The 142,607-nt window shown below is 32.5% G+C and overlaps 11 protein-coding genes, 1 long non-coding RNA gene and 1 pseudogene across 28 annotated transcripts; 8 read left to right on the top strand and 5 right to left on the bottom strand.

The window, feature by feature from the left end:
* The first annotated feature begins 8,612 nt into the window (after positions 1-8,612).
* LOC108327963 (uncharacterized) lies at positions 8,613-19,622 on the top strand. 3 transcript variants are annotated; one of them, XM_052873964.1, is made up of 13 exons: positions 8,613-8,732; positions 14,233-14,558; positions 15,099-15,227; positions 15,336-15,428; positions 15,576-15,655; positions 16,039-16,152; positions 16,895-16,974; positions 17,377-17,453; positions 17,982-18,065; positions 18,152-18,244; positions 18,348-18,455; positions 18,536-18,607; positions 19,017-19,622. In XM_052873964.1, the coding sequence occupies exons 2-13, from the start codon at positions 14,271-14,273 to the stop codon at positions 19,443-19,445; spliced, it is 1,647 nt and encodes a 548-aa protein (XP_052729924.1). In that variant the 5' UTR covers positions 8,613-8,732; positions 14,233-14,270; the 3' UTR covers positions 19,446-19,622. The 3 variants fall into 3 exon arrangements, with proteins under 3 accessions (XP_052729924.1, XP_052729925.1, XP_052729923.1); XM_052873965.1 differs by lacking the exon at positions 8,613-8,732 and adding an exon at positions 11,676-11,775; XM_052873963.1 differs by lacking the exon at positions 8,613-8,732 and adding an exon at positions 11,685-11,847.
* A 2,312-nt stretch (positions 19,623-21,934) lies between these two features.
* LOC108326996 (uncharacterized) lies at positions 21,935-27,722 on the bottom strand. 2 transcript variants are annotated; one of them, XM_017560641.2, is made up of 7 exons: positions 27,572-27,722; positions 27,309-27,445; positions 27,110-27,195; positions 24,703-24,870; positions 22,928-23,038; positions 22,523-22,589; positions 21,935-22,356 (listed from the first exon to the last, which is right to left on the bottom strand). In XM_017560641.2, the coding sequence occupies exons 2-7, from the start codon at positions 27,436-27,438 to the stop codon at positions 22,076-22,078; spliced, it is 843 nt and encodes a 280-aa protein (XP_017416130.1). In that variant the 5' UTR covers positions 27,439-27,445; positions 27,572-27,722; the 3' UTR covers positions 21,935-22,075. The 2 variants fall into 2 exon arrangements, with proteins under 2 accessions (XP_017416130.1, XP_052729922.1); XM_052873962.1 differs by lacking the exons at positions 27,309-27,445; positions 27,572-27,722 and adding an exon at positions 26,695-26,770.
* A 1,619-nt stretch (positions 27,723-29,341) lies between these two features.
* On the top strand, positions 29,342-34,587 carry LOC108329101 (uncharacterized). The gene is made up of 3 exons (XR_008247434.1): positions 29,342-30,388; positions 30,470-30,520; positions 30,629-34,587. It is a non-coding gene; the product is annotated as an uncharacterized LOC108329101 (long non-coding RNA).
* Positions 34,588-35,664: 1,077 nt separating this feature from the next.
* On the bottom strand, positions 35,665-36,476 carry LOC128195646 (uncharacterized; annotated as a pseudogene).
* Positions 36,477-64,098: 27,622 nt separating this feature from the next.
* Positions 64,099-66,339, top strand: LOC108327828 (RING-H2 finger protein ATL5). Its single transcript, XM_017561545.2, has 3 exons — positions 64,099-64,660; positions 65,495-65,598; positions 65,794-66,339. Exons 1-3 carry the CDS (start codon positions 64,499-64,501, stop codon positions 66,110-66,112), a joined length of 585 nt encoding a protein of 194 aa, XP_017417034.1. The 5' UTR covers positions 64,099-64,498; the 3' UTR covers positions 66,113-66,339.
* Positions 66,340-70,878: 4,539 nt separating this feature from the next.
* On the top strand, positions 70,879-71,669 carry LOC108327108 (uncharacterized). The gene has a single exon (XM_017560834.2). The coding sequence runs from the start codon at positions 71,018-71,020 to the stop codon at positions 71,498-71,500; it is 483 nt and encodes a 160-aa protein (XP_017416323.1). The 5' UTR covers positions 70,879-71,017; the 3' UTR covers positions 71,501-71,669.
* A 222-nt stretch (positions 71,670-71,891) lies between these two features.
* Positions 71,892-78,119, bottom strand: LOC108327107 (ribosomal RNA small subunit methyltransferase, chloroplastic). Of its 2 annotated transcripts, XM_017560833.2 has the most exons (10): positions 77,834-78,119; positions 77,252-77,401; positions 76,962-77,018; positions 76,344-76,433; positions 75,404-75,499; positions 73,358-73,442; positions 72,975-73,027; positions 72,812-72,895; positions 72,517-72,627; positions 71,892-72,389 (listed from the first exon to the last, which is right to left on the bottom strand). In XM_017560833.2, exons 1-10 carry the CDS (start codon positions 78,068-78,070, stop codon positions 72,324-72,326), a joined length of 1,029 nt encoding a protein of 342 aa, XP_017416322.1. In that variant the 5' UTR covers positions 78,071-78,119; the 3' UTR covers positions 71,892-72,323. The 2 variants fall into 2 exon arrangements, with proteins under 2 accessions (XP_017416322.1, XP_052729921.1); XM_052873961.1 differs by lacking the exon at positions 71,892-72,389 and having other exon boundaries at positions 72,549-72,627; positions 72,747-72,895.
* Positions 78,120-79,230: 1,111 nt separating this feature from the next.
* LOC108327032 (flap endonuclease GEN-like 1) lies at positions 79,231-84,363 on the bottom strand. 2 transcript variants are annotated; one of them, XM_017560700.2, is made up of 8 exons: positions 83,691-83,717; positions 83,391-83,564; positions 83,009-83,179; positions 81,791-81,972; positions 80,781-81,021; positions 80,557-80,692; positions 80,012-80,469; positions 79,231-79,761 (listed from the first exon to the last, which is right to left on the bottom strand). In XM_017560700.2, the coding sequence occupies exons 1-8, from the start codon at positions 83,700-83,702 to the stop codon at positions 79,504-79,506; spliced, it is 1,632 nt and encodes a 543-aa protein (XP_017416189.1). In that variant the 5' UTR covers positions 83,703-83,717; the 3' UTR covers positions 79,231-79,503. The 2 variants fall into 2 exon arrangements, with proteins under 2 accessions (XP_017416189.1, XP_017416187.1); XM_017560698.2 differs by lacking the exon at positions 83,691-83,717 and adding an exon at positions 84,063-84,363 and having other exon boundaries at positions 79,232-79,761.
* A 15,511-nt stretch (positions 84,364-99,874) lies between these two features.
* LOC108326817 (UDP-galactose/UDP-glucose transporter 2) lies at positions 99,875-103,367 on the top strand. 2 transcript variants are annotated; one of them, XM_052873959.1, is made up of 8 exons: positions 99,875-100,112; positions 100,317-100,568; positions 100,977-101,005; positions 101,104-101,305; positions 101,566-101,808; positions 102,027-102,128; positions 102,228-102,335; positions 102,937-103,367. In XM_052873959.1, exons 2-8 carry the CDS (start codon positions 100,443-100,445, stop codon positions 103,198-103,200), a joined length of 1,074 nt encoding a protein of 357 aa, XP_052729919.1. In that variant the 5' UTR covers positions 99,875-100,112; positions 100,317-100,442; the 3' UTR covers positions 103,201-103,367. The 2 variants fall into 2 exon arrangements, with proteins under 2 accessions (XP_052729919.1, XP_017415879.1); XM_017560390.2 differs by having other exon boundaries at positions 99,875-100,568.
* A 1,458-nt stretch (positions 103,368-104,825) lies between these two features.
* Positions 104,826-107,234, top strand: LOC108328178 (uncharacterized). Of its 2 annotated transcripts, none has more exons than XM_017561998.2 (3): positions 104,826-105,104; positions 105,984-106,195; positions 106,655-107,234. In XM_017561998.2, exons 1-3 carry the CDS (start codon positions 104,972-104,974, stop codon positions 107,036-107,038), a joined length of 729 nt encoding a protein of 242 aa, XP_017417487.1. In that variant the 5' UTR covers positions 104,826-104,971; the 3' UTR covers positions 107,039-107,234. The 2 variants fall into 2 exon arrangements, with proteins under 2 accessions (XP_017417487.1, XP_017417486.1); XM_017561997.2 differs by having other exon boundaries at positions 104,835-105,185.
* Positions 107,235-108,494: 1,260 nt separating this feature from the next.
* LOC108329567 (ribulose-1,5 bisphosphate carboxylase/oxygenase large subunit N-methyltransferase, chloroplastic) lies at positions 108,495-118,938 on the bottom strand. Of its 3 annotated transcripts, none has more exons than XM_052873957.1 (16): positions 118,823-118,938; positions 118,616-118,706; positions 118,152-118,326; positions 117,964-118,069; positions 117,384-117,472; positions 116,687-116,713; positions 116,495-116,607; positions 116,231-116,350; positions 115,731-115,811; positions 115,526-115,590; positions 113,866-113,922; positions 113,594-113,665; positions 113,260-113,508; positions 109,506-109,621; positions 109,159-109,272; positions 108,495-108,866 (listed from the first exon to the last, which is right to left on the bottom strand). In XM_052873957.1, exons 1-16 carry the CDS (start codon positions 118,871-118,873, stop codon positions 108,704-108,706), a joined length of 1,689 nt encoding a protein of 562 aa, XP_052729917.1. In that variant the 5' UTR covers positions 118,874-118,938; the 3' UTR covers positions 108,495-108,703. The 3 variants fall into 3 exon arrangements, with proteins under 3 accessions (XP_052729917.1, XP_017419315.1, XP_052729918.1); XM_017563826.2 differs by having other exon boundaries at positions 117,390-117,472; XM_052873958.1 differs by lacking the exons at positions 108,495-108,866; positions 109,159-109,272; positions 109,506-109,621 and adding an exon at positions 109,629-111,446.
* Positions 118,939-123,882: 4,944 nt separating this feature from the next.
* Positions 123,883-131,097, top strand: LOC108329538 (uncharacterized). 6 transcript variants are annotated; one of them, XM_052873953.1, is made up of 14 exons: positions 123,883-123,899; positions 124,049-124,197; positions 125,552-125,658; positions 126,337-126,375; positions 126,510-126,602; positions 126,702-126,818; positions 127,572-127,667; positions 127,957-128,070; positions 128,346-128,399; positions 128,587-128,634; positions 129,249-129,399; positions 129,600-129,765; positions 130,136-130,205; positions 130,286-131,097. In XM_052873953.1, the coding sequence occupies exons 3-14, from the start codon at positions 125,593-125,595 to the stop codon at positions 130,538-130,540; spliced, it is 1,269 nt and encodes a 422-aa protein (XP_052729913.1). In that variant the 5' UTR covers positions 123,883-123,899; positions 124,049-124,197; positions 125,552-125,592; the 3' UTR covers positions 130,541-131,097. The 6 variants fall into 6 exon arrangements, with proteins under 6 accessions (XP_052729913.1, XP_052729912.1, XP_052729915.1 ...); XM_052873952.1 differs by lacking the exon at positions 123,883-123,899 and adding an exon at positions 123,929-123,946; XM_017563794.2 differs by lacking the exon at positions 123,883-123,899 and having other exon boundaries at positions 123,967-124,197; positions 130,292-131,097.
* Positions 131,098-132,522: 1,425 nt separating this feature from the next.
* On the top strand, positions 132,523-136,722 carry LOC108327062 (pentatricopeptide repeat-containing protein At3g22470, mitochondrial). Of its 3 annotated transcripts, none has more exons than XM_017560755.2 (5): positions 132,523-134,269; positions 134,841-134,879; positions 135,006-135,098; positions 135,198-135,322; positions 136,549-136,722. In XM_017560755.2, the coding sequence occupies exon 1, from the start codon at positions 132,613-132,615 to the stop codon at positions 134,185-134,187; it is 1,575 nt and encodes a 524-aa protein (XP_017416244.1). In that variant the 5' UTR covers positions 132,523-132,612; the 3' UTR covers positions 134,188-134,269; positions 134,841-134,879; positions 135,006-135,098; positions 135,198-135,322; positions 136,549-136,722. The 3 variants fall into 3 exon arrangements, with proteins under 3 accessions (XP_017416244.1, XP_052729911.1, XP_017416243.1); XM_052873951.1 differs by having other exon boundaries at positions 136,204-136,722; XM_017560754.2 differs by having other exon boundaries at positions 135,198-136,722.
* The last annotated feature ends 5,885 nt before the right edge of the window (positions 136,723-142,607 follow it).

Here is a 142,607-nt window from a genome sequence, read left to right as displayed (position 1 = left end):
TTTCACAAGGGCTGGTGTACACTCTGATGAACCACACAATCACATTCATGAAAATCCAATTGAAGGGAGGGTTAGACGAAATAGAAGAGAACCAGGTTGGATGCTTGATTACGAAAGTGGAGAAGGTTTGTCAGATGAAGATGCTTTGATGATGGTAACCGAAAAAGATCCCTTGTCATTTGAAGAAGCTAAAAAAAAATAAGAAATGGAGGAATGCAATGATGGAAGAGATGAAATCAATAGAGAAAAATAAGACTTGGGAGTTAGTTGATGCCCCAAGTGGAGTGAAGCCCATTGGAGTCAAGTGGATTTTCAAGACTAAGCTCCATGAGAACGGTGAAATAGACAAATTTAAAGCAAGATTAGTGGCAAAAGGATATGCTCAAGAATATGGAGTTGATTACACAGAGGTGTTTGCTCCGGTTGCTCGGCTTGACACTATTCGCATCATACTTGCATTAGCAGCTCATTATAGTTGGACAGTTTTTCAATTAGATGTGAAAAGTGCCTTCCTTCATGGTGAACTCAAGGAAGATATTTATGTGCAACAGCCTACTGGTTTTGTCAAGAAAGGGGAAGAAGACAAAGTTTACAAATTAAGAAAGGCATTGTATGGTCTTAAACAGGCTCCAAGAGCATGGTACAGTAAGATAGAGAATTATTTTTCTCGTAAAGGCTTTGAAAGGTGCTACTGTGAACATACTCTTTTTACAAAATCAAAAGAGGGAGGTACAAAACTGTCAAAGGATGTTGTAGGGACTAAAATTGATCCAACCATGTTTAAGCAAGTAGTTGGCAGTCTAATGTACTTGACTGCAACTCGTCCAGATATTATGTATAGAGTAAGTTTAATTAGCAGATTCATGTCTTGTCCAACTGAATCACATTGGGTAGCAGCAAAACGCATATTAAGGTACTTAAAAGGTACCACTGAACTGGGCATTTTTTACAAGAAGGGTGGCAGCACAAATGTTGTGGCTTATTCTGACAGTGACTTTGCTGGAGACTTGGATGATCGTAAAAGCACATCTGGATCTGTGTTTTTGCTTGGCTTTGGAGCAGTTTCATGGTCCTCTAAAAAACAACCAATAGTAACATTGTCTACTACTGAGGCTGAGTATATAGCAGCTGCCTCTTGTGCTTGTCAATGTGTTTGGATTAAAAGGATATTGGAGAAGCTTGGCCTTAACGAGCAGAACAGTACGTTAATTCTGTGTGATAACAATTCAACCATACAATTATCCAAGAATCCAGTGTTTCATGGGAAAAGCAAACACATTGATATAAGGTTTCATTTTTTGAGAGATTTGGTGAAGGATGGAGTTGTCAGGATGAGCTATTGCAAATCACAGATTCAAATTGCAGACATTATGACCAAGCCTCTGAAACTGGATCAATTCTTAAAGCTTCGTAGTATGCTAGGCATGATTGAAATTTCAAAATTAAACTAGATGTCATAGCATATAGTTTAAGGGAGGGAATGTTGGTTGGTTTAGGAGATATTTATTTTATGTTAGTCTGTTTCCAGTTTGTTAAAATAAGTTGTGCAATCCTATTTTCTAGGATATACAGATTAAATCTAGATCAGTTAACCATTCACGTAATTTTAGGATGAAAATCGTGGGTGGATACAGTCCTCTCAGTCCTTCTTTTTCGGTCAGTTATCTCTGTATTTTGGCTTTATAAGCCAACTTATGTTTTGTTAATAAAGTGATTCTGCAGCACATACCTTAAGTGAGTATATTATTCTCTGTTAACAGATTTCGGAATGTATGGTTCTTTTAGTATCTAATTAATTACACGGAATATGAAAGAAATCATTTTTAGTAACAATTTGATTCGTGAAATTTTTTCCTCCTTTGTGGTAAAATCTCTCTTGCGATTCACGCTCAGTGTTCAATATCAGATCCGACTTTTGTCAAACTCCATCTCCACATAGCAAGTCAACATTCTAATTTTCTAATAATCTTCAAATTGGAAGATGATAGCCACGTCTTTATTCTTTGTTGTGTTTGTTGCCAAACAACCACGACCACGATTTTCACTATGTTATAGAAAGGTTTTTGGGATAGATATCAGGGTCTAAATTATTGCAATAGATTGGTCTGTATGTGGCATTTGACTATAGCTCGGGTTATGTGCCTTCACTTATGATGCATATTTGTCATTTTACTGTATGGAATCTCGTCACAAGAAAAATTGTTTCAAGATTTACCTTTCGAGATATTGAAGAATAAAATTTTTCCTTTGGATTTGGATACGACGACGATAGTAATACATACAACATAGTCATCATAATTTCTTATCTTTGACTCTAAATCTAATAGTATGGTGAAATCCTGCAATGAAGTCAAGATTTACTCCATAGGTAAACTTGAGATTGACACTGTAAAATAAATTTTGAGGGCTTAAAAGATCCTTCTCACTCTCATTATATATATAAGAAAGTTTAATACAAAATAGATGATAAATAGAGCAATTCTAGACACAATATAATCATGATAAATAGAATAACCCTAAACACAATATAATCATGATAAATAGAATAATCCTAAACACAATATAATCATGATAAATAGAATAACCCTAAACACAATATAATCATGATAAATAGAAAAACCCTAAACACAATATAATCATGATAAATAGGATACTTTAGACACAATACAATGATAATAAATATGGTAACATGTAGCAACAATGGTTGGAGAAGCATTGAAAAATTTTCTGATAGTATTTCTGCCACACCTCATTATAGAATATATTTTAACAACAATATTTTTTGGTTAACAACAACAAATAAATTTGATATGTCTCAATATACATTCAATGGTTTTGTCGTGGTTTTCTTTGACATTCAAACTGAAAAATTCACAAAATTTTTGCTGTCTCAATCTTGAAGCTACGAATGCAGATATATGGTTTCCAGAAATTATGATTTTAAATGATCATCTTAGGTTTATAAAGATTTTGTTACAAACACTTTGTAGTATGACAAATGAAAGATTTTGGAAACAAAAATTCTTAAACCTTTCTATTAACATAGATGTTGAAGTTCTTCCGACTTAGACCATGCCTTTTTTGAAACCTTTATGCATACATAGCTTCCTTGTGTTCTATCAACTTAATTTTGTATGATTTGAAAAAGAGAGAAATACCTAGAGGATAACTTCTAGTGGTTGAAGATTACATTCCAAGTTTGCTGAGTCTGGGTAGATGAAGAAGAATGTTGCTGGATGTATTTTATTGTCAATATTTCCAGCATTTATTATTCAACACAATTTATATCATAAATTACAACACAGCTTCTGTATAAGTTGTTTATTATAAATTTGTAACTTTATACGGTATTAAATTGAATTATTTGTTAAAGAATAATACCAAAATATACTGAAAGAATAGTAAGATGAGAATGAAAAATAATACGTTTTATAAAGGTATAAGGAGTTTATCTTTATTTTTTTTTAAACGGTTAAATATATCAAAGGAAAGACTAGGAATGATTTTCCATAGTTATTTTTAACACACACCTTTGTCCTAAACGTTACTTTTTTTCATGATTTAAAACGTGAATAAACTTCATTATTGTCAAGTTGTTAATTTAAAATTAAATAAAAAGATATAGATTACAAAATTAATTATTTTACTTACTCTTTAAATAAATAAATCCCTTCTCTAACTAAAAAATATATACTAACACAAAAGATTTCTAGTTTAGTATATATTTATAAAAATAGCTGTACACTTATTTTAGTGACACATCATATTATAAATCATTCACATTTTTTAACAACATAAATAATTAATAATTTTTGTGTAGTTTTTATTTTTTATGTAACTATTATTTTCTTAAAATATAAAATACAAAGGATCTCTTTTCACTTATTAAAATGATAATTATTTTTATTTTCATCTTTTATTTAATTCGAACAATTTTACATTTTCCTCGCCTCTCTTCTTTATTTTTGTTGTTTTCTATTTCATTTCAGTCTTTGACCATATTCAAATGTTCAAATTTTAAAAGCGTCCCAACAAATTTAAATTGATTTAAATTTTAAATAATTGATTAAAAAATATTTAAGTTATAAAACCACTCTAAATTAATTAATTAATTAATTATATTTATATTTATAAAATCCACTCTACTCGCTTTCTCCGGAATTTCAAATTAGAACGTTTGATTGAACGGTGTAACTTGAGCTTGGAATTGTGTTGTGCAGGTAAGTGAGTAATCGGTGGTTGAGAATGGTGGAGAAGGCGAAGGGAAGGAAGGAGGAAGTGGTTACCAGAGAGTACACCATTAACCTCCACAAGCACCTCAATGGCTGGTAAATAATTCACCTTCTTTATACTGTGTTTTCTCTCCAATTTTTAACATATTGGGTTCCAAAGAAATATTGAATCATTGCTTATTCTTCTTCCAAACCTCAAATGGCCGCCCCCAGCACAAAGGAAGTCGTTTGCTTGATTGGCAACGTCACACACTCACTAATGGAAAACGATGTCGAAAACGAGTTTAATAATCACACAGAACAACAACATCAACAAGATGAAATTGAAGACCAAGAAGATGAAGAAGTTTCCACTTCTTTGGATTCTGAAATTGGTGATGTGTTTGACTCGTTGGATTTGAAGGATGAGGATGTAGGCTATTCCTTTTCTCCAATTCGTAGCGCACCAATTCTCACGGTGGCCACCACCATTATTACATAACTTTTGTTGTGAATAAAACTAAACTGTAACGACTTTAACTGGGAGATGACAGTCTGTTCATCCTATTATATGACAGATTGTTCATCCTATTATATGTTGTTTGTTCATCCTATTATATGTTGTACATATATAGGGTGTTGTTAATGAGAAAATAGAACGCTCGTTTTCTCTCTTTCTCTGCATTACACTTTCGGTTGTATTCTCTCTCAAACACCTACCTAGCGCTAACAGTGGTATCAAGAGCGACTTCGAAACTTGGTGAAGTTTTGTGACATTCAAAAAGACAGTTCAAGAAGAAAGGAGTGTGGAAGTGATGACCGGAATAATTCACAGTAACCTACCGGTATTTGACGGCAAGGGTTACGATGATTGGTGCGTGAAAATGGAACTGATTCTTGGGTTTCAAGAAGTGGACGAGATAGTCAAGAAAGGCTTTAAAGAATTGTTGAAGGGAGACTCAGAAGAAGTGAAGAGACAACACAAGAAGAATAAGAGGTTGGACTGCAAGGCTCGAATGTTGATGCATCAGTGTGTGTCGACTGCTATCTTCCAAAAAGTCTCGAAAGCTGTTACGGCAAATGAGGATTGGGATATCCTGCAAGAAGGATATGGTAATTCCGGCAAGGTGAAGAAGGTCCGTTTGCAGTCCCTACAGAGACAATATAAGCTCCTATGCATGGGGGAGCAGGAAACGGTGGTGGAATACATCAGCAAAATTCAAATCGTGGTGAATGCTATGAGAGCATGCGATAAGGTTGTGAAGGACAGAAAGATTGTTGAGAAGATACTTCGAACCTTAACACTACAGTATGATCACATCGTGGTTGCCATAGAGGAATGCAAGGATCTTGAAGCAATGAAAGTGGAAGAACTGCAAATTCTCTGGAGGCGCATGAGCAACGCTTAACTGAAAGAAAGAATGTAGAAAAGGATGCGGTGCAAAGCATGAATCAAGCGCTGAAGACCAGAAACAATCAGAGCTTCAAAGGTTGTGGACCTAGAAGAGGTAGAGGACGGACACACGGTGGCCGAACGATTGGTAGAAGCACGAATCCCTCTGATCAAACCAGTGAAGACAATGGAGGTGAGCATAAGGAAGGAAACAACAGAGGAGGCAGGCAATTCAGAGGCAGACGAAGAAGAGGGCATGACAAAAGAAACGTTTAGTGCTACACTTGTAACAAATACGGGCACTACTCTGCAGAGTGCTGGCACAATGAAGCCTCGAAGAAGACCAAGAATGATGGGCTTCGAATCTTGCTCAGAAGGATTGTGATTTGGAGTCCGAACTTGTTGTGCTGATGAGTACTCTAGAACGAGTAAAAGAGGAGTTGTGCAGAGAGGTACTGCGGGACATGTGTGAATGTGTATCTGAACGTGTGTTGCAGCCGAAAGCAACAAGCCATGCATATGAGTGTCACGGTGGTATAGACCACGTGTTGTACTCGGAGAAGATGAACCATGCAGTGAAGGTTGAGGAAGTTAGGGTGTTACTGTCAAGTGAAGATAGGCATCCTATTAATGAAGAAACTGAACGATCGTTGTCTGAAACTGAACACGATCTTTTGAAACCGAGCGATCGTTTGAAACCGAACGATCGTCGTCTTCAAATATAGCAGAAGAAGAAACCGAACGACTGTCATTTTCAAGTACAGCAGGTGAAGAAACCAAACGATCGTTGTTGTCGTTCAACCAATCGGGAGTTAACCGATAGGGAGTTAATGAAGAAATCGAATGATCGTTGCTGTCGTTCAACCGATAGGGAGTTAATGGAGAAACTGAACGATCATTGGTTGGAGTTAATGAAGAAACTGAACGATCGGTGCTGTTGGAAGAATCGAGCATTGACAAAAATTGAGTGGATGTTGAAGAAGAAATGTTGCCTTCAGACCGAACGAGCATTGACAAAAACCAAGCGGTTGCTGAAGAAGAGATGTTGCCTTTTAACTGAACGGGTGTCGATGAAGACAATTGATTGTCGTCTAAAGACCAAACGGATGAAGACAATGGGATGTTGTCTAAAGACCGAACGAATGTTGATGGAGAAACCGAACAATTGTTTAACCGAACAGTTATTAATAAAGAAATTGGACGAGCGTTGGATATGTGTGGATGAGCGTTGCACAGGTGTGGACAAACGTTACATAGGTGTCAAGAACTGGAACACGTGTTGATGTCTGTAGATGCGAGCCATGCATAAGACGATAACTACTGGTATTTAGATACATGATGCTCCAACCATATGACAGGCAAGAGGGAATGACTGATAGACTTGGATACAAGTGTCAGAAGCAGCGTGAGATTTACCGACAATAGCATGATCATGACTGAAGGGGTTGGAAAAATCCTGATCACACACAAGGATGGTCGATCGGTTTACATGAACAATGTGCTGTATGTTCCAAATATAAAGAGCAATTTACTGAGTCTTGGACAGTTACTTGAGAAAGGCTATACAGTGTCGATGCAGCAAAGACACATAGAAGTGTCTGATGAAAGACAATGTCTAGTGATCAAGGCTCCTCTTGCCAGAAACCGAACGTTCAAGGTGAATCTAAGTGCTGCTAACGTTTGGTGTTTTGCTACTGTTAACACTGAGAATGAAGGATGGTTATGGCACTACAGAGTCAGTGATGATAGGCGGAAGAAGAAAAGGAGATCTAGGAAATAAAAGCATAGGCGTGGTAAAAGAAGAGACAAACGTCAAAAGAAGAGACGAAGGAAACCAGATAAAGAATCAAGTCGAAGTTCAAAAAGTGAATTGATCAGTCATACTGACTCAGACAGTGAAAGTAAGAGTGGCAATAACAATGGTCAATCTCAGAGGTTTACAGAAGATAAAGAGCAATATGGCAATAGTACTAGAGCCAACTATAGTTTGACAGAGTTTAGTTTTAGAGGGATTTGTTGTGAATAAAACTAAACTGTAACGGCTTTAACTGTCAGATGACCGTCTGTTCATCCTATTATCTGTTATACGTTGTACATATATAAGTTGTTGTTAATGAAAAAATAGAACGCTTGTATTCTCTCTAAAACACCTACCTAGGGCTAACACCTTTTTACTTCTTTTCATTCATCTTGAAAATATAAGAATGAATGTAAGTTCCATATTAAGTCTTACATGGAAATGTAAGTTTGAATGTAAATTGCATATTAAGTCCTACATGAGTAAAGATGGGAAAGTTAGACGGAAGAAGAGCCAGTTACGGATAAAGGTGGTGTGAATCCCTTACCAGTTATCAGTGATCCTGATCCATCAATTCATATTTGTTAATAGCTAAATGGGTATCCCTTATTCGCTTTAAACATCAAAAGGGGCACTTTTTTATTTGATGGTTCGTTCAAAAAGTTTGGATTTTTATTTTCTTTATTTTGGTGACTGTTCATAAACCGCAGTATATGTGTGTCATTATGTGGAGTGAGATCACTTGCACATGTAAGACTCATAATAAATAAAATATTATTAATTTTTATTATTTTATTTATTGTGATTTATAATAATAATAATAATAATAATAATAATAATAATAATAATAATAATAATAATAATAATAATAATAATAATACATCATGATTATTTGCTGTGTGTAGGGTGATAAAATTCTGATAATAGGAAATTACTTAAATTTAGTATTATTATTTAATTTTCAAAATTTGTGAAGAAAGCGGTATATAGTAATATTTGTATTATTGTCTCAACAAAGTAAAATGGGCCTAGTGGTAAATGGGAGGGCTGTGTGTTCATAAACTGTGTTTTTTGAGAATGCAGGGGTGTGGGGCCGCGACAGTAAAAGTAAAAATGGAATGATAATGATATTTTCACAATATTTTAGGGTTTTAAAAGAAAGGAAAAAAAAGGTTTTGGAGGTAAAGGGATAAAGGATACACGAGCAAGGGGAAGAGTAGAGAGGCTGCTTAGTTCTATTCTTTTGGGAGGTGAACCGCGAGAGAGAGAGGCAGAGGGAGGACCTTGACCTCGAAGTCTACCGCGAGAGTGAAGATTTAAGAGAGTCCAGGTAAGGGGAGAAAACCATGCCTATAATATTGTTTTGTTTAGAACTGTAAATGTTTACGTCGAGTGGTGGTGATTGTTGGGAAAGTGAGTTCCTTCATATAAATGTGTTTATATTTTCGTGGTGCTACTGGTATTTTTTATTTTTTTTTGTATCTTGGTGGGTTGGATGAGTGTTGGGGCACCACCTTGGGAGAGACTGACACCATTAGCGTCCCTTGGGTATAAGTTGGGTGACGGGAGCGAGGAGTGGGAGAGAAAGATTGTGATGGAGTAAGCTGGAAGGGAGGTTAGGGTGTGTGCTTGAGGAAGTAGAATAAGAGTGAAGCGGGGTTTGAGTTTAGAAGTGATTAGAGGGTATTTATAGAAGAATGAGTGTGGATGTTATACGTGATTGAAGCATAAGGGGAAGCTGTGTTTACGTGAATAGTGAGGTTTTTTCACCAAAGTAGACAAAAATACCATAAATATTACCAAAATAGACAGATTTTGATCTAAAATGAAGTCGTGGAGGGTCAAGACGACTTCAAATAAAGAAGTCGTGCCCCCCAGCACGACTTCACACTGTTCATGTGAATAGTTTGAAGTCGTGCACCCCAAAAACGACTTCTGGGTATGGTAATCGATTACAACACCATACTGTTTTTAATAAAAAAATAAAAAAAAAAATTGAAATCGTAGGAGGGTTCACGACTTCAACAAGAGAAGTATGCACCCCCAACACAACTTTACTTTCTTTTAATTTTTAACTTTTTTTATTAATTAAAATCATTAATAATTTCTAAAAAATATTTTTAAATATATTTAAAATAATTAAACTTATAACTAATTAATACTAAAAAATTTCAATATTATTAAATAAATAAATTTCATACTTTTAATTATTTTTGTAATTAAATTAAATTTTTTATAAAAAAATTTCAATTAAATAATTTATAACTATAATTATTATAATTATCTAATTAAAAATTCAAAAAAAAAATATATTTTACTATAATTTATTGTTTTTAATTTTTATTATTATAATATTTTTTTTTACAAAATTATAATAATTAATAATAATTTTTTTCATTATAAACTATTTAAATTAATAAAATTATTAAATATAAATTAATTAAATTAATAAAAAAGACTAAATAACTAAAATTGTGGAGGGGGTTCACGACTTCTTGTATTGAAGTCGTGCTCCCCCCATACACTTTCACTTTATTATTTTTTTTATTTAAAATGATTTATAATTTTTAAATTATATATTTAAATGTATTTAAAATATTAAAAATTATATATAATTAATATTTAAAGTTTCTAAATATTATTAAATAAATAAACTTATTTTTGTTATTAAATTAATCACATTTTTTAAAATTATTTTAATTAAATAATTTATAACTATTATTATTGTAATTACATAAATTAAAATGCATAAATAATTTATAATGAAAAAAATTATTATTAATTAATTATAATTTGTAAAAAAATATACTATAATAATTAAAATTAAAAAAAATAAATTATAATGAAATATAAATGTTTTTGAATTTTTAATTAGATAATTATAATAATTATAGTTATAAATTATTTAATTAAAATTGTTTTATAAAAAATTTAATTTAATTACAAAAATAATTAAAAGTATAAAATTTATTTATTTAATAATATTGAAAAACTTTAATTATTAATTAAATATAATTTTAATTATTTTAAATACATTTAAAAATATTTTTTAGAAATTATAAATGATTTTAATTAATAAAAGTTAAAAATTAAAATAAAGTAAAGTTGTGTAGGGGGTGCACGACTTCTCTTATTGAAGTCGTGAACCCCCTACGATTTCAATTTTTTTTTTATTTTTTTATTAAAAATGGTATGGTAATCGATTACAACATTGTGGTAATCAATTACCATACCCAGAAGTCGTTTTTGGGGTGCACGACTTCAACACTGTGCATATGAACAGTGTGAAGTCGTGCAGGGGGCACGACTTCTTCAATTGAAGTCGTTTGGACCCCCACGACTTTCCCATTTTGGTAATTTGGTTTGAATTTGCCTAGTTTGGTAATAAGAGAGGCAAATATGTCTAGTTTGGTAAAAAAACAGAATAGTGAGGATAAAGGGTGATAGTGAGAGGGCTGTGGTATTAAGATTTTATGCAGGGAAGTGTGTGAGTGTTACGTAAGAATAAAGAAGTAGAGTGAGAATTGGAAAAGTGAGTGTTAGAGGTGGAGGAAAGGGTTGGTGAATAAATATGTGATTTTAAATGAGAAGAAGTGAGGGCTGTTTTAAAGTGGTTACTGAGAATAAGATAAAGAAGCAAGAGAGTTTCTTTCCTGTAGTAGAGTAGCGACATCTTGGTGGGCCTGGTTGAAGTAATGGTAGGTAAGTTTCAGGGGGCTTCGTTATTTTGAAAATATAAATAGGAAAATGTTGTTTTTAACAACTTCTTTTTAACAACAGCCTCTGTATATATGATTGATTCTCTGTATATATGATTGATTATGAATTTTATTTAGAAAAGAAAAGAGGAGAAAGGGTTATACCGTTGAAATGGAGTTGGCAGGGAAGATACGGTGTGAGTTTGGAGTGTTAAAGTTGGATGAGTCCGGCGACATCGACGAAGAGAGAGAGTAGTGTTTATGTTACGGAAAATGTTTTTTTTAAAATGTTTTTTAACAATTTCTTTTAAAACTTTTTTACAACATTTAGATTGTGATTGAATTATTTTTTAAAATAAAAAATAAGTTCAAACGAATCAATAAACATGACTTAGTGTAAAAAAATTGTTGTAAAAAGTTATTTTTTATTAGTATATTTTAGTAACGTATAGGTAATATATGTAAAAGCTGACGTGGCTCTGATACACTTTATTTAAAAATCTTAAACTATAATTAATCTATTTTTTTTTATTTAAAAAATTTAAACTTTTAGTACAGTTAACTCTGATTTAAATTTCGTGTCAAAGGTTCGTTATTGTTCAAGATTAGCCGCAGTCGAGTCGAAGGCTTTGCCGCACTCTGTCGTAGGCTCTACACAATCGTCAAGGATCCAAAGTACGAATGTTTTTCCTTCCTTTCAAAAGGATAAAGAAAATTGGAGAACGATACACTCGACGGTGTCCCAGGGTAACAGTTAATTTTTGGGAGCTTCGTTTAGGAATGTGATTTTATTTGCTTTTTTTTATAAGGTAGATTCTCTAACCTATATAAAGATAAGTAGGAACATAACTTTGAGAAATTATTGGGTAGAGGAGACAGTCCAAAACTTCGGATGTTGTCAAAACAAAGGCACATAACTTATGAGCACCCGTTAGTTTTTAGTGTTCAGATTTGTTGATTAGCATCATACAGTCTGGGATTAAGAGTAATTTTACCTCTCCTTATATTTATGGTGTTAATACAAATTAATATTGGTAAATATAAGTCACACAAGCCATCCTATATAACTGTTTGCTGTGTTGACAGTCTTGCCAACATTGGGACTGAAAATAGATTAGACTTTACTTGGTTTGATTTTTTACTTTGTATCATTAGTTTAGATTTTTTTTTTGTACCAGATGTCAACTCTCAGACTTTAGATTTCTATAGCTTTTTTCTTTGGGAGGGTTGTTGTTTTCTTTTACATGACTTCAGTTTGGTCTTCCATATTTTTTGTATCTGTTTTTCCTTTCTCTTTTATACATCTTTCCATGTATTGGTCAGCAGTGAAAGTGGTAGTAATGATCCATGACAACACTAAAGTTATAATAAACAAAGGTAACGATAATATGATTTTCCTAAAACTAAACTAAATTTATAAAAAAAAAAATTCTTGATTTTGAAAATGAATGTAAAAGTGTTTTGAAATTGGGTAAAAAAATATTTCAACTGGACTTTTACCGAATGCATTTTGTTTGAAAATCTTGCAACTACTATGGGCAATGGCTAAATTAAATTAACTGGATTTTGATAATCTTGCCATGCACCTCATGTTTTTTAAAGAAGCATACCCTTGTGAGGCAACCAAAAATGAGGTAAGTGATAGAAAGTTCTATGCATGGAAGAGATGGTATAAGGCACTTCGACATTTAAGATTGGAAATGTACAAATTACTAAATAAAAAGTCGTAGGAACAAATTCAGTGAAAACCTCTTTCGGGGAGTTTCACGTGAAAAAAGAATTCTCAGTTTAAATCTTCGACCTTGGGTTTGGGAATTTCATAATTTCTAAGACATTTAAATACATTTGATTTGAATTTATCCCATTTCAAATTGTTTCATTTTTCAAATGTCTTTTCTGGATAAGACAATTCAAATTTACTGAATTTTAATTTTTTCATTTGGAAAAAGTATTTCATTTGCCATCAAATGCAAGGAATTATTTAAACATCAAACAATTGTTAGTATTTCAAAAATATCAATATGAATTATTTCTTTTTAGTTGATCTTGGTTGGGATTATTTTTCAATGAATGTTAATCAAGGTTTTTTAATTGGCATTGACAGCTTTTTTCTCAACTGACGTTGGCCAATATTGTTTACAACTAATATCAACCACAATTCTGTAACTTAATAAAATATAAGTATGCATATGAAAATATGGATTAACTGTGTGTGAATGCTGTTTCTATAAAAAAGGTTAAATGTGTGATTCATAATGAAAATCCTTCAATTGAGCTTTCTGTTTGATGGTATTTGGATGTCGTGATTGTGGAAGAGTCAATGTTAATGTGCTCACGGATGTTTCTGATGAAATTTAAGAATCCTATTGTGTTGCCATTGTGTGTGTTTAATTAACAACTGTCTTGTTAAGTTTTGTTTGATGTATGCATGTTTGATTGCACTAGTACTCTGTATGAATTATACTGATGAGAGGTTAATGGTTACAATGTCTGACTTAGTTGCTGCTTGAAGTTAGTATGTCCCTAAATACCCTGCGTGCCATGCATTGGGGTGTTCTGAGTAGTATGGTTAGGGTTTCGGATGTTTGGAAGACTTGGAATGTGGTGGGATTGAGTTACTGTGAGTTATTGTGTGATGGAGGGTAATTTTTGAGAATATACTGATGGTGGGTTTTCTGAATATATGCTGAACGTGGTCTGTCTAATTGCTGTCTAAATGTATCAAGTTTATAACAAAGAATTCCTGGAAAACGTGGGTTTTCTGGTTATCTGGTTATCTTTGCCATTGTGTTGGTCTGTTATGCATGTAATAATATTAAAACCAGAACTAGAGTAGCAGGGCCAGCTTTCTCGGTGGTTGAAGGTTGGAGTAGGTCTCTTTAATGTAGACAACTGATAGTGTGAAAGTATATGTCTTCTGTGCATCATTATTACTGGGTCTGTGCATGCTTAATGAAGGTTGGAAGGTTCCGTCTGGACAAGTTTGTAATATGATATGTTAGGTAGTTAAACAAATGAGTTAAGCAAAGATTGAACAGGGTGGTATGTTAAAAACTGATACAAGATATGTAAAGTAAAGAGTTGTCAGATTTATTGTGGGCTATATATGATAATTGTTAATGGACCTTGCAGGAAGCCGTTTGCTTGATTAGCAAGTCACACACTCACTAATGGAAAACGACATCGAAAAGAAGATCAATAATCACACAGAACAACAACAATATCAACAAGATGAAATTGAAGGAGGAGATGAAGAGGTTTCGAGTTATTCGGATTCTGAAATCGGTGATGCGTTGGACTTGTTGGATTCGAAGAATGAGGATGTAGGCTACTCATTTTCCCCCAATTCGTGGTGCCCCAATTCTCACGGTGGCCACCACCATTATTCCTCAACTCTTCAACCTCGTACCAATCGCAACCAAAAGTTCTTCCACCGCATTCGAGCCTCACCCTTGGAGGTTTTCTCACATACCTTTTTACTTCTTTTCATTCATGTTGGAAATATAAGAATGAATCTAAGTCCCATATTAAGTCCTGCATGGACATATAAGCGTGAATGTAAGTTGCATACTAAGTCCTACATGAGTACAAATGAGAAAGTTCTAAACATCAAAACGGTCACTTTTTTATTCGTCTGTTCGTTGAAGAAGTTTGGATTTTTTTTTCATTTTTTTTATGATTGTTCATATCATGCGAATTAATTAACCGATGGTTGGGTTCATCAGAAGTTTTTGTGCCTGTTAATGTGTGTCATTCTTGATTATCCACTGGAAACATTAAGGGGGAGATTTTGTTATCTATTAAAGATAATATTTTTTTTTTCAAATTGTGAGCATGGTGCATGATCTTGTCTTTTTACTTCTGTTTTATTGGCTCTTTTGTGTTCCTTTAATATGGACTAGTTTGAGTTTGAAGTTGTGTGGTGAATGGTGTTTTTTGGAATTCTGTGTGGTATGCTTGTTTGGTTGTAGTTTTAAATTAGGTGGTTCGTGGTGCAGGAGTGGGAAGGGAGGATGAATGTTGGCATGTCTAACTCTGTGATCACAGCAATTCGTGGAAGTGTTAGAGAAAGTGCCATTGGGAAGACTAAAACTACAGATAAAGCAGATCGAGCAACTGTTGAACAGGTGAGTAAATGGTGATTTCATGAAATGTGGCACCTAAATTGAGCTTTTGTTCTTTTGTTGATTCCTCTTTTACGATTATTATGCAAGTAACTCTAAAGTTTCCTCCAGGCAATTGATCAAAACACTCGCAAGATTTTATACAAGATGCTTAACAAAGGTGTCTTTGATGCTATCAATGGATGCATTTCAACCGGCAAGGAAGTACGTGATGTTCCTGGAGCTTTTATTTCCCTTTTCTCTCTCTCAATCTTACGATTTAGGTTCTATGATAGTAACATGGTTTGGATAATTGATTATTTGATCTTAAGCCAACATATTTCTGTTTCTTACGATTTTGTTTACTAACAGGCAAATGTTTATCATGCAACCAAATCTCATGGTCAAGAACTTGCAATAAAAATATACAAAACATCCGTTTTGGAATTTAAGTAAGTATAGCATATATTAGCTTGTTTCGGCTTCTTCTGTTACTGTAAATTGTCTTGAAGGCTGAAACGTTAAGAAGGAATTGTATAGGCAATCATACCTTTGTTTTCTCTCTTTTAAAGAGAAAACTAAAATTTATATTCAAGTGTACTTGTATTGTTTTGTCTATTCTCTCTGTTTACCTATATGATATATTGTTGAATTATAGAAAGCTCTGTGCTAGGGATTATTGATACTTTCTGGATGGATGTTTTCTTAATTTATTCATTAGATATGCACAGCAAAAATGCAGCTTGTAATATTTCTTTCTACATTGCCTTGAAACAGTTTCTTGATTCAAAGTTATTTTATTTTATGAACTGTGTTCTGTGATCTTATATATCAGGGATAAAGGTAGATATATGCAAGGAGACTACCGGTATAGTAATGGATGTGGCAAGCATAATCCCAGGGAGATGGCACGAAAATGGGCTGAGAAAGAAATAAGGAATCTTATGAGGTTCACATTTGTTCTTCTTTCTCTTATTCTAAAATTCTTGTAAAAATCAAAGTACTTCCTCCAGCCTCTGAGTATACGCAAATCTCGACTAATTTTACTCTATTTAACGAAACTTTCTCTAAAAGGCTCCTTTATTTAATTGAAATGTTTACTTCCAATGACTCTTTTATTCTTGATATCAAGTTATAAGGAAGGGTAAATTAGGAACAATTGTTATTTTTTAAATAAGTTTAGTATAATTCAAAGCTACTAACATTTTAAATCAGTGTGAATTAGTTTTTTTTGCTTTTGCTTATATCCAAGATCAAAAGGAGTACAATACAATGTAGTAAATTAGACTGTTAAGATAACAAGGGAAGGAGGAATACTTGAAGAGATAATGAATACGTCATTGGGGTTATTGCTACTTAACCCTCTTATTTGTAAGTTATGATTTGAAGTACTATGAACTTTAGATGTATTCTATGATGGCTTGTACTTACAAGGAACATGTGTAGTCATTTATTTAGGTAAAAATTCTTTTTGTGAACTATGTCTATCAGGTTTTAATGTGCACTGAAGAGGCAATGTTTTGTGCATCAATGTTAGCATGCACTACCTTCTCTTTTTCTGTTGAAGTGGCTCCTCTTTGTGTGCTTGTGGGTTTCTTCGGTTGGTTGTTTCCAGCTAAGAGAAACAAAAGTTTGATTACATGCTTACTTGGACTGTTTCTTTCTTTTACTCTTTTTATATTGGATTGTAGGCTTAAGGCAGCAGGAATTAGGTGTCCTACAACATCTTGTAATCTTCGGCGACTACATATTGTGGTTATGGAGTTTATAGGTATTACTTTTGTTCTGAATTTCAAGAATATAATCTGATGTTACTGTGATCAATGTTATTAGTTGTTTATAGGTGATCTGTTGCTCTCAATTGTCTATTATTCTATCATTGAATAGATGGAATATCAGTGTATAATTGTATACTGTTGATAAAAAAATTTAAAAAGGAAGAATGAATGAAAAGTGTGATGAAGAGTTTACTTGGTTCTTTGTACTAGTATTGAAGGTATAACCACTTGTAGTTACCTCAGCACTAAAAAAATTATTGTTATTGATCATAGAAATTTTGATTTCTTGCTACCGCATATATCATCAGATTCTAATGCAGACTACAGTTTAGGTTAGAAAAAATAAATACAAATACAATTTTATTTAAATTCTCTGGTTTTGTTGTTTTTTGAAGGAAAATCTGGTTGGGCTGCCCCTCGTCTTAAAGATGCTGCTTTATCTTCAGACAAGTTGCGGGAAGGCTATGTTGAGGTATGTCCAATCAATGCAGTATTCCTCTGATGCTAGCATGGTTTTTGTACTTAGAACCCTTTAACGAGTGTCTTAAACATTATGATGCTGGGATGCTATAGTATACGGTTTCTAATTTGGTTATTTGTCTAGAAGAGGACACTTTTTAAAACACTCGCATTCTATTTGGGGTTGAGATTAATTACGAATTTGTCTCTTCCATTTATTTAGTGATTATCATTCATGTTTTCCTAGTTTTTATCTAATAAATTTGAACCAATAATATAGTCTGTTAAAAGGACTGTGTTGCTAGCATTGTTGTTGTCTAGTTTGGTTCTTAAAACAGACTGATACGGTTAATTTATTAAAAAAATTTATCGTCTGTGGAGTGGAGTTTCATTTAGAGACTCCCAATAGAAACACTTCTGCCACTCTTCTAGGTCTCCTTTGTAATAGAAACTCTTCTCTTTTAGGTTTCTAGGAGTGTTAGGGTTTATTCCAAAAATCCAACACTTTGAGTTGAAATGATTTGAGTATTTCTTGTTTCAGATTATTATTGCAATGCGGACATTATATCAGAAATGCAAATTGGTGCATGGAGACCTGAGTGAATATAATATACTATATTATGAGGTGAACAATTCCTTTCTCCAGTTTATATTTCATTGATTGAATGTCAATCTGCCAATAGTCAATTCACATGTTCTTTCTTTTGTCAGGGTCACTTGTATATTATTGATGTTTCTCAAGCCGTCGAACATGAACATCCCCATGCCCTAGATTTTCTGCGTGAAGATTGTGTTCATGTATCTGTAAGTATTTCCAATTCTTAGATGTAATTATAGATTTCTTGTCCACTTCCTTAATCAAAGAGGGAATGTGAAGGGTGTGATTGAGTGGCTTTTTGGCCTGCAGGATTTCTTTAAAAAGCATGGTGTTGCGGTCATGACTATAAGAGAACTGTTTGATTTTATTGTTGACGCAACAATAGCTGATGATGCTGTGGATAGTTACTTGGAAGAGGTATTTGGCTTTGTTATATCATGACTTATGATATTGACCAACTTCAAAGAGACCTTAAATGGTTTTTGAAATATTTCTAGATGCAACGAAAAATTTTGGCAAGAGGAGATGTATCTGTAGAGGATGAGATTGCAGACTCCGTATTTGTGCAGGTAACTTGCCTTGTTATGCAACTTTATTTTTTAGTTATTATCCTTATCTGAATGGTTGGCTAAGCTTGGTGAAAAAACTAAGATGCTCGGGTCATGGGTGAAGAGACTAAATATAATTATTGTTGAAGTATATGCTTTTACAGAAATGTCCAAAAATGTCTTGTCACTTTGGGGTCGTGACCCTCTTTCTTATATACCCTTAATCTTGTTTCCAACCCACTAATGTGGGACTTGTGCTCCACTACTTCGTTAGTATATAATGGAAGTACCAATTCATTCTTTATTCTTATTTAACCTTCCATTCCCTTTCTTATTTTCTTTCCAATAAATGTGTGGGCTTGATTTTTACAAACACGTTAATCTTTTCTGTTCTTTCTTACATGTTTAATTTCTTGTACTCTTGTTACAGTCTTTCATTCCAAGGACACTTGATGATGTTGAGAATGCTGAGGAGGATGTACAACAGATAACAAATTTGAAGGATACTAATGATTTATACTACCTGACCATTACTGGGCTTAAACATGCTCTGTCACTAACTCAGTCTACACAGCAAAATACCCAACAGCAGAAATCAAGTGCCACAAAAGATTCACCTATCATTTCTGACGATAAATCTAACAACTTGGAGGATGATGCTAAGGTTCAATCTGACGCGGACCAAGATGGCAAGAGTGAAGCAGTGGATCCTGCTGATAAAAAAGCTGCTAGAAAAGAGGCTAGGAAAGATAATAAGAAGAAGGTGAAAGAGGAGAAAAGAGAAGCACGTAAAACTAAGGTTCCCAAGGCTGTTCAGAAAAGAAAGAAAAAGTTGGCTAAATCACGCAAGACCAGGTAGATTAGATAGTTATTATTTAATGTTTGATTTTATATACAACCTGACACCAGATGTTAAAAGAACGAGTAATTTTGTTCACTCCTATCATTGCATTAACTCCATTTTTCTATCTACACTTTCTATTTGTATTAAGTTGAATGGAAGTGTGTAATGGAAAATCTACACTTCCTTTGCTTAGTTTTATTCGTTTCAAAAATAAATATGTTGCAATTTTGACTAAAGCTGCATGTGATATACAATTGCAAGTGAATTGTCATGAATTGTGTTTTTCATGTCAGAGTAATAAAGACAAAAAACAGAGATTATAGTTGACCAAAATTTAAGACATCTTATTTTTGTACCTCTTTTCTTTCATTATTTTGTCATGTGAAAATCTCAATGATAAGATGTATAACATGCACGAGTTGATTGTTATGGTTATTAAAAATTTTAAGCAATTACAAAACAGAATATTAAAAAATATTGAGGTAAGTCTTACATAAATTATAACACTTACAGCTTAAAATATTGAACAGGGTCCTTAATATTGTTATTGAAAGAGAATATTAAATATTGAAGTCATAATCACCAAAATGTAATACAATCTAATGGAAAATTGCAATCACCTTATGTTAAATGAAATTTACAATTTTCTAATTTTAAATAAAATGACATATATATACACACACAAAATGTAAGACCCACCTCTATTGTTTTATTTAAAAATATCATATAATCTAAAACTAAAACTTAACAAAAACTACAATTAACGTTTTAAAGCATAAAATTAAATATTAATTTATAAACGAAAAGTTGAATGGTTTAACTATTATTTTTTTTAAAATATCATAAAAATGTTCTCATAAAACGTATACTTTTTATACACATTATTTTAATACAAAATAAATAAATAGCTATAAAAGTATATATTAAATTTAGGCTCAAATATATTTTTACTTTCTTTTTTAGTTTACTATAAAAAAATGTTTGCTCCTTGATATATTTTTATTAGTTTATGTCACTTTTGGATCTGATAATTGTTAACATAAAATACGACAATTATGTCAAAAGTCATCAATTATATTTATTTCATGTTATTAGAATTTATTATTTATCACACAAAAATTGTTTTTCTAAGGCATGGAGGTTTGTTGTCTTTGTCCATAAAACAAATTACTTTAGGGTTTTATTTTTATAAAAACATCTCAAAATATTGAAGAAATAATAAATATTTAAATTATTTTTAATTTTGACTCTACCTAAACAATATAGGATTATTGAATATAAGAAAATAAAATCAATTGTAATGTCTTCTTCTAAGCATCCTACTGAACATCCCTAATCTTGTGCATGCCGTTGGTAAGAAGGAAGTCGTTGCATGTATAATTATTGTAAAATTTACAACAGGCGACGAGAAAAAATTAGTAGCATATGGTAAAAATAAGTTTAAATGAATAATTATTGTAATTTTTTTCAGATAATAAAAATGGAAAATGTATAAGTATATTAGTAATTAATTAAGTTAATTATTATGTTTTTTTGTTTATAGTTTAAAAAGTAGGAATTGATTGTTAAAATTAAAAAATTGAACCCACCCATGCCAAATCCATTGAAGTTCAGTGCAATACATTCATTCCATGTTAATAATATTTTTGTTTAAAAAGTTATTTTTGAAATAATAAGAGAATAATATTTTTATTCTCTTATGAGACATTCTATATAATATATTCGCCGTGAGACTTGAATAACTTTTTACTAAAAATACATTTAAATCCAACATAACACATGATTCATTATAAATATTAAAAAAAATCATATTATATCATGGAAAATTTATTTGGTCTAGTTTGGATAATATTAAAATGGTGTATTGTGAAATTTATAGTTGTTTTGTGACATAAATTTTAATGTTCAGTTTGAGATTCAGTATAAAAATTATATGCAATGTCTTAGACAATGAATAACTTCATATTCACATAATCTATAATGGTTTTATCAAAAGTTTTATCATAAGGTATTTAGTTTTACGCTGAAACTATTACAATTATTATTAGTTTTTCATAAATTAATTTGGCTAGAATTCTCATGTTAGTGCAACATGAAACAATGAAGTTTTAAGTGTAGCTCCTACTACTACATACATGCAAAGCCCATCCCATTACTCAACATTTTCCCACTTTCTTTCAGACAAAATCAACACACCATCTCTAGAGAGAAACTCAACATCATTTCTTGGCAGTTTCAAATTACCAATTTTTCGTTTCCCTGACCAAAGATTTGATTACAACTGATACTAAACTCAATTACCGATTGATATATGTTGCTAACAAGTTCAATAAATAATTAAACCACATTTAATAAAATGATGCAAGAATACCCTTATCTTGAAAATCACAGGGTTATACTTCCACTCAAAAAGAGTGGAGATTCTTGCTGGTAATTGAACAGATATCCTTTTTAGTACCTAGCAGGAAGAAAAATAAGCTAGTGAATGAGAATAATACTGAACATGATCCAACACAAACTTCTATGATTTGCGACAAGGGCCAGACAAATTTCTCAATTGTTTCCATATTATGTGATGTCCAAGAAGAATAATCTATTACACAAAAAATGGCATGAAGCATGAAAACTTGGAAACAAAGTAAGGCTCATGCAGGTGCAGCACTCAAGTTTTGACCACTAGATTTGTTTTTGCGGCCCCAAACAGGAGTGGTCTCAATAAGTTGATGAGGCACAAGTCGTCTCTCCCGCTTAGTTAGTTTCTTAAAGTTGTGAACTCTCAACCTAGCAATATCAGCCTCTTCTTTCGGAGTTATCTCTCTCACTACCACTGTTAGCCTGCATTCTGGTCTCATTATGAGCCCTGATTTTCCTTTGGCATGGAAGGCAATTCTCTTTTTGAAATACCCCTTTCCTACAAATGCTTCCGCTGCAAGAAGAAACAAGGAACCGGGATCATCACAGATAGAACAACAATTAAGCCTTTCATCATTAGATGAGATCAGCTACATGGACTTAACAATGTTGCAATGTTCTATTTAAATAATGTAACAAAACAAATTCACTTCTAACAATTTTGAACTTCAAGATATTACCTACGATGAGACGTTCTGGATCTAACCCATGATTGTGAGAGGCATTTGCTCGGGCCGAATGTATAACCTGCAATGTGTAGGATATTAAAACATGGCAATTTTGCTTTACCATATAGAAAGTAATAGAACCTTTCTCTCCACTGAAATTGAACATAACCGGAATTTAAATAGTCACAACTTGTGTTAAACGCAGGCAAAAAGCACTGAAAAGTAAGAATAATTTAGAATTTCGTAATGGTGTTAAAGTGGGAAAATTTAAAATGACAAGGGTACGAGGACAAAATATTGAGAAAAGAAATTATTAAAATTTGATGCAATCAAAGAGGAACTTTGAAACCAATTAAAATTATAGTTTTTGCAATCTTGTCCAATGAGGTGACAATAAAAAACGCCTAGTATTACTACCTGATAAACAGTTTTTGCTGCTCTTTTTATCGTCAATTCCAGCTGCATTAATGCATCTTTAACAAGCATGCCACGAACCAGAGCAGCAACTAGGTTGACCTTCTTCGGACTCTAAAATACCATTGAAGACAAGGTACGAAAAAATCAGCTTCAATCAGATATAAACTAAACAATGAATTACGATAGTTTACACATCAAATCAAGGAAGGTATATTTCAATAGCGTAAAAAATATGTTCTAACATGTCAGAAAAAATTGACATGCTGATTAGAATATCACAGAAGTTTCTTTAAAAAAAGCTATGCAAGGACACCACATAAATGAAATAAAGCATTATAATTTTCTAATATTCCTATTATAGCTATGCTGAATATACTTGTGAAGATACACTGAGATACTTATTCATATTGTCAAATCAATGGTTTTCTTTTAGCCTGCACTAGTTCTTACCAGAAAACCAAACGCACAAATTGGTGGAAACATCGAATGTTAGAAAAGGAGAGATAAAACAATATAGTAGATACAGTTAAAGATAGATTGGTAAGGAGAGCAGGGATGGGGGGACTATGAAACTACAGGGCAGAATGGAATATAATCATTTGAATGCTACATAGAGGCACGTTCAACCTTATTATTGTTATTTATCTAACAGATTAGGATCATATGGACAGTCATGGGGGAAAAGGTCGATAAATTTAGCTCCTCTAAACTGAGAGGAATGCACTTCAGCACTAACAATTGCTGATTAAAATATTGAAAGTAGAGATTGTAATTAACTTCAAAATTTGTTATTGTTGGAATCACCTCCACCTCGCCTTTGGGGATTGCCTAAATTGTAACCTCAAAGCAGATACTTTAGTCCCACATTGACAAGGGATATATCCAACCTATAGTGTATATAAAGTAGAGAACACTCAATTGGTACCTAAACGATGATGTACTTGATTTAGACTTATAAAGACTGAAGTTGAGTAAGACTTATACCCAAAGTTTAAGAGTTAGACATGTACTTGATTTTGTCACGACACTCAACAGTTGATCATTCAATTAAAAGTAATAAGTGCCCTTTATTAGCTTGGTTGTAGAAGTACAAGCATTGTTTAAAAGTATGTCATTTGGATTACATATTCACGTCGTTGTCATCATTATTATGTCATATCTAGCCGTTCTGAAATGATATCAGAGATATAAAGGTGTGCCACTGGTATTTTGTCAATTCTTGCGTTCGGCAGTGGCAGTTAGTTGCACTTGGAAAGATGAAACTAGTCCATTCCAATAGAGTACAACAAATTCTTTTACTTTATTCACTCTCAAAACTGTTTTGAAGGAGAAAAACAGTTTCGATAATAGCATGCTCTTGAATTAGTTAACTTTATAAAAAAAAAGGTTTTTTTTTTCTTTAAATATTTTTTGGCTTGTCAATAGCACCTCATAAAATGGTGCACTTCCAGAACAGCATTGTAGAGCGGCCAGAGAAGGGCACAACTTCTAAATACAATCATCACATGCGTTATACTGAATGAATAAAGTAGAATCTGTTACACTATTTAAGCAATTAAAAGACTATTTTCCTTTGATGTTGCCATGTTGGGTGTATTAAATGTTATAAGTTTTCCTATTGTACTTTTAAACACTTTAGAATCATTTCAAACAAAATTCACTCAACATATACGTTGTTCAGGTCTGCCAAACATGCCCTTAATGAAGGGAAACCAACTGCCAAATATAAGAAAACCAAAAGCAAACAATCATGAACAGTGAGATGGATCTCAAACCTGCTTTATTCCCTTTAATATTGCTTGAACCGTTTCTGGCTTAGTAACAGCTTTCTGCTTCTGGTCTTCACCTTTTGAACCACCCAAAGATGAAACTGGGACTAAAGGTGACAAAACGGGTGCTTCCTCAGATGAATTTGCCAGCAATGGAGCAGTACTTGAAATTCCCTGAAACGGAAATAATCAAGTAATAAAAGAAAAAAGATGAAGGTAAGAAGAGAGTATCCAAGCAACAATAATCCATGCAGAGACATAAAATTATGAAACTTATAACACTAGCTTAGTAAGCCCAGAGGTTTTAGTTTGATGCTTTGGAAAATATTAAATATGAACAAACCTGTTTATTAAAATCTCCAAACATAACTGAGTATGATCACAAAGTCTAAGAAAGTGTTTGCACAATTTAGGGCGCAGCAACAAGAATTGTTTTGAAAGTAATTTTGTTTTCAAATAAAAAACAAATCCATAAAGAAAGAAGTGATATACAAATATAGGAGGATAAGATATCCCTGACAAGACAATTAATTAAAGAAAAGATTATAAAGAACCAACAAAACAGAAGCCAAGAGTAACAGTATAAACATTTATCCAACTAAAATCATATCTAATTCTTAATTATTATAGGTTACTATAGACAAAGATATTAGAATTCAAGAACAGTAAGTGTGGGATAACTTGCTTGGGCTCAGATTGGACAGTCTACCTACTCAGAAATGGTGCGGAATGAGCTCAAAGAAAAGAAAGACGATTAGGTTGTTGGAAACGTGAAATATACATATTTGATAAAAATATACATATATTTGATACACTATAATACAAACTAAAATACTAATTGGCATAAAGGATTATATTGGTGATGCACATTCTTCTTTGGCTTCATTATCTTTTCCAAACTTTATGTTGTCCGTTCAAAATTCCAGAAAAAGTGTTCGAAGAATTTGCAAGCAAATAAACATGGACCAATAAAGGAATAACCATACCTATTAAAGTATTTGTACAATGTCGGCCTTACATGGACGAATAACAAAAAAACATGTTGAAAAAAAAATCATAAAAGGTAATTCTGGGATAGGTAGTGTGAATGGCTAATGTCGCTGAGGTTATCATTTTCAGTACGGCACATACATGAATTTAGGGTCGACCAGGACAAAATCACGAATTTCACTGAAATAATTGAGGACTGGGTAGAGACTCAATACCCTATGATGTCCCTAAACACACTCCAAGGGCTCACATGCTAACACTGCCACAAAATTAATCAAGTAATAAAAAATTATTATGTTCAACCCAGTGGTGTGGGTGCTTTGATTCTTTGTACAAAACAAATGCAAAATACAGAGATAAAGTAATGATTTTTACACATGATAGAGTAGCGGCGAGAGAAAAGTAAAAATGGGGTCAAAGAAAGAGGTAAGAAAGTGAATGTTGATATATAGACTTCATATTTGACAAACTGGGTCACACTGTCCTTTCTCTTGTGCACACTCATGGCATTGCCAATGGTGTCACTTGGTTCTGCCATCTTTCATTCCCTTCCAATCTCACACACATCACATTTTGTTCCCTGCTTTCCATGTCACTGCTCACTCTCTTCCCACCCTTCTTCTTCACATTTCCTTAGGTATGTTCACCAACAACTACTGTCTCATACTCTCATTTCATTTTTTCTGAAAATAATGTTGCCTGTAATTCACTTTCCTACATTATCATTCTGTTATAGTAGTGTTGCAAGCATAAACAACATTTAAAATATTAGGTGAATGTAAAACACAAGTGATGTGAAGTTTCCTTTGCCATTCAATTAACCGTTGTCCATTGACAGATTTTTTTTTCCTTGGTGTTAATAAGTTTACCATGGCAGAGAAAGTCACCAAGCGCCAGGATATGTGTTTCAATTACAGGTTCACACTTTAGCTAATTATTTATATGCTAATAGGACTTCTTTCTTGTAGTTGTGCAGAAAGAAGGTATGGAAATGAATCAGTGGCCAACCTCAAAAACATTATTCTTTCCAAATCCTTCTATTACAACTTCATCCATTATTGCGGCTGCTTTGTGATTCTCTGAACTGTAATAGATGAAAGACTAACATAAGGAGAGATTGTATGTCTAAGGTTTTGCTATGATTAAGATTACCAAAAGTTAAATTCTCTGTTTATATAATCATCCTGAAGAAAATAAAAAAGATAGTGATTCTGTTAAGAGGAAATATTATAGAGGCAAATCCCCTGTTTATATAACCATCACATGTCCCACTTCTCTCTCTCAGGGTATGAACACCGCAACTGATATCCGCAAAACTTCTCCAAAACCATAAATTTTAGTGTCAAAATGATTTAACAAGTCATTCAAAACAAAGCCTTAGTTTTACTATACCAGTGATCATGCCATCAAACCATAATTTTACCTGATGTTGGAAACCCAGAAAAATGGGTCTTGAGAAACAGGGCATAGGTGGCGTCGTTATTGTCCACGCTCTCCTCCCTATCTGACCTACAATACCAAAGCAAGTTTTACCCTAACGAATCCTAAGAAGTCACAAATTTCACAGAACTAAGACCCCAAAAGCGAAAACACAAAAAAGGGCAATAGAGAAAAGTCTTAACCTTGTGAAAGAGAAGAGGCTAAGCGAGAAATGAGAAGGCTTGGAGCTGAAGGATTGGCATGGTGATGATCCACAATTCGCTTGTGAATGTGGCGAAGGAAGGGGAAAATGTGCCTCTGCCACTGCACCATCTTTGGTCTGTGGAATGGTAGTTAGATACTCAATCGAGAAAAATATCCACTGGTTCTCGTGTTTGTGCAGAGATAATAAATGGTGTTGAAAATAGGGGAAAAAGCGAGAAAGATGAACAAAGGTAGGCAATACCTTCGACTGTGTTGTGTTCCTTGTTCATAGCTAGGGCTACCTGACTGTGTTGTTTTCTTCCATCTTCATTTTTTCCTTTCTTTTTTATTTTTTTTTTCTAAAATACAATTTTGGTGCATTATTTTTCTATGTAATATTAGTTCTTTTTAAAAGAAATTTTTTTTACAAGATTAAGTCAAAGAGGAATTTAAAAAATATATTTAATTTAATATGAATGTTAAAATAATCTTAATCATCTTAAAATAAATAACCAATAATAGATTTATTTGGACGTTTTTAGTATTAATATTTGGGTTAAATATGTTTTTAGTCTCTAAATTATTGGCCGTTTCTGGTTTTCGTCCCTCTTTCAAAGTAAGGTACGATTTGGTCCTCAATCTTTAAAAAACGTTCGTTTTTTAGTCCTCAAAACGTTAAAGATTGAGGACCAAATCGTACCTTACTTTGAAAGAGGGACGAAAACCAGAAACGGCCAATAGTTTAGGGACTAAAAACATATTTAACCCTTAATATTTTCAAGGCTTGTTTTTCTTTTTAATTAGTATTTTCTAAATTTATATGATTGATTGAACTAATTTACTGATTTTTCAAAATTAAAAACTATAATTTTTTTTTCATATTTTAATTGACATCACCAAAATTACACATTAAAAAAATGAAATCAGGTTAGTTTTTTTTCGTTAAGATATAATATAAAAAACAAACGTTTTCTTTAGTGTACTTTTTTATTTATTTTCTTCACACATAAGTTTATTATCAAATAACATGTTAGCTTTTAGACTCTACAAAATTGTTGCACATGCCTAACATTTTTGCTGGGTTTATGTTGTTTATTTCATTATTATGGTTTTTATAATTTAAGTCTAACGATACTTTTTAAACACTTTAAAATAGGAAACTTTTGTTATGGGAAATAATTATAATATCTTTCTTGCGAATAATTCTACATAAGAAAATCTACACATATTTCATGCGGATTTTTTTTATCATAAAATCTACAAATATTTTCTGCTAATTATATTTTATATGAAAAGTCAAATGAATTTCTTGCTAAAAAATTTTAAAGATAAATATGCATGTATTTATCTATCCTAAAAAGAAAATTAAAAAAAAATATGTAGGTAATGAATATTTTTCTAGTAGTGTTAGCTTTTTTATATATAAGGTAAATTATTAATTTTCGTTATTGTTTAGGATTTAAGAGTAGTTTGGTCAGGTGAATTTAGTTGCATGCCTAAATAATTCAATTTTTTCCTAGATATATAAGATGCAATTCTGAACTAACATTAATGTTTTACAGTTGATTTATATTTGTAAACAACATATAATAATTCCTAAAAATGTCAATTTCATCAAGAAACAAGAAAAAAAACTAGAAAAAAATTGTGATGGTAAAAAAATGGAAGCTTAATGTGCAGTAAAGCGGGAGAATAAAAATTAAAATTCTAGAGTGAATTTACCCTACTCTTAAACAATTATAATTTTTTGTGAAATAAAAATAATTAAAAAAAGTAATTATAATGAATAATAAGCAAAATGGAATCAAATATTATTAGCATAATATCGGTATGATATAGTCAGTTGGACCGACACATAGGAATTAGTTAGTGAATAAAAATTTAAAAAGGTACTTTGAAAAGAATTTTGATGAAATAATTTAATAAAACAAAAATAAAAAATCTTTTGACCCACATATAAAAATTAATTATTGAATAAAAAATTAAAAAGCCATTAAGAAAGTGGTTAATTTTTGAAAAAAAGGGACCTGACCTATATGCTCTCCCCTCTTCTGCTTTTGTAGTGGTTAATTCTTGTCTCTTCGTTTTTTCTTTAGGTAAGCAGTCTTCCCAAATCCTATTTTACCATTTAATAAATCCTTTGTGATTGAGGTATGGTTTGAGCTGTGGAAGATTTTCGAAATTTGGGTAGAAAGAACGAAGAGTGTTCACGAGTTAAGGGTGTAGCACGCGAAGAAGAAAGTGCCTGGAAGACCATCTTTCAGAGATCAAGTTCCTTGCCGAAACCAATCCAAGGCTCTCTCAACCCAAGACAAAGAGGTAAAGAGGCGGCAAAATCCGCTCACAGACCGACTACCTTAACTCACTCCCTGACAGGGCACACTGAATTGAACTAGAGCTTCTTTTCTTGTCCTTTGAGAAGGGATCTCTCTCTGTAAAGAAAGAAATCCTTGACTCAGAAGCACGAATCTAAAGATTCCCTCTCAAAACAGCTATCTGACATGCATAGAAAGTAGTTGGATGCCTAGCTAAGTTGAGTGCTTTCGCACCTTGCGTGCTCAGACTCGCTGGCAGAAGACAGTCCAACTTCCTGCCGGCTATGCTATCAGTCAAACAGACTCGAAACTGGATCGCTGGTAACCCTATCTTTTATATAATCAAAAAAGATTCGTGCTTTGAAATGGTGTCACTGGCCTGGCTTTTGACAAAGATCTGAACTGATCGATGAATTTACCCTAGCTTCTTGTAAGGGGATGTGAGGGCCCTCCCACTATTTGGATTGGAAAGGGATTGGAAAGAGCTGGGAAGCTCTAGACTATGGGGGAAGGCAAAAGCTACTTACTTTCGCCTTGCAATTCGGCTCTGAGCCCGATGCCTTTAGCAGCTCTTATGTCTTGCCTAGTCCTTCCGAGATCGCAGTGGAGAGCTTCAGGCAGCACCACAGCCCTAGGAGCACTAGAATAGGTAGCACGGGTCACAGCAAGACTTCAATCTCTCGATCCAGCAATGAGGAAAGAAAGGTCTCTGTCCCGAAAGAAAAGAAGTGGCATTTCCCTTCCGCTTACTACCTATCACAGAGGTACCTAACTCTATTTGGTGTTGGGCTTGCTGGTTAGATAGGAATTGGTAACAACATAGCTCTTCTTTCAATGCTCTGTAGATTGGGCACTTTTGCCCTAAAGCAGGGAGAAGGAAAGTAGGTGCGCGAAAGGTAAGTCATCTTTCCAAAACCCTGTGTTAGCTTTGTGTTAGCTTTGATTACTTGGCTCTTAGGTTGAAAATCTTAACTGTTTAAGAGACTCTAAAAATTGCTTTGAAGATCTTCGGTGGTGAAGGGAATGGTTCGTTGAAGAGCTCCATTTTCTCATTTTAGACGTGTGGTGTTGAAGCGCAAGGTTACTTGGTGGAGGAGGTGAAATCCTGTCTCAACACTGTCCAGAGGTTTGTTTTTGTCATTTTTCGCATCTTCTGTATACATTGGAAAAACATTTTTAAAGTTTCATTGAAAGAACATCTTTAAAAATTTAAATGGTTCTTTATTACATTGCATTAAGTTATGGAACATACAAGTTGCTTCACATGGTCATGCCTTTATTGATCTGTGGTTCTAAAACCCAACATCTTAATTTTCTCATCCGTAGCCCCTACTGCAACTGCCACTACCAATATTAAAATATAGTACTCTTTCTAGCTTCTGCCCTTTGAACCTGGCCGATCTCGGACACACTCACCATCTTTGTTTCCTTTGACAAAACTAATGAATTGGTGTTTGGACAGAACAAACCAAGTCACAACACTTTAGTGGTATAGGGGCTTTTTTTTCTTGGTTACTGAAGTGTGTTTGAAGATGTGGGAGGAGTCAGCGTTTTATATGTATGCAAGGGTGGATTGGAAATGGGTAGGTGAGTAGCACGTGCATCACCAATTGCCATGTGAGTTTGGTCACATATTTTAGAAGACCATCTCTACCTCCCTTAACTAATTCATTTATTTTTTGATTGACTATCCAATAATTAGTGATATTTTATCACGTGTGTGGAACTTGGTTGTGGAGTGGAATGTATGAATTATTCTACTGTATTTGACTTTTTTTCTGAAAAGTGATTACTTAACTTTTTTTTCTTAAGCTAAGTATTTGGCTCTCAATGCTTGACTAGTTCAATGTAAATTGCCTTTCATGGAATTTATAAAAAAACTGGTAAAACAAACTGTAGCTTCATCGAATCATCTTAACCTTTACTCTCTTTTCCTCTCATTTTTTGACATTTTCAGTTGTATTGTTTGTTGAACATAGCCTTAGAAATTCATTCAAACAATAGTTGGTTGTTTCTTTATTCTTCTAATCTTGCTCTAGTTTCGTTTAGAATCCATAAATCCCAAATTCCACCTTCTACGAGCTCAAGGAAGTTTTATATCTAGAAACTCCCTTGCTTGTACATGCTTGTTTCCAAACATATTTTGCAATTTCAAACCTATGCTATGCTGTATAGATAAATGAAACCTGTGCATTTTAGGATTATGTGTGATTATACTTCAGATATCATATTTAAAAACTAGATGCATAATTACATTTTAGTATTTTTTTTCTCAGTGGTTCAATATAGGTTGCTTTTAAAAGTTGCATTTTATACCATTGTAATAGAGAATTTAAAAAAACATATTTTGACCTGGGAATTTACACTTCTTTAGGTATCCAACTAATTACATGCAATATGAAAGAAACCACTCTTAGTAATGACTTGATTCATGAAATTCTTTCCTGGCTTCCCATAAAAGGTTTCAGTGTTTGATATCAGATTCGACTTTTGTCAAACTCCATCTCCATAGAGCAAGCCAACACTCCAATTTTCTAATAATCTTCAAAACGGAAAGATGATAGTCGCGTGGTAAGTCCTTGTTCTTTGTTTTGTTTGTTGCAAAACAACCACGACTTTCACGAGGTTCTATAAAGGTTTTTGGATTGATATCAGGGTCTAAATTCTTGTCATGGATTGGTCTATGTGGTGTTTGACTATAGATCGGGTTTTGTGTCTTCACTTAAGCATAGTTGTTGTTTTACTACATGGAACTCTACCACAAGAAAAATATTTCGAGTTTCAAGATTTACCTTTCGAGATATTGAAGAAGATATTTCCTTTGGTTTGGATACAATGACAGTAGTAATAGATATAGTGATCATAATTTCCTATATTGACTCTAAATCTAATAATGTGGTGAAATCTTGCAATGAAGTCAAGATTTACTCCATAGGTAACAATGGTTGGAAAAGCATTGAAAAATTTTCTGCTAATATTCCTTCCCTGCCTGATTATGGAATATATTTTAACACCAATATTATTTGGTTAACAACAACAAATGAATTTGATAGATCTCAATATATATTTGATGTTTTTGTCGTGGTTTTCCTTGACCTCTAAAGTAAAAAATTCTCCAACTTGTTGCTGCCTCAAAATCTTGAAGGTGGGGATGCATATATAAGGTTTCTAGAAATTATGGTTTTAGATGATTATCTTAGTCTATTTATAAAGATTTTGCTACAGACACCTTTGTAGTATGACAAATGAAAGATTTTGGAAACATGGATTCTTGGACCCTCTTGGTGAATATAGATGTTGAAGTTCAAGCCGTGCCTTCTTGGTGAACATAGATATTGAAGTTTAAGTCGTGCCTTCCTTGAAACCTTTATGCATATACGATAGGTTCCTTGTGTTCTATCAACTTACTCTTGATTATCAAATGCATGTAGTTTTGTATGATTTGAGAGGGAGAGAAGTAACACAGAGGATAACTTCTAAAAAAGTAATCTTCAACCCATATAAAAAATACTTCTCTAGAAGTTATCCTCTGTGCTACTTCTCTCCCTTTCAAATCATACAAAATTACATGCATTTGATAATCAAGAGTAAGTTGATAGAATAAGAAACCTACCGTGTATGCATAAAGGTTTCAAAAAAGGCACGCTTGAGTCTGAAGAACTCCAACATCTATGTTTACCAAGAGGATCCAAGAATCCCGGTTTTCAAAATCTTTCATTTGCCATACTACAAAGGTGTCTGTTGCAAAATCTTTATAAACCAGACTAAGATAATAATCTAAAATCATAATTTATGGAAATCTTATATCTGCATCCCTACCTTCAAGATTTCAAGGCAGCAACATGTTGGTGAATTTTTCAATTTGGATGTCGAGGAAATCCACGACAAAAGCATCAAATGTATATTGAGATCCATCAAATTCATTTGTTATTGTTAACCAAATAATATTGCTGTTAAACTATATTTCATAATCAGGCATGGAAGAAATATTAGCAGGAATTTTTTCAATGCTTCTTCAACCATTGTTGCTACCTATGGAGTAAATCTTGACTTCATTGCAAGATTTCACCACATTATCCGATTTAGAGTCAAAATTGGAAATGATGATCACTATTTTGTATGTATTACTATTGTCGTCGTATCCAAACTCAAATAAAAGATCTTCTTAAATATCTCTGGAAGCAAAATCTTAGAATTCGAAATATTTTTCTTGTGGCGGGAAGTGAAACCACAAATATGTTTAAGTGAAGATACAAAACCCCAACTATGGTCAAACGCCACACAAACCAATCCATGGCAAGAATTTAGACTCAGATATCGATTCAAAAACCATTCTAGAAAATTGGAGTGTTGGCTTGCTCTCTGGAGTTTGACAAAACGGAAACCCTTTGCTCATGCAAGTGAATCGCCCGAGAGATTTTACGAGAAGCCAGAAAGAATTTCACAAATCAAGTCGTTACTAAGAGTGGTTTCTTCCATATTGCATGTAATTAGTTGGATACCTAATGCAATGTAATAAAGAACAATTTAAAAATGTTCTTACAATGTATACAGAATATGATAAAGATGGCAAAAACTAACCTCTGGACAGGATTTCACCTCCATTAAGTAACCTTGCGCTTCAACACCACACCATGGAGGTCTTCAACGAACCATTCCCTTCACCACTGAAGACCTTCAACGCACATTACAGGGTCTCTTAAACAGTTAAGATTTTCAACCTATGAGTCAAGTAATCAAAGCTAACACAGGGTTTTGCAAAGATGACTTACCTTGTTCTTCATGTCATACACCCTTAGCTCGCCAACACAGTGTTTGTTCTTTGTCATTTCTAACCAAATTTCGAAGATTATCGACAGCTCAAACCATACCTCAATCACAAAGGATTTATTAAATGGTTCATAGGTTTATAATAGGGCAGAGAAGGAGAAAGGAAAAAAGAGAGAGGAAGGCAAAAGAAAAAGACTGTGATTCATTGATTAATCAAGGATTACAAGAGAGTTTATAAAAGAAAAGAAATGTAACAAAAAAAACAGTTACAGCAGAAAAACTGTTATGAATGGTAAAATAGGATTTGGGAGGACAATGCTTACCTAAAGAAAAACGAAGAGGCAAGATTTGATTGAGGCATATGGAAGAGTTACTCTTCTTCGACACAAGAAAAAACGCAGAAGGGTGGAGGGCATATAGGTCAGCTCCCTATTTTCAAAAATTAACCACTTTCTTAAGGGTTTTTTAATTTTTTATTCAATAATTAATTTTTATATGTGGGTCAAAGGATTTTTTATTTTTGTTTTATTGAATTATATTATCAGAATTCTTTTCTAAGTACCTTTTTTAATTTTTATTCACTAACTAATTCCTATGTGTCGGTCCAAGCTTCACTTGCATACCCTAAGGAATTTAGCCACCGACAGTAAGCATTTTATCTTCTTGTTGCCCTGTCTTGGGTTTTTTGTGTTGTGTGCTTCTTGCTTTTTTTATTTCCCAAATTGTGATCGAGTGGGTGCGTGTGAGTTTTTGTGTGCTTCTTCACACCATCATTTCTCAAAGCAATTAAAGAAAATAAAGAAGAGAGTTTTAGAAGTACAATGAAAGAACCCTTTAAGGAATTTATACATTTGAAATGCCTCAACCACGATTCTGTGAAATTCTAGCATCTGAGGTATTACATTTTTTGCTTTGCTTTTCATGCATATATAATTTTGTCAGTTATATCAATGTATGTTCTTATCAAGTTGTGATTATTCACGTGGATCATTTTGAAAGATGAGTCTATTCTACCAACTTCATAATCATGCGACCTAATATATTGAATCAATATGGTGTCGTACTTGATGATTTTGACTCGAAAGCCATGCTTGACAGAATGATGAGTGATTTCATGCTTGACACACTCCCATTCAACTTTATACAAATAGAAAGTGTAAATATAAAAATGGAGTTAATGCAATGATAGGAGTGAACAAAATTGCTCATTCTTTTAACATCTGGTGTATCAGGTTGTGTATAAAATCAAACATTAAAACAACTATCTAATCTATCTGGTCTTGCGTGCTTTAGCCAACTTTTTCTTTCTTTTCTTAAGAGCCTTAGGAACTTTAGTTTTGCGTGCTTCTCTTTTCTCCTCTTTCACCTTCTCATTATCTTTCCTTTTCCTAGCCTCTTTTCTAGCAGTTTTTTTATCTGCAGGATCCACGTCTTCACTTTCGCTATCTTGGTCCTCGTCAGATTGAACCTCAGCATCATCCTCTGAGTTCTAAGATTTATCTTCAGAAATGAATGGTGAATCTTTTGTGGGACTTGATTTCTGCTGTGAAGACTGAGTTAGTGACAGATCATGTTTAAGCCCAGTAATGGTCAGGTAGTATAAATCTTTAGTGTCCTTCCAACTTGTTATCCGTTGTACATCCTCCTGAGCATTCTCAACATCATCAAGTGTCTTTGGAATGAAAGACTGTAACAAGAGTTTAAGAAATTAAACATGTAAGAACAGAAAAATCCAATGTCCTTGTAAAAATAAGAAAGGAAATTAAGGATAAATAATACGACCCCAAAGTGTCAAGACATAAATTCAAATATGATACTTCAACAACTAAAAAATAAAATTGCATAACAAGGCAAGTTACCTGCACAAATACAGAGTCTGCAATCTCATCCTCTACAGATGCATCTCCTCTTGCCAAGATTTTTCGTTGCATCTAGAGATATTTCAAAAACCATTTAAGGTCTCTTCGAAGTTGGTCAGTAATCATAAGCCATAAAAACTAAGCCAAATACCTCTTCTAAGTAACCTATCCACAGCATCATCAGCTATTGTTGCGTCAACAATAAAATCAAACAATTCTCTTATCGTCATGACCGCAACACCATGCTTTCTAAAGAAATCCTGCAGGCCACAAAGTCACTCAATCACACCCTTCACATTCCCTCGCTGATTAAGGAAGTGGACAAGGAATTTATAACACAGCCTTCCCGCAACTTGTCTAAAGATAAAGCAGCATCTTTAAGACGAGGGGCAGCCCAACCAGATTTTCCTTCAAAAAACAACAAAACCAGAGAATTTAAATTAAATTGTATTTGTATTTATTTTTTCTAACCTAAACTGTAGTCTGCATTAGAATCTGATGATATATGCTGTAGCAAGAAATTGAAATTTCTATGATCCATGACAATAATTTTTTAGTGCTGAGGTAACTACAAGTTGTTATACCTTCAATACTAGTACAAAGAAACAAGTAAACTCTTCATTACACTTTTCATTCATTCTTCCATTTTATATTTTTTTATCAGCAGTATACAATTATACAATGATATTCCATATATTCAATGATAGAGTAATAGAAAATTGAGAGCAACAGATCACATATAAACAACTAATCACATTGATCACAGTAACATCAGACTATATCCTTCAAATTCAGAACAAAAGTAATACCTATAAACTCCATAACCAGAACATGTAGTCGCCGAAGATATGCTCTAGGATACCTAATTCCTGCTGCCTTAAGCTTCCAATATAAACAGGGTAAAAGAAAGAAACAGTCCAAGTAAGCATGTAATCAAACTTTTGTTTCTCTTAATTGGAAAGACACAACTGAACAAACTCACAAGCACCCAAAGAGGAACACTTCAACAGAAAAAGAAAAGGTACTGCATGCTAAGATTGATGCACAAAACATTGCATCTTCAGCACACATTAAAACTTGATAGACAAATACATAGTTCACAAAAAGCATTTTCACCTAAATAAATGACTACACAAGTTCCTTGTAAGTACAAGCCATCATAGAATACATCTAAAGTCCATAGTACTTAAAATCATAACTTACAAATAAGAGGGTTAAGTAACAATAACCCCAATGACGTATTCATTATCTCTTCAAGTATTCCTCCTTCCCTTGTTATCTTAAGGGTCTAGTTTACTACATTGTATTGTACTCGTTTTGATCTTGGATATAAGCAAAATAGAAAACCTAATTCATACTGATTTAAAATGTTAGTAGCTTTGAATTATACTAAACTTATTTAAAAAATAACAATTGTTCCTAATTTACCCTTCCTTAATCATTGGAAGCAAACATTTCAATTAAATAAAGGGCCTTTTAGAGATAGTTTAATTAAATAGAATAAAATTAGTTGAGATTTGCTTATCGGCTGGATGGAGTACTTTGATTCTTACAAGAATTTTAGAAGAAGAGAAAGAAAAACAATTGTGAACCTCATAAGATTCCTCATTTCTTTCTCTGCCCATTTTTGTACCATCTCCCTGGGATTATGCTTGCCTTATCCATTACTAAACCGGATGTCTCCTTGCATATATCTATCTCTATCCCTGATATTATAAGATCACATAAAACAATTCGTAAAATAAAATAACTTCGAAAATGTTTCAAGACAGTGTAGAAGAAATATATTACAAGCTGCATTTTTGCTGTGTGTATGTAATGAATAAATTAAGAAAACATCCATCCAGAAAGTATCAATAATCGCTTGCCCAAAGCTTTCTATAATTAAGAATCCAAAGAACTCGATACTTCTTCGTCTTCAATTTCATCTTGTTGATGTTGTCGTTGTTGTTCTCTGTGAATATTGAGCTCGTTTTCGACATCGTTTTCCATTAGTGAGTGTGTGACGTTGCTAATCAAGCAAACGACTTCCTCTGTGCTGAGGGCGCCCATTTGAGGTTTGGAAGAAGAATAAGCTATGTTACACTCTTTCAATGAGTCAATATTTCTTTTAGGATATTTAATATATTATTGAATATCTCTTTTAGGAATAACTAGTATTTTAGGACCTGGATTATATCTATTTTTATATACTAAACTAATAATACTAGAATTTTTGTTATTTGTTTATAATCGTTTATATTTATATCAAATTCAAAAGAGTTTAATAAGTTAATGTATGTTCTATAATAAAACTGCGTAAAATAATTTACAAGAAAATGTTACCGAACTAATTTTTTTTTATCATAACAGTATTGTTATCTACAAATTTGTAAGAAAATATTCGATAAATCATATTGAACTTTTTAATAATGTTGCTGCAAAATTTGATTCGTAAGGAAAAAATTATACTATACTATACACGTAAGTAAATTGGGAAATAATTATAATATCTTTTTTGCGAATAATTTTACATAAGAAATGGGACGTGGACGACGCATATGAAGTTCTTGTCTCTGTCGAACGTCTGTTACGCTCCTTGCTATGTGTGATCGATCGATGTAGAGGGTGACCTGCAGAATATACTCCAATACTCTGAGGTCTATGATAATTCAATTATGAATCAAAAGTGACGTCTTACCTTGACATTAATCCTCTATTTATGGAGTTTATAAGAATCTAACCAATTAATTTATCTATTATTAATGCAAACCTTAACCACTCATAAGTAGGCATTGTAACATTAATTGCGCTTTAACTTCACTCAACTGTTGTTGGGATCGAGCGATTGTGTGCTATCTTGCACGTCTGTTTGCCACTATATCTGATCGGTCAACTATCAGGCCATAACAACATAGGCCCCCCAAGCCCTAGCAAGATCTTAGATACTGCGTAGGGTTTTCCAAGTCTCACCGATCGGCTTAGGATTCTTTAACCTCTGAGGTTATGTCAGTTCACCAAACATCACGTCCCTTCAGGATCTGCAAAATGGCGGAAAGAACAGAAGTCGAAGAGTCGTGATTGTGAAAAAGGGCGGGAAAAGGTAGAAAATGTAACGTCACGACGTTTCAACCATCAGATCTTTTCCCTTTGGACGTCCCAGACTGGTCTGACGAACCACTTTTACCATTTATAAATAGTGGTAGGGTCATCTTTCATTCACTTCAACTCTTGAGCTCTCTGACTCCCGAACGATTTTCCTGCTCTTTTTCCCTTTCAAAAGCTTTAAACCTTCTGTTTCCAGGTAAATCATGTCTTCTCCAGATGCATCTAAGTCCTCCAGGAGAGAAGGCGAGGGTATGTTGATGATGTTGCTGGTTCTCCTTCTTCAGCTCGCTCCTCCAATTCTGCCAATAAGAGAAATCCTCCTGCCGGCAACCAAGCCGAATTCCCAACCACTGCAAATTCTTCTCGCTTACTTGAAGATAATGACTACGAGGAGGTGGGAATAAACGTGGATTGCACTAGCGAGTGGCATGGGAGGTGTAGAGGCCAGCTCAACGTCGCCGGTTACGATTGGGCTCCTCACGGAGTGAAGCTTTACACTCCTCCTTCGTTACCAGTCACTCGCTAAAGGAGCTAGTCAGTAGTGTTAGCCTTGTGAAGGCGGTCGACAATGTCGATTTCTTTAAGCTGGCACTCTATCAGTTAAACGAACGGGCGTGCCACGATCGGGAAGGGTATGCTTCAGATTTCTTCTATGCATATTCAACCTTGTTCTGCGACCTCAAAGTCCTCCTGTCCTTTTGAAGCTTTCAAATGGGCGTTCTGAGATAACTCAATGTGGCTCCCACCCAAATTCATTCGAACGGTTGGGTTTTATGCAAGCCATCTCAGTCGTCTGTGCCGCTCTTGCTCTTATTCCCACTCTCGCTTCATTTCTTTATTTTTTTTTCGGGTCATGCCGCACCCCAACCAACCTTGGGTTTCCCTCATCTCGATCAAGGAGAGACAACTTTTTACGCTGTTCAACACGTCGTACAAAGATTTCAAGGGAAACTTCCTCAAGGTCGTTCCTTTGAAGGTCGGTTATGTCCATTTCTATTTTCCAGACGGTCAGCCTACGTTTCCCTTCTATTGGATCAACCATCTTAAGAAAGTGATTTCCTAGCTCAAGTCTTCAATGTCATCAGACAAGCTAGAGTTAATCAGACAGCTTAACCAACTACCCTTCAAGTCCTCTTCCCGAAGACTCATAGGCTTCCCGGACTCTAAGGGTCTTCACAATAAAGTGTTCGGTAAGCTACTTTTAATGCCTTATACTGAGCAATCATTTGTAACTTATCTAAATTTCTTTTTGTTCTGCAGATTACTTGACCGTGATGGACCCCGCAAAGAGCAACACCTTCGCCCGAATGCTTGCCCGCCGAGGGGGGGGGGGGGGGGGGGCTTGAAGAAGTCTAGCGAGCGGTGTTCCACCTGAGCTCTCATTACTCCTCCCCTCCCCAAGTTTGCTGCGCAAGCTCAACTGGCTCCACTCAACCGGCACAAGCTCAACCAGCCGCCCCTGAGGTCCAAACCGCAACTTCCACCCGATCAATCGTTGCTGCTAAGAAGGTCGAGGTCATCCGTATTTCTTCTGATCCTACTCAGAAGAAGAAGAGGAAGGCTACTCAGGAGCCTTTAGTGTCCTCCAAGCGTAGCAAAAGAGTACTTCCTAAAGTCCTCTCCTCTCTAGGCCGCTCGACCTAAGCATATGGGTAGCCCGGAGAATTCACTTTGACCTTTTCTCTGAAGAAAAGGGTTTTTTTCAAGGGGATGACTGAAGAACAGGCTTCCAATGTGGCCTTTGAGCTTGTCACTCGGTTGACCATGTGCATGGCTTATGCCGTGAGAAGAAGGCAGCCGCCTCTACCGAACTTCAAGTCCTTCAGGAAAAATTTGATGAGGTTGTTAAGTCCCACAAGGAGCTCACCTTTCTGTTGGCCGAGGTCGAGAAGATGGCTGAGGATGACAAGGCTAAGGCTAAGATTTTGCTTCCCAAGTCCCGTGCCTCCATGCGTCAGCTGCAACGGTATAATGATGACCTGAAGTTGGACCTTCTATGTTTCACCGAGAAGAATAAGGAATTGACCACTAAGAGGGGCATCCTTCTCATCAAGCGGAATTCTTTGCGCGACAAGGTGCAGAAGATGGAAAAGGAAAACAAGTTCTTGGGCGAGGAGGTGATCAATGAGCACGTCCTTGATCGCCTAATGTAACTTACTCTACTAAGTGCCACTTGATGATCCTTGCCTCGACGCCATGAAGGTTGTTGTCTCTGTCGAACGTTTGCTACGCTCATGCTCTGTGTGACCGATTTGTGTACGAGGTGACCTGCAGAATACACTCTGACGCTCAAGTTAGAATCTTTCTCTAAGGTCTATGATAATTCAATTATGAGTCAAAAGTCATGTCTTACCTCGACATTAATTTTCTATTTATAGAGTTTATAAGAATCTGACCAATTAATTTACCTCTTAATGATCATTAATGCAAACCTTAATCACTCATTAGTAGTCGTTGTAACATTAATTGCACTTTAACTTCATTAACTGCTATTGAGACCGAACGACTGTGTGCTATCTTGAACGTCCGTTTATCGCTCGGGTCCTTTTTTCAATTTGACACCGTATCGGACCAGTCAGCTATGAGGCCATCTTAACACATACGAAAATCTACACATATTTCGTGCGAAATTTTTTCTTATCATAAAATCTACAAATATGTCCTGCTAATTATATTTTATATGAAAAGTCAAATGAATTTCTTGCCAATATTTCTTAGTTTTTAGTGGCATGGTTAAAGAAAAGAAAAAATTGAGATTTAACAAAAAGACTGGAAAAGTTAATTATTGAACTTAAGAAACCAACAATATTTAAAATAAGGGTTAAATATGTTTTTGGTCCCTTAACTTTCAGCGAAAATTGGAATTAGTCCCTCTTCAAAACTTTGGCCTAATTTAGTCCCCAAACTTTAAAAATGTGTGAATTTAGTCCTTTTAACTAAATTTTGTTAGGTTTATTTGATGTTTTAAGTGCGTTTCATGATAGCATTTGAGTTGTTTATCGTGTTTGACACATTTTTGCTTCAATGTTTACTGATAAATGCGTTTGAAACATCAAATAAAGTTAACAAAATTTGGTTAAAATGACTAAATTCACACATTTCTAAAGTTTGGGGACTAAATTAGTCCAAAATTTTGAAGAGGGACTAATTTTAATTTTCGCTGAAAGTTAAGGGACCAAAAATATATTTAACCCTTTAAAATAATTTTGAAGACCAAAATGGTAAAATAAGTATATTATGAGCAGTTAAAATATATCTAAATTTACTATTTTTATGTTAGGATTCATCTAAGTATAAAACATCATTATTTCACTAATATTTTACAGATTTTAATAAGTAAACTTATATTACACCACTACGTCTCGCTCGAAATGATGAGTAAATATTTTATTTAAAATAAATAACGTTTATTTGTTATTGAAGAAAAAATAAAGCAAACAAAATTTTATAATACATAGAAAGTTACATCATAAAGAAAAACTGATGGAATAGTATTAGGAGGGACTAAAATAGTACAATGTTAAATTTAAAGAAAAAATATTTAAAAAAAGTTAGGATTATATATTGATTAGGACTTGTAGCATAATTATTTTTTTTTTAAAAAAAATCATATTATGTTCATTGAAAGCTTCTATTCTAACCACATTTTGTTCTTTCCTTTGTTCGTGTCCCATTCCGTTGATATATAATAAAGTATCAAATATCTTTGTGGTTCTTTTCAATCTTATTATTTTATCTATTTGATTATATTTTTTCGTTGGATGTTCTTCAACCTCTCCAGTTCGAACAATAGATTTTTTTACTTTAAAGTTGTAATCTCATCAATAGAATAATATCTAATTATTCATCGAAATAAGAAAATACAAAAATTGCAGTATAAAAATTTTAACAAAGCAATGTTTTTTTTTCTATATGTATCGCCAAGACATGATGAACAGGGACATGATCGTATCCAAAATTCCAAATATGAACATGCAATTCAGTTAAAAATTTAGAGAAATAATTTGTCAGTTATAATAATTCTACAAAATTAGAATAAAATTACGAATCTGTTTAGGTAGATTTTTTTAAACACCTTTACTAGAAAAAAGAAGTAAAAATTGAAATGTTTTTTATTTTAATTTAACTTATAAAAGACTTAGAAAATTATATTCTAAAAAGGTAATAAGATTTTTATTAATTAATTTTAGGTTTAATATTTCGGTAAGTCCCTATTTTAGTTCAGAATCTCAAATAAGTCTCTTTTTTTTTCGGCATATTAATTGAGTCATTTTTTTTTGTAAAATTGTAGTAATTAGAGGTCTGTCGTCAAATTGGACAAACGGTCGTTTAAGTTTGGGTTACATGGTATTAAAAGTGTATTTATTAATCTCACATGGCATTAAAAACGAGTTTTGTTTTAAAGATTTGGATTGCACAAATGTTGAATCAGGTTTAAGGAAGGGTAAAGTGGGACAAATGTAAAAATTTAAGTGCAGCCCCCTGTAATTCAGAAATGCAAATGAGATTTGGGAAAAAAAATTGGGACTCTGTATTATTAGGGTTCGTGTGAGAGAAAAGAAAGCGTTCTTTCTTCGATTCGAAGCTTCGATTCATTGGGTTGGAAGCCATGGATAACAAAATGCAACAAGAATACACTTTGCGGAACCACCAATTCAAGACACGAAACCCAAATTATAACCATCAATATGTAGAGAAAACAGATGAATCAAATCCCTAATTCCAATTTCAAAAAAAAAACCTAATCTGAAACGCAACCAAGAATGCAACCGATTTCGCTACCATCGCATGTTGCTTCGGAGGAGGAAGCCTTCGTGATCCCCACCACCCACGAGAACGACCATTGAGATGCCAAAACGAACCCTCCATGCGAGAATGACCAGCAACCGAGGAAAGGAAAATGAGCCTCCTCTTTTGTGAAACACAACCCAAACCGAAACGGAAGAACAAAACCTCCTCTATTGCCCTGCAAAAATTCGAAACCAAAGCCTGAAATGGGACATATATCAGTGCTTCTCTCCCTTTAAGACGAAGCAGAAAAGGAAAAAAGAAAGGGAGCCTCCCTCCTTGCACCACGAATCGAACCGGCCAACGTCCTCGTTCTGTCGCCGCGACCTCCGCTGCGCTTCCACAAGGTCTCTGCCTCTGCTCGAAAACGCATAATATTCTCGCCCCCAACGTTGAGTTTGTTCGTGTGAAAAGAGAAAGGGAAGAAGCTTCAAGCTTCTGGAGTTTTGTGTTTAACTGGAACAGAGAAGAGATGGGGAAAGAGTTTTCCCTTACGCGACCTCAGGGGGCTGCACTTAAATTTTTACATTTTCCCTACTTTGCCCTTCCCTAAATCTGATTCAACATCTCTGCAATCCAAATTTTTAAAACAAAACTCATTTTTAATGCCACGTGAGATTAATTAATACACATTTAATGCCACGTAACCCAAATTTAAATGACCATTTGTCCAATTTGACGACAGACCTCTAATTGTTTCAATTTTACAAAAAAAAAAAAAAATACTCAATTGAGACGCCGAAAAAAAGAGTGACCTATTTGAGATTCTAGACTAAAATAGGGACCTACCGAGACATTAAACCTTAATTTTAACTCGCTTTATTCTCTAATTTACAAAGTTACCTAAATATATTTAACCTACGATGACAAATTCTTAAGTGCTGTCTAAATTGGTCATTCGGCCCGACCCACCACGGGGTTGGTCATTTAGTGAGTCAATCCAACCCGACTCATTTATTAGTGAGTTAGAAAAATTCGGACCCGACTCGACCCACTACGTGTTGGTGGGTTAATCGGGTTGGCTCACTGACTCACTTAATTACAATTTTTTAAATAAAATAATTACAAACTTTTGGTAATTCAAATCTAAACAAATTTCACTCCCAAAATGATGTTAAACTCAAGACAATTCAAAATAGAAAAAATTACAATATAATTCACGTATAATGAGTGAGATGGTATTTTCTAGGGTTTCATAAGATAATAAATTAATAAAATAAAATTAGGTGGGTTTGTAAGCCAATCCAGCTCATCACGGGTTCAATCCGGATGAGCCGCGTTAAAAATTAATCCACATAAAAAAAAATATTTTTTTTAAAACCAACCCGGTCTGAACCCTTATGAGCCGGGTTAGCCACGGATTGTAATCCATTTTCACATCTATATTCTTAATATATATATATATATATATATATATATATATATATATATATATATATATATATATATATATTAATTAGCGTAAGCACGAACGCCATTGAGCATGTCTTTTATTTTTAAAATGTTTATATTATATTCATTTATTAATGAATGAATTATATTTTATAAATAAATTGAATTAAATTAAATTTGTAATGAATTAAACTATATTAATAATTGTTTAAAAGTTAATTATGTTTTTAGTTTCTAAATTTTTAAACAAAAATAATTTTCATCCCTTTCATAACTTTTATACTAATTTATTTCCACGCTTTATGAATAGATATATAATATCATTGCTTGAAAATTTAGGAAATTAAAAATATAAATAACTATTTTTTTAACTAATACATTATAATCTCAAATAAAGTTTATCCTATTTTATCCACCTTATTAATATATGATGAAAAGTAGGAAGTATTACACAAATATTTTAGGTAGAAATAGAGAAGAGACCATGTACATAGTTTTTCATATTCACTTCAAATGCTTTCAAGTAGGTAAAGGGTCCACTAGTTGTTCTTGTTTATGTATATACATTTTCTCCTTTAGTTTCTTTTCCCAAAAAGTTAGTGAGGGTTGAAAGGAAACATTCAATATTTTATTTTTCTCATGTGTTAATAATAATTACAATATTCACGTCAATTTATTGCTGAAATTGTATGAAATACATAAGGATTAGTTTTCTGTCTTTGTGAACAAAAGGAGAAGTTAGTGGGCACCTCGTTTTCATGGGAATGAATTATCATAATGGATCCATTCAAGTGTGAACCAAATCTCCATTAAATTATTGGTTACACCTTCGTTGGTGTCGCAACCGGAATCGCGACGGGACGACGATCCAATAAAAAGAATAGATATTGAAAAGAGATTTTGGAGTCGCCACCATAGTTTATTCTGGAAAACTACGGAAAAACCATAAAATGATAAGGCAAAGTCAAATTGAACCAGATTCTTGGTTCGGGAGTCGGTTACGTGTAGGGAAGGTATTAGCACCTTACAACGCCTGCCCTAAGGCAGTACCTTTAACTAAATGCGCGAATGTGGATGTGGTTTTCAAAGTGTTTAACTTTCCCTTAAAATAAAACTCGAAAGAAACAAACAATATTTTTTAGCTTTTTGGGCCCGACAAGGATTGACCTTGCTCCTACGTATTCTCATGCAGAATGAGAAATCAGGGTTACGTAGTTCTTTGAAGAAAACTGCTTGAGAAAATTGTGTCTTAAAAATTGCTTGGAAAATTGTTTGGAAAATGATTTGGATTTTTGGGAAAGTGAGCCTGACAAGGACTGACCTTGCTCCTACGTATCTCCACTTTTGATGGAGAATCAAGGATCACGTAGTTCTGCAAGGCAATATTGTTGGTTGTTTGAAATTGTTGATGTTTTTGATTTTGAGGATTTTTATATTTTTTGGTATTTTTGTTGTAATATTTATATTTTTTTGCGTAATGAGTACTAGGCTGATGCGTACGATCGCACGAGCACTCATACGGCTTTCTCTTTTTATTGTTTTGCGTAATGAGTACTAGGCTGATGCGTACGATCGCACGAGCACTCACACGGCTTTCTCTTTTTATTGTTTTGCGTAATGAGTACTAGGCTGATGCGTACGATCGCACGAGCACTCACACGGCTTTTTATTTATTTTATATTTGGGCAATAAGTACTAGGCTGATGCGTACGATCGCACGAGTACTCATACCGATTTATTACACTAAATGTTTTTTTAAAGTTTTATATATTTTTTATTATTTACAATTTTTTTATATATTTTTGTAATTTTTATGTAAAACAAAAACAAGTTTAACAAATATAAACAAAACAAGGGGCGGGTACTGTACAAGGAGTAACAATCGTAAAAAACTAAATAATAAAAATCAAGGAACAAAAACAAGAAAATGAAGGTCAAAGAGCAGCAGGATGTAGGAAAAAGCGGGGTACCGAAGAAAGAACCTTCGTTTTTATTATTTTTAGACATGGATCCGAGCCCAAAAGAAAGGACAGGGGGTGCGCGGGTGAAATATGAGGTATGCAGGTGAAATATGGGGGTGCATGTGAAATTTGGGGGTGCGGCCCGAAGCCTTTATTCCGAATTCAGAAAGAAACGTTAGGGTCCCTCCAAGTTCAACTCATTTGTATCAGCATTCCATTTTATCCTCTGAACGAGAGACTCCTGAGACACCTACCTCGTCCGAAGCTTCGCCGGCGATGTCAAGAGCTACCAGGACCGCTGTCGGCGATGCCGTTCACGCCCGTCGGAGCAGTTCTGGCCGCCGCCTCCTCCAAGCAGACCGCCGCAAGTTGCTTCTGGTTTCTCTCCCTCTCTTCTGTTCTCGCGTGATGGAGGTGTTCGGTGCAAGCTTGAGAGGTACGATGATCCGAGAATGGAGGTGCTCTCATGAGGTGAAGGAAAGCCTGGGATGCGGATGGCGCGGATGGAAGGATTGCATGCGCTTTGGTGGTTGTTCTGGTCGTGGCGGAGACGTTGAAGATAAAAAAGGCTGGTCCGATAGAGGAACCAAACGGAGGTTTTGATAGGGTAAAGAGGACAGCTGGCGCTAGTGAGATTGAGAGAGCAGCAGTGGTGATGGCTGGGAAGTAATAGTTGACGAGTAGATTGGAGTCACGGTAGTTAAGGAGTTTGGTGATAATGATGAATGGGTTTCACGGTGGTAGCGGGGTTGAGAAGGTGATGGCATGCGGAGGGAAGTGAGCTGCGGTGGTGACTGTTACATTGATTGTGGAGGCGCTGTTGCCGCATGGCACAGTGAAGAAAGTGGTTTCGGGGTTTGCTTACGGTGACTGTCACTGTGGTGTAGGGTTAGATGGGAATATGATGAAGATGGGTGAAGATAGGTAGTGGACGTAAGGTGTTTAACAATGGCCGTGGATGTCAAGATGGTTGGATGTAATGATGAAGGTGATAGGCTGTTTGGCCGTGGGATAAGGTGTCAGGATAAAGATGAATGATGATGGTCTATGTGTAAGGATGAAGGTGATGAAGTTGGCTGTGAGGTATTGGATATGAAAATGATGAAGTTGGCTGTGTATGAGGGTTGAATGTTCAGTGTTGGGACGGTATTGGAAACGGAAGTGATGATGTTGGCCGTATGGCAGCGATGAAGATGGACGTTGGCCCTCATAGCTGTGGGTGTAGTAAGAACAGACATATACAAATATTCACAACACTAAGCATCTATTTAACAGCAACATGCAAACTCAGCAACCGAAGAGACATATTCAAAGACAATGTAACAGAGGCATGTTCAAGGTCAATTAACCAAACTCAGAACAATCATGGAGTGGAAGGCATTACTTACCTCTTGAAGCTCCTTTCCGATGGTCTCCTCCTCTCTCTCTGGCTTTCCTCCTCCTTCCTGTGATGTCTCTGGCTTCCCGAAAGTGGACCCTCCCCTCTACTTACTTCCCTTTCTTTAGTAAATGATGTTTCTTCTGCCTCCTCTTCTTTTCGGTTTCCTTTCTCTTTTAATTTTTCTTGGTGAATGAAGATGGTGAACGTTGGCGGCTGTGAGGTTAAGATGCTGGATAAGGTGACGGGCGCAGGCTGTGAAAGCGAAAAGGTAAGGGTGGTAGCCGTGAGTGAGGATATAGTTATGGTGACTGATGCATATAGATGAAGGTGATTTCAGTGAGGGTAGGTGGTGGTTTTTTTTTGTGTTGGTCGAGATGATTATGCTAAGGTGATGAAGCTGGAGCTTGAGTCTGGTCTTTGGTGAGGACGATAGGTGTTGAGAGTGAAAGAAGATCGGTGATGATAGGAAGCGGTATCTATTGAAGATGATTACAGGTATTGGAACTTGTTGAATGCGGAGAGGTTGGTGATGGAGATGAAGGCGGCTTTTGATGGCTGACCCATGAGGAAGACAAACTCCTCAGGAAGAAAAAAAAAAAAATTCAAGTGCTTAACGTGGTATATGGTGAAGATGAAAACAGAAGGGTCCGATGTTGGCCGTGAGGTGTTAGGGATGAATATACAGTAGGTTGAAAATGGGTTCCAGGCAATATGTATTGGTGATTGAAAAACGATGAGAAGGTGAAATCAGTTTCCCCAGGTCCTGGAGATAATTCCCGAGAGGGGTTCAGAGTGTGGGCTGTGTATAAGGTATGGGTGTTCAAGATGGATATGCCAGGTGACCTTGCTGGAGATTCAGTTTTCTTTTCCAATAAGGTAACGATTCTGAAGGTAAGTGGAAGCCCCAGGTGTTGCATGCGTTTCCAAATGCCAGACGAAATCAGTACGGAGGTGCCAGCTGGGCACTCGTGGGAGACCAACTCAGGTGGGAGTGCCCGCAAAATGATTCTCTTCTTCCCTTTTTAATTTGTGAAACCCCTACTGCGAATGGCTTTCACTTTGGCCGCGTGGTGTGCATGTGCTCCCAGCAATTATTGTGATGTGGTTTGCTCCTCTTCCAGCGAGGCTGTGAATATGGAGCTGCCCATGACGCTGCCAGCGTGTTGCTCTTCCCCCTGGTATCCACTATGCATTCATATTTTATTATTGGGGAACCAGGGTGTCAAAGATGAGTGGGAAGCAGAGGTAAGTGGGAGGCAGACTCAGGTGAAGTCCAGCAGCTTGATCCTCTTCTTTCCCCCTTTTTAAATTTCCAGAGACCCATACAGTAAGTGGTTTCAGACGGTCAATGGCGGACAGCGGCAGCTGGAGGTGGGAATCCTCGGTGGAAAGCTCAAACCAACTTCAAAACGCACACCAAACACTTCTGGACGCTCGGTCAATAACGCAAACAAACGACCATTCACAAAATAAACGAACGCTCACAGTCTTTGGACGAACGGCAGAAGAGCAGGACGAGCGGTAGATGAGGAAGTGATCGTCACTGAGAATCGACGAACGGTTCATGCAGGGTAGGAGACGAACGTCAGAGGACAAACGCTTGATCAAAGAGGACGAACGCTCGCAAGCTTGAATACTGGCCGAACGGTTAAGTTGGGGTCGAACGGTTGAAACTGGCATGACCGAACGTCTTTAACACTTGAGGACGAACGTTTCATAGTTGAAGAAACCGAACGCTTTAAAGGCTCACAGCAACAGTCAAAGGACGAAGGGTCACGAAGTCGAACGCTGGTGTGGACGTGCGGAACGATCGTAAACAAAACCTCCGATCGCTGTAAACCGACCGCCGGTCGAGCGATAGATCCTGAGAGCTGGCGAACGTCAATTGGCCGAACGCTCATGGATGACCGAACGGTCATGAACGAACGGTCGAGCGAAAGAGGACGAACGGTTCAGTGGAGGACGAACGTTTTCTTTTTTTCTTTTTTTTTTTTTTATTTTTTTTATTTTTGTTATTTTAATTTTATACCTTTTTTTTTTGTATTTTTCTCTTTATGAGGAGAAAACAATAAAACAAATATATTTAGTCAATCCGGACGAAATTGAGTGTTGACAGTTGGGTCTCTACCACTATAATAACTCTTGAGGGTTCACTAACTCCCAACAATTTTCTTAACTAATTAACATCTCAAAGTTTGGAGAATGATTATATTTTTGGAGTCTTCTCAATCAAGTCAATTTTGATTCAAATTATTCAATAAATCACATAAAAGATTGATCCGTCAATAAATAAATTCATCTATTAATCAATTTAAAAGTAAAGTGTGATTACTTACTATTAAATTGTAACTATATCAATGGTAATTAAAAGTTCACTCTAAAATTTATAAATACATATTTAAAGTAAAGAAATCGGTGATTTTACATTTAGGGTTAAATATGTTTTTAGTCTCTAAACTATCATGCGATTTTAGGTTTAGTCCTTATTCGAAAGTTTTGTTCCTTTTAGACCTCTTAGTTTTGAAACTCTTATTTTTAGTCCTTAAAATTGAAAAACGTTAAATTTTTTTTGATGTGGCAAACGACGAGTCACGTGTTATGCCACATTCCCTCGTTATTGTGTGTCGGTTGTTTTTCTTCTTCTTTATATCCTCATGCGACTCCATAGTCACATCCACCTTCACCTCCTTCATCTCCATCCCCAGCTCCGCTTATCCACTCCTTCGCCGGCGACACCTTCTCTGCATATGCTATTGGAAGAAGAAGAGAAGACGCGAGTAGAAAGACAAAAAGGTTCCCATGTAGCGAGTATAAAAAGAAAACAGAAGCAAAGAAAACCTAAAACCTACCTTTGAGCTCGCCATAACACTGACCTGATCTAGTTCTTTCAAAGTTATTCATCTATTTAAATTGTCGCCACCCAGATGCAGCTCCCAGCTTGGTTTATGTTTCTCTTTTTATTCAGAACTCCATACTAGATTGTTGTTTTTCCTTTGTCAGATAGACTTGATGAGCCAGCACTACTAGTGTCCCGGGGAAGTCAAAGAAATCCAATTTTTGAAATCTTCAAGATTCTAGTAAGCATATTAACAAAAGCCGAGACAGATTCTATGGAGTTTCAGTCATGGATGCATTTAAAAAGGATACGCAATTCCAAACCTGAACAAAATTCTAAACTCAAGATTCAATAAGAATATCATAACAATTTCAAGAAGCTTAGAACAAAAACTGTGGGGTTGGGAACAAAATGCGAGTGGACTCGTCCTGACAAAATGAATGATGTATATGAATGTGAGATAAGAAATGTTATTGGGATGATCGAGCAGGGAAGAGAAGAGAAGATACTGTCAGAACTCAAAATCCTAACTACCACCGCTCGGTCTCGATCATGCACCGCTCGGTCTCGGTCATGCCTCTGCTCGGTTTCCAGGACTCAATCCACCCACCGCTTCACCGACCGCTCGGTCTCGATCATGCCTCACTGGAAATGCATCCTAATAGTAAAAACTTCATTCAGGATGAACAACTCAAAGCAATTGAAGTTTTCAAGATCAACAACACAATAGGTAGTCTCGTTGAACCGAACCTAGACTCTCTTCCACAAACCCCAACAAATCTCAAAGAAGAAAAATAGCGGCACCAAGAGACCCCTAATTGTTGAAGTTGCTGGTGCAGATTTCGGTGTCGTATTCCTCTCCCTTATCACCGTTTTGTTCCTCATTAAACGCAGAAAGAACGAATCTGTCAAAAGGACCTACCGAGAAACCTCCAATCTCACCTCCAATGGAAGTCTCGTTCACCGTCTCATCGAACAGGTTTCTTCCTTCTCCTCCCATTTTTCATCGCTTTATTCTCTCACCGTTTCTTGATCTGTTAATTGCGTCAATTGGTTGTGATTGCGAATGTAGCACTCCATTGATTACTGGCTCTGGGCCGATCTCATCGCAAGCACCCTAGTCTCGAAGAGGCTCTTGAATAGTGTCATCAGGATTCACCAGGAGGAGGTAATCACTTTTCCCCAATTAAAAAATAAAATAAATTAAGAACCCTAATATAATTTCAGAAACCAAAACATCGTGGCACAGTAACTTGCATCAGACATGGCTCGCCGTTTGTCACGTCAGAGAAAATTTAACGCCATTCAATTTTAAGGACTAAACATAAGAGTTTCAAAACTAAGAGAACTAAAATGAACAAAACTTTCGAATAGAGACTAAACCTAAAATCACGTGATAGATTAGGGACTAAAAACATATTTAACCCTTACATTTATTATGTTATTATTTTCTAATTTGCTAATTTTGATATCGGAATACATATCTTCAAATAGTTTGAATAAATTATTAAACTTATAATTCAGACTTCAAAATAATTTCTAAACCTTCACATCGAATATATATGTGAAAACAAAAACTAATTTTTAATCATTGTATATAGAGAATAAATAAATAACTACATCAAAAAAGAAAAATTGATAGTAGGAATAGATATAATTTTACTATATGATCTCAGTCTTTCCATTAATGTATTACTTTTATATACTGTTTAACTATATTTTTGTAGATGTTTTTTTTCTTAATAATGTGGTTATGTTCATGTAACATAAATGTTTCACTGTTTTGTTACTTAAAAAACAATTTTTTATTTTAAAATTTTAAATTTGATCTCTTATTCTCTCGTTATATATCCGTTAGTTTTTAGTGGCATGGTTAAAGAAAAGAAAAAACTGAGATTTAATAAAAGAGACTTTGAAAAGGTAATACTTGAACTTTACGGAACCAAAATATTTAAAAAATAATTTTGAAGACCAAAATGGAAAAATAAGTATATCATAAGCAGCTAAACTATATTTAAATTTTCTATTTTTATGTTAAGATTCATCTAAGTATAAAAAATCATTATTTTACTAATATTAAAATATTTTACAAATTTCAATAAGTAAACTTATATTACCACTACGTCTCGCTCGCTCGAAATGATGAGTCAATATTTTATTTAAAAATTATAAATATCACACAATACTAAATAAATAACGTTTATTTGTTATTGAAGAAAAAATAAAGCAAACAAATTTTATATTAGATAGAAAGTTACATCATAAAGAAAAACTGATGGAATACTAAAATAGTAAAATGTTAAATTTAAAGAAAAAACATTTAAAAAAGTTAGGATTGCCAAAATAATATATATATATATATATATATATATATATATATATATATATATATATATATATTAATTAGGACTTGTAGCATAATTATTTTTTTTTAAAATCATATTATGTTCATTCGAAGCTTCGACTTTAACCATATTTTGTTCTTTCCTTTGTTCGTGTCCCATTCAGTTAATATATAATAAAATATCAAATATCTCTGTTGTTCTTTTCACTCTTATTATTTTATTTTTTTGATTATTTTTTTCGTTGGATGTTCTTCCACCTCTCCAGTTCAGCAATAGATTTTTTTTACTTCAAAATTGTAATCTCATCATTAGAAAAATATCTAATTATTCATCGAAATAGGAAAATACAAAAATTGCAGTATGACAATTTTAACAAAGCAATTTTTTAAAATTTTCTATATGTATCGCCAAGAAATGATCAACAGGGACATGATCGGTCGTATCCAAAATTCCAAATATGAACATGCAATTCAGTTAAATACTTAGAGAAATAATTTGTCAGTTATAATAATTCTACCGAATTAGAATAAAATTAGGAATTCTGTTTAGGTAGAATTTTGTTTTAAACACCTTACTAGAAAAAAGAAATAAAAATTGAAATATTTTTATTTTAATTTAACTTATAAAAGAGTTAAAAAATTATATTCTAAAAAGGTAATAAGATTTTTATTAATTAATTTTAACTCGCTTTATTCTCTAATTTACAAAGTTACCTAAATATATTTAACCTAAGATGACAAATTCTTAATAATATATTAGCTAAGCACGAGCGCGATTGAGCATGTCCGTATTTCTAAAATATTTATATTATATTCTAAGTTAATAAAATATATAAATTGATTAAGTTGATATATATAAAAAACAATTAGAGTAATATAAGAAAAAAATTACAAATATAATAAAGAAAAAAAAATTGTGATAATTTTATATAAAATATTTCAAAATAAATGTTATTTATAAAAAATATGTTATTAAATATATTTTTTTTTAAATCGATTAATAATTCTGTTATAAAAGATAACATTGAAAAAAATTGTATATACAAAAAGAAAATGTACTATCTTTATATATTGGTATAGATAATTATTTCACACAAAAAAAAAAAGTGTTTTGAAATAGTTCATAATTTACTTATCACATAAATACTACAAAAAAAAACCTGATGTGTAACCACAAATGTGAAAAAGTAAAAAGTAACAATGAGACAAATGCTTGATGGGGAAAAATAACAACACTGCCAACCAATATATAATACCAAAATATATCGAAAAAATAATTCCTTCAAACTTATAATAATTTACAAGGAATAATAACAATAGAAAAGGAGTAATAACAATAAAAAATGACAATAATAATTATTATAAAAGAAAATATTAATATTTTTAACATAAAATAAGTCTTTCAATGTAAAAACTAAAAATGATTGTATATAAGCTAATCAATCAAGCTCCACATATATGATTATAAGATACTCAAATTACAAATACAAATATATGTCTATAACCTACTAATACATAAAGTAAAAAAAAGTTCTCAAATATAAAAAACAATATAATTAAAAATAAAGATAAAATACCAATACTAAATTGATTTCTCTAGTCATAGACTTTAATTGATAATTTTAACGGTTAAAGTGAAAAATCATATATCCTAATGTCAAAATTTGAGCTTGAAAGAAAGCATAAATCACAATTTTACTAAGATAAGTTAGTAGTTATATCAACAATTTCTTTTTCTCTTTCTTTTCCAAAAGCTATGAAAATATTAATAGAAGATTTCTCTCCACTCAAATTAAATGAGAGATTAAAAATTTAAAACATATAATTTAGATCTCAACCTAATACATCTCTCCCTTACAAATATATCGATATGACCATCAATTCAGTTATCTTATAACAAGTTTTATTCTTCTACATTGGCTTAGTAAAATCAACATGTCTAAAACTTGTAATTACTATTGTACTTTTGGAGACGTAGAATTAATCTTTTGTTCTCCAGAAACCTTTTGTCTTAAAAAAAAAGGCTAAATATGTTTTTAGTCCCTCAACTATCAAGCGATTTTAGTTTTCGTCCCTCTTTCAAACTTTGGTACACTTTGATCATTGTCATTAAGGAAACTATAATTTTTCATCCTCCAAAACTAATGGTGTTAAAAACAGACTGAGTTGGCTAACGTTTGACCACATCATTTTTTCTTTTTCTGACACTGAGTCAATCTTTCCCTGTGATTCTCTCCCTCCCTCTCCCTTCGTCTCCTTCCTTGCATCTTTAAGCTTCTTTCCCTCCCTCTCCCTCCGTTTTCCCTCGCGGTTGTAAGGTCTCCTGCTTCTTCCAACGCCACCCCTCCTCTTTCAAACCTACCGTCACACCGAAAATATGAAGCTTGATTTGTTGAACTCCCTTCCCTTAGTGTCTCCTTGTCGGAGGGGCATAGGTTTGATCTGTGGATGTTGGAAGCGGAAAAGTATCAGGTTGGGTTGACTCATGAGTGCTTGAGCTTGAATTTGGAGAAGAGGGCATCCATTCATCACCCTGCGGAGTTTAAGGAGGAGTTTAGTTTGACCAAGCATACTTATTAGAAGTTCTGAAGTGTGTGATTATTAAACTTATACAAATATGAGATGTATGTTTATAAGTTTTGTAATTCTTCTTTGATCAGAACAAGAGTCTTATTTGGATAATTTATATTGACTTTTACTAAAAATCTCCCTTACTTAGATTACTCAAATAAACAAAAAACTATTCAAAAATAGTAAAAAGTAAAAACATATACAAAATCATGGCGGACTTGAGGCGGAAATCTAGGAGTGCAATGTGGCTTTGCCAGTCTCCGGCGGCGAGGAGGAGGTGGTTGGAGGAGGGCTCAAAGGAGAGAAGGTGGCGACTGAGAAGGAGGGGTGACTAGCGGAGGGCGGTGACGAAGGGAGCGACGGATGAAGGCGGGGGAGGGATGGGAAAGGAAGTGAGTAACTGCATGGAACGAGTGTCAACGATGGAGATGGAGCTACCGGAGGGGAATGCCAAGAGACCATGCAGGCTTAGATCTGCGGATCCAAAGTTGTTGACACCCGACGACGGAGGGAGAAGGAGGGAGAGAAGCTCAAAGATGCAAGAAAGGAGACAGAGGGAGAGTGAGAGAGAGAAGAACAGGGAAATATTGACTTAGTGTCAGAAAAAGAAAAAATGATGTGGCCAGACGTTAGCCAGCTTAGTCGGTTTTTAACGCCGTTAGTTTTGGATGACGAAAAATTATAATTTCCTTAAGGACAAAGATCAAAGTGTACCAAAATTTGAAAGAGGAACGAAAACTGAAATCGTTTGATAGTTGAGGGACAAAAAATATATTTAACAAAAAAAACTTTACACATCATATAAGGATTTCATTTGATATCTTTCTTTCTTTCACTTCCAAAACTTCTTCAAAACATTTCAGTTCTCTGTCATATCAATCAAAATTACAAGCTCGTTAGAATGATATTCAAAAAATATGTCATATTGAGTTAATCATAAAAGAATATATATATATATATATATATATATATATATATATATATATATATATATGATAAAGTTGATCTACTAAAAATCCATTCCATTTAATCATCTTTGTATAAAATTTTAACTTAAACGGCAATATAATCCTAGCATCTAAATCGAAAACAATTGTAAGCATATTGAATCTCTACAAGGACTAATTTGTCAACCCAAAAATAAAATATATGGAGAGTCAGAAGAAAAAAAATACAATAACTTTTAGGTAATATAAAATCATATCAAAGCAGTTTTTTATGTGGGAAAAATATACATATGAAGTATCTCTTTTTTTCCTTTGTTTATTGTTAGTGCTGGGTGTGACAAGGAAAAAGAAAATAAGTGTGTGATTGTTTAGGGTTGGAGTGGCCCCATTTGTCATCTTCCACTGTGAAATACAGTTCCATCTTTATGGGCATGTTAATTATGTTTCCTTCAAGTTCAGATATTTGTTTTATTTAATATATTTATGTCCTTTCATGAATCTGAATTTCAGTACTAAAGTATAATGGAGTGAAGTACTTTCCCTTTCCTTGAAGAAAAAAAAAAGAGAAAACAGGAAGATACTCACTTGGATCATGAGAGCAAGATACTTTACTTTGATCATGGAACCAACAACTATTTATGTTTGTTGGTTGCATTGGATAGAATTGAAGTACAACGTCTGAAGCTGTTGGGTCATGGTACTTGTTCATATTCAGAAACTCAACAAATTTCGCTCATTCTATGTATCTTGCTACCTACTTTCTCATGCCAAATTATATCTATATACTCTATATTAATTTCATTTTCTAAATCTCATATATATATAACCATTCCAATAGTTATTGTTAGATTTTCAGTGTATAAATGTCAAATTTGTAAAAATCAATATTTTTTGGATAGTTCAATCAATCATTAATTGTGGGGAAATATGTTGATACAAAGTAAATGTAGCAAGATGACTTTTTTTTTTTAAAAAAAAATATTGAGATAATATCGATGAGGTGAGTGTGAAATTTGTGTCATAATTTATTTGTATAAAATTTTTTAGAGGTGGAAAGATTAATATATATTTAAATTTTTATAGAAGTTAAAGTTAAAGATAAGAACGTGGGAAATCTATTAAAGAAGATAATATTTTGAATGAGATAATTAAACGATTAACTCTAATATCGTCATCTCAATTAATTTAAGGTTGGAATAGTAAATATTTTACACTTATATGTGACATATTTCTTTCTTATGAATATTTTTCTATCTCTAAAAATATTATCTTAAAATTTAAAATTTTCATGTCCAACTTGGTAAGATCCATGAAAAATATTTTCTTAATAGTAACAATTTTATTACTAGTAGTAATAAATTTTTTTGTGAATAGAAAATATAATTAATAAGCTTATATAAATAAAACATGATAAGTTAAACAAAAATTTACAGTAGCTTAGATGGTAAACATCTTGTAACACTTTTGTTAAAAACTAGTTGAGGAACATTTTGGCTAAGGAAAGACTTGGTACTTAAGTTGTCCATTGTGACACACCTCTCTTTCTTGGAAGTCTACTCGATAGGTTTTTAACTTAAATCCTATTGAACAGATTAAGTACTGTTAAACTATTATGCAATATACTCAATTGATATAAAATATGTGATGGATTCATCTTTCTGGAAGGATAATAAGATGTCTAACTGGCTATGCCAGATTCAACTTCTTAGTTCCCAAAACGTTTATATTAAGGTTATATTTGTGATGGTAGGATAGAGGAATCTGAAAAACTGGAGTTGGTACATCCCTGATCATAGAGCAGCCCTGGTCAAATCCAGTAAGTTGTGACTAATCATATGTTCTGATGTTTATGATGAGTTTGATTCGTCAAACATTTGATTCTTCTCCGGTGACCATTTATAGTGATATTTTATTATTGTTAATTTATTTTGTGATATATTGATTTCTGTGATGATTGTATTTTATTATATATGTTATTTTGTGATATATCTCATTTGCATATATTGTCACCATTCAATATAAAATTACCAATTTTTTTTAACGTGAAAATGATACATGGTATTCATATTCCACCTAATAGATACACTAAATAGCACAATCTAATCAAATTTGTTAAGATTTTTTATTATAGAAAAATTTAAACTACCTCTATTACAATAATATATATATATATATATATATTATAATTAATTTTTTCAATTTAGTATTATGGTTATTTTTAATTATAGAACAATTTAAACGTACCTCTATTATAATAATAATATATATATATATATATTATAATTAATTTTTTCAATTTAGTATTATGGTTATTATATGCTTGAGACAAATATTATTATTATTGTTATTATATACTTGAGGTAAATATTATTTTTTAATCAGAGACTCATTATTCTTATTGATCTTATAAATACAACCTCTAAGAAATATCCACTTCATAATTTATCATACTTATATTTATAAAGATCATAAACTCTTGTTGATTTAAACGTTGGAGAACCTTTTACAGAGTGGATCTCCCTCCCTCTTAAGGATCAAAAAATTTCATTTTAACCAACAAACACTCTCGGTTATGATTTTATCACATATTCACAATCCATACTCAAAATCCTCCTAAAATATATATAATGGCATGTTCACATCCTTAAGCATTAGTGTGACTTTGCAACACCATATTATATGATTAATCAACCAACCAAAAGTAGTTATATTGAATCTTCTCCCACCACTTGCCAAAAAGATGTCTGGATTTAGTTAGAAAGAGTACATAGATATGTCATACTTCAAAATGTTTAATAACTCACATATTTAACTGTCATAATTATATGATGTCACCGTCCATTTAGCTTAGTGTAATGTACTTAGGGAACATTTAAAAGGATTTGTAAAGTGATTTATGATGTGTTTATAAACCACGTCTTAATACCAAACTAAGTTTTTTTCTAAAGATTTATCTCAATAAGTTTGATCATCAAACTTATGATATATCTTCTACGTAACAAGTTTGTATTAAAATTTTCATCCAACTAAAATTATAATTTCTATTTTGAAGCAATTGACAGAAGGAATCTTTTGTACCATATATAGTGGTGAAAGATCTTAAAACGAGTTTGAAAAATCTGAAAAGTATTTTAAAGAGTGTCGTGTTGGAAGAAAGTGGATATCGTTTTCAAAAAACAGTGTTGAGTATTATTGACACTGAAGTTTAATTAATTTTATGGAGCAAGTATCTATTCTCTTGCCTAATTAATGGTTCATGTCTTTTCTCATATATTATATTATTTTTTTTCCTTGAGCTAAGTGCTGCTGTTTGTATTTTTCTCATACATAATGCTTTCTTCTCTTTTCTTTGTCACATGACACATTGAGAACCTCACACACAAGTCCATGATTTGGTCAACTAGGGGTTGGTGGAATGGGAACACATAGGGCTGTTAGACTTCATTTTATATTATCTTTCAATACAAAATTTTACTTTTTTTTAATTAAAATCTTACTTTAATATATTATGTCACTTTTGTTTTCAGCATATGATTAAAATCTAATGATAAAAACTAAATAGTTTTATATATTAAAAAATGTTTTTAATGTACCTTTAGAAATAATTAAATAAAATGAGTCACTATACTATTCTTATACTATTGTATGTATTTGAAAGATAATATAAATGGAAAGGTAATCTGTTTTTGTTCATATTTCATTTAGTGTTATAATTATAATACTCCTTAAAACATAAACTATTTTCAATATTTACAATATTTACAATATTTTTAATTTCTTCTCACTCGAAAAATTGAATGAAAAAAAATCAAACCACTCATGTTCTTAAAATTCGTCAATTTGACTTTTAATAAAATAAATACATATAAATCTAACTTGTATATACAAATTAAACAATATAAAACAAGCTCCAATTAATTGCGTAGTGTTTTCGTTAACATTTTTATTCATTAAAATGTATTTTCTATATAATGAATTTAGTTATGTGTATTATTGTATTAGTTTTTTTTATATTTATCTTCATTTCAACAATATCTCTTGATGTGGTTGCAATTTTAAAAATATCACTGAACTGAAAGAAACCTAACGGCGACAATTCAAATGTATTTAAATTAGATCGTTATCATAGATTTTTTTTCTTTTAAATATAATGAAACGTAACCATAATTAAAACAAATATATAATTTTAAAAAGCGTGTGAAATTGAAGATAGTCCAAATCAACCATTGGTATAAAAAAAATCCGAGAATTAATATTTATCAATGTAATTGAAATAACATAACACTAATTTTCGCAATTAACACCATTTAATAAAAAATAATGTTAATCTATCAAAAAGATACACAAATAATTATTCTCTAGTAACAAAAATGTTAAATCACATCATGAAAATCAAATCAACATTTTCTTACTCTGTCTCCCCTTTATCCGAAAAGTGTTAGAACCTGAAATGGAAAAATATATAACTCAAATTTGGAAATTGAAAATATTGAATTAGTATTTCTCAGTCTCTGCCTTACGTTACAGATTAATACATTATAATTATAACATGTTAATTAAAAATTATGGCAATAGTACGTTAGATTAAAATTAATTAGTAGAATATTAAATTGATTGACTTTGGTGCAATTTGTGACAATAAAAAAATGTGTAATTAAGACAGCACATAGTCACAGTGATGATAAGCATTGAAGATATGAAAAATTTATTTAATTTTATATAAATCTGATATGGGAATATGAACACCATTAACTCCTCAACGGTGTTGCAATATGAACACCGTTTATTTTTAAGTTCATATAGGGTTGTGTGTTACTGTAAAAACAAACTTTATATTTAATAAATATAATTATTTTAAAAACGATAAGTAATAGAAACTTGGATCTTAAATTTCTATATTTAATTTCTTAAAATTAAATTAATTATACACGTAATTTTCCTATGCATGAAAGAAGAGTAACACGTGAATGTTGTCTTAAAAAATTACGTGAATAACATCATTAGTTTCCTTAATGAGTGAGATTATGAAAATCTTCTAGTGCTTTAATTATTTTTCACTTCCAAAAAAGAAAAGAAATAGGGAAGTATATGGATTTGTACAAAGAGACAAAGGAGGAGGTAAAGTAAAGTATAAGTAACTAACATAATTTGGTGGCTTTGTTGTTATTTTTTCCTTACACACAAAGATAATATCAGTCATACAATGGAGAAAGTGAAAGAATGAGGGGAAAACCACATAAGACTAACGTATAACATAACCTTATTTTTAGTCACTTAATTGTTGTTAAGAATTTCATTACTTTTAAATTTTTTGAATTAATAATTTCTGTCAATAATAATCAATAGTTTACCAAATATTGAACAGATACATAATCTCTTATGACATTTTCAACCATAAATGAAAGTAATATATTATCAAATTATTTTATATTAGTTATAGCTTTTTAAAAATATAACTCTTATCATGGAATAAAATACATTGAGATCGAGACTTAAAGAATTAATGAAGTTGTTCTCAATGTTTCTTCTTATTCTTTTTTTCTTTTTTTTTTCTTTATTCCTACTGTTTAATTAATTATTTGAAATACCTTACATGGATATATTTTATTCTTATCATCCAAAACATAGATTACACTAAATATCTATATGAGGAATTTATATACTTTTTCGCAAATCACATTAATTTAAAATATTTCAAACATATTAAAAATGCAAGATTTATGTGTTGGCTCACAAATGATTTTCTATTTAAAATTAATTATGAAGAATATAAATAAAGAACAAAAATAAAGAATAATAAAGATGTAATCCATGCATTTTTTCTTAAAATATTTGATTATTAAATACATTATCTTTATCTTTTAATTAGTTTGTTATTATTTTTTATTTATATTTTAAATTTAGTTTATATATATTTTTATTCAAATAATAACAAATTAATTAAAAATAAAAAATAAAAATAATATATCTATCTTTAATTATATTTTACATATATCTTTTTACATTTTACATAATATCATTATTTTGTCTAGAAATATAAACGTCAATATTAATTATTAAAAGAATAAAAATTAATATTGTGCTAAAGTTGAATATATAAAATAAATAGTTTTAAAAAAACTAAAATTACAGTGATATTTAAACACATTACTATGTTCAAATTAACAATTTATTTATAAATAGTAACAACGGAAGGTGCATTTAGTGTATGTTAAGTCATATTCTTAAAAAGGATTTGTTGGATATCAGAATGATTTTCCAAGAAAGATGTAACAAGAGGAATCGACGGAACATCAAATATTGTACTCCTTAAGCTTAGACAAGTTTGAGAATTATCAGATCTTCAAAATCCAGTGCTGTTCTTTCTTTCGTAGTTCTTTTTTACCGTTAAGATCTTTTGCCGCCGAAAAATTGACAGCCAATCTCAACCGTATGATCAACAAATCCCCAACTTCTGTGATGGTCCACCTCCTACAGTGGACCCCACCTGCACCGTTCTGATTCCGAAGTAAGAAAATAAGAGAGCTTTTTATCTCTCTCTATCTCTCTCTATCTCTCTCTACTCTCTCTGTATGCTCTTGTCTGTTCCCCCACCACCATCCTTTGAGTCACACCAAAGCCACTGTGATTCCATTCCATCTCTTTTCTTTTCCTCTGAATACCTCTAAAGTTTCCATTTTTCGGACATGGGTATCTCTTTTTTTCTGTGTTTATCTTAGTTTTTCTCTTCTCTTGTCTCTTTCGACTTGTTAAGTGTGGACTTTGTCTGGGGTGCCATCATGCGTTTGGGTTGAAGAATCTGTGAACTGGCGGTGTTCTATATGCTGTGGTGCTGCTTCTGTTGCTATTCGTGCTTCTAGCTTGAGGGTTTTGTTTATTGTGGTTGCATCTTTTTGCGCGTGCGTGTGTGTTTGTGTGGATTGGTTATTGGGTTGGAGATGTTGGGTTCAGGTACCAATTTGGTGACCACGGTCATTGGGTTTGGCATGAGTGCCACTTTCATTGTGTTTGTCTGCACCAGAATCATATGCGGAAGGCTAAGAGGAGGTGTTGAATCTCGGATGGTGTATCAGATTGAATCAAGAATTGATATAGAACAGGTAAGTTCGGTTGTTCCTTTTTCTTCCTTCCCCTTTTCCTGTTTTTGCCTCTGAACTGGGCTTGATTTTGGGTGATTTGTTCAATTTCTATGAAACTTCTATCAATATTGTAATCTCTGTTTTATTTTAGTCATGACTCATATGTTATTTTTCTGATCCGGTAGTTAGTGTACTAGGAATGAGGATTGCTGCAATTTTCTGTGGTTCTTTCTAATATTTGATTCTGATGCAAATGCTGCATTCTATTTCTAAAAAGTAAATCTGTGGCTTGGCTGTAAGCTTTTAATCAGATGTTGGGAATTGGGCATTTGTATCTATGAATGTGTATATTTCCCCTTAAATTAATTGCCATTGGTCATGATAAGATACCAAGATTTATGCAGATGTTCTAATCCAATTCGTAATCAAGACTTTTTCAATGTAAATAACAAAAACAACTTCAAAGCCTTATCTTCCTTGGTGGGGTCGGGTAAATACATCACACGACACATTGAGCTGGGTCAAAAACCAAATCTTTAGAAGTATTAACACTGCATTAGGGTTCCTATGCAGCTGTTCTAACTCATTAGACACTATTTGAGTCTTCCAACACGTTTCTTCCGGGTAACAACTTAGCATTAGCAAAAATCTGTCACGAACTCGTTAGTGATCCATGTTTGATATGCTGCAAGGTTTATGTTATTTCAAGTTCATGAATAGAATGTTTCTATACCCTCCAAATAATGGTGGATCACGAGAGATTGCACTGTCTAATTTGTAATTTTTAGTTTGTCATCATTCTATACTGTGAACGTTGGTTGCTTTAGATTTTAATTTTTCATTGTTTACTGATAGCCAGAACATCATGTTAATGACCCTGAATCAGAACCTGTTCTGCTTGATGCAATCCCTACTTTGAAGTTCAACCAAGAGGCTTTCAGTTCCCTTGAACACACACAGTTAAGTTTTAGTCTCTCAATTGTAGGTCACAGAGAAGAAGTTCCTCATGTTTTCCTTGACAGAAGATTTCAAACTGTTACAGTAATTTCTTACTGCATAGAATTGTTCATAGCACATGATATACAAACAACTTTGATAGATTATCAAGCTCATGCAAGGAGGAGATAGATATATAACTTTGTTTGCTTCTGCAGGTGTGTAATATGTTTGGCAGATTACAAAGAAAGAGAAATCTTGCGTATCATGCCCAAATGTGGCCACACTTTTCATCTTTCTTGCATTGATATATGGCTGAGAAAACAATCTACCTGCCCAGTATGCCGTCTGCCATTGAAGAACTCTTCTGAAACAAAACATGTAAGACCTGTGACGTTTACCATGAGCCAATCTCTTGACGAGTCTCACACATCAGAAAGGAGTGAAAATGCAGAGAGACATGATGAACAACCTACTCCTACTGCAGCCAGTAACTCTTTACAACCAACTTCAGGTGAAGAAGGAGCAAGGCAATGATCTAAGAAGAGAAGATTGAAAAATTTCTGCTTTTGTAGAGGGATGCTTCTAATTATAGATTGGATTCAAATTCTTTGTCTGTGATATGGCCTTCGTATTTAATCTCTCGGTGGTGTAAATATGCTTCCATTTGTAGCATATGAAGGCCTAGTTTTTGGTGGAATCTTTGGCATACCATGCTTAAGTTCTTTTCTCCATCGTATCACTCAATCAAGCATACTTCTCTTATAATGGTTAACCGATTAAACAAATGTTTGATTACATATTAGTGCCAGCTATTGAGGGTCTATTTTTAATAGTATTTATGGCAGAAAGATTTTTACCAAATATATCTTGAAAACGGCCAGTGGTCCCCTGGAACTACTAATAACAATAACTGCACATATAAAATTATATCAGATATATCTGTAAATCTAACACATTGAAATATTATAAAGAATTCAAAGAGAAAAGTCTTGTTCTTCTCATAAAATATGTGTGTAGCAGGATAGGTTCTATAAGTAATGTTCAAGCGAGAGCAAAACGAATATGCAAAACTTGAAGACCTGCAATTTAGGAACATATGTTAAATCTGTAAATTAAATTGCGAAAATAACTTATTGATGTTAAAGGGGATATGTTATGATCAGTTTTTCAGGATATCTTGTACAGATTAGAAATAAGATACAATCCATTATTTATATATATTTATAATTTTTCTGATGTAAGTTGTACATAAAATGTCAATAATTGAAAACGTGTCTACTATTTATGTACTAATAGAGAATCAATTAATCTAGAAAGGCATCAAAGCCAAATTTCCTGACATGTTTGCACATGCCAGGTCATCTTGCAAGTTGTAACTATGATATCTAGCATGTGCACTTTGTTACCTCACACTTGTTTTTGTAGGAAAATGAGCAACCTAGTGGATTTAGATCAATGTACTATTTTCATGTGAAAGTGTTGGTGGTTGGATGCATATATGCTCCATAAGATAAGATGATGTTGTTAAGAAATATAAGTAAGTATAAGTCTCCCACTGAATAAAAATAAAATAAAATAAAATAAAATAAAAAAATATATAAAAAAATTCATAAATCTATTATCTTAATATTTTAGATTGAAAGTGATGTGAAATTTTTTATACAGATTTAGTTTAAGTCTTATTAATATAGTGTCTTTTAGTAAAAAAAAAATTTGAAATTATTATCAATATTATCATACATTAATCCTCTCAAAAGATGTGTCTCATGCTTAAATATGCTTTAAAACATTTCATAAAGGTGAATTCTAAGTTTGGATTGTAGTGCAAAATTGAAAGGAATAATGAAAAGTAAAGGAAGTGGTTTCATAGTATGAGAGTTGAGAAGAATTACAAGTAAAGGAATGAATAAAAAGAGAAGTACTAAAGGACCATGAGTATAGACATATAGATTCAAACATAGAAACCTTCTTGTTCAGAAGAAATTATATTTGTAGTACTTTAACTAATAATAGAAAAATAAGAGAATCCCAGAAAGTGACTAATCCCGATATTATTTTTATTGAAGCATCCTTTGATGTTGAATTGTAATAGGATCCAATGCATTATTTTTAGTAAGAAAAGCTGGTGGCTTGTTTTTGATAAATGGTAAGAATCTTGTTCAAGTCCTAAAGAAAATATGCAGCAAATAAAAATTGAATGATTTCTTGGGCATTATTTTCAATTTCTGGATTTTCTGCAACATTCATGTTTCATAACTTGGTCAGACTGGAAATTGAAAATCTCCATCATTTTGATTGGTTTTTAGTAACTATTGGTTCCTCTTCTCTATCAGTAAACCATGTAACGCCCCGGCAACTCTCGACTGCCCCCACAGATCACCACCAGGCTTTCCAGTGTGTTTTGTCCTCACTCGCACACTTTCCAGGAAAACTTCCCAGAAGGTCACCCATCCCAGAATTACTCCAAGCTAAGCACGCTTAACTATGGAGTTCTTATGAGTCAGGCTACCGAAAAGCAAATGCATTTTTGGTGATATGAGTAGTCAAATCAATTCCTTTAAGCTATCCTTCAACTGTATAGTCTCATACCTATACAGTCTCCAGATCCCTCTCATTCCGGTGTATGTTCGATTCGTCCATGTACCCCTTCCACCCGAAGCTGCCAGGAGCCGCTCCTTGTCTGTGCCCCCTGCACCATGCCTCTTGCACCGGCGTCACTCCCCGTCCTCGTCAGTGCCCGGATGTCACAAACCAACCTACTCTTAAACCTGGCAAAGCAATCAATGTATAATAATGTTTCAAAACTCCCACCATATTTATGGCTGTGGTTAATAATTCACATATGTGTATAAAAGTATCGTTAAACTAAAAGATAAAAAAATAAAGGCTTAATACCTGTTTTTGTCCCTCTTTCTAAGGGAAATGTTCACTTTCGTCCTACCTTTTTCAAAAAGTTCAATGTAGTCCCACGTTGTGAAAAAAGTGTTCAAGTTAATCCTTTTTGGTCACGGCGTTAAATATTTAACGGTCCTGCTGCCAGCTAGGACTGATGTGTGCAACGTGGCTTTTTACCTGCGTAACGTGGCAGTTGACGTGGCAGTGACTTGGAGAGAAATTGGTAATTTGGGATTTAACATCGTGGAGAAAGTGTCTTGAAATCTGAAGTCCCCCTTCGAAGTCCAGCCCTGGGACTCCGGATCCCTCCGCTTCAAGTTTGTCCTCGGCGGCGCGCCGCCCAGTCCCTGGGAGGACTTTCAGTCGAACCGCAAAACTCTCGGCGTCGTCGTGACAAAAAAGGATTAACTTGAACACTTTTTTCACAACGTGGGACTACATTGAACTTTTTGAAAGGTAGGACGAAAGTGAACATTTCCCTTAGAAAGAGGGACAAAAACAGGTATTAAAATTGAATAACATAAAAAATATTTATAAAAAATAATATATATATATATATATATATATATATATATATATATATATATATATATATATATATATATATATATATATATATATGAATGAAAATACTAACTTAAAATATAATAAATTTACATCCTTACACTTTTCTTTAATTTGACTTATAAGAGGAAAACACAACTTTAACTCATTATGTTCTCATATTCAATACAAATATATATATATATATATATATATATATATATATATATATATATATATATATATATATATAGTAAAGATATATTTTATTTTGTTAACTAAAATAAATTTAGTGAAAATAGATGCACTTAAAATTCTATACAGGTACTCAAATTTGTATATATTTTTATTTGATTTTTCAGATACCATTGTCTCTGTCACATATATTATATTAATCTCATATCTCAGTCTAGAATATATTATAATATTTTAAATTTTTAAAAAATACAAATACATGTGTATGTTTTTGCTAATATATATATATATATATATATATATATATATATATATATATATATATATATATAACTTATTCAATCTATATTTTTTAAATTTTCCAAAATTTAAAATAATATCAATTTAATTTTACTATCAAAATATTTAATACGGACTAGAGATAACAGATCAATTTAAAAATTAAAATATTTAGTTGCACATTTAACAATTCAAAGGTCAAATTAAATAAAATATATTACTAAAACATAAATTAAACCATAATTTAAATATTTAAATAAAAGCTCACTAAAGCAATCCAATGGGCCACAGGAGACATGTTGAACTAATTTATATATTAAATAAAATGCATTTTAAATAAATAATTCAATGGACAAAATAATTAAAAAGGTAAGACAGAAACATGATTTCATTGTATGAATTTATGGGTGCAACCCAATGGGCCATAGAAGAGACATGGTGAACTAAAATGAAAAACCAAACTAAAAGCTTTTATTTTATTATATTGTTTAATATATATATATATAATATTTATAAAAAAACACTGACACATAATTAACCTTCTGTTGAAACAAATTAGTCTTTCGAGAAGTTAGTTGAACTGTTATAATCAATCTATTATTATTTTATTTCTTCTTTTTCCTATAAGTATATAATTTCAGTTTGTTTCTCTATAAATTTTTATATTTTATATTTTATAATTTAAAATATAAATTTTACATCTAAACTATATAATTTGAAACATATTTTTTATTTTATATTTTAAAATGTATAATTTTAAAATATATAATCTAAATTTTATTTTTTATTTTACATATAAAAATATATATTTCTAAATACATAATTTTATAGGAATGTAGGTTAAAATGACGAAACTGAAAAAAAAAAGTTTCTATTTGACGTAAACGTTAAATATTTACGGACCTAAATATATTTAGATAGATTCCACTAAATCTATAGCTAAAAATGATTATTAACAAATTGTTTTTATAAAAACAGCTTATTTTTTATTATCTGCAACATACTTTAAAAAACAATGTCTTCCTGCATTTTTTAAAAATAGTTTCTGCAGCAATTTATTTTATAAATTACTTTAAATAATTTATAAATAATATTTTCTAATTAATTTTTGTTTCTACTTTTTCAAAAAAATTAATCAAACATGTTAAAAGAATACAGTGACTTTTTTCTGTAATTGTTTTTTGTTATGGACTCAAATAAGAGTAAAAAAACATTTTTCCCACTTTTTATGAGGTGAAAAGAGTAAAATAGTTGGTGAGAATAGTATAAACTAAGATGTTACAAGACGAGTTTGAATTAGGTAAAAAAAATAAAGTAATTGTACACCTGAGTGCAACAACCAACAACCAATAATGTCAGTAACGCCCCCAATAAACAATACAAAAACGTCCTCAACTTCCGTTATTTACACTCTCTACGCATAAATCATAAATCACGACCAGCACTTTCTCATTCACTTTCAAACACACACTCAATTTTTGTACTTGTGTTTCATCTAACACTCAGAAGCAAAATTTCAATCTTTCAATGGAAGAGGCACCTCCATCAATCCAAGACCTCGTTTTGTCGCTTCAACAAGCCACTTTAATGGCCAAGCAGTTACCATCATCATCCGCCGCCAACCCAACCCATCTCCACCAAATCCACTCTTCCCTCCACCAAGCTCACCGCCACCTCTCCTCCTTCCTCTCCACTCTCCAGCTGCCGCCAACTTATGCCGCCGAGTCCTCCGCCACCGTAGACCCGATGCAGGTGGAGGACGGTGGCGATGGTGAAGGTGATGATGAAGAGACCACTTCAAAGTGCACCACCATTGACTTGGTTGAAGAGAAAATGAGGCAGTGTTTCATCAAGAACAAACGCCCCAAACGGCCTCTGTCACCGTCTGCAGCGGCTGCCTCGGAGGAGAAGGGGGTTCCAGGTTATGCATATGTGGGGCGGATCAGGGACTATGATCCTAATGATATGAAGTTGAGGTCGTTGGACCTTTTGTATCAGTTTCATGCGTGATGTGGTGTGTCAAATGTGATAATGATGTTGCTAAATTTTCTTAGTTGATTTTGTTACGCTTATAGAAATTTAGTTTTCTTTTGGGATGATTGGTTTTGCTGATGAACAAGGAATGGATGATTTGGGTTGTATAGTTAGTTCAGTCCAGTAATTAATCTATTTAATGTTAGTGTTAGTTCTTTGCAGATTTTCTCTGATTTCATACTTTACTGTCTTTCTCTGTTTGCTTATAAAGAAAATAGAATTGAGTAACCCAACAATTGCCATATGGATTTGTCACTATTAGTAGTTAACATCATGGGAAGATTACACAATTGCAATTGTGTTGAGGTTTGGACACTTCAAAAGCCTTGACATTGTGGTTAGTCTAGCCATATTCATAATATTCAAATCATAAAACGTGTGCTCATTGTCCGTTCAAGACGTGACAAACATTTGTTTCAGCTTCAAGAATAGACTGCTCTTCATTTACAATGTAGGCTGATTGATTCAATCCAGTTACATTACCTCTCTGGCAGTTAAACTTACAAACTGTGTATTGCACAAGGGAGTTTACTCTAATTGTATTCATAGAACAAGTTCAGCGTAAATATTTTTCAGAGATGAACACATGCCCCTGCTTGAAACCTTGGTAGTTGGAAGGAGAAAACTGTTGGGAATTAAATATATCGCCAATTTGAGATGCCACTTCATAGTTTCTCCTTGAAAAGTTGGTTCTCTATTTGAATCGAATGTATACCTGCAACAAAGAGCTTTATGAATACGTGAATCTCTAGGGGCTTCTGCTTGAGGTTGCTCTTCAAATCCATAGTAACCCAGATTGCTACTCCTTGGCAATCAAGTTATGCAACTTAACAAAATCATCCAATGCTAGTTCCTCAGGTCTTGACTGTAAACATCAGAAGTTCAGATGGGTTAGCACAATCCTTAGAAAACAAAATACCAGAAATGATGAAGTTTACCAAGAGCAAAGAAACAAAAACAAAAAAGAGTAGTTGCACACACTGATCACTTACAGTAGCTAGAAGACCTATGCTTGTTAAAGCTTCTTCGATCTCAAGGGATGTGCATATGTGCTGAAGGGACTTGCGCAGCATCTTACGCTTCTCATTGAATGCTGAATTAACCTACAAATATATAGCACTGAAGTTTCATTGAAATGGTGCAAGAGGTCTGTACGTTAGGACGAAACATTAGCAAATTGGTATCATCAGTTGCTCATATTACAGTGTGACGAGACTTTAACTGAAATTAAAGTTGAAGATCCTTGCAAACTCAATGCATGACAGCATATGCTGGGGAATGGAATACCATTGAAAAGAAGCTTTTAGTGGAAGAAACATGGGGATATTCTGACGGTAGCTTCAGCTTGAATGAGACAACAGCTGCGTCAACCTACACATTTATGAAAATGAGTCATTGATGATTTATAAATTAAGATCTCGCAGGCATATTTAAATATCATATCACTTACGTTAGGCTGAGGGAAAAAATTGGTTCTTGGGACTTTAAATTTGTACTCCGGCTCTGAAAAGGAAAGTCCGATCTTACGCATAAAATTAACCAAAATTGTGGGCAAAGGATAACAAAGTCTCTAGTTGCATCTTGATGTACAAGCTATTCCTTAAGAAACCACATCCAAAAAAGTAATACCAATATTTTTACAAGCACTTTCTTGATTTACAGCTCCTTGTGTTATAAATGCCAACACAGGTTAAGGACAAGTCTGAGAGTTAAATATTTTCTAATAATGGATCGGTTTTACAGGTTTTGTTTGATATATTGTGTGAAAATTTATGATCCTTGAATGTAAAAGAATGGCTTATTAAAGATTTACACTATTTGTTGAATATATACCTGAATAGAAATTGACAAATACATTGATAGGACGGTACTCAGGGGTGCGGAGTGATGACACTACCAAGCGGACAGCAGTCTCCTCCTGTAATGATTTGATCTGGTTAGTAAGAGCTGTTATTGAATGAAGTTTCCTTTAATATTGGAAGTAAATTGAACCCTTGTCATTTTTCGAACGGGTGTTAGTTTTAAATATAAAGGATTTTTAAACCTTAAAGGGGAGGTTGGTAGAAACTAGCTCAAAACACTCCCACTTGATATGAATGTAATGTACTATCTTATGCAGATACTGATATAAGATATTTCAATATATGTGGAGAGGATTTACTACAGAAGAAAAAAAACTAAAACAGAGGGTATTCAAGAGACTGCACTCTCCCCCAACCTTCTCCGCATTTCTGCTCACCCCTCTATCTTCCTCCCTCTCATTTATATCCATAAAGGTCAAACTTTCCCTCTCAATTACCCTTGATTGCTTCATTATCTGTATCGACTATTCCTTCCCTCAGAGACCTAGATCCTTTGCACTTTCTCCTAATATACCCTTAGCGATTGGTGGTTTCGTCACAGAGGTTCATTACACTTGGCTCCCATCCGCATGAGGTATGGGGAAGGTGAGATATATTGTTAGGGTATAAGGTGGGAGGTAATGATAAAGGTTGGGAGGTAATGAGAAGGAGAAGAAAGGTAGGAGGGAAGTGAGGCCGAACGGTGGAAGACATTGAGAGGTAAGGCCGAACGGTGGACAAGGGGGAATGGTCAAACCGAACGATGGACAAAAGGCGAGTGACCAGGCTGAACGGTGACAATAGGGGCGACCAGGCCGAACGGTGGGAGGCAGGAAGCGAACAGGCCAAACGGTGGGAGGCAGGGAGCAACCAGGCTGAACGGTGGGAGGCAGGGAGTGACCAGGCCGAATGGTGGGAGGCAGGGAGCGACTAGGCCGAACAGTGGGAGGCAGGGAGCGACCAAGCCGAATGGTGGGAAGCAGGGAAGGACCTGAGCCGAACGGTTGAAGAATCACCATCTTAACTGCGCAGCGGTTAGGGGGGCGAGAGCTAATTACAGTAAAAGGAGCCACAATAGGAGAGAATATTCAGTATAAGTTAATTAGAATAAATAAATATATATATCCTAGGAAATATTCAATATAAGATATTTATAATTAAGGATATATGCTAGGATAATATACGAGGGGATATTCATATTAAATATAGAGATATTTATATTAAATGGAGATATATTCTAGGGAAATATTTAGTAAGAGATGGGGCGGGAAATAATTAGTATAAATAAAGCTAGAGTCTAGGATTAAGGGTATGCTTTTGATTTGTGAGTTTTTGTAAGAGAGGTCATGCTCTCAGGTAACTGACGGAGATCCTGCTCCCAGTTATTGTTTATTTTCTTGATTCAGTATTCTTATTCAATAAAAAAGGTTTATTCAATTATTTTTCATTGTTCTTTGTCTGTGAGAGTATGTGGGAAGGCATTCTAGTTACGTAACATATATTTAACTATAGTCCCCGTTTGTAATAAAAAAAGAGAGGCTATTTCTGTGACTAGACACTCAAACAATAGATCACAAGGCTACAATCTTATTTTATGCCAAGGTCTACACTTTGAACACAAGAAATATTACTTCAAAAAAAAGAAGGAAATGTAGGGAAAATATAACGTGGCCTTTGGATATCTATATAACTTGGGTTCTTTAGTATCCAAAATAAGTGTCACTAAAGGTCAGCTCTTTTGCAATCTCAGCCAGTTCTTGCCAACACAGATTTGGTCATTTCATAAACAATTTGGCCTTACCATCAAATTTCTAATTTCTATAATTTCTTTCCCCTATTCTACGTAGTTATGCCTCAAGCTGATAATACTGATCAAGATGCAAAAACAATGAACATTGGAAGCACTTGAACTTCAGATCAAGTGATTGGTGAGTAGGAGTTGAGTGATAGGAACTAAAACATTAGAGGTTAGTAGTTAATGAGAAAAACTAAAATCCAGACAATAAATTATAGACACTAGAGAGCTATCAATTCGAACCTGGAGCAATAGAACCACTTCTGAGAAAATGTCACCCATCGGAAGAAATAATTTGATCACATCTGTACTGATATTAAAGGGAATGTTAGCAACCACCTGCAAACAATATATCATAACAGGCCAATTCAGGACTTGCATTATTTTTCTTGCATATTCTTGGAAACTTTAGCAGCAGAACGGAACACCATAACTTCATGGTTATTATATAGCTGCCTAATTTAGGACCCTGAAGTTAAGCTTCCAAATGAATTCATATAGGCTTATAATATTAGTAGTGGAAGATTCACAACAATCACACATATATATAAAGCGCTAAAAAAAGTTATTTGACCCATTACACCCACGAATTACCCTTTCTACCCATACAAAGTGAAAACTATGATTTCTAATTCTTACAGTGATGAGTGGAGCAGAATGGTAAGTTCAATTCCTTTGTTAACAGCAATATTTATCTTCAAATGATTTCTTCTGACTCCAGAGCTACCTAAAGGTTAAAAACACTTTGGTATTGAGTCTAGAAACATTTCGGTAAGGATTTCTTTTTTACATGGGGTTGTGGGGCACTAGATTGTTAGCCCACATCAAACCTGGACAGGCCAAATCTTGCATAGCTCGTAGTGAGCCACCGGAAGCTCCCAAATTGATACCCCACCACAAGCAACTCAATGGAGTCGTGGATTTCTTTTTTAAATATTGTTGTCTTTTTTAAATATTGTTGTTAGAGATGTAAGAAATATATCTTATATTTTTAACAATTATCATATCTATTCAGTTGTAACTTGAAAGGCTTAGATTTCAAACGTAACTTTAATTGTGGATATTATAAAATCAACAATTCTGTTTTATTCCAAAAACAAAATGATTAAGATAAAACATGATTTCTAAAAGCTGACAAATAATTAAATAACGTAGTTTGCTAGTTTAGGACGTAGAGCCTCACTTTGGCACTTCTGGATTTTGAATATGTGCTTCCAACCAACGATGACATATGAGAGCGCACATGACACTTGACAATATCCTCGGTCAAAACCTGTAGTTGTTTTAATCAAAGCGTCAACCTAAATTATAATTTATACATAAAAATTGGTCCTGATTTATCATAATTTCAGCAAAGAATCATACTTATGACAGAGAGATTGGAAGAAGAAATACAGACTTCCAACATAATGAACAAACTAAAGTAACAAATGAATAGACATATCAAGAATTATGAGGAAATTACAGACTGACATTACTTTAAAATGCAATAAGAAGAAACTGGGGGAAAACAACCAACGCAAATGTGGTTCCAGACTCTGATTTCAGCAATCAAGGCCAGACAAGGAGTAGTGTGTAGGAATCCCCAATCATGTCATGAAAGATATAATCTATATGAACACTACAAGTAACTAGATTTCAGTTTTAAACAACATCAATTGTTATAACTACAGTACATATTGAGCTTCTATAAACAATATGAAACTGAATTATAACTTATAAGCCAAATTTGCACCTCAATAGCACAGGGATAACAGGCATGTAATATAAAGATAAAGATAAAGTTCACCATGAGTTGTACCTTCAACTTTCCTGAACTTGAAAATCTTTCACTCACGAGGGCAGCCATGTGTTTATCCTGAATCAAATGAAAGATACAAGAAAAATAAAACTTGACTTGAAGTAGAAGACAGCAATGAAAAATTATTCACCACTCCAACCTACAGCAAAGTTGGAAATTTTACACAGCCTACATTGTGAGAAAAAATTATTTACATTGTAGAGATATACAAATTAACAACAGCACAGATAAAAAGGGACACAAACAAACTCGTGCTTAGACAATGGGATCTTTGTAAAAAATGACCAGACCTTTTCAACTGCAAGTACGAATGCGCCCGAATTCAAAAGAACATTAGTCAGGGAGCCAGTTCCAGGTCCAATTTCCAACACGACATCGCCTTGTTCAATACCGGCCGCACCAGCAAGTTGGTCATTTATTTCAGAATTCAACATATAATGCTACAATCACATCAACACCCAAATGAGAAAAAAATTTCACAGGAAGATTCATTCCAAACCAAGCCCCAAACAACTTTTACATCCAAACAAGAAAACAAACAACAATTCATACCAAAGCACCCAGTTAGACACCCATCAACTGTTTGATAACAGACCTCAGTGAAGCACTCAAATAAATCGTTCCAAACAAAAAAAAAAGGACTAAACTCACAAAACTAGATGTTGCAGTGCTACAACGCAAAATTCAAGTCAAACCAACTATCCCTTGTCCATACCCACCTTTCTGTTCGATGAAATACCTCAAAGAAGCACCCGCATACAATTTTCATAATAATACCTCAAAAAAGGAAATAAAAAATTGGAGCACCACAACATAATGGGTCATGCCAAATTTTCTTAGAAAACAAACAAAACAGAAAAAAAGATGCAAACCTGGCCAAGAGATTTTCTGGGGAATCTGCCTTTGGATTTGAGAGCTTTGAGAGTGGCATGGTAATCATCAGCGCTTCGCGTGGAAGCTCGGCTACTTCTTTCAGCACAAACTACGTATGGAGCTCTCCGCCTTACGCCGGCGGTGCTATCATGCGCCGGTTTGCGGTGGCGGTAAAGCAATGCGGAGTGAGATATTGGCGGGAACGTTTGAACAGAACATAGCGAGGAAGGATTCATGTTTGGTTGTTCGTTACTTCCGTAGTTATCTGTTCTGATACTTCCCACTTTTATAAATACACAGTTCATAAAAAATAGTGATCTTTAACCTTAAGAACAACAATTTTCATAACAAAAAAATATTTCTGAATTTCTTAAACATTCTTGATTTTATTGTCAAAGAGGGCCTAGGTAAATGCAAATTTTGAGCAAACATTCGATTTTTTTTTATTATTATGTATTTCAATAAAAGGAACACGAACAAGGAGTGTTATTTGCTACATATGTTATCTCATTTTAAAATTAATTTACAGCATTTATTGTGTGAAAAAACAATGCTTTTTTCATTTTCCAGAAAAGATGAATATAAAGTTTTTCTTCTTCTTTGAAGTAAACTTCAATTTATTTACATTGAACTTTGATTCAAATATATTCTTTTTCATGTGATATATTAATAACTTTAACTTTGGTACATTATCAGTCGCAATAAAATTGAATTATATTAATAATTCAAATATATTCTTTTTTATGGATGATTTAGTTGAATTTCAAATTTAAAATCAAGTGTCAAATTAAATTGCTTATTGTGAGTTAATTAACAACTAATAAAATCTATATGACAATATTTTTGAAAGACTATTTTGCAATTTGATTAAATTATAATTACAATATATTTATATTCATCCAAACATGATAGCAAATGTGTATTGTAAGGTTTATAAATTATGTTTATTTGAAACTATTTCTCGTCCTATCGATATTATTCAATAGCGTAAAATTAGTCGTTTATAAGGCACTATTTCTTACAAACTTCTTGGAACTATATTAAAATTTTATTTAATAGTATTACCATAAAAAAATAGACAAATTTGAATATAGAACAATATTGCAGCATTTGGTTGAATATTTACTCATTGTTACTTTTTTAATATTTTTTTTGTTAGAAATATAATTTTCGATTCTTATTTTTAATTCACATACATATATAGAAAATAAATTGAGAATCACTCGTATTGAGAATCCGCATCATATATAGAGAATAAAATGTATGTTTAATTACATCCTTTCAATGTTTTTGTACACACTCGTCACACTTGAACAAGAAATTTTTTTTAGAGATTCAAAAAGAGAAGGAAAAAACTATACTAAAAATGATTCAGACAGGCAAGACAACTGCAAACTAATACATACATTATATCAAGCTCTCATTTATTTAACACTGTTGGGTTTTTTTAGTGTTAAGTTTTGCACATACGCAAAAATCTAAACATTACAATGGAGAAAAAAGAACTATAAACTAACTAAAACTTATTCACAAAAATAAAGAAGCAGACAAACAAAAGCAAATAGTTAATTACATATAAGCTCACTGATCTGTGTACTCAACTCTATTTTCACTGCTTCGATACTGTTAATGTCAATAATTTCAAAACTCCAAGATATGTATATACTCACTAGTCAAACAAAAGGCGACGCCTCACAGATTTTGGAAGATTGTCAGAATTAGACATGTTTCTTTTCATTTTTGAACTCTTGCTGCCCTCACTATCAGCATCATTGGATGATTCTTCTCTTTGTTTTGATTGACGATGTTTAATTTTGGTTGATGGAAAGAACTCTGTGATGCTTAGCTGAGTACTTCTTGAGTTTGGAGAAGCTGGTTTTTCATTTTCTTGGCACCTTGATTTTGAGTTCTTTCTCCTTTTCCTTTCCTGCAATTGAAGCACCAGTCACTATTTTAGCACTGCTAACCAGCTTAGTTGATCCAAGGTGTTTTTAGGATCAACATCATGTTTATCTTGTACCAACTGCTACAGTTGTTATAGTAAAATCCTTGCATACTTCTTGGACTCAGTTTATGAATATCAAGAGGGATCCCAAAAAATGGAAGCATAGGATATTAAAATGACAAAGCAAAAATAAACACAGGTTATAGGTAGAATGATGGAGAATAATAAACACCTGCTCCTGCAAAAAACTTTTGACTTCTGCAGGAAAAGCAGTCCCTACTAGGTCCATGTTTTCATCTGTAAACAGAAAATTACATCCATCTACATGAATCTCAGGAGCATCGTCCAGTAGATCCACCATTTCATCAAGCTCTACTACATCTTGTTGCACACTGGATTCATTTGATGGAACTTTGCTGGTGTTAATGTTTACACCTGCACGTTTCCACTTGACCACATAAAACTGATATCCATATCTCATTTTCACACGTTCAACCGAATCAAACTCATATTGCCCAAATAACAAAGTTTCTCCCGTAGGAGTAGACATATCTCTCAGAAAGATAGTGGACATCATAGGAAACATAGTCCGTCGAATGTAGGATGGTTCCCAATGCTGATGAAAGTTTAAAAAATCAATCAGCATCTCAATATTGGGTTTTCCCCATATGATCCGAGGACCATCACTTGCTGCAAACAGAAGATGATAGAATGAATGTCAATACAATACACACCAGCAACTCTAGACTATAAAATTCATATCACAGTTCAAATGACCTGAAAAGTAACCATTGTCATTGCATAGGTACATGTCAATGATTTCATCTTTGGGAAAGTTTGGCTCCTCCGCAATTTTGTGACAAATTTTTGAGTACCGATTTTCCTCTCGTTTCTGCTCCTTATGTCTCCTATTCTGCAAATCAAATATCATTGAAAATTATAACCTGTTACATTTAATTCAAGTAAAACCAGACAAGTGCAAAGCCTTCTAAGATACATACCAAAACACATGAGCAGCAATCACATTTAAAACCCTCTGGTTTTCTCTGGCAGCCTTCATCATCCTTTGTGACACAGGATTCACAAGAAAATTTCATATGATCTTTCTTGCTGCCAGGATGCCCACATAATGAGCAATGAGGTTGTTTTGTATTCGGGCAGTTTCCATCAACATCTATGTTGTCCTCAAATTTAGTGCAGCTGGGAATTTGTGAAGTATCCCCTTTGCCTATCTCCTGTAATCTGCTTCAAAATCATCATCAGAATGCCAAGACCAACATATTTATTCAGGTTATCGAAGTCTCACTTTGACTATAATTAAAGGTTTGATGAAATGGATAGACATCCCTTGAGTTTGTTAACTATTACAATAAAAATAGATAAGGAAATACCAGAGACTTTGTCTTGTCACATTAAAATACTTAAATCAGCGGGGAATTTATTAGTGTGTAAAGGCATTTTTGGATCCCTTTAGGTTGGACTGTGCGCTATTTTGGTCTTCCAAGTCTTCTTCCAGACAATTATGTCCTTCTACTGAAAAAGTCTTTACAAATTGTATCAACGGAATTGCTTTCTGTTCAGAACTAACCAATCAAATCACACAAAATATTTTTTCTTCCACTTCAGACCCTAACCTCACACCTTAAAACATTCTTCAAATTTTGTCGAGTTTCCACTAAATTTCTTATCTATAAACTTTTAAATGATTTCATGTCCCAATTTAATCGTGAACCCAACCCCCAAATATTAGGATAGAAAAATAATTTGAGCGTTGAAGTAAAAGAAAATCAACAAACAACCAAATTTTATTTCTAAAAAAAAAAATTATTAGCTCAAAAGACAAACTTGAGGTACAAAGGTTGTGAAGTCCAAACTAGAAGGAGTAAAAGTACATTACTCAAAATTAAAAATCAAGCTACATGCAATTTGTCCGGTCTCAAGGGGCCATTCCATAACACTTAAATACTTCAGATGATACAACAAAATGTTTATCACTCTGAAGGATCCATACCTATTCAATATATCATCTTCATTAAAAGCTTTAGCAAAATGAAGTGCATTATCAAGCCCAATTCCTCGAACACCATTCATATCATGATCATTTCCAACCAAAAGAGAGATAGCTATCAAGTGTTTCCTCTTCAATCCAAGTCCAGCTTCAATATCTGACATGTTGTAGCATTCAAATGGTTCCTGCATGCAATGAATTTATTCAAATTTGTCCCTAACCAGTGATTTTAATGGTACTGAATGTTGGATCCAACCAAATCATAAGCTATGTGTTTTGGTGTTTTGAAGACACATTGAATGGGTAATCATACTAAAAAAGATAAAAATTAGTAATAAATGCATTCAAGAGAAAGCAGGAGTGGTATATATGAAAGGAAAGTTGATAGAGTTGCCACTAAGATGGTTTGGTGATGTGAGAAAAAGACCAACATAATCCCCAATAGGATAGCCGAATGACTGAAGAGAAGGAGACTGAAAAGAACCCTTACTGAAACCAGTAAGATGGACTTAAATCTAAAAGGCAGGCCTGATCACTGGCTTAAGTTTATATAAAATACAATGGCTGACCCCAGTTAATATAAAAAGAAAAAACCATTAATATGATTAATTAGTTTCTTACTAGCAATATTTTCAAACTTAAACAAAAAAATACTCCATAAGTGTTCTCAAGTATTTTCAAAATAGAAGTGCACCACACTAAAAAATATTAATACTCCATAAGTGTTCTCAAGAATTTCTTTTAAGCATAAAAGGAGCACGCAATGTTTGCAACTTCAGGACAATTAAAAGGATATACAGGTAAAACTTTTAAGTAAATGTTTGAAATCAATCACTTGCTGTAATTGCTAAGTTATGCCGACAGAAAAAAACTACAAATTAAAATTATTTTTTTCAAAAAAACAAAAAACTGTCATAGAAGAACAGGTGAAAAATCCATTGTATAATATGGTCAGTTGAGGAAGAAACTAGGGGTACATTGACAGATATCATACATAACTTTGAACTATATCAGGCCAAACAATCATAAGTTTGTAACAAGTACATAGTCTATAAAAACTCAAATTTAAAGTGATCAGCCAATGTTAGTATCCAGATTAATGAAACCATTTAGAAAAAGTCATCTGAAATACAAATGTGAGCTAAGAAAACATACATCATATTTTTTTATAATAAATTGCCAGGAGATAAAAAAGAAAATACAATTACCATAGTAACTTACTTTGGAATTGGGACAGAAACATTTTATAATGCATTTTGCCCCAAAGAGGAATGCATCACTGTCTGCTGTGATGCAAGCATCTACATGACCTTCACTATTTAATTGAGCACAGAGTGCTTCGGCCTCTCCTTTAGCCTGTAGTACAGGCATTCCAAGTAGTTTGACCAGTTCCTATAACAGGAGAACAGGTAACTATCAGAAAACAAATTGACAAACCTGCATCCATATCCAACAAATATGTAATTAAATAAGTGTTCTTGCTATAAGGTATATGTGTAAACATTAGGGAAACAAATTTTGATTGAAATGCATATGTAGCCTGAGACACAAAAATAAGATCATCAAGTTGGTGGTAATCATAGGAAAAGTAAAAGCATCCCACCACACATTCTTGAACTCGACTTGAAAACAGGCTGCTCCTTTCTGCTGAAACACCTTCAGAGACTGGCAAGCTAGTCAGCTCAATGCCACAAGACCCAAAATATCTTGCAATCCTGGCCTGTGCTTTCAACGGCGATGGAGTCCCATCAACAATGAACACAGGAAGTACCCCAAACTGCAAAAATCACCATATCATCATCAATATTCAAGTTCATCCTTTGTTTTACTATTCCATATCTAAACTAACTTAACATACAAGGTAAAAAATAAAAGCAAGACCCATTTAGATTAAACCCGTCACCTTGCATGACATTCCAATCCAAGAGTATCAATTTAAGTCTACATTAAACATAAAGAGGAACAGCAATTTAGATAATCCCATCGCAACCAAAATGACACTCCAATCCAATACTACAAGAAAATTAAGTCTAAATCACTAAACCTAATAGATAATTATTTTTTGTATACACAGTTCATGCAAACTACCTAAACTTTCAACACTCCACTTTTACAAAACCAAAAAAAGACAATAACACCTCTTAACATGATCATTTGTTGAACCAGTCAATTAATCCCAATTTTTATTTCATGTAATTAAAATGTGCTAAAAATAAAAAATCTTCTTCAAAAAACAAATTTCCTAACTTCCTGTAACATTTCTAGGGTAGAAAACCTTGGAAAAGAGATTGATGGTGCGGAAGAAGGTAAGTCTGAGGTGAGGTTTTCTGACATGAGTGGCCTTCATAGCATTCTCATGCTGAACAATCCAGAATGATAGGTCCACAGCAACTCGCTTGTTCCTCAAGAAATCAAAACCCTCGCGACGAGCATAGGGCTTTAGCAGCTCCCAGAAATTACCACCAACCCCCATCTATCAGACAAGAAAAATACTATGCGAAAACATTGTCAAAATTTAACTTTGTTCTGATTTTCAGTGAATTAATTGTTTTCTAGGTTATCGTGTGAGGATGAAAACTCAGTGTGACTGTCATTGGTTGAGACAACGTGGAAATTAAAATATAGCCGTTGGATTTCTTACCGTTATCGGTGGAAGGTGAAAGTTCAAAAGCCCATTTGGGTTTATTGGGCTCAAATATGTACATTGGTAGTGTTTGGAAAAAAACATTAAGTGATTTATATTTAATATTATATGTTTTAATTAAGGTATGATTTAACTTGAATTTAAAATGTTAGTTTGTTTAAGACAGTCTAATGTCTATATAAGTCTATACTATCAAGCAATAAGAAATTATTTATTATATAAAGTTTAAGGTGATTAAGTTATAAATAATGCATTGGATGGAGTTCATATTTTCTTAATTAGTTTTACGTGTTTTAAAATATTTTTCAAAAAAATATTTTTTATTTTTATTTTTTCTGTTAAAATATTTACAATTCAGTGAAAACAAATTATTTTATATTTATTATTTTTACATGAAAACAAACTCATTGTGAAACTTATTGAGAGTTGATTAGGCTTGACTAAAATAATAATCCAAAATTTAAAGAGAGAGTTCAAAATTGTGCCAGATTTGATGCAATATTCAAATCATTAATTGGTGAATTATTAAGATTTTCTGTATATTATTTATTTTATTCTTAATTTTAAGTATATTTTTGGTTTTTTTAGACTTCAAGAAATACCTTTTTGTAGTTCTATATTTGTAGATCAACTCTCTAAATCTTACATAAGAGGAATTTGAACAAAAAAACAATATTCTAATTTTTGTATCACTTTGTTTATTTGTATGGGTTTTATAAAAGGTAAACTCTTTTTTCTTTCAAGTTTATACACTTCATTGAGTTATAAGTATTTGGTGAATTATTCAAAGATTTAATAATTATGTTATATAAGATTTACATTTTTTTACTAAATTATAATATTAAACATGTTTTTTATTGGTAGAAAATTATTTTATATTAAAATAATTATTGTAAAGATATAGAGAATGATATTTTAAAATCGATAATGGTTTAAAAATAGTAAAACTTATTATTTTAATATTAAAAAAATTTAGTATAAATATTTTTGTTATAAACAAGTTTCATTATTTTAAAACACATCATATATTTACCATATATTTAGAAACCATTTTTCTAGGATTTTCTAATTTCTCGCTCGGAGTTCTTCCTTTCTATTAATCTATTTGAAGATATGATATCGTAGGAGTGATCCTTGCAACAAGTTTTAAAATTTGGACAAATCAATCTCTCAATTTGGGTAACTTAAGTTTTAACCCTTTTCTTAGTATATTTATATTTTCAATTGTATATGAGCATTATTTGCTTGCATGTGTCTTTTTAATTTTTTATTTGAGTATATGCTGATCAGTGGTCATGATAGATCAGTGGTTATGATAGTATGATTTTATCGTTCTTATAATGTTTCTATGTGTAGATAGAGCATCCTATGTGATTGGAGGTAGTTTGGAGTTCTAAAGTTGTTTGAGATGTCTTAACAGGTAATGAAAGCTATTTATACTTGTTTTAATTTGAATTGTTTAGTTAATTATATGTAGCTGTGTTGAAGTGTGATTTAAGGTGATGTCTGCTTGATTAAATCTATATTGTAGCAATGTGATACTTGCATATTATGTCCAATGTTGAAGGAATGAGATTTTTTTTTTAAGTGTGTTTGTAATTTGGAATGCCACTATAGAGTTCTTTAATTGGGTAATACGGCTGGACTTGAGTTAAGATCATGAACTTTTAAGTGATGAGAAGTCTATTAAGTGATGATTAACTTAAGAGGAGACAATTAATCAATTAAAACTCAAAAGGGGACATTCAATGTACTAATACATCGTTGATTGTCACTGATAGCGCTGGTGTGTCATTCCCAGGATTTAAATCCTGAGAGCATTTCGTTAGGTAAGCCCTAGGCTCATTGGGTTGGGCGCCATTTGGTTAACGTTAGGCGAGAACCTTTCAGATGTGCCTTTGGTGGTTGAATAGCACTAGGCTATGATTTATGGCGTTGGGCAGTATCAGAAGATTTTCTTTTCATGTTTGGAACTTCATAAGAGCTTGTTTGATTTGTATGATGTAACTATGATGAAATTATTTATCAGTATACATATGTATGATGGTTATAATGGGTTCTGTATGTGAGAATCGTTAACAAAAATGAAGTAAAGTGTGATTTGTCTTGAAGAAATGAATTCCATGTGGAAGTCACATTTATTCTTTAAGATATGCATTGAAGTAGGAACTCATATAGGAAGTTATCATGATATTCTACTGATCATTCAAACTCATATAGATAATGGATTAAGGGTTGAGAGGAGATAAGTAAAAAAAAAACATTTTGAAGTTTTAAAGACTTCTATAAGATTAATCTTGTGGATGGAGAGTTATCCATCATAAGTGCTAAAATTTTCTTGTAGTCTAATATTAATGGGTTATATCCAGATAATTGAATTTAGAAGCGACTCTTTTGATGTGACTTGTGTTTTAAAATGTTATGATTTTCTTAACTTGTCAATATTGCTTGTTTAATGATGATAACTTTTTTTGTATATTAACCTACCATTTTCTTGTTGTTGGTTTATTTTGTGTTTGTATTCTTCTTTTTCAATTATCACTTTACCAGTATCCGCAAATGAAGATACATGTTTAGAAGCCTCTCTAGATAGTAAGTAGTTAACAGATACTATGTAATAAGAGTAATTAATTTTGGTATAATGTTTGTTAGTTAGTGTGATGGAAACGTCGTTCATATATATATATATATATATATATATATATATATATATATATATATATATATATATATATATAATCTTATATTTTAGAAGACTCAATTAATATATTTTATATTCTGAATTATTTGTTTTGAATTTTATTATAATATATTTTATTTTATTAGTATTAAGCTAATGTTAGAATTATTAAATTATATATTAACAAAGTTAAAAAATAATTAAAGAATTTTTCTTTAAAAAATAATGAAATTATAAACTAATTAAATAGGTGAAACTGAGACTCCAAATTTTGAACATATAATTCTTTTTTCACAAAAACCAATCTCAAATTTCAGGAGTTCCCTTGTTTACATTTTTAATAGTAATCACTGTTATAAATAATGATTTTAAACTTCCATTAAAGAGATCAATTTCAGGAAGAATGTTCACGCACCTTCAAATGTGAAGCATTACATATGTATAATATAAAAAGTGTATTCTTTATAGTTTAACTTTAGTCCCAAATTTCTTGTATTTTTATAGTCTTACAATTCTAAACTAAAGTTATATACTTTATTTTAATTATACCACTAAATATCTAATTAACATGAGACTAAAGCATCGAAAATTATTTTCAATAAATATCATTTAAAAGTTTATATAAATTGGTCTTAGACTTAACTCTCTATATTAGTATTAGGGGTGGACAAACTGCCATACAGTGTTCTGCACTATTACAATCTATAGATAATTATAAACTATTTCAACAAAACTGCACTAAACTAAAAAATAGTTCAGGATAACTGAATTAAACTATTTTTTTAGTTCATACTGCATTACAGTTCAGTTTGCATCAAAAACACTCTTCTTCATATATTTCTCTTTCACGTTCAGTAATGGAAATAGACAAATGCAATGGTCAATTTATGCTTCAAACTAGCGGTGCAGAAACAACTCACAAAACTCTTCAATCCAATAATTCATCAAATCAAATTACCCACTGTCTTCTTTCAATCTTGTCGATTCTCACCAATTCGAAGGAGGGGATCACGTTGTTCTTGAGGCTGGATACGAGGATTCTGGGGCACCTATTAACAAGGTGAACGATATCAGAAACAACAGCACCTTTTGAGCGTAAAAATTGAAACTTTGGCGAAAGCCTCTCGTCAGCGTTGCATGTGAGCGTGGGTGAATCCATTTCTGTTGACGATGTTGTTGATGTAAGCGTGGGTGAATCCATTTCTGTTGAAGAAAGCGATGACTGAGTCGGGCTTTTGAGGGGTATCGAAGCTAACGTGTTTGGAAACCTTGAGAGTGGTTTGTGGTAAGAAGCCAAAGGTGTTTATTGAATGTAAATTGACGCTGGAGGGAAAAGAGAACCGATGACGAAACCCTAGAGGGCTAATAGAGGGAGAAGGGCGACAGCGGGATGGTCGACGGCGGGATGGGCGGCGGTAGGATGGGCGACAGCGGGATGGGCGACGGCGGGATGGGCGACGGTGGGATGGAAGAGAGCAACGAACCTTGGCAAAATCTGTGTGAGGTGCAGTGGTGATAAAGAGAGATTCCAACGAAGAAAGATGAAGAGACGAAGAAAGATGAAGAGACACATGTGTTAACTAGTTAACCATACTAAAATTATTAAGTTTCAGTTTTTTTAATCTGAACTGTAAAATAGTTTAATTAGTTTTTAGTAAAAACAGTTTAGTTTTTTTAAGTATAAAACAATACAGTTAACTGCAGTTCTCAAGTTCAGTTAGATGAACTATGTTCACCCCTAATTAGTATACTTCAACAAAAGAAGAACATTTTTAGGATTTAAAATTGTGTTTTAAGCACCTCCAACTATAATCATATTAGAAAACAACTTCCTAAGAAGAAAGAAAACTCATACCAAATTGTAGAATAAGGCATGTGAAAGTATAATTGCCTATAAGTAAATCATTAACCCTAATTAAGTTATTGGACATGAAACTCAAATTAGTGATTTTCAAGAAATATAAACCATTTGGTTATCTTCAAGCACCAATATGCACATTTAGTTTTTGCTTGAAGATAATAAAACTTTTCAAACACGTTAATTTAAGGAAGAATTAGAATCCCACAACCTAAGGCACTTGCATGTGCTTTGGAGGAGTTGACTCAAAGTTGGCAAACTCTAGAAGTCAAATCATCACATAACGTGTAGAATGGACTTATATTTAAATGTTAGTAATATTCATTCTCCAAAACTTCTAAATATTTTAGATTCCTACCGTTCTACATCTTTCAACTGTTTCTATTTACATTCATATTTTCATTTTTTTCAATTTATTTTTCAATCTTTTATTTATATTTTGTGTATTTTCTTCCTTTTTCAAACAATCTAATAATGAAATTTGATTTAAAGTGTTTTTTTGTTGCATTTTTCATTGAGGGTATGGTATAGTGTTGACTAGTTTTTTAATCTGAAAATTAATTAACACTACAATGGTTTTAGTTTAGTTTAGTTACTTTCTCTAATAACTTATCCTAAGCTTCTTTGATTTATAATACATAGTAAACATCAACTGAAGTCAGCCTAATAACACTCAATACTTTAGTGTTTTTTTTATTATACATATTGAGTAACTGTTAATTTTGATGAAATTGATTTTGAATCGTTCAATGCAATTACGAAATTTTAACTTTACTTGTTCCTGGTACAGAAACCTTTTATTAAAATTACAATAATTATTTTTTTTAAATAAATAGGGTCCAATCTATATACTCATACCCCTCTATTATTATTATTATTATTATTATTATTATTATTATTATTATTATTATTTAAACCAATTATCAGAATTAATTAAATTTAAGTGTCCAACAAAGAGAATTATTTAAGTTGAAACAATTTCTTTACAAACTCAAAGAAAGAAGTTATTTCATTTTAAATCCAAAGCAAAACTAACAATAAATAAAAATTGTGTTTATTGTATTTAATGTACATATTCTTTATTCAAAATCACACAAATGAGGGAGTTCTGATATGCTATAAATATTTATACATATTTATTAGAAAGATATCTTCTATTTACTTTTCTATACAAAAATTTTGATACTCATTTGAATGTTAGAAAATCTTTTATAGGTGACTCTTTCTTCATTTATCGACATTCATACTAGTACAAAAATAGCGTATAACGTAACCACTAAATAGTCAACGTTAAAAATGACCGATGATATTTTTGTAAATAATGCAATCATTAAACGTCGTTTAAAATTGTAATTGGACGGATATAAAACGTTGAATGTCTCAGCGCGTTAGACGTCAAAAGCTTAGTGAATTCAATCAAAATTCATTAACTTTATCTTAGCGCGCGAGACTCTCTTCTCTTCTAGTTTGACGACCATCACATATGTAATCTTTCTTTCATTTGATACAAATGCATGTTAATTTATGATTTTTGTTTGTTTTGACCGATTATTTTCGTGTTCTTGTCCTTCATAGGTGCATTCTGCTTTCTCTCTCACTGGTGACGACACTTTATTCTGACGAACCCACCTTTTGAAGGTTAGTTTTCGTTTTCGTTTTGAAGAACTTAATTGTTGTTGTTTTTTTTTTTAACTTGTTTGTTGTTGTTGTTTGGTTGAACTTGTTTGTTGTTGTTATTGTTTGATTGAACTTGTTTGTTGTTGGTTATTGTTGTTTGTTGTTATACTACACTACACGCTCATAGTTCATGCTTTATAAAATATCAAAAACTGAAATAGGTTGTTTTTCTACTTTTCAGGTAAAAAGGATCACAATTAATTAAAAAAAACAAAAAGAAAAATTGATTAACGTCGAATATTGACAAAATACGTCAATTTTTTTAAATTCGACGTCAATTTAACGTTGAATTTTTTAAATTCGACGTCAAGTCTCCCAATATGACATCGACCTCGAATTCGACGTGAAATGTCTAAAATATTAGACGTTATACGCTGTTTTTGTACCTGTGTCAATTAGAATTTCTTTAATTCACCGTAAAGTCACACTCCCAAATCTCATAAAAACCCGATTCAATATCACATTTACCAAATAAGAAAAATGATTTTATTTTGTTTATATATGTTTAATTTTTTTATAGTTCATTAATTAAAAAAAATAATTTTAAGCTTACATTATAATAAAAACTACTAAATATTCATTTTATATACAAGAAGTGTTTGTGGAATTTATTTATTAGGATTTTTAACAGCTACCATACGTAAAAACAATTACCAAAATTGGATTACAACAATAAAAAAAATTGCAAAATAACATCGTATCAAAAGCACTTGTAAATATTTAAGTAGTGAGTTAACTTTATATCACTACCTAAGTGTTTGAGGAGAGGAAAATTACAAGAAAATCAAGTTGCACTTAAGTACTTATGTTTAGATATAGCTACACTTATAGCACAAATTTTAGCATAAAGTGGTTCTATATTTTTTTGGTAAGAAATGATGCATATCTCGTGATCTATTGTTTTTCTTTTTTGGATTGAGGGATAATATTGCACCAATCGAGGACGTGACTGAAACGGAACACCACCCATATCATGGAAAAGATTAATTCATTCCATGCATACTTTTTATTTATTTATTAATTAAAACTCCATGCATGCATGCTATTCTATAATTATGCCAAAAAATGCATTTTAAATTTAAAGCTTTATGGTCACAATCATATCCACGAGTCTTCTGTGTTTCTTCTACTTTCACAAAGTGTCAAAAAAAGTTTAATGCTTAATATCTATTGTAAGTTTTCACATTTAATATACTCGTAAATCACATGTAGGACCAGTTAAATTTGACAGTGAATTTTTAAAGTTGATAATTAATTGCAAAAGTAGGTCGGAATAAAATATTTAAAGTACTGCAAGTAGATACAGAATTCAAAGAAATCCATTCATGTGTGATTAAAATATTGGATAATTTATCATGTGAATAATGTTTTAAATATTTTAAAAACCCTACAACTTTTTTTTCAAATAGGTTTGGTTACCTTTACTTAACTTAAGTAATCTAAATTTATTATATATGTAAGGAAATGGATACGCAAAAACTTTTCATTTTTTGAGTATAGTATCCTTTTATAGATAGATGCACTATATTTGTACATGAATGAGTGAAACAATATTGTAGTCATTTAAGATATTCTTATAATATCTTAGCCGTGTGGAAAATGGGAATTTGGTGAGTAAATGGGTAGTAAAGTGGATAGATATATATGATGGTTTTATCCTTTAAAAAGAAGTGAAAATGGGATACATTTTCAAGATAATATTTATATCTTAGTTCCATATTAAAAAAACTAACATGGTTTTAAATATATATTTTTTGTGATTTTTAATTGAGAATCTTATAAAATTAAGAATTTACTGTAAGTATAATAATTTAAAAAATTATAAGATTAAATAAGATATCTAATACAAGTAAATAATACAAGTAAATATTACAAGAAAATATTAGCTAAAAATTGACGTCAAAAATAAATAAGATTCATATAAACTTAATCGATATTTTTTAAATAAATACAAATATTAAAAGAAATAAGATTAGTATTGATTAGACTAACACTAAATTTAAAAAATAATAAAATTAGATTTCATTAATATTGGATAAACTAACACTAGTTTAAATAAATATTAAAAATAAATTAGATTGATATGGGTTACATATTAGCAAATATAAATATTAATTAAAATTATATCCCATTATATGAATATTAACTTTTGATAATTATTAAATATAAATTAAATTAACTAATATTATATGAATTTTAAAATTAAATTCAATGCATTTAATTTTATTATATATTTTATTTTAACTTCAAGGTAAAATCAATTTAACAACTGTATTTGTGTCGGTTATATGGCCAACTCTATTTATTTTATTAGTTATGTGACCAATGTTATTGTGTAGTAGTTAATTGACAATATCCCTATAATGAAATAAAGAAAATATGAAAATAATATATTAAAATAAATAATAAAACAAAATATATAATCATACTTATAAATATTTTTAACTGAAAACCCTAATCCCCAAAGGTTGAAGAAGGTTTCACACGAAGGTGAATTCAAGAATACAATTATACGACACTCATCACTTTCTATTTCGATCCCAACTCTGTTACTTTTTGGTATGATAATGACATAAGTATTTGAAAATGTTTTTTTAATATTTTCTTAGTATTTTTTTTTTAACTAAGAAGGATATTAAGTTAAGTTTATGCTTTCAGTATTATTAAGTTGTAGATTATAAGATAAATTGTGATATCAAAACTAATACATAAAATAAATTATAAGATTACGTAAAATGTAATTTTTATCATCTATTATAATTATAATACAAGAAAAGAAAATACTTAAAAAATTACTTTACTACCCATGTTATTTTATTAACATGTATTTTAAAAACAAATTCTTTAATCATTTTATATTTTTAATTTCTTTTTTATTTATATTTATTTTGTTACCACATATACACAATCATTTTATTTTTTTATTTATCTATTTTATTTTTTAATATTTTTATTTATATTTATTTTGTTGCTACATGTATACAAAATTTATTTTTATATTAAGTTATAATTTATGTACATAGAATTTATTTTTATAATAAGTTATAATCATACTATAACGTAATAATCTATTATAATATAAGAAAAGAAGATAGACAATTTACTTTATTACTTATTTTATTTATTTTATGAAATTTAAAATCTTCAAACCAATATCTAAAATACCAATTATATTTAATAGTTTAATTTAAGCAATAATAAAGTTTAGAAATATATGTTGAGACAATTAAAATTAATACTTAAATATACCACATCACAAAAATTCAAATTATTTTCATATGCCAAAATAATAATTTAATCATATAACTAACACAATTCAACTTACGATATGTAAAGTTAATTCTTTTTCATCAATGTAGTTGATCATTATAGATATAATATTTTACGTCCATTTCTTTTAAATAATGAATTGAAAATATACACTTTAATCCATAAAGATTATTTATAAGTAATCTTTTTATGTGTGTTCACATTTTAACTATTATTAAAAGCTTTTTCTAAATATTTTTAACATATTTATTATATTAAAAATGACTTATATTTAAAGTATTATTTTTTTATATACTATTTTTTCTTTTACGATAAACTTAGTTATGATTTCTTAAAATAATATATTATTTAAAAAATAATGTGTTTATTGATAACAATATATAAAAACAACTTTGATGAAATAATTGTCTTAAAAGTTTATCATTAAAAATATATATTTATCATTTTTATATTAAATAATAATATAAATACTTTTATTCTTGAATATTTTTTTATCTTTTTAGTATTTTATCTAATAAAAATTAGCTTTACATAAAACTCAAGGTCTTAAATAATTATATTTGAAACAAAATAAATTAAAATATTATATTAAATTTTCAATAAGTTTTTAAATGATTATATTTAAAACAAAATAAATTAAAATATTATATTTAATGATTCATTTAAAAGGTTAAAAATATATACTTGTAATAAAAAAATTACATTACTTAATATTATGATTTTTATTTTACTCAATAATTTATTTCAAAAGTTTAACAAAAATAATATGTAATAAAAAAGTATACTTCTTAACATTACAATATGTTCAGAAATTGATTAGATTAGTATAACAAAAAAAATTAGACGAGTCTATCAATATACTAATTAGACAAATCATTTCATTCATTGATTAAACAAATGTAACAAAAACATTAAACAGGTTTATCCATGCACCAATTAAATAACTCAAACAATACACATTAAACGAGTTTGTCAATATAATCAACACATAAGTATAACAAAAAACGTTAAATAAAATATTTCATACATCGATTTCACAAGTTTAGGAAGTAAATCACGTATCACATAAAAAGAGGAAGTTAGCAGAAAAGAGAAGAGTGACGACGAAGGTTGAGGTAGATAAGCTCCTATAGGTAGGATTTATGCGGGAAGCACATTATACTACCTGGCTTGCCAATATAGTGTTGGTTAAAAAGGCGCAAGTGAGAATTGATGTATGTGTATTGATTATACATACTTGAACAAAGCCAGGTGGTATAATGCGCCAACGAGAATTTATGTATGATAAGCTCCTACAGGTAGGATTTGTGGAAGCGCATTATACCACATGGCTTGCCAATATATTGTTGGTTAAAAAGGCGCTAATGGGAATTGATGTATGTGTATTGATAAGCTTGACTAAAGGAAGCCTATCCTCTATCAAGCATAAATCGATTAGTAGATTGCGTTGTTTGTCAATACAACCAGATCCCATGGCGATAACTGATAGAATAAAAATTGCCTTCACTATAGAGGATGCAAACTTCTACTACAAAGCATACCTTTTAGGCTAAAAAGAGTAGGAGCAACCTATCAAAGACTCATGACTTTGGTGTTTTGAGAGCTCATTGGACAGAGCGTCGAGGTATATATTTCCTACTTTAGAAAATGCATAATATCTATTTTGTTAAATATTATTTGTTCTTACGGAAACCTTTTAAGGTGATTGAAAAAACTAGTTCCTTCAATATGCAAACGTACATAGAGGAGGTCTACTTGTAAAAGATCAACTCAATAAAACATAAAGAATGTGAATGGAGAGAAATTTATGAAAAATAAAGAGAATAACATTTTAAATTATCATTTTAAAATGTGCACTTCAATCATTATAATTGAGATATTAATGTTAGTGATTATGAAAACATGACATTTATGATAATCCCTAAATATTAGTATTAAGTCCCAATATAAAGAATAGAGAATAACATTAATTAACAAGATATTAATCATTTTAAATTATCATTTTCAAATATGCACTTCAATCGTTATAATTGAAATATTAATGTTAATAATTATGAAAACATGACATTTATGATAATCCATAAATATTAGTGTTAAGTGTCAACACTCAATACTAATATTTATGGATTATCATAAATGTCATGTTTTCATAACTATTAACATTAATATCTCAATTATAATGATTGAAGTGCAATTTGAAAACGATAATTTAAAATGACTAATATCTTGTTAATTAATGTTATTCTCTATCCTTCATCTTGGGTTCACTTATGCCTATAAAATAAGAACATTCTTACAAGGAGTACTCATTCTCTTTATTCCTCATAAGCTTTTCTACACTCACATCTTTGTGTTTTATTGACTTGATCTTCTATAGGTAGACCTCCTCTAGGTACATTCACAAATCAAAGGACCTAGTTTCTTCCATCATCTCAAAGAGTTCCCTTATTTTTGGTAAGAACACTAGTTTTTATTTGGCTTAATTCCACTTTTGGTCCTCCAATTTATTTGGAAACATATCATTCTTATTTGGTGCAATTAAGTCTTATAGTTTTTTAAAATGATCCAATCAGGTTATTTTTGTTAGATTGACATTAAGGTTGTGTCTGTACATGTCATGTGTTAGTTTGTGGTATTTTTACTTTATTTTATTGATTTTTTTTTAAATTGTCATGTGTTAGGCCATTATCGTGTCACGTGGTAGTGTAGTGCCACATGTTGATACAATGTCACATGTTCTAATGCCAGTACCACCGGGCAATGTTTTGTATTCAATTTAGTCTTTATATTTGAATTTTTGACTTAATTTAGTCTCTTTTTTTTTAATGGAAGAATGTTGTCACTTTCCACAATGAGACCAAATTAGTAATTAAGCTTAATTAGGACTTATATATACATGCTAAAATATTTTTTTAAAATTTATTCAACATATCACTTCACCTAAATATTAACATTAATTTTATTTTATACATTTTTAATTTCAATAAAAAATCATATTTTAAACTTACTATATATTAATTAAAACAGGTAAATGTATTTTGTCACATTATAAAATAAAATTAATTTGAATATTTAGGTGAAGAGATTTGATATATAAATTTTTAAAAAGTTGTTTTAACATGTATATATATAAGTTGTAATTAATCTTAATTATTAATTTAGCTGGTATATTGTTCTATTTAAAAAAATTAAAATTAAATTGAGTTAAAATTTCAATTATAGAAAATAAATTGAATATAAGTTAATGTCACGTAATATTGACATTGACACATAACATTGTATGATGAACACATAACATAATCACAACCACGTAAAATGACAAAAACTTAATACGATCTTGACATTACAAATTTTTTTAAAAATCAAAAGAACAAAAAAAAATACTACAAATGACAAGTGATATATACAAAGTTAATGTTAATATAACGAAGATGACATAATTAAATTATTTTTAAAACTAAAAAACTCAATTACATCACATAAAAAATATAAATTAAAATTTTTAAGCAGAATACCAAAAGTGAAATAAAGTCTTATGACATTATGTTAACTAATTTAAAATTGAGTTTGTTTAAACTAGCGATTTATATTTATTATCGTCTTCTGTAAATTAAGAAGAATACAAGTGTACTCCATCCATGTCAACGAGTCTGTGAGTGATGACTGATTAACGAACAAAACGACCTTCTGAATCAACAATAATTAATTGCATAAGATAAATTATAATTAATCCATAATTTTGTTTGACTTCAAAAGCAGAATAATAGAAAAAGTTTCGAAAGCCATTTGTCTTTACAAAGCTTAACTTTTATTCAGTCTAATCCTTACCTACCACCAACATATGCTAACTAAAACATTTTTTCTAAACTTCATAGCTTTTTTCAAATGACTGTCACTCGCCGTTCTTTTCTTAATTTTATTTATTTTTTAGATTTATTTGAATTATTCACTGCTCATTTCAAGACAAGAAGCATCGCAAAATATTTAATTTTCGATTCGATATTTGTTTAGAGAAAATCTAATTGTCGAAAATAATATTACAATTATATCATATTAGTAGTATGGTGGTAATCGTAGTGACAATTATACTAATAGTGATAATAGTGCTAATAGTTGGTAGTAGAGGTTTTGATTACAAGTAGTACTTGGAGATAAAAAAGATAAGTTTCACTCACGAGTCAACATAATATGTTTTCCAAAATAAGATTAAATTAAAGAAAAAATATTTAAATGTGAATCAAAGTGAACTCATTTACTTAATGAATTTGAGTGAATTTGGGTTGAATTAAAAATAAATTAATCTTTTAATAATACTTCTTTATTAATTTTGTATCATTTTTTTATAATTATTTAATACTTCTAATTACGTAGATTTATAATTTCATATTTTTAAATTTTTAAATATTGTTGAATAATGTTTAAATGGTTTGAATGTTTAATTTATATGTTTGTGTAGGTTGACTCTTTAATTTTCAATTGTTATATTTATAATAATGTTGAGGAAATAGATTAACACTTTAATTCTATTATTGAAAAAAAAATCAAGTCAAATATACTTTAATTATATTATAAAAAATATATAAAATAAGTTGGAAGAACAAAATCTTAAATGAGTCAAATTATTAACTCATCATTTTATGATAGGGTAGCTCGAGTTACAAAATTCATTACTTGCAAATTAATAAATTCGGTTGACCCTTCTAATAGTAGTGACGGTAGTAATAACGATATAATATTTGTAATACATTTATATTAGTGAATGTAGTAGCAATAATTATAAGATAAATAAAAATAATGATTCTTTGACACACTTAAATCTTTTACATTCATTTGACATTACTCTTACTTACGTTTTTTTCTATTTTTTATTGAAAAAATACAAAAGTGTGTCATGCTACCATTACGTTTTCTTCTATTTTTTATATTTTTATGATCATTTTATCCTTATACTCTATGTCAAATGAATGTAAAAGTGTGTCATGCTACCATTATTCGATAAATAATAACAAATGTAATCATAATTTCAATTATTATAGTGTTAGTAGTAATGATAATAATAACATTGACAAATGGTAATGGTAGTAGTGGTGGTATTGAAATAATAGTGATAATGATAGTAATAATATTGATTGTGGTAGTAATATTAATAATGATAGTTGAAAATACAACCATGGTAGTTATAGTGGTAGTGACAATAATTATGATAACAACAGTGATAGTGTTAATGATACTTTTAATATTGGTAATTGTAGTAACATTTTTTCTCTACTACTATTACATAAGAAGGTTTTTCAAAATCTTCCATCAACCCAATTCAATCTGATTAAAAGTAAGATTGAATTGAGTTTTATATAAAGAAATGCAAAAAATAAACCTAATCCAATTAAATATTTTGTTAGTGGGTTGGATAATAAATTTATCTAAATTATATAGCCTAACTCGGAAACACTTTTATTAAAATTGTAATAATAAAACAAATTAATTTCTGTCCAAAAATGTATGCTTGAAAGTTTATTTTCATTATTCGATTGGTGAATTATAAATGGTTAAGCACAAAAGTTTTTATAATTAAACTAATTTATCATATTATTATGATGTAGAGACTAAAAACATATTTTTATGGCTGATTATAATAAATCAAATTCATTGACATGATGTATATTTCCGAAAATAAAATTTCTGATAAAGGAATGAATCATAGAAAAATTATAATAAAATATATAAAAACGGTGTTATAGTAATTCCTAATATGAGGTGTTTGTGAGTGGAACTCCAAAATGGCCAATAACCAGAAGTTACATTGGTTATTGGAAACTTGCACTTGTGAAGTTAAAACATAAGTAAAGAAAGGTACCCTCCAAAATCATTCCTATGTAGGACCTACCCTATATTTTTAGGACTATAATAATAAGACAATATTGTCATTATAATAAGAACAGGGGGCATGAAGTAAGGGATATATGCATGTAGCCCACATGACATAACTGCCCTTAACCCCAAGCTGGTCTTCTCCTTCTGCTTCTGCCACAATTTAATACTCCTAAGTCCTTTCCCATGAGATCAAGAGCGTCCCTTCATAATTCCGAATATTAAATCTTTCTCTTTCTTTTCTTATTTATTCAATTCCTTCCACCTTTGCTTGGAATCAACACTACATAAACATATATACTAGTACGTAGGAGACAGCTGAGATTGTGTGGGTGAATGAATGAATGCTCACATTTACACACACTACTAATACTCTTTCAATTTCTCTCTCCTTTTACTTTCTCTCTTTCAATCTTACATGCACAAAGTGGTGACCCCCTGCAACTTTCTTGCAAAGATTGGTCACTTATCAGATAAGTTTCCGTTTTTTTTGTGATCAAAATTCTATTTTGTTTTTCTGGGGTTGGCAAAGTCGACATGCAAGAGCAAGATTTCTAGGCTGGTTGATGGTTTGAGTTCCAAAGGTGTTGTCTTTTTGGTGAATTGGATTCTGGGTGTGGAGGTTGAATAGTGGACAGAGAAGGAGTGCTGTGAACAGATGAAGAACGAGGAGCAGGCTCGTAGTTTGTTTGGAATTTCACTCTCTGACCGGCCAAGATGGCAGCAATTCCTTATTTGTTCATCGGGGTTCTTCTTTGGATATCTTGTTAACGGCATCTGTGAGGTAGATGTCAAGATGGATCATATATCTGCTCTGTTTTCTCGCTTTTTTTGAATTCTTGAATTTGATGTTTTTGGTTCAACGTTTCTGCAACTGGGTTTCAGAAAAAGGGCTGAGCAAGGGGAGAAAGAAAAAAAGAATAGTTTTTTTAGTGGTAAAACGGATTTGGTTTCCTTTGATTTTGTACATTTCTTCTTTTTTGATCTTTCTTTTCTTTCATAATTGCTAGCCCAAAGATTATTTTTCAAGTAAAATGTTTTGTCGAAAGTGCCAAGATTTGTCTGCCTTTTGTTGTTCTCTCTGGATGTTTTGTGGGGACTTTTGTCTTCAATTTTGTTTCTTTTCTTTAGTCATTGGAATGAGAATAATCATGTTTTAATAAAGTGTTATCTCATTTGCTTTATTTTGCAGGAATATGTGTATAATAGGCTCCATTTTAGGTGAATGATTCACCTTGGTACTATTCTATTTATTACTGTTTTGCAGCTTTGAATGGGGTCTAACGGTGAAGTTGGTGGTTTGTTTTTACTTGTTTTAGCTATGGTTGGTACTTCACATTTGTTCAAGGGTTTGTGTACCTGTGTCTGATTTACCTTCAAGGCTTCACAAGCAAGCAAATGGTGAATTCATGGAAAACTTATGTAAAGCTCTCAGCTGTACTTATGGGCTCTCATGGCCTAACAAAGGGTTCTTTAGCTTTTCTTAACTATCCTGCACAAATCATGTTCAAATCCACAAAGGTAAGTAACAAAAGCCCATGAAAAGAAACTCTATCATATCCTTACTTTACCCATTTTTGAAGGAAACATCTTTGTATCAGCTACAGTTAAAACACCTCAAATGAGGTTTTATTCATTCTTAAGCTTGTTATAAAGGGAATATCAGCTGCAGTTCAATGATTCCAAATCTTGGTTTTTTGCCTCTAAAACTGTATCACCATGTTGTAGCTAAACCGAGCATTAAACATTGAAATGTAACTGAAGCAGTTTTTGTGTTATAGGTTCTGCCAGTGATGATTATGGGTGCCTTCATTCCGGGTCTGAGAAGGAAATATCCATTACATGAATATGTATCTGCAATACTTCTTGTAGTTGGTCTGATCCTATTCACACTAGCAGATGCACAGACATCACCGAATTTCAGTGTCGTTGGTGTTGTTATGATTTCTGGAGCATTGGTCATGGACTCTTTCCTGGGAAATCTTCAGGAAGCAATATTCACTATGAACCCTGAGACCACACAGGTGATTTCCTTCTCTTTCTGTACCTTCTTTGCGCCTTTCAAGGTGCTTGATTTTTTATGTCAATTATGTTGAACAACATAGATATATTTTAACTTCTCAGAAAATTTTAAATAACTTTTTATGTTCTTCTGATGTAATAGTTTAAGCCTCATAGGAACCATAAATATATATAATAGTAGCCTTTTAAGTTTCTAGTACTTTTCTCATTGTAAACACAGATGGAGATGCTCTTCTGCTCAACAGTAGTGGGTTTGCCTTTCTTAATCCCACCCATGCTTTTCACAGGAGAATTATTCAAAGCATGGACCTCATGCTCACAGGTAATTTTGGAATAAACACTACCCTTTTCCACACCAGTAACATGTTATGCTTTTTTTTTTCTTTTTTCTAAGCAGAATCACTTTTTCTTGTCCTTGCAGCATCCCTATGTGTATGGAGTTTTGGTCTTTGAAGCAATGGCCACGTTTATAGGTCAAGTATCTGTTCTCTCCCTCATTGCCATCTTTGGTGCTGCCACCACAGCAATGGTAAATTGCTTTCACATGATTTTACTTCCTTTTATTGGCATGTCAATTATTTTTGGACCATTTTACAGCTCCTAACATTAATAACCCCCATGTGAAAAAACAAACACACCAGGCTCCATGCCTTCTCACTCTTAAATGTTATTCAATGACCAAACATATGATCCTTTTGTATTAAAAAACTTAACTTGAATTGAAATTTGTTCTGACATAAGGAAAGATATTAGCATCACATTTCTTGACACTATTAATAGTATTAGGTGAAAGTCATGTGAGCCTTCACTAAATATGTGAGTTCCAACGATTCGCAGGATTTTCATTCATTCAACTGATTGGAAAAAGTGTTGTTTAGTTTATCATTTCATGAATATCAACTAATAAGACAGTGTTTTGGAATTAAGTATTAAGAGAGTCTGTTACTAGTCACAAATGAGATTAAATGAAAATGAAAATGAAAACAACATTTATTCTCACTCACCCTTTAACTTGATTCAATCATTCAGTGGTATCATAGATATATAAATAACCAGCATATGGGTGTTAGAAAAATTCAACTTTAATCACATTATGTGATCCTAACTTAGCTCATTGAATATTGTTGCAGATAACAACAGCAAGAAAGGCAGTGACATTGCTACTGTCATACTTGATATTCACAAAACCATTGACAGAACAACATGGGAGTGGACTTTTACTCATAGCTATGGGAATCACATTGAAGATGTTGCCAGATGGCAAATTCAGTAGCAACAAAAGGGTCTTAAGTTCTTCTCCAGGGGAACTCAGAGCAAAATCTACTGGTGATGAAGAGTTGGGGAATCTGCCGAATTCTGCAGGGGAAAATGATGAAAGGAGGCCCTTGGTCTAGCTTAATGTGTTCTAAATGAAAGTAATTTTTTTTATGTCATATTATTTTTAAATTCACAATATCTTTGTTATTTTCATGTCATGTGAAAGAAAAAGAAAATAATTTGATGTCCAAATTAGCATTTTATATTATTTTTTTAATGGAAAGTCTCAGATTTTATTGCTTTACTGTCAAAGCGCATTTAAAGCTTCTGTTCTTTATCCACTGTTGTTGTTGCTCAAATTTAATGATACTGAAACTGTTTTCTCAACAGTGAGATTTGACATTATAAGTTTTGCACCTGAATAACTTCAAAATAAATAAATATATATATATATATATAAATAAATAAATAAATGTATGTATGTATGGATAAGTTTATTAGAATTAAATTCTTAGATATTTTGTAAAGGACTTGCTTATTTCTATGAAAATGAATTGTTTTATTTGTTTTTTCTATATAAATGAGTTGATGTGACGCATATCTGAAAATGATTTTTAAATAATTGAAACTTATGAGCATATAAAAACAATTCATTAAAATTCTCTAGATTCCCTTAAATACACACAACTAATAACATGTACAGTTTTATTTGAAATTATGCGAAAAACTTTATGATATTTTCTAACGTCAAAACTTAATATGAAATTGCGGGTATAACATATTCAAAATAAATAAAAAACGTTCCAAATCGTTGTAATGATAAAATAAGTTGTTAATTGAATAATTAAAAAAAAAACATTTTGATGAAGTTTAATTCTACTTTTAATTCTTATATCTATAGTATATATTTATATTGAGTAGTTTAATATATTTATTTATTATCGTATTACTCTAGCAAGTTGAAATATTATTAATAATGAATATTTTATTATTCTTTCACATAGAATATTGTCCCTTATTTCTTAATTACATCGACTTAGTGTTATATTTATTATTTATTTATTTTGAGTCAAAATTTCATGTGTTAACGTGAGATGTAGTATGAAACCATCAAAATTGTAATATTTCCACAAATTAGTCTTTGAGAATAGTAAATTAATCTCTAAAATTATAAATCATGAATTAATTTACTCATTAATATTGTAAAGAATCAAATTTTTTTTTACAACAAATAAAATGATAAAAAAACATTTAAAAATATAAATTATCAATTAATTTAATTTTGAAGGTAACATTAAAACAGATTATTTAATAATTATAAAGCCTAAATTTAGGATTATTCAGAGTTAAAAATTTATAATCAGAAACAGTTTATCTTATTATTACAAGTATAAAGTTTAAAAGACTAATTTGTGTAAATATTACAATTTATACTTTAGAGGAGTATTTTTGCACAGATGAATTTTTCCCAACTAAATTGATTATGAGAATTTTAAGAATTACTTTATTATTTAATTAATTTTCAACTTACAATTTTAATAATTAAATTTGTAGTTTACTTTAAGTTTGAGTATTATTCTGAAAAGCCGAAAGAGCTATTATAACGAAATAAATAACAGGTGTGGTTTTCTACAGTAGTTTGCAGAAGAAGATAAGTGTTGTTGAAGATGAAACGGTGGGAATGTGGTGATGAATCATCATGGAAACGTGTCAATCAAACAATGAAAAACAAATCCACTCATTGCCAACGTGTTTCTGCAATTGCATGCATAGTGACACCAATTCAACCTTTCTCACCTGAATCATCACTATCAAAACTAGAGTGAAAAACAACTTCAATTTTTTACCACTCTGATACACACCACAAAGTTCCAAAACAAATACAAAAAAAGAAAGGCGTGATTTTTAATGGGTGAGAAAGGTGGCAGCAGTGGTGGCACCACCACAAGGCTCCTCCAGACAGCGGCGGAGGACGGTGGTGACTCAGACAGAAAGAGTAGTGCGAGACCAAGAGAGCCTTGGAAAGGAAAATATGTAAAGAGTATAGTTTTTGCAGGGCTTGATGCCATTATCACTTGCTTTTCTCTCATCTCTTCCATCAATGCTAGCACTAGATCCTCTGGTATTTATATGTCATTTTTTCTTTTAACTGTCATTAGGGTATTTGATATTTTTGGTGAAATTTTGAGATACTTTTACAAATTTTGATCCTTTAAGTTGGTAATCACAAGCTCAAGATGTGTTGTTATGAGCTCATATATCCTCTAAAATGTTATAAATATTCAAGTGTTTAATTAAATAAATTTATGCATGTTTGTGTTAATTTATGATTATTCATAATATTGATGTGATATTAACGTGTCATTACAATAGTAAATACTATTTTACATTTTTAACTGCTTAAAATTAATGTTTAACAGTAGATGCTTAATATCAGTGAATCTGTTTGCCTTTTAATCACAGTAAATCTAAAATGTGTTTGCTTTCAAACAGACACATTTAGATTATGCATTTAAATTTCATTTTCTTTTAAACAACTGTCACCTGTGTTTCCTTGTTGAATAGCTGAGCATAAAAGACCTCTTGATTATGTGATGGTGGAGGTAAACGAGATTTTCAGCATTTATATGCAGCTTTGGTCCTTTTCAAATTAATTTTTAGTGCTAAGATTGTATGATGGCAGCTTGTCCTTTTCGCAACAAATTACATTAATTTTTACAATGGAGATTATAGGATTTGAATTTAAGACTTAAGGCATTCCAATCACAAGGAGATTATGTTGTGTGGCTAAGGTTCTTGTCACTGTGTATGCATTTGTACATTCATGTTTGTCAGAAACACTGATACAGATCGTGATGCCATCGATGCCAATGTATAGAATAAATGCTATTTTAACTTATATGCTACACTCTAATTGCAGGGCATGTGCTGGTTCTTGGATTCTCAAACCTTGTGGCAGATGCAATATCAATGGGGTTTGGGGACTCTGTGTCTGCTAGCTCTGAGCAGGAAGTGATCATTGAGGAAAGGAAAGTGACAGAATGGGATGTCATCAACCAAAGGAAAAAGGAGCAATCAGAGTTAGTTAATCACTATCAAGCTCTTGGGATGGACTGCAATGATGCAACCATGGTATGGTATGCATGAAAAAAACTACAATTTGAAATAAAATTAGTGTTTCACATACATTTCCAAGTGTAAAATTCTATACTATCTACCTACCCTTTAGAAACTATCACAGATATTACTTTCAACTCAACTAATATAAAAACAAAGTTATCATGCACAATAAGGGGCTTACACTATTGGTACATGTATTATAAACAAATGCCAGAAACACTCTTTTTAAGACACTATTATCAGTTAAAATTTACTGAAAAGAAATTTCTTTGACAGATCTTACATCTTATTTAATGACTTTATCTTAGTTTGGTGGTTTTCAATAAATTTAACCAATGATAAAATGTTTGTTAGAATAAAGGGGAGAAATTTGTAACAAAACTTAGCTCAATCAAAAGTTTACTCTTTATATGTTAACTTGGTGCAAGGTTGTAACAAAACTTGCTTCTGAAGTGTGTTACTTGGTGCAAGGTTGTGAACATATTCACAAAGTACAAGGACATCATGGTAGACCAGAGAATGATGGCAGACAAGGGAGTGCTGCCAGCAGACCAAGAAGTGAAGCCATGGAAGAATGGCCTTGTGACCTTTGCATCCTTCATGCTCTTTGGCTCAATTCCATTGCTCTCCTTCATTATCCTCATACCATTCACAGACAATGACTCTATCAAGTTTGTTAGTGCTTGCCTAGCTTCTGCACTTGCCCTTGCTCTTCTTGGGGTGGCAAAGGCAAGGATTGCTGGCCAAAACATGTTGTTCTCTGTGGCTGTCACACTTTTCAGTGGTTCCATAGCTGCAGCTGCTGCTTATTTAGTAGGATGGATGCTTAAGCATGTGACAGGATTAGAGAGTTGATGAATAACTATAGTTGAATTGAATGGATCTGACAACATTTTTTTTTTTTTGGATAAATGTAGTTTTCATACTGGTACATAGGTTTAATATTTATATTTTGGAATAGTTTATGAACTTGCTATTTGTTCAAGCTCTTAGCTAACCTTTCTGAAAATGTTACTTATGATAAGGCAATATCTTTAGTCGAATTTCTGCATATGGGCCTATAATTCTTTTTCCACCCAAAACTAATCTTTACCAAATTTTATATAATAAAAAAAAAACTTCATTCATTCTTGAGAATGATAATAGAGTAATGCTTCATTCATTCTCTTTTAAGATATAAGTTTATAATAGAGTTACATTCTTTGATTAATTATTTTATAAAATTGCATCCTTCTTAAAATCAACTTAGTCTTATTTTCGGCGTTTAAATTTGTTTTTAATTAATTATAACACCATCATAGTTTTAAATATTAAAAAATTACGAGACTTAATTATAAAAGTTTTCTCAAATATCTTTATATTATCTTGCTTGTAATACTAAACTCGAATTCAGAAATATGCATGATTGTAAGGCACAATGCCTATTTTATATATTCAGCAAAGAAACGATGCTTATTTTATCATAGGATAGCTTTCATTATCAATGTGCCAAAAAGCATCTTCCATCATTAATTTAATAGCAAATATCTTACCCTTCAGACGTGTTACAGAGAAAACCAGAGTCCTGATCACAAAATGTCACAAATTCCTTCTTTTAGTTAAACTTTTGCAAAAATTAAATTATTAATTTGAGTCTTATACTTTCCCATTTTATGTTTTAATCTTTATACTTACTTAAAATTACACATTATACTTCCATGTATTTATAATTTTATTTTTGTAGTGATCAATGTTCCTTGACTCTCTTAACTAACACTACCGTACAAAAAAAATTTCCACCAGAAATTTGTTGTTGAAGATACAATAAATATGAAGACTAAAAAATTAAAACTGCATAGTTCAAAGACTGAAACGGGTAACCTTCAGATGCAGAAAACAGTAAAATGTTGTTACAAACATAAAAATTGAATGTTAAATGTGTAATTAATTTATTTTATGATCGTTAAATATAAGTTTTGATGTGCAATGGTTGTCCAACTTGCAAACCCATCCTCTTGAGTTAGCTACTGTGTTAGGGAGAACATGTTACTGATAACTTTTGACCAAAACTGTTTCATTCTTGCTATGCATTTCACTCAAACAGATTCAAGATCACGGTTTTTTATTACCTCTTTATCGTGCGTCATTTTTCCGTTCTGGTGTGTCAGTAGTTATCAAACTAGTATGTTTAAAAAATTAATGATTTTCTATCAAATTAAGAAGATAAGTTCTTAGTTTGTTTTTTAACTGATTACACTTTTAAAGGTCTGCAGTTAGACAGTTCTAAATTTATTACTTTAATAGAGTTAAAAGAAGTAAAGAATGAATTGTGTAAACCAATAAAAATGAATAAAGTGTAGAACATAGATGGAGCAATTCTTGAGTGAATAGTGTGTTTACAATTATTTTAATCTAACTCGAGGTTTTGATTAGTTGTGTTGTGTCTATAGGCACTTGAACTATTTAAGAATTACTCAAAGAAAAGGAGTAACCATTGGTTAAGATGAAAGTGAGAAAATAGGACTAAACAATGTGACATAGTTAGCAAGAAGTCACCTCTTCTTCATTCAGTGATAACTGCAAAGCATGTTCTGCTTCTTGCAGGAATAACCTTGTTAGTTGTTTCTGTCCACGCCGATATACTATAGCAGACCACTTGTTTCTAGTCATCAACTTTGGCTCCTCAGAGTCATTTGTCTTTGTGCTGAAATTTTGGGAAAGACTAATTACACAACGAAATGGTGTATAGATAAACAACTTAAGTGTTTAGAAAACAGATGTTTATGTGTATGTTGTCTCTGTAATAAACACGGAATAGAGTTAAACTATTTTCATGTAAGTTGTTTTCATAATATTTTTTTAGTATTTGAAAAGCCATTGAAATGATGGACGACTCGGTTTAACTGCCTGTACCCTTGAAAAAAAGATAGGCATCAGAGTCATCCCTAATAATTAAGGCATTTATGAATGCTAAAATCAAGTATACTAATTTCTACCTTAAATTGCTCGTGCATTGTTTGCTATCTTCCTGGTCATCAATAATAAGGGCTTTCCTGAGTAAATCAAGGTCATTTTCATCTGTTCCAGAACTCTCTTCAAGATTCATCATCCTTGAATGCATTGAAATCAGTTAGGCATGGCACATAACATCATCAATGCTGATGTTGTAGTGTCCTTATTCACTCAAAAAATGAAATGATGAATTAAAAGAGATTAAAGCATCATTTGCAGAAACCAAGTGGCAATAAAAGGCATGCAGATTAGGAGTAGGGCAAAATTCATTTTAGTTTATAATTAACATAATCCTATCAGTAGTTATGGCTATGTAATTCCTGGAACTTACTTCACACGAAGAAGATCAACAAGCAATTGTAAAGCTCCAGTATCACCACAGACCTCCCATACTGCTGATTGGACATCTGTATCTGATAGTTCTCTCTCCCTTTCAGGTCCAGCAAGCTTTTCATAGAAAGCATGAAATCAAACAATAATGCTTATCACTTGCCTTCGGGTTCTAGGCTTCTAGCTAAATGTAAGTAATAAATTAATCTCATTTTAACACAAAATCGGCCAACAGTAGAAGAAAAAGGTATGAAGAACTGGTAATTGATCTTTTAATTCACCAGAACTAAGAATGGTTATATAATTGAGTACGTGAATTCCAAAATAAATAAAAGCAAAATACAGAAAGTTAGTAATGAAAATTATAAACAATTAATGAAACATGTAAAAATTGTATTGGAGCTTGGAAGTGAATTGTATTATGTAACATCCCAATTGTATTATATAACATCCCAATTAAAAATTTTAAAATCATAAATACCACTGCGGAAATCCAATTATATAATACCGAAATTAATAAAATAAAAACGAAATAAAGTAAACCCATTTACATTGTTTCTAAAATTTATAGCACAAAACTTTAAATAACAAGTCTTTTTCCCACTCTCGCGTCTCTATCATGCATTTGGAGCATATGTAACATCTCCTGCTCCCGTATAACCAACAAATATAGGTAAGTTACCATAACACAATAACAATAAAATTTGTACATAGGAAACAAGCACAACTTAATAACAAATCAATCATCTCCAGTGCTATCCTACTAACAAAATCATTTCTACACCATTATTATCATCAACATCCTCATCATTCATATCATAACTATACCATCAAGGTTATCCTTATCAATACTGTCTCCAAACACATCATGATCACGAATCATCAACACATGTACTTCCATCAGAAATAACCTCATCATGAATGACACCATGAGCCTCCACAATACCAAAAACTCCATAGTGAAAAGAATCAGTCACACTCTTGTACCCTACCTCACAAACTTGTAGCCTCCCCTACAGGCCCCCTATAGCCTCCCTTACAGGTTTGCTCGAGTAGTCCCACCATCCTAACTAAGGAACATGTTTCCTGCCACACAAGGACAAGGCAAACACCATCACCCCCATACAAAGAAGACTCAATACCCGAGCACCCCCTTTTCGCACACAAGGCCAAAGGGAGTCGCTATCTCGTATCAGATGATCGATAATCTCAAGATTTACTAGGTACAACAAATAGACCTACCCCACTCTTATGCTCATCAACCTCTCACTCAGGTGCACCCAACACTTACTCATGTTTCAACATCAATCAAACGTCTAGCCTGATATTCTTATCCCCTGCTGAACATTATTCATTCATCATTATCTCAAGTCTAATCCAAAAATGCAATGTGCTCAACATGAAACCCTCATGGGTCCACTCCAACAATAGGTTATAAAATATAAATTAAATAAATAAATACTATTTAATAACAAACCAAAAATAATGAATCATTTATTAATCAAATTAATGATTGTAACCTCATTATTTTCCTCTTTTATTAACCAAAATTAGTAAATCATTTAATATTCTAATTAATGATTGTAACCTCATTATTTTCCTCTTTAAACCCAATTAATTTTTATTTCCAATTTCATCAAATGTTAATTAAATAATTTTATTTCCCATTATTTTAATTTTAGAGACATAAGTTTTTATTATTTTGAATTCTCTGTCTTATTATTATTATTATTTTTTAGTCTCTACAATTGCGATTTCAAATCTGCCCCTCAAGGGTCTTACAGCCCAATTAGCCCAGTCCAGTTCTAAACACACCCTAGCCCAAGCCAAGTCCACGAAGGACTCCACAGCCAACTTTCGCAACCTCCATGGCTGCACCACTCAGAGCAAAACAGGTTGCCACTGCCATCGCAACCACCTCGAGAACCCAAAACGCAAGAATCTGAAACCCAAAAATCCCCATTTCAAAACCCTAACCCCTAAATCACAACAACAATCTGCAGAGGAGAATCAAGAAATCCAAATTCCTTCATCACAAACTCAATACACACGAGAATTCCAAGTCACAAGAAAAGATTACAAACCCTAAAATATTCCCCATTCCAAAAACCCTAATCGCAAAATCAAGAACCCCAAATCCAAACGAAACTACAAGATCAAAACATGAAAAACCCCAAATCCAATTCAAATGAAACCCTACGTCTCAAATCACAAAAGAAAAAGAGTTGGTTATGTGCATGAGTTCATAAGGTGTTGTGTAACTCAGTTGGTTAGAGCTCTTTGATGGGCTAAGTGGTCACGTGTTCAATTCTTGACTTGAACATAAATTTTTATGTTATTTATTTTATTGATATAAGTGCAACACATATTATTGAATGATTGTTCAATTTGTGATGTCTAATATTTTCAGTGTGATGTGTTGGCTTGTTGGTAGGAATGATGGTCTAAGATTAAATGAATGTGAGTTCAAATTCTAGAAATAAAAGTTTGATGTGAAACCTTGTTTGATTTTACGTATGTTTTTGCTTGAGGGCAAGAATGTCTTTTACCCTTTGTGTTTTGAGGGGTAGAAATTATAAATGGGGTGTAGGAAGTAAATGCCTATACTTTTTAAGGAAGCAATTATAGTTTAAAAAATGGTTGAGATTTTTAAGGAAACATTATCTAGGCAGTTACCTTATAATAGATTTTAATCAAAAAGAAAAAAAAAGGTTTATTAAAGAAGAAATAGAAAGAGAAGAAGTATAAAAAGATATGTAAGTATAATCTGAGAGAAAAGAAAAGAGAGCAACAGTTCCTCTGACTTACGTTGCTCTCTTTTCTCTCAAATTATACGTTCGTATCTTATTACGTTTGTTCTCTTTCTATTTCTCCTTTAATAAACTTCTTTTTCTTTTAATTAAAATCTATTATAAGGTAATTGCCTAGATAATGTTTCCTTAAAAATCTCAACCAATTTTTAAACTATAACATCTTCATTTAAATCTTTTATTTTTCTGCTTATTTTATTTCAAGTGTATGCCTTTACTTCCTACACTCCCTTTATAATTTCTACACCTCAAAACACAAAGGATAAAAGACATTCTTGCATCCAGACAAAAGTATACATAAAATCAAAAGGTTTCACATCAAACCTTTATTTCTAGAATTTGAACTCACATCCATTCAATCCTAGACCATCATCTCTACCAACAAGCCAGCAGATCACATTGAGAATATTAGACATCACAAATTTAACAATCATTCAATAATATGTGTTGCACTTATATCAATAAAATAAATAAATAACATAAAAATTTATGTTCAAAGAGCACTAACCAACTGAGTTACACAACACCCTGTAAATTCATCACATATAATAAAACATACTCAAGTCATCAGTGGGATTGTTATATTGCCACATATGCTCGGCAGTGACTATACAGTCAATTGTTTTCATTTAGTATTATCAGTCTGAATATTACTAAGTTGTAAGCAATTTAACCATAGGTAAGGCAAGGGTTTTGTTTCTCTTTCAAAGTCAAAGAGGTTGTCAATTGTCCCTCCCATGATGGAAAGCATGGAATCAAATGTCCAGTAACCAGGTCACTTAACCTGTAGCAGTTAACTAATGGAACGGGTAGGAAATTTGGTAAAACTAGATAGCAGACTAATTAAATAAAGAGAAAAATGCAATTTCAGTGACAAAGGCAGGAACCAATAGTCTAACATTTCAAAGGAAATATGAAAAGAAAACTTTTGTATAGAAACTGAACCTCTTCCAGCATTGATGAAACCTTGTAAAGCTCTTCTTCTTGCATGGCTATGGTCCTCAAAGTAGTCATAAATTTCTCAGGAAACACTAGCTTGTTTGCATAAGATGGCATCTTGCGCTGACCACTCCAACTATAGTTGCAAACTTGTTCAGCTTTTCCCTTGTTATCTTCTCCACTGATTTGGGTCCCTAGCGGAAAAAACCCATTATCCAGAAACGTTTTGTGTAAAAGACATCTCATTTCAGCATTCTGTAAACATATCAAGAAACAGAGAGTCTAATTACAGAAGTTGGAAATTTTAGAACAGAAAGATGAAGGTAAACTATTGGCATACCTGCACTTCGAGAAGCTGTCCTTTGGACTCTGAAAGGGAAATAGTATTCATTGCTTCTGCTGGATAGTGGACCTGGAGGACCAAACAATTCAGTCAAAGAATGAAATGCTTTTATAGTTGCAACTCTGATTGGGTAATTATTGCAAGGAACTGCTTAAAAAAAGAGGTGGATATTACTAAGTATTTCTACTAAAACTTGCCACAAATTCAAATTGCCATTAAGCAACAAATAAAGGGGGTGGTAGCAATAATTAAAAAGTATAAGTCATTACCATGACATAGTCATCTATGTTCTCATCAATGACAAAACCATACAAATACAGAAGTTCCTGTGCCAGGTGGAAAAATACGAAAACCATTAGCACTTGAAATAAGCTTCAAAGTAACTCTTATATAGATGGGATATGTCGTTTATTGTACACATTTTGTATATTCTATTTTTACTCCTGTAACTACCACTGTAAAGTATTATTTCTCTCCCACATTCCCCAAATCACTGGCTTCCTCCAACAGCACGGCACAAACCACCCACAATTTATTATTTAACCTCTCATATCCCTCTTTTTATTTTTTATTTATTTTTTAAAAGTATAGAGACAAGTATGGAGGCCATATAAAGTGAGAAAATGTTTTATTATAGATCAAAATAAACAGTTTAGACTAAAATAGTTATTTATAAAATCATTTGTACAACTTACATTATCAAATCTCTTATTTTATTTCCTTTTTTATAACAAAAAAATCTCTAAATCTTCATAAAAAATAAATAAAATCTCTAAGATTTCAATTATTTCATTATAAAATATCTTAATAATCATGTAGTTTTCTTTAAGATTACGATTATCTTATCACCATCATTATCATTGTCACTATTGCAATCACCGCCATCATTGACACCACTATGATGCTACTTAAACCACCACTACATCATCGTCGATGTTTCCACCACCCTACACACTATTTTTGTTGTTGTTTCCACAATTGACCACTAGAACCAACACCAACTTAGCCAAAACGAGATAGTGGTGATTCTAGTGTCCATGATGGTGATGTCAATAATGATCATGATGACAGTCAGTGACAATGATCATGGTAATGAGTTAATCATAATCTTAAAGAAAATTAATAAGATAATTGAAATATTTTAAATGAAAATGATTGAGATCTTTTAGCAATTTTATTTTGGTTTTATGAATATTTAGAGATTTGATAATGTAAAATGATGTTAATAAATATTTAAATGAGTATTATGATCTAACTGCAGTTATTAATCCCCCTCATCTCTCATAATAAAACATTTTCTTACTTGACATGGCCACAAACTCACATTTTACCCACTTTATTATTATCATGTGGTGAATTTTACACGAATATGTTTTTGCACATTTTACTATAATGTTTTCTAATTTGTAAGCATTTTATCATCATGTTGGTAACAAAATGATGTTGTTTTGAAAAAAAAATTGGTAACAAAACAGCATCATGTTTTAGGACATGTCACAATTTTGTTGAAAATTGAAAACTGTGACAGTAAAATGTGCGAGAAAAAACTTGATGGTAAATTTGAAAAATGATAATTGGGTAGTAAAATGCAACTAAGACATACGTATAATGGTACATGTGAACTCAAAGAAGTTAAAGGGACAGATGTACAGGGCAACCCAGTCTTGCAGTTTATTGACAAGGCAATTATGTATCTGGTTCAATAAAATCTTTTGCAGTGAAGTTAAATATATTGCCAACATGACATTACACCAGTGGTTGTTGCCACATGAAAAACCTTATTTCCCTTTGCAGACTTCTCTGCTTGAAGCCCAGAAAATTGGAGCTTAAAATGAATGGTGAAAATAGAACAGAAAAGTAAATGAGAATATAAAAAGTAATATAGGAAAATTGTTTCAGTTTTGAAAACCACAGAACAATATAAAGTACCTCATTTCCCTTATTTCCATAACTAATAGAAATTTCTTGGTCATTTCGCAAGTCACTTTGAGCAGCTTCACAATCAAGAAAAGAAAAATGGAGAGAAAGAAAAATTCAATTAAATAGACATTTAAAAGAAACTACAAATGCAGAGGCAAAAAAGTGGAAAAAGCTTATTTTGGATGACAATGAAGGTACAAAGAAAAATTGTTACCCAAAATAAGATACATGGAGAAAGGAACTCCTGTTGCTAAACCAGTTCCATCAACTTCCCACGTTGCTATCGGCTTTAGATCTGATTGACCACATGATCAATGTAAATAACGCATTTGTTATATCTAGCATATATTACATGAAGATGACACACCCAGGCACAGAGTCAGGAATACATGTTTATGGAAACAAATAGTTCATTTATCTCTCCCATTTATCAATGATATGACCCCATGAAGACATGAACATTATCACTTCATAATTTGCACCAAAATTTATCAGAATTGGAGCAACAAGGACCAGTTTCTTAGCTGTTTGTTCGTAAAGGCTTTGATATGATGTCAAGAAATTAATTGACCAAAATCTATACGCTGTTACACATCTAAGAGTGGGTTTGTATCAAACAATATCTAAAGGGGAACAAAAAGAAACATTGAAGAAATGAACAGCAAAGTAAAGTAGAAGTGAAATAAATGTCAACGGTTCAAGCAAAACAATTACCATGGTTACAAAAGTCAATGCCAGGGACAAGACCCTCCACCCAAACAGTTTCTCCTGTCACTGTGCAACTGTTACATGCCACTTTCGTGGTCAGACTGTTAGATTTTTTAACCTGGTTTCCTGCAATAAAAAACTTCCCTATTTTAATAACATTTTGTACTCTCAAATTCATAGAAATACTAAATTCTGACCTTTTTTTATTGGACACAAACAGCAGAGAAAATTGTTATAAAAAAGTTAGAAAGAGAAAAAAGACAGACTCACTTTTTTCATCAGCTTCAGGAATGCAACTGTCATGATCATCTTGCATTTCTGGAAATACATAAGATCGAGGCATTGGAATGTTTAAAGCACGGGTCCAAAATACTGAATTCGCCCTAGAAAGAAGGCAAGTCTACTATCAACCTCCAAGGTTTTAGTTGAAGCCATTAAAATTCACTAAAGTACACCACATACCAAAGGAAATCTTCAAAGCACACCTCACTGCAAAAAGGTCAGGCATAAGATAAGCAATGTAAATGTACGTTTAAAATTTAGCTAACAAGTTAAATAGTTGTTTGAAAACAAATCTAAAACATTTAAATTCATCATTCTGAAGATAGTTGAGTGGTATATAGTGAAGGCATTTTTTAATGTAGAATGAAGAAATATTAACTGCAGATTGATGTGGGGTATATCGAAAAGACAATATTGAAATGTAAATAGCATTGCATAGAATGTCATATTGATCAATCAAATCCTATGATCATGTACTTCAGTGGCAGACTATAAGCAAAAGAGAAGACGATATCTTGCTTTTTTCAACAAAGGACCGTATTCTACAACATCAACAAATAGATTACTTACATCTGAATGAATTATGTTGAATAGAACTTAATAGGAAAAGCAGTGGCACGTTTAGCATGGTACAGAGTATTCGCATTAAAATCTTAATGCCATAATAGCTTTCATATAAGGTGAAGTAGTGAACTTAACAAGTAAATTATCCTTCACACGTGTAGCACTCAATCCCAAAACCAAAATACATCATCAACGTATATCCTACATTAATTAGCTATAAATAAGACATCAAAAATTCAAGAAGTGTAAACTGTTTCAATTATGAATTAACCACTTAAAAAACATAAACTAATCAATACAAATACAATTTTACCCATACATCTCTGAATTTCCATCAAGAGTCAAAAGTTTCTTCACTATATCCTTCACTTTAGTTTCATACAGAGAAAGCAGGCTTTTCTTCTGCAAGATAATACAGTCATCAAACATACTATTGAATAAGTGACCAGAAGTTAATAGCAGAGTTGAACTCTGGCTCTGGTTGTGTCTCAAACAGAAAAACACGATAAAACAAAACTAAACATGTTCAAATGGAAGGTGAAATCAGACTAAAATAAAACTAGCTTCAGTTTATTTTAAGTGGTTTTTATAGTGTATCTAGTGCATGCTCCTTCAATGCCATTTTATCACATTGATCATTACTCCAAGAAGAACACAAGTAAAAGCTTCAGAGCAGAGTGGTCACACAAACTACTTTCTGAAATTATGGGAAGCAAATTTTCATATAAGATCACACAAACTATCTTTTGAAATGCAGTGAAACAAAGACAAGCGAACACAGGAATAACCAGTCTTGTGTTTTTATCATGATACATCTTCTAATTGGCAAGAAAAGCACAACTGTAATTCAACTGGTAAATGGTACAAAAAGAACGAGTCACAAGAAAAATTACCTGCAAGTCAGTCGCACGATATAGTGTTGTTCCTCTCAGTTCTTGAAGTTCATCATCACTAAACCAAAGTGGATTCCCAAAAGTGGTTGGAAGCATATCGAGGTACCTGATTTAGTTTCAACCACCCAACAAGTGAAACTCACAACACAATCTGATTCCCAAAGTGAAACACAGTCAACCATACATACGGCTTCCATAGAGAATTCTTACGCAACCGCTCCACAGTCAATAACAATATCATTAGTAACCTGTCATCCACATCTCCTTCTTCAAACATTGCTCTACATGCTGGTCCTAGAAGAGGATCTTGCAACACCCTCATTGGAGTAATGGCTAAATCTAGTGGAACAACCAACATAACCCCTGATTTTAAAAGAAAACAATACTACATTACCTCTTTTTAGTGGTCAAGGCACAGAACTATAAACATTCAGATGACAACACTAAGCACCTAAAATATTTTCCTTTTCTGAAGATTTCCATTTTTTTAGCTTCAAAGGCAGACCAGTGCTTTCGAATTTCAATATTTTAAGATTATAACAAAAGGGAATTAACAAATTTTCACACACTTCCACATTCCAAACAACAACAATGTCACGTATATTCCAATAACACCAACTCCTTCTCCCTACTCAATCCATATTGATATTACCATCAGAAACATCTTTTTCAAAAAAGATGCCAAACCCTCGTTTGGAATCACACCACTTGATCTTGCAACCTCGTAGCTCCACCCCATTTGCCTGAATTGAATCCCAAATCAAAATTCAAAACTTATCAAAAGTCACTATTAAGTATTCAACACAAAATCCCAATATACGTATCCTTTGACCACAAATCAATAAGCATGTTACCGAACCTGTAGCCACTGCATGAAAGTTTCGAGCTTTGCTTCTTCTGGGCTCGCCATAGCTACCGGTACCTAGCCAATTTTTGGTTTGCGCCTACTTGGATGACAGGGGCTAAAGGTTTAAAGGGTTTAATCCTGTAAAAAATACCACGGTTGGGTTTAAAAAATAATTAAATTTTTTAATACCGACAAATTTTAAATCCGATCCATTTAAAATCCCATTAATCATTATCAATATAAGCTTATTTATTATTATTTTTAATTTATTTTTAGATTATATTTGAATTGTATGTTATATTTCTTTTTAATTTTAAATTATTTTAAAAATTTAACATAAATAAAATTTATTTAAATTTAAATTAAAAAATTATATATTTTTATTTAAAAAAAATTATAATTAAGTGATCTAACTCACCAACTCAAAATAGACTAAATCGAATAATTTTTTCTCAAATTAGATTAGCTCAATAAATTATCAACTATAGTAGTCGGATCATATGGTTACTTTTACAACACTAATTTAATCAATTGAGTAAAAGCTTTAAAAAATAATGAAAATTAAGTACAAATTATAATATTACTAAATACTGAACATTCTTTATTCTTTATTAAATAGTCAACATTCATTTAAGTGTTGAAATTAAACATTATAAAGTTATAAAAAATATTCAATCCATTTCTTCATTTCCCTAGTTTAAGACAACGAATATCAATTTCAGTAAAGTGTAAGTATTTTTAGAGATCAGATCACAGTCTATAAAAACAATATGTGTATTGTTTATATTTTCTTTATTTGTCTCTTCCCCTGCAATCTTTTTATTTTTCAAGTAGCTTATGGAATTGGAAGATGGAAAATAATACCAAACTATTTAATATTTTAACTCAATAATTACACTTTATTCAAATGAAAAACAAACATAAATCGAGGTGAGTGATCAAACAAAAATCGACCATGGTCAAATAAACCAAAAGAGAAAATTAGTAGGAGACAGCCACATAAGTTATGATTAAGATGTGACATAAAGAGGCAGGATTAAGATGACAAAAATAGGTATCAAAACGAATAATTTAATATTTGTAAACAGGTAGAGTATTATCATATTATTACTACTCTTATTTATAGATATTTATTATCTGACATAAATTAAAATTTTCATTTAATTTATATTATATTAAATTAAAATTAAATTTATATTTATATTTTATAAAATTTAATTTAATAAAATTTAAATTTAAATTTATATTATATTTTCATTTTATTTATATTTCATTTTAAAAATCTATAATCTGAAAAATATTTTTTAAATAAACATTCTCACCAATAACAGAACTAAGAAATCGGATTCTCATTAGTTTTTTTACTATCTTTTTGTTGTACTTTTAATATTTTAAAATATATTAAAAAATAATAATATACCGGCACCAATATATTTTAAAAATTTAAGAAAAATTGAAACACTCAACAAACAATTTACGGTCATTTTTCGATTTATAAATCATTTTTCGATTTATAAATTAAAGCTGTGAAAATAAATTACAATCCACAAGTTTGGTTTGAAAAAAATATAACTTTTTATGTAGATCAAGTTTCAATCTGACTCATTTAAGTTAGTTTATTGGGATGAAACTCGCGATGAGCCAGATTGGTTCATCAACTCACCTAATTTTATTTTATTAATTTATTATTTTATAAAACCCTAAAAAATAGTCTTCTAACTCACTTTTCATACCAAAAAAGATTATTTTATATTTTTTATTATTGTTTTGAGTTTAACATTAGAGTAAAAATTATTTAGATTTGAATTACAATTTTTTTAATTTAAAAACAATTATAATCAAGTGAGTAAGAGAATCAACCCGTTTAACCCACCGTGATGAGTTGGACGAAGTTCAAATTGTTCTGACTCACTAATAAATGAGTTAGGTTGAATTAGTTCATTAAATGACTAACTCGTAATGGATCGAACTGAATCGACCAAATGTCCCATTTTGATAGCATTACTCTAAACTTAAACTTCAACACAATTAAAAAAGTTATGAAATATTACGAAAGTGATGTAATGTTTTAGGTGATTTAACTGTCGAAAAAAGTTACCAATACCTGTAATAAGATCTAGGAAATACAATTATATAATGAAAAAGTCATGCTTGAAAAAAATATTATTTTAGTTTTTTTTTCAAGCATATTGATATTGGGTTTCTTTAACGCGACTTCTCTTCTTTATCTCTTTATTCAAAATTATACTTGCACATACAATTTTAGTTTAAAAAATAAATTCATATTTACAAACATGGCTTCAGTTAAAAAATGAGATTTTCTTTGTAAGTATAAATTCGTTCAATTGTTAACATAACTTCAACACAATTAAAAAGATATTTTTGTGAGTAATGACATCTACTCAGAAATCAAGGTCTAGTTAAGGTGGTGTAAATGGTTTATAACTAATTCAATTGGTTTTCATTTTAATTAAATTGTAGGAAATCGTGATAGACACGACATCCACATAAACATATAAGACTATAAATATTGGACCAAATAACATTAAATGTAATTTTATAGTTTATGAAAGCAATTTCATGACTATGGTATAGTATGGTACTAAACTTATGGAGCACATCTCTAATTTTCTTTTTTATGGTTGATTCAAATGGTAAGTAATGCAATATAATTTTGAGTTGGCTTGCATTGACTTTTTCATGCTAATTAGTATTTTTTTAAACTCAACTACCTTCTTAATGTTAACTTCTATCTTCCGTTTTCTTTAATAAATAGCCGTTTACTATTTTTTACTAATTTAAGAATAATTTAATTAGTAAATATTTATTTATGATTACTAATTAATTTAGCTTCCTATTTTGTATTTAAAAGTTTGTTCGCATTTTTTTTTCATAACATACTATTTTACATCCTATATTTGTACATTCGTGTTTTTTTTTAAGTTTTGAAACTTAGTAGGAATTATTTTCAATTGATTTAAATTTTAATGTTGTGTTCTTTTGTATGGATTAACGATTTAAAAAATTTGTTATGATTATATATGTTTATTTGGATGAATTTACAAGCAAGAGTAAGTGTGGATTAGCGAGATCAACCATTTTCTCATTTTATTTCATGTAAGATTTGCAAGTGAAATGTGTTGTTTTATAAAACTAACATCGCTTTAATATGAGGTGTGATACATATATTTGACGTGGTGTGATAAGTATGTGGGAGTTCTTCGTGCTTCATGATGAAGAACCCGTAATAGGTGGCTTGAGTGGTGTAACAACGTGGCTCGATGACAAAGGTGTGTGGTGGTTGATGTAGGTAATGTTGTGGTGGTTGTTGGCGGAGATGATGTCAAAGTGAAGTCCTGGAGGTGTTTGAAAGTGTCATTTCAATGTTTTTGGTGGTGTGAGGTCAAGAGAATTGTAGGATATGTGGTGGAGGTGACGATGATGGATATCATTTATTATTTGTTTACTTTATTTTAACATGAAGATATCTCGTTTGTGGAGATAGTTCGATTATGAAGATAGTTCGCCTGTGGAGATAACTCAACCGTGAAGATAGTTTGATCGTGGATATAGCTTGATTGTGAAGATAGTTGACTGTGGAGATAACATGGCTGTGGAAATAGTTCGACTATAGAGATAGCTTGGTCATGAAGATAGCTCGACCATGGACACAGCTTGATTGTGGAGATAGTTCGGCTATGGAAATAACTTTGTTGTGGACGATAGCTCAGTTGTGGAGATAACTCGATTGTGGAGATAGTTCGGTGTCGCAAATTGCTCGTCGTGTTGTGATGTTTCCTCAAAGTTATGGAATAGCCCGATGTCACACACTCCAGGTGTATTCGAGAATGTGTGTGACAAGTGTATTGTGCATGTTCATGTTCATAGTAAAGACCTAAAACCGATTTTGAAGAATAATATAATCTATTCAAATTGTCCAGGAGTTATGATTCATGGACACTGAAATGCTTACACATGCTTGTGACTGGATCTATCAACACTCGAAATCGAATTTGTTAAGATCTATAATTGGATATGTGAACATCTATAATTAATTATGAAGAAGAATGAAATTTGTTCTGTTTTATTTAGAACCGATTCCACATTGTTGAAATCAATTTTGTTTTTTATTTCAAGTAATACTTTTTTAAAACCATTCATTAAAAAAATCTAAAATAATTATAACTTAAATGTCATTTTGACATTAAAAACAATTTAATAATCATACATTTTAATTTATAATTTTTTTAATATATCAATTCATAATTTTTTTTAATATGTCAGTGAAATTTCTCGTAAACTTTTACAAATTTTATTCATAAATCCATTTCTATCTTTCATAAATCATTCATTAAAAAAGAATTAAACCTAAGAGTACTATAAAACAAATCATAATAAGCACATATCTTAATTCAAATAAAAGTTCAACGTAAATATACAAATTACTTTCTATAAATGAAATTATTAAAACATTTTCAACTTACGAAAATATTATCAATTTGGTTCACGTTGTTTCGGTATATATAATCTCATTTTAGTTAAAAACGGAGATTAAAAACATTTTAAATATATTATTTTTTATTAGCTTTTCAAAATATCTTTTAAAAATAAAATTATGGTGAAATTCTGAATTTAAAAATTAGTTCAAAATCAAATAATAATTGTATGTAAAACTCATAATTACAAAGCAAGATAATAGATATTTAAGCATTATCCAATTTAAATATTTGTTCATCTTCATTTCATCAAGTCTCCTAAACACAGTAATAATATATTATTTTCCCATTGATTAATCAAATTTAAGTACTTTGATTATATTTGAATTTATTAATTTTTTATTGCAATAAAAAATTTAATTATGGCAATAAACTCTATTTCTCATAACAAATAAACAGAATAATGTGACATTGTGCATTGTTTGAATATGCAAAACACGGTTTTGAATAATAAAGAGATTTAGTAGCATCCTTTGAAAAAATATCCAAAGTCATAAAAAAAAATCGTAAAAGTCTTAGTTTTATTTTCAAAGGAAGTTTCGATGTTTTCATTGTTTTCCATTTTCACAGGACAAGGAAAAGAAAGGAATGTGGTAAGAATATGATCAGATCACAGTAATCATTCTTCTTATTCTCCCAAGTAAATCCAGCGTCCACTCTTTTATCTTTTTCTGCTGTGGAAACTGTAATTCAGAGTGGCGGGCAAAATAACAACACTTTTTTCACCAAATCTCTTTGCCAGCAATGCAAGCAAGCAGCGTGCTTTGAGATTGACGCAACACCTTCACCATCATCGTCATCATTCTTCTCGGTTATGTAGCGTCCTTCGCGCGCAAAAGTTTCTCGTAATTGTGCAATCAGATCTGACTCGCTTTCTGACTGCAACAGCAGGTAATTAATTGATCTGATTCGTTTCCGCTTTTTTGGTTCTTCCCGGAACCTGATTGTTGGATTTTCCCAGCATGTAGGGCTCTTTTAATGATGGGAGATTCTCAAGTTTTAATTTTGATGGCTTTGTTTACGTGGGTTTTTTTGCTTGATTCTGTTGTCGTTGTTGTACTTAGTGATGTGGTGTTGTTTGTTAAAGCGGTGGTCATTTGGGTTTGAACTTTTTAGTCGTTGGATTTGAAATCTGTGGAGGAATTGGAAAGGGAAATGAATCTGCTCCCGTTGCCATGCATGTTAATTGTGTGAGCTTTTATTGTTGTAATTTTGATTTTTGCCGATTTTGATGAGAGGAAGGTTAACCTTTATGGAATTATTGGATATGTTTCTACTGTAGTACACGCCAAATTTATGAGATTTGTATTTGGGCCGTTGGATTTAGCATTTATAAGCCCTTTTAGCAGTTGACTATCCTCTTTTCTGCGTTTCAGTGTATGAAAACCCCAGTTTAGCTGCCCAAAAGTGATAACAATTAAGAGCTTCTGGTTAGGTGTTGTAGTACTTGTATAATTTTTATGGCTGAAGTTAATAATTAGAATGTTGGAGATGTGACCCTGGAGCCCATGCTGTGTGCACAAAAGTTAAGGACACCTCCTTTGCAAGTTGCAACAGATAAAGGCCATTGCTATGTTTCCGATCATAATTTAGAAGTATGAGCATAAAAGCAATGAATTGTGTAAGATATAAATTGACTTTTCATGCCTGCTTTGTGTTAATGTGTGCCAGGAGTGGAGCGGTTCACATTTTGACCATGACATGCATACGTACAAATAATCTATAAGCATGGTGCTGGTTACCTTTTGAAGAAATTATAAAGCATTACTCCGAAAATAATATAAATGTAGAACTTTAGCAATGATTATTCATTATCAACTTCATTTTCGCTTTGAGTGTTCAATGCATCTGCTGGACTATCGTGTGAAATCCACTAGTATTGTGGAAAATGATAAGTTCTAGCCTACGTTTCTTCCTTTTTTATTTGCTTAATAATGTCCTCTACCTTGGTGCCATGGTTGGAGTTGTCATCATGTGGCGTAAACGTCACAAGTTTGACTTGTCGCAAGACCTTTATTCCTGATGAAAGAAAAGGACCCATTCAGAGGATGTGATCCCTCCTAAAAACACAGTAACAGTGAGAGCTTCATTGCACAAAGCTGTGTCTTAATAGTCCTTTACAATTTATTAAAGAAAAGTAGAAATTATTTCTGTTTAGATACCCTTTCCATTGTCCCCCAAGATGTTGGTTTGCTTTTCTTACATTTTCACATTTTTTTCTAACTATTTTCATTTTGTTCTGCAGAACCATACCTATCGATCCTATAATACAATTGCACAAATTCAATGAAGGGTATAATTTCTCCTGTGCAAAATGCTATGCCATCTCCAACTTTTCTTTGGCGGTTCAAGGTCTGTATATCTTACACAATATGCATAAGTTCAGTGGTTGAGATCACTCTGTTCAGGGGGATTTGTGTTTTCCTTTTGTAGAGGGACTGGGAAGGTCCTTTAAGCTGGAGTATTATTTTAATGTTTCATAGATTTGAAAGAAAGCTGACAAAATGTAATACTGATACATAATAATTAAGAACAAATTGGAAAAAGGAAACATGCATCACTTTTATGATAACTGTAGTAATGGCATTGCAAGCAAGTTTCTTTATATTTATCTAGCCTTTGTTTATATTAGACCTTCTTGGATCTCTCCAAGTTCAGCAGCGATATATAAAATGTTCTCTCCTTCTCACTCTGCAATTTATTTATCATGCTGGTGCTCATTGATATATGCACAGCATTCATTACAATTTCTGATTGTGGAAAATTTGCTGCTGTATGTTTTTTTTGCAAACTTGTTCCTTACTATAACTTTTGTGTCATTCTGGTGTTCCTTGGTAATGTTAGAAGAATTAAATTTTGAAAATATATGATGAAATTCTTTTGTGCGGATTGTAATTTTAGGTTTGTGGAAGTGTTTGTCAGTTTAACTGTATTCCTATCATTATTGGATATCTTTCTTTAATTTCTCAGTTTTTTTTTTTACTTGTACTGTATATGAACTTCTGTTCATGTATGTATATATTTTTTCAGGTGACACTCTTTCTTATATGGGGCCTTACTTGCTGCAAGGTCGGAACCTGTCTTTCCACTTTTATATATATAAAATTGTCCATGGATGCCAATGAGCATCTATTGAGTAGGCCTCTTATAATTTCCTTACCAATTCCACGACTAATATTTGCCTTTTCCTGGTCTTACATCAGATTAGTTGGGATTCTGTCATGAGAATGGATGCAAATTTGAGAGATCTATTCTTATATGAAGCATTTTTGTATTACAATCCTCTTCTTCTTGTGGTGAGTTTGGGGTTTAATTTTCCTGTATATGTTTTACATTCTTCACAGTTTTTATGGAACTTTACTTGATGCTTTTGTTGTTTCTTCACTGTTATACAGACTATGATGGTTTGGCTTTGGGGAGTAAATTTGTGGGTATTTCTACAATCCACTGTAAGCTATACCAAGGTCTTTGATCTTGATCAAAACCACCTTACTCACAGAGAGATGTGGAAGGTAGTCAGGTTCTTTGCTCAGCCTTCATTTTAGAGAAAACATTATTCAATGCAAAGTGCAAACTTTGATGTTTTTCTTGATTCATGATTTTTAAAATCAAAATTTCAACCACATCGTTATGTGGTTCTTTGAAACACATACTGGTAATCAAAATTATGCACTTAAAAGCCAAATGAGCCTTTGTATGGGTTGTGAGCAGTAAAATATAAGACAGAATTTGTAAAGGGACAGTAGAAAAAGTCAAAGGTAGAGAGGGGAGAGAAAGAGGAAGTTGGTAGAAACACACTTTGCTCTAGGCATACAATTGAATTCATACTAAAGGGCAAGTGAATGTCTCCATTACAAAACAAAAATATTCCTCAGCATGGTTTGCATCTCAGAAAGAACATACAGTCAACTTCTAACATTTCTGCAATAAGAAATGAATTAAATGTGGAGTTTACTAACATGAATAAATTGGATGTGAAGATAAATTGTTCTACAAATTAGCTTATACATAGAAGCCTTTTGCTTTTGTAGAGATGTAATTAGTTTATACCTCATATTTTCTTCTCCCTAAATGTTAATAGAGAAATTTGTGCAAAAACTGATTTTGTAGCCCAGTCTCTAACCCATGTTTCTGCATGAACTTTAATTGTTTTGTTAGGAGTGTAGCTTTTGGATGTTGTGTCAGTAAAATGGATTGCTACTGCTACTATGTGGATCCATTATCCATGTTTTATGTATTAACTTCAACTGTTACGATATTTTCAGTGTAGCACTTGGATGACAATCATTGTCCCTACTAGCATGACTGCTTACCTTTATCTCTATTCTCATGGGGAAGTATCGCTGGCTGCATCCCAACCAGTTTAGTATCTGTTTGTCTCTCCTCTCTCACCAATAGTTGAATGTGACTGCTTTGAATTTGATATTTATATGCTTGATTTGATCTACATTTTTTCATTATGTTAAACATATATGTAGTTGTAATTTTTCATGTTTGTGTGGAGTTGGAAGCTGATGTCTTAATTTTCTTTTTCCTAAGGCCGGGAGTAACTCTTTCTGCCAGGAAATGAATTGCTTCCTGTGATCCTTTCTATGAGAAGCATTTTGGCTAGCGTTTATTCTGATCATATACATATATATTGTATTGCAGGTGCTTCTCTACATTCTTGTTGCAGTAATCTTCATCTTTCCCTTTGATATTTTCTATTTGTCCTCTCGATACTTCTTTTTGAGGACATTAGTTCGAATAGCTCTCCCTTTGCAGGTAAGATTTTTGACTGTCATGCTTGACTTGGAAGTTTGAGTGTTGGTCAGCATTTGGTTCCTTTTACAAAGCACCTGAAACATCCAATAGTTTTGTGTTTTTAGTTTATTGTTGTGAATTTACAAATCTGAGAACTACTGGTTTGATTCAATGGTTTAAATAATTTAAGCTGTTAATTTGACTAGTTTCTATAAGTTTGTTAGTTGGTTTTCTTATGCCTGACATTTATAAATTTTTGACTTTTCTTACATATAATGTTTCTTTCCTTCTTACAGCCAATTACATTTCCAGACTTTTTCGTGGCCGATATATTGACCTCCATGGCAAAAGTACAGTACATAGCTTAATAACTTATTTCTTGGTGCATTCTTCTATCTTGATGATCACCTTACCTATTTAATCGTTTATTTGGAAAAAAGGGTTTGGTGCTGTTATATTTACCAATGTTTTTTATTATGTTAATGCTTATAATTATTGTTTTTCTAGTTGTTGCTCCTAATTATGCATTGCATACAGGTGTTTTCAGATTTAGAACGTTCAGTTTGCAGAATGGTAAACAGACAGGTATACGTTACCAAATTTTCTTTTTCTTTATATTGCTTGTAAGTTGTCGATCTCTATTTTAGTTCTTCTGTTCTTACCCTTACATTGCATGAACACTTCATTTTGGTCATTGATCTTCTATTATGCTTATAATCTTCTCATTTGCATTTAGATCCTTTGGATACAATTGGTGCCAAGCTGAGTGCTATGTGGTAGATTCAACAAAATTACCGTGTTATTTGATTCTTTTGTTTTAAAAACTGTTTTCTAAATCATACTACTCAGCTCTGCAAACAATTTCTCATCCAACAAGTATTAAATGTTGAAATTTAACTCCAAAACAGTGTTTTAGAAACTAAAACAGAAAGAGCTGGAAGATGTTTTCTCGTCCTCTTTTGTATTGTAGTGTTTAGAGGATAATCTTCTAGAAAACACAAACGTGCACAAGGGACAAACTTTCCAAAGTTTTCAGAGGACAAAAAATTTTAGAAGCCAGAAACTGTTTTTGAAAATAGTAAAGAAGAAGGGCGTATTCCATTCTCTCATCTTTTGGCTGTGCAAATTTACGTGTTTCCTTCCATATTTTTGTTATAGTGAACTTGAATACTATATTTTGTACTTTTCATAATATGCAGGTCGCCACAATTGCTTGGCTTGAAGCTGATTCAGTTTGTGGTAGTCACTCAGTTGCGATACCAATGGCCCTCGTCCTTCCTTATATGTGGCGTTTATTGCAATGTCTGCGCCAGTACAGAGATACCAAAGAAAAAAATTGTCTCTTCAATGGTAATTGCTTTTGGTAACTTTCTCCCTTGCCTCCTGAAAGTGTAAGATGTCCCAGTTGAGTGGTTGTCATGATGGTGCAAACGCTCGTCATCTGAAGGCACAAAAATCAACTTTGTCTTGCTTATTTAGAATAAAGTCTTTGATGATTGCATTGTTCGATATCCTAGTATTCTAACACCATTTTGCATTTTGTTTTCCAGCTTTGAAATATTCAACAGCAGTCCCAGTCATTTTTCTTTCAGCCCTTAAATACCATGTTCTCCATGAGAAATGGGAAACTCTTTATCGGCCACTCTGGCTTCTCTCTAGTGTCATTAATTCCCTTTATTCATTTTACTGGGATATAACCAGAGATTGGGATTTAAGGTACCAAATCTATCATCTTTCCCGTTTATATTGATAATAACAGGCCTAACAATTTTCCCAGATGGAAATGTTACTTTTACCAAATTTAATTTTAAACCTTATGAATAATAAATGTACCAAAGGTTCGACTCAAGGTATACATAATGCACCATTGTTTGATTCCTCACTGGGACTGGTGCTTAAATTTAGTGTTCAATTGTACCTTCAACAGGGTCTTCCTATTTAGAATGATAGTCGAGGAAACAAAATATATGCACATGGATTCTATGGACTAGTTTTATGCTTCACTCTACTTTTTATGTTAAGTAACCACACCGATCTCACTTTATATTGACTTTTTTTTTTTTATCTTTTTCCCCTTGTCTGACAGTGGATTTTCTCGCATATTCAAGTTCAACAAATCAAGTACAGTCTCCAACATGTTATATGGTCGACAATGGGTAAGAAGCAGAAGCATCTTACCATCTTAGAACAAGATGCAAGACATTTTTCATTTGATCTAATAAATCTGGTTTCTAAGCTGCAGATATACTTCTGGGTGATTGGAAGCAACTTCGTTCTGCGCTGCTCATGGACATACAAATTATCAGCTCATCTCCGCCATAACTACCTGACAGTGTTTGCCATCACTCTTATGGAGATGTTACGTCGCTTCCAGTGGATATTTTTTAGAGTTGAAAACGAGTGGAACAAGATCACGCGATCTGGTGTTCAACTCACTGAAATTCCGAGAGAGGAGGAGAAATTGCTAGGTTCCAACATTCATGATGTATAGAAAATCTCAGTCAACCAATTTTTGCCAATATCTTCATATCAGCAACAGGTCTAATTCAATTTTTAAGCTAATATTAGTTCTAATCCCAAAAGCATTTTTCTTCATGTGTTCCTGGCCCACCAACATGAGGGAATTTTCAATATGCACATGCATGGTTGTCTGAGAATAGTTAATTCCATTGCTAAAGCACCCCGGGCTCGGTCGTTCCTTCTGTAAGTTGTATCAATATGTTTTCTTCTGAAATGGGAATAGATTCTGTCACTGACTCAGCAGTTCAATGTAAGTGAAGAAGCAAGCCTACGGTTGCATGCATAATTGAAGAGATTCTTAAATGAATATGTTCACTTATACATGAAGAGCTGCAAGAAGTTGTACTTAAGAACAACGGTGGCCATAATGGATGTTGCATTCATTTTCCCTTTCTTTTTTGTCGTGGTTCTTTAAATAGATCAGCATTTGTAACGAGAATGGACACAAAATATATGTTTATTTGCTACACTCAATCAAATCAGGATACACTTCTAGTACAAAGAAGACTTAAACACAATTTTCATTCTTCTTTTGTTCCATAAAAAATTTCGGTGCTTTCATTTAAAGTTAGAGATATTTGATCTTCCTATTGTTAAAAATCTGAAATTATGGTGTACCAGAAGCCACTGACAACAAAATAATAATAGTATGTATTGGATAAGATTGTTATGAAGAATATAATGAATCTGCTTACAAGTATAGTGTGTTCCATAAAGGATTTACAGAGACTGAGATCTCAATCCACTACAAGATGTAAATTTCACAGCTATCAACCAGGACCAAGGTGACTGCAGCCAGGATCCCAGAATCTGATTTAATAAACAAAAGAGATTCAGAATGAGAAAATACATGAAGCATAGAGAGAAGATAAACAGAGGAATTTCCAGATTGAAACATACAACACACAAATTTAGAATATGTAGTCCTTTAGAAATGCATTATCTCTCTTACGTCTCATCTTTTTCCTGTGTTCTTCTATATACGGATCACATGTCATGTGATATTGTGATGCAATGCAACTAATTTTCCCTCCACCTCCATCTCAACATTTTTTATACTTTCATATTTCTTACACTTCAACATCAACAATCTTCAATTCTGTCAACATTTCTTTTTCTTTTTGTGTATTTCGATAGATTAATTTATTTTGGGATGGTGTCTTAAATAGTGTTAGAATTAGAGTTTAATTGAAGAAAAATAGTATAAATGAAACATTTAAGGATAATTTTTTTGGTAATCATGTTATTGGTATGAAGTATATAGTGACTTTGCTAATGACTTGTGTATTATGGAACTTGTAATTTTGGTGAAATTTTCCTTCCAATTGGATTATTTTTTTCATCCACAAGGTTTGAACGAAAATTGATTTTTTTTTTTAAATAGGTGAAGTAAATATTTCTATTTTGAAATGGAAGGACCAAAATTATAAATGAAATATAACAGGAGATTAAAAGTATTCTAAAGTCTGAAAAAAAAGGTTGCATCTAAGTTTGAGGTGTTGAGTGTAGAAGGCTCAGGAATGAAATACGAATAGGTAAATGGATCTCACAGAAATAGCCAGAGCAATTAATTGTAACAGTGCAACATTTTATTTTTATCAAATTAAAGGGGTTAATGATGAGTTTTTTTTTTCAATATAAATTCATATCAAAACTTGAGAAGAAATTACATTATCCACATCTACACTTCTTTTTTTTAGTGTCTTTTTTTTTTAATTTTTCCCTGTTAATCACTATTTTTTAATTTAAGAAGGGTTTAATTTCTATTAAGATAAAAAATCCACTTCAAATCCTCCTTTCTGCAACTAAAATATCATGTTAAAACTAAAACCTGATACAAATTTGTATGTTAAAACTAAAACCTGTGACAACTACCACGTCTTCAATTCAACCACGTAATGCAAAAGATTTTCTACTTTCGGATTATGACTGATATAAATGATATCAAATGCTCTGTTATGTTCTGTATGTACTACGTTGTGTTCTGCAAATACTCTGTTTTATTCTATTTTCTTCCACACAACCTCCAATGTCTCCTCCACCATGTTGAAGGCCACCATCCTTTTCACTTCCCTTCCTTTCCTCACCCTCTCCACTCGCTTCTTCTCTCGTACTCGCAAACCCCTCCCCAACCCTTCCACCTTCGACGACGCCGTTTCCTTCTTCCACCGCATGCTCCATCTCCATCCCACACCCCGAATCGTCTCTTTCAACAGGATTCTCTCATCAGTCATGAAGACCAAACGCTACTCCACCGTCGTTTTCCTCTGTTCCCAGTTAGACTCAAAGGGCATCCCCAAACCCTCCCTCGTCACTCTCAGCATCTTCATAAACTCCCTTTCTCACTTGGGCCAAATGGGCCTCGCGTTCTCTGTCATGGGGAAAATCATCAAAAGGGGTTTTGAAGTCGACCCATTAACGCTCACTACCCTTATGAAGGGGTTGTGCCTCAAAGGTAGGACCTTTGAGGCACTGGACTTGCATGACCATGCTGTGTCCAAAGGGTTCTCCTTTGATGAAGTTTGTTATGGCACTTTGATCAATGGGTTGTGCAAAGTGGGCAAAACAAAGGGTGCCATTGAGTTGCTGAGGAAAATGGAGAGGGTTGGAATTAAGCCTAATTTGATAATGTATAATATGGTTGTTGATGGTTTGTGCAAAGAGGGACTTGTTACTGAAGCTTGTGGGTTGTGTTCTGAGATGGTTGGCAAAGGAATTTGTCTTGATATTTTCACTTACAATTCTCTTATTCATGGTATGTGTGGGGCTGGTCGGTTTCAGGGGGCGGCTAGGTTGTTGAATGAGATGGTAATGCAAGAGAACAGAGACATTTGGCCGGATGTTTATACCTTTAATATATTGGTTGATGGGTTGTGTAAGTTGGGGATGGTCACGGAGGCGAGGAATGTGTTTGGTGTGATGATTAAGAGAGGGTTGGAACCTGATGTTGTTAGTTACAATGCTTTGATGAATGGTTTTTGTTTGAAGGGTTGTGTGAATAAGGCCAAAGAGGTGTTTGATAGAATGGTTGAAAGAGGTACATTACCGAATGTTGTTAGCTATTGTACCTTGATTAATGGGTATTGTAAGGTTAAGATGGTCGATGAGGCCATGAGGCTGTTAATAGAGATGCATAAGAGGAATTTGGTTCCAGATACAGCGACATATAATTGCCTTTTTGATGGTTTGTCGAAATCTGGGAGAGCCTTGTTTGAGTGGGATCCGGTAGAGGTGATGCGTGTGAGTGGTCAAGCACCGGATTTGATCACTTACAATGTGTTGTTAGATGATTATCTCAAACGCCACTGTCTTGATAAGGCGAAGGCGCTTCAGCACATTGTTGATATGGGAATTTCTCCAAATATTCGTACGTATAACATACTTATAGATGGTCTTTGCAAACGTGGAAGATTAGACGCAGCTAAAGAGATTTTTCAACTTTCTTCTGTGAAAGGCTGTGGTCCAAATATCCGGACTTATAATATTATGATCAATGGGCTCTGTAGAGAGGGATTGTTTGATGAAGCAGAGGCCTTACTTTTGGAAATGATAGATAATGGTTGCCCTCCTAATGCTGTAACTTTTGATCCCTTAGTTCGTGCTCTACTAGCAAAATAATTGGAATTGTTAGGACCATCAAGATTTTTTATGATACAAACAGCTGCTGGGAGCTTTGTCTCTAGAAAAAGGATATGACAAGGTTAGATACTTCAGTGCTTACTAATGTTATTTTGATACTGTTCACAGCAGAACACATATATTAGAACGAAGTAAAAGAAAGAAACAAGCATCCGTGTCATGATAACTGTTGTAATGGCATTGCTAGCAAGTTTCTTTATATATATCTGGTCTTTGTTCATTGTAGACTTAATTATGTTATTTTATCTTGGGTCTCTCCAACTTCAGCAGCCTATATATAATACTTTCTCCTCCACACTATGCAATTTTATATATATCATGCTGGTGCTTATTGATATTCGCACAGCTTTCATTATAATTTGTGGGAAATCTACTGCTGTATGTTTTTGTCTGTAAACTTGTATGTTATTGTAATTTTTGTTTTATTCTAATGCTCCTCTTTGGTAATGCTAGAGAATTAAATTTTAAAAATATACGAAGATTTATTTTGTCTGATTGTAATTTTATGTTTATGGAAGTCCCTGTCAGTTTAACTGTATTCTTATCATAATTGAACATCTTTAATTTCTCTGTTTTTTGTTTTTCTTGAACTGCCTATGAACTTCTGCCCACGTATGTATACATTTTTTCAGGTGACATTGTTTTTTATATGGGGCCTTACCTGCTTCAAGGTTAGAACCTGTCTTCTCACTTTTATAATATCTATAGTAGTCCAATGAGCATCTATCGAGAAGACCTCTTATAATTTCCTTACCTGTTCCATACGTAACATTTGCCTTTTCCTGGTCGTACATCAGATTACTCCGGATTCTGTAACGAGAATGGATGCAAATTTGCATGATCTGTTTATATATGAAGCATTTTTGTATTAATATCTTCTCCTTCTAGTGGTGAGTTGGGGGTTTAATTCTCCTGTATATGTTTTACATTGTTCACAATTTTTATGGAACTTTTCTTGATGGTTTTTGTTGTTACTTCACTGAATACAGACTATGATGGTTTGGCTTTGGGGTGTAAATATGTGGGTATTTCTACGATCCACTGTCAGCTATGCCAAGGTCTTTGATCTTGATCAAAACCACCTTACATACAAAGAGACATGGAAGATAGTCAGGTTCTTTGCTCAGCCTTCATTTTAGAGAAAGCATTATTCAATGCAAAGTGGAAAGTCATTCATTATTTTTAAAATCAATATTTCAACCATAAGTTTGTCTTTATCTGGTTCTTTTAAACTTACTGGTAATCAAAGTAATAAGTGCTTATACACTTAAAAGCCAAGTTAGCCTTTGTATGGGTTGTCAACAGTAAAATATAGAACAGTATTTGTAGCGAGACAGTAGAAGGACTCAAAGTTAGAGAGGGGAGAGAAAGAGGATGTTGTTAGAAACACACTTTGCTCTAGGCGTACAATTGCATTCATACTAATTTGCAAGTTAATATCTCCATTCCAAATCAATAATATTCCCCCAGCAATCCAGCATTTGTTAGCATGTCAGATAGAATAAACAGTCAACTATGTCTAGCATATCAGAAACCCCCCACAAGATGATGCATCGGTATTTCTTGTGCCCATCATTTGAATGGAAAACCCTGCTGCCAAGACCTTTTAGGTGAACTATGCATTCTGCAAGTTAATCTTCATATTTTAGGAAGGGTTTGCAAAGTATATTCAGTTTCTCTTATAAGTGCATCTTAATATCCATCTGCTTTATTATGTTTTATTGTACTTACTGATTATACCATCCTAGTCACAATAGAGATATGGAGCCTTTTTCGTGAAAAAGTATATAAGACATGAACTTACCTTTTAATTCATATGAATTAAATATGGACTTTATTAACGTGGATAAATTGAATGTGAAGTTATGTTGTTCTACAATTTAGTTTATATATACACAACTTTTTGCTTTTGGAGAAGCCTATTTAATTTTGACTTCATATTGTCTTCTCCCTAACTGTTCATTGTGAAATTTATCCAAACAAATTTACTCCTAGCCCCACCTCTCCAACCCGGGTTTCTGCATCAACTCTACTGTCTCAATTTTTCAACAGCATTTTACGTCCAAGAAAGCTTATGAAAAAGCTGTTGCTGATTTTATCTGAAACGGTTCTTCCTGAAACCCCTTTCAAGTTTCAAATGATAGTATATGATTTTAATCCTTTTTCAAAATTATTCCCAAAGAAGTAATCAAAATTTGGGCACAACAGATGATTTGTTTAAGCTGGTGCTACATTGCTCTTGTGGCAAAACCAATTGGTAGTGAGTATTTCTCCTTCTAAGGGAATTTATACATGTATCTATTGGAATAATTTGTTCACATTTTCTTCTATTATAATCAGGTATAAATGTTGTGTTTCATGTCATCCCAAGATCCAAGGGTTGGTCTCTACACATTCCTTGACCAGTTTAATCCGAGTATATATACAAATAATTTGTTGTGATGCATGTTTTTCTGATATATTTTTTATTTGTAAAATCCATACTTGAATTGATCAAGATCTGTAATTTTTCTACACGAGGCCATTCGTCTTTTAGTGTTTGTTGAATTGGTTTTTGGATCATTCTACCATGGTTAGTGTTTCGGTTGAATTGGTTCGAGGGTCGGTTGTCCTTCCTTACTTTGCTCTCTTTTGATCTTTAATCCTCTCCGAGAACGCGATTCACTCCAAATGAGTTGTTGACCTGCAGAAGACACTCCGACGCTCAAGTCAGATATGTTTCATAAAGAGGTCTATATTTTATTAGGATAGTAAATGATCATTGTACCTGGACATCAGTTGTCTACTTATAAGGCTTGTGAGAGTCATGTCCATTGATTAACCATTAGTGCAATATATTTTAGGTAATCAAATGTCCATTGATTAACCATTAGTGCAATATATTTTAGGTAATCAAACCCAATAATTAATCATTAATGCCGTATATTTGTAGAGCGTGAGACAATCTGACCTATTAGTACCTGCTTAATGACAATAAATTCCAATCGGTATACTTCATATAGTACATAAGCTCCCCAAGTCCGAGCAAGCTCTTTATTAAAAGAGGTGCGTAGGGATTATTATGAGCTTTAAAAGAGGTAACTCATGTTGTATTTAGGGAGTCTATCTTTGATGCTTTAAGTCTTCATTGCTATCGAGCGGCAAACTCTAGGAGTTCTCTTTGGATCTGTTCCTTAGACTGAACAGAAAATGCTAAGAGTTCTCTTTGAAACTTTTTCCTCTGCAAGAGATTTTCACTCCAAAAAAATATGCTTTTAAATAAAGTAAACGCTTCAATATTTTTTTTTATAATGAAAAGGCATTGGAACCTCACAAAGGTGAACATGTTGAGTAGTTGACTGATAAGAGTTCTTTTTCAAATTTTCTGCGTTGAGCGGGGATTTCTGAAGCCATTTTTCTAACTTCCCCCGAGCGGCTTGAGGCATGAGTCATTTTTCTGACTTCCTACGTTGAGTGGAGATTTCTGAAGCCATTTTTCTGACTTCCCCCGAGCGGTCCTGAGGCAGGAGTCATTTTTCTGACTTCCTGCGTTGAGCGGGAATTTCTGAAGCCATTTTTCTGACTTCTCCCGAGCGCTCATGAGACAGGAGTCATTTTTCTGACTTTCCCCCAAGCGGCTTGAGGTAGGAGTCATTTTTCTGACTTCCTGCGTTGAGCGGGGATTTTTGAAGTCATTTTCCTGACTTCCCCTCGAGCGGCTTGAGGTAGAAGTCATTTTTCTGACTTCTTGCGTTGAGCCGGGATTTCTGAAGCCATTTTTCTGACTTCCCCCGAGCGGTCCTGAGGCAGAAGTCATTTTTCTAACTTTCTGCGTTGAGCGGAGATTTCTGAAGTCATTTTTCTGACTTCCCCCGAGCGGCCATTTTAACCTAACCAAGTTGAGGTCTGAACCTTCCCGCACATAATATTTTATAATTTAAAATTAAGAGTTGTTAGAACCTTACAAGGTTGAACACAGCTCTGAACCGTCCTGTGCATAATATTTTATAATTTAAAATTAAGAGTCGATAGAACCTAACAAGGTTGAACGCAGCTCTGAACCATCATGTGCATAATATTTTATAATTTAAAATTAAGAGTTGGTAGAACTTGACAAGGTTGAAGCTCTGAACCATCATGTGCATAATATTTTATAATTTAAAATTAAGAGTTGGTAGAACTTGACAAAGTTGAACTTAGTTCTTAACCATCCTGTGCATAATATTTTATAATTTTTATAATTTAAAATTAAGAGTGGTTAGAATCTGACAAGGTTGAACACAACTCTAAACCATCATGTGCATAATATTTTATAATTTAAAATTAAGAGTTGGTAGAACCTGACAAGGTTGAACGTAACTCTAAACCATAATGTGCATAATATTTTATAATTTAAAATTAAGAGTCGTTAGAACCTGACAAGGTTGAACGCATCTCTGAACCACCCCACCCTGTGCATATATTTTATAATTTAAAATTAAGAGTTGGTAAAACCTGACAAGGTTGAACGCAACTCTGAACCAATGATAATGACCAATTTTACTTCATTATCCAACATCAAATTGATGGAATTTGTCAACTCTTCCTTTACTTTTAGTCTTGTTTAACTCAATTTCTTGTTATTTGTAAGTGATTACATTATAAGTTGTAATTAGCCCATTTGATGGCTAATCCCCATTCAAAGAAGCTGTGAGAAGATACTCACCAAAGAACATTACCAAAATCCAAGAAAAGAGAGAAAAGGAGCTGAAAAGATGAAGAACCCAGGCTGCTGCAGAGAGTCACGTCGGGCGCTTACTGACCTAGGAGGCGCCGGGCGTGACGATGCTGACCGAGGTTGCGCCCGGCGGCCCGACAGACAGGCGCCTGGCGCAACCTCGGTCAGCATCGTCACGCCCGGCGCCTCCTAGGTCAGTAGGCGCCCGGCGTGACTCTCTGCAGCAGCCTGGGTTCTTCATCTTTTCAGCTCCTTTTCTCTCTTTTCTTGGATTTTGGTAATGTTCTTTGGTGAGTATCTTCTCCCAGCTTCTTTGAATGGGGATTAGCCATCAAATGGGCTAATTACAACTTATAATGTAATCACTTACAAATAACAAGAAATTGAGTTAAACAAGAATAAAAGTAAAGGAAGAGTTGACAAATTCCATCAATTTGATGTTGGATAATGAAGTAAAATTGGTCATTATCAACTCCCCCAAACTTAGAACCTTGCTTGTCCTCAAGCAAAAGGTAAACTATCCTAAAAAAAAAAGACAATCATTCATGTGCATTGGTTTTAAATTTGATATATCCTTTAAGCTCATGAAGTAAAAATCCTGTGTTTGCATCTAATGGAAAGAACATAGTGGATATATACAGCTTTCATCAATCAAGCACAACAGTGTTGTTCACCTATCAATAATTATGATCACAATGCAGAGGGTGTAAAAGAAATCAACAAACATGACAGAGTGTTTCACATAATGTATGGAATCAATTCTCACCTGGAAAGTGTTTCACTCTAAAGCAATGGTGTATAGGGGCGTAAAAAGCTCACTCTGCAATCATATTATCACACAATTTAACTTTGCCTTTCGTTTCAATCAATTCAAAACAATTTACAAGCAAGTTGATATCACAAGGACTTTGATTGGCTTGTATTGTGGTTGGGCTAAGAAAGAATCATGGTTTTTCTGGAAATCAAAGGTTCTTGAGCTGAGAGATTACATAATTCACTTCATGCATATAAGCTTCTCATTCGCTCCTCATGTATCATTACCAATTCCAAACTTACACCCAACTGTTTTTCATTCAGTACTTTTCTTTTTCTCTTTTTCTTACTTTCCCATCTTTGTCTTTTTCTCAGTACATCATAGTTTCCCCCCAAACTTGGACTATTTTCCTGTAATGCAGATGCATGTTCTACTCAGCTCAAGGTACAAGGTTCAGGGAAATTTCAATAAGCTTAAGGTACAAAGAGGAAAGATCTTTTTACATTTATGGTTGAATGGCTAAAGTGTATGTAAGGTGAGAAAAGAATGCCTTGATCAAGTTCAACAAGCAAGTAGATAGTTCAAATCATAGAAACTCAGGCAAAGTCAATTATGATCTAGCATGATAGCATTCGCATAAAAACAAATCTGGGGCACAAGTTCTCACCCTGTTAATCAAGATTCCATACTTTGCTAAACACAATGTCATGAATATTGGCTGCAATTGATTCCCTAAGCATTAGCATAACTCAGTGAAAACATCCACTATCAATGCTCAATTAACTCAACTATTTCCACACATTCAATCGCATAAAGAAAGCATAACAACCAGATTTTCATACATCATTAACTCATACTGTCAATCCAAATGCAAAGAAGATGTTTATGAAAAGGGTGCAAACATAAAAACTTCAAAAATTCCAAGATCCAAAACGTAAAATAAAGACTGAAAAAGAAAGGAAAAATAAGTAAAGTCGACTCTGCTGTGATGGTCATCAATCAGTCTGAGTCCTCCTCCTCATCTGCCTCATCATCGTCCTCCTCCTCGTCGTCATCATCATCCTCATCCATAGCAGTAGTGCCATCCTGAGGTCTACCCCCCCAGAAGGAAAGGACTGGTCCCCAGGCCAAGCAACGAAGGTGCTGTACTGGTCAGACGTCATGAAACCTGGATGGGATGCTGCATAAACATGCCTCATCATCTCTGCGTGGGCCTGGCCGATCCGATTCACCGCCTCCAGCTTTGATTCAATCAGTGCAAGTCTCATGTCCATCATATGGTAAGGATCGGACGGAGGTGCTGGTTGTGGTGGCTGAGGACGTCTGGGGATAGGGCGCTGTCTAGCATGTATCCTCGGTGATCTGGGTGGTGGACTGGCAACTCCATCATCTGCATCCAAACAAAATTGGGTATAATACCCCATATCAATCGGTTTCCTGGGATGCTCGAACGGTGGAATAGTAGTGTCCACTCCTTCTTGCTTGCAGAGATGTGTGATCAGAGATGGATGTCCAAGGGGAGCTTTTGTTGAATTCGCACAGTTGCGTATCTCATTAGCGATTAGTTGCCCCAGGTTTACAGAGCGTCCAGTAAGAATGGCATATAAGATGACAGCTCTGTTAACCGTGACATCAGAGACATGTGTGTACGGTGAAATGTTGGAATGCACAAGAGGCATCCATAGACGGCTGAGAGAACTGAGATGTACCCTCTTTATGTGAAGAGGTTGTTGCTGCCTATTTCTTTGAAATGTGCCTCCTGTAATGCATAAGGCCTGCTCAATCTCCTCATAGTCAAGCTCAGTCACCATCAGCTCGGCGTAGCCACATAGCTCGTCATCATCTTCCCACTCTGTGTTGAGGAACTCATTTATAGTGTCAGCATTGAATGGAATCCGCTGACCACGCACATAGCTCCAGAAGGGTTCTGTGTCCGGGGAGAAGGATTTGGCATTTGCATAAAATTCCTGAACAATGGCTATGTTGGCTGGTTCTGGGTATGTGGTTAAATGGCTCAATTGCCTCTCCATAATCTCATTGGAGAAGTCTGGCACATCTTGAGGTAGAAGGGTGACTTTCCTCTCCATCAAAAGTTTTCTGTTCTGGACATTGGAGAAGTGCTTCTTATGGTCCTTGGTTAAGAAGATATCAGAGTATATCTTCTCTTTCCTTCTGTTTTCCCTTAGACCAGCAGTGGTCTTAATCCTCTTGGACCCAGATGAAGAAGCCATATTTGCAAAATAAGGTAGGATCAAAGAAGTGACATGTTATTAGATTCATGAATGAACTTCTCAATAACTTTCATCTTTATGCACCCATTACATGCAATGATATCCACACTAATTATATATTCAAAATTGAGCAAAGAAGGGCCCTAATTAGTGCAAATTTGAAGCCAAACCAGAAAAACAGCAAGAAAACATGAATCTGCCAGGGTTAGTCACGCCGGGCGCCGCCTCAGTTAGTAGGCGCTGGGCGTGACAGCAGGTTATGCAGATTTTTGGCTAAAGCCTCTCAGCTGCTAGCTCAGTTTCCAGACATTGAAATAAGCTTAAGCACTTGAAACATGCAGCCTTGAATAAACCAATCATCACAAGTCAAGGTACAAGAACAAATTGTCATGAATCAATACATGTTTTCAAACTTTAAATAGCTCAAACTCAGATTTAATCACAGTTTAGTCAATATTTCAAAACAATTAACATGGAAACAAAACACACAAGCTGCAGGACACACCAAAACAAACATCAAAACTGGGCAGGGAAAGTCGCGCCGGGCGCCGCCTCAGTCAGTAGGCGCCGGGCGTGACATGCAGTCTTGGGGTAAACCCATATTCTGCATTCCAGCCACTGTGAGTGTATGTATGCGTGTGTTCAAGCAAGACAAAGAAGGCACAAATTTAATACAACACAGCAGCAATAACAAACAACACTCTAATTGAATTGAATT

The sequence above is a fragment of the Vigna angularis genome, chromosome 2 (assembly GCF_016808095.1).
Source record: "Vigna angularis cultivar LongXiaoDou No.4 chromosome 2, ASM1680809v1, whole genome shotgun sequence".
Taxonomy (NCBI): domain Eukaryota; kingdom Viridiplantae; phylum Streptophyta; class Magnoliopsida; order Fabales; family Fabaceae; genus Vigna; species Vigna angularis.
The sequence above is the reverse complement of the archived record's forward strand: the minus strand, read 5'-3'. Positions and strand labels throughout refer to the sequence as shown.

Excerpts from the sequence above, each read along its gene's own strand:
- LOC108327963 (XM_052873964.1), top strand. The coding sequence starts at position 14,271 with ATGGAAAACGACATCGAAAAGAAGATCAATAATCACACAGAACAACAA. Across the intron at positions 18,245-18,347 it reads AAGATTGTGTTCATGTATCT|GATTTCTTTAAAAAGCATGG; the intron begins GTAAGTATTTCC and ends TTTGGCCTGCAG. Across the intron at positions 18,608-19,016 it reads CAGACTCCGTATTTGTGCAG|TCTTTCATTCCAAGGACACT; the intron begins GTAACTTGCCTT and ends CTCTTGTTACAG.
- LOC108326996 (XM_017560641.2), bottom strand. The coding sequence starts at position 27,438 with ATGGTGCAGTGGCAGAGGCACATTTTCCCCTTCCTTCGCCACATTCAC. Across the intron at positions 27,196-27,308 it reads AGCCTCTTCTCTTTCACAAG|GTCAGATAGGGAGGAGAGCG; the intron begins GTTAAGACTTTT and ends TTGGTATTGTAG. Across the intron at positions 22,590-22,927 it reads CAGCAAAAACTGTTTATCAG|GTTATACATTCGGCCCGAGC; the intron begins GTAGTAATACTA and ends TACACATTGCAG.
- LOC108327828 (XM_017561545.2), top strand. The coding sequence starts at position 64,499 with ATGTTGGGTTCAGGTACCAATTTGGTGACCACGGTCATTGGGTTTGGC. Across the intron at positions 64,661-65,494 it reads CAAGAATTGATATAGAACAG|CCAGAACATCATGTTAATGA; the intron begins GTAAGTTCGGTT and ends GTTTACTGATAG. Across the intron at positions 65,599-65,793 it reads AGTTCCCTTGAACACACACA|GTGTGTAATATGTTTGGCAG; the intron begins GTTAAGTTTTAG and ends TTGCTTCTGCAG.
- LOC108327108 (XM_017560834.2), top strand. The coding sequence starts at position 71,018 with ATGGAAGAGGCACCTCCATCAATCCAAGACCTCGTTTTGTCGCTTCAA.
- LOC108327107 (XM_017560833.2), bottom strand. The coding sequence starts at position 78,070 with ATGAATCCTTCCTCGCTATGTTCTGTTCAAACGTTCCCGCCAATATCT. Across the intron at positions 73,028-73,357 it reads ATTTGTCAATTTCTATTCAG|AGCCGGAGTACAAATTTAAA; the intron begins GTATATATTCAA and ends TTTCCTTTTCAG. Across the intron at positions 72,896-72,974 it reads ATTTTTTCCCTCAGCCTAAC|GTTGACGCAGCTGTTGTCTC; the intron begins GTAAGTGATATG and ends ATAAATGTGTAG.
- LOC108327032 (XM_017560698.2), bottom strand. The coding sequence starts at position 84,260 with ATGGGGGTTGGTGGTAATTTCTGGGAGCTGCTAAAGCCCTATGCTCGT. Across the intron at positions 81,973-83,008 it reads GTTTCTGTCCCAATTCCAAA|GAACCATTTGAATGCTACAA; the intron begins GTAAGTTACTAT and ends CATTGCATGCAG. Across the intron at positions 79,762-80,011 it reads AAAGTTTTTTGCAGGAGCAG|GAAAGGAAAAGGAGAAAGAA; the intron begins GTGTTTATTATT and ends CTTCAATTGCAG.
- LOC108326817 (XM_052873959.1), top strand. The coding sequence starts at position 100,443 with ATGAAGAACGAGGAGCAGGCTCGTAGTTTGTTTGGAATTTCACTCTCT. Across the intron at positions 100,569-100,976 it reads TTGTTAACGGCATCTGTGAG|GAATATGTGTATAATAGGCT; the intron begins GTAGATGTCAAG and ends TTTATTTTGCAG. Across the intron at positions 101,306-101,565 it reads TCATGTTCAAATCCACAAAG|GTTCTGCCAGTGATGATTAT; the intron begins GTAAGTAACAAA and ends TTTGTGTTATAG.
- LOC108328178 (XM_017561997.2), top strand. The coding sequence starts at position 104,972 with ATGGGTGAGAAAGGTGGCAGCAGTGGTGGCACCACCACAAGGCTCCTC. Across the intron at positions 105,186-105,983 it reads TGCTAGCACTAGATCCTCTG|GGCATGTGCTGGTTCTTGGA; the intron begins GTATTTATATGT and ends CTCTAATTGCAG. Across the intron at positions 106,196-106,654 it reads ACTGCAATGATGCAACCATG|GTTGTGAACATATTCACAAA; the intron begins GTATGGTATGCA and ends ACTTGGTGCAAG.
- LOC108329567 (XM_052873957.1), bottom strand. The coding sequence starts at position 118,873 with ATGGCGAGCCCAGAAGAAGCAAAGCTCGAAACTTTCATGCAGTGGCTA. Across the intron at positions 118,707-118,822 it reads CTTTCATGCAGTGGCTACAG|GCAAATGGGGTGGAGCTACG; the intron begins GTTCGGTAACAT and ends GATTCAATTCAG. Across the intron at positions 109,273-109,505 it reads GTTGATCTTCTTCGTGTGAA|GATGATGAATCTTGAAGAGA; the intron begins GTAAGTTCCAGG and ends AATGCATTCAAG.
- LOC108329538 (XM_052873953.1), top strand. The coding sequence starts at position 125,593 with ATGAAGGGTATAATTTCTCCTGTGCAAAATGCTATGCCATCTCCAACT. Across the intron at positions 126,603-126,701 it reads ACAATCCTCTTCTTCTTGTG|ACTATGATGGTTTGGCTTTG; the intron begins GTGAGTTTGGGG and ends ACTGTTATACAG. Across the intron at positions 129,400-129,599 it reads AAAAAATTGTCTCTTCAATG|CTTTGAAATATTCAACAGCA; the intron begins GTAATTGCTTTT and ends TTTGTTTTCCAG.
- LOC108327062 (XM_017560755.2), top strand. The coding sequence starts at position 132,613 with ATGTTGAAGGCCACCATCCTTTTCACTTCCCTTCCTTTCCTCACCCTC.